General features: G+C 39.9%; 1 protein-coding gene across 1 annotated transcript; it reads right to left on the reverse strand.

The window, feature by feature from the left end:
* Positions 1-388: 388 nt before the first annotated feature.
* HECW2 (HECT, C2 and WW domain containing E3 ubiquitin protein ligase 2) lies at positions 389-113,282 on the reverse strand. Its single transcript, XM_086615518.1, has 28 exons — positions 112,991-113,282; positions 81,783-81,890; positions 70,498-70,592; positions 66,706-66,781; positions 64,648-64,817; positions 61,916-62,058; positions 57,001-57,101; positions 54,135-55,469; positions 52,649-52,744; positions 48,485-48,635; positions 48,015-48,118; positions 43,056-43,180; positions 42,268-42,453; positions 36,239-36,373; positions 33,367-33,469; positions 32,261-32,357; positions 26,597-26,680; positions 23,431-23,540; positions 19,315-19,435; positions 17,133-17,246; positions 13,298-13,450; positions 11,123-11,221; positions 9,218-9,347; positions 8,483-8,629; positions 7,713-7,827; positions 7,146-7,231; positions 5,625-5,737; positions 389-500 (listed from the first exon to the last, which is right to left on the reverse strand). Exons 1-28 carry the CDS (start codon positions 113,280-113,282, stop codon positions 389-391), a joined length of 4,701 nt encoding a protein of 1,566 aa, XP_086471644.1.
* Between the last annotated feature and the right edge of the window lie 16,105 nt (positions 113,283-129,387).

Consider the following 129,387-nt stretch of genomic DNA (forward strand, 5'->3'; position numbering starts at 1 on the left):
TTTCACATTTGACTTGAATTTTCTATTCAACGACTTTGATGAAATCCAGTTTTCGGGTCCGTGTCAGTTTTGCAGTAGCCAGGTTGGTCACAACATGGGATCACATTTCTTGTTTGCTCAGAACTTAAGAAGTTTGGCCATCCTGAAAAACCATAGATTGCAAGACTTGGTTTTCCCTGCACATTAGGCACACTCTAGTTTCACTGCAGAGAATTCTGCCACTACCGTAATGCTTTTTAATTGCTTCATAAGCTCTTTCATGGAACCTCATTATTTGAATTGCACCGTGAAACAATTTTCCTCTAGGAAATCCAATACAAACGTTCATTCATTCCTCGAGAAGACAGATCCACAAAAGTCCAACGAGCTGGGCACTGTGGTTTGTGTATCACTCAAGTCCAAAAGTACTTGTCTCTTCAACTGCTGTCAACAGTTTTTCATATAACATAGAGAATGATGGATAAGGGGGAAGGTCCAGACGATTGAAACAAGTGTGAGCCCTGAGGGGGGGAAAAAAAGAGGAGATGAAGAAACACATTATTAAAAAAGTTCAAAAGAGAACACACAGGCTGGTATGTGCTTGTGTAGAGATGGGCAGATAGTATTCTTTCAGAAGACTTTGTTCTGTCAAATGATGTTTTCCAATTGAACAGGTAGTGAGGTTTAATCTACTTTTTTCTAATTAAAATAAGCCAGTCAGAAGCATTTTTGAAGGTCTTTAGAAACAAACTGACAGCCCAAAAGGCATGGGATAAATTTTAACCATTAAATGTGCATGAGAAAAGAATGATACAACATGGAACAATTCAAATAGTCTGTTCTGAAATCTTGGCTTTAAACGTATCTTCTGAGAAGTAGTGTTTTTTTCTGTACTGATGATAACTTGAATACTATGTTTGTAATCATAAACAAGATATTTCAGCACATTGAATATGTGTAAGATATTAGGTTTGATGACATATGAAAAAAATATGCTCAAGTTATACAGGAAACAATCCCACAGTAGCAGAGGAGAGACAAATCAAATGCTCTTCCTTCTACATTTCCTTGGCATATAGATTGTGTTCTGGAGGAGTTACTGCTTGTGCTGAGGTACACTATGTACATATCTGGCCCTGCAAACCAACGACCTTTAGAATAATAGTTTTTGTAATTACAGAAAACTATGCATGTACCTCCAGCATACCGTCCTGCTGTCTCAAGAGGACAGACACATGGTAATTTCTCAGTTTCCAAAGTTCATCTACCTCAGTTTTTTGACACACTTGGAACTGACGCTTGAAATCTCTTCCAGGGAATGAAAAAGGAGATGATAAAGGTTTCTTCTTTTAATAGAATAATGGATATCATTGCCTGACCTCAGGGCAGGCTAAGGATAATACGTTCTAAAACACTATAGTGGATGAGCCTGCTCTAGTGAAATAGACAGCACAGTTATTAATGCAACGGATTCTTGAGGAAGAAATGATGTGAAGAGAAGCTGGAGGAGGCATCTCTTCCACTCTGAAGCTTTGTACCAAAGCCTCACTTTAGACTGCCTTTAGAGGATAAAAACCTTGTAGTATTTTGGCAGGTCTCTGTTTACAAATACTTTATTCTTTTGTAATAAAACACATCACAGAGTTATACAAATACAGCCCAGCTGAAAAACAAAGTTTTCCAGCAGTGACCTGCCCTTCATCAGCATGACCTGTATAAAGTGTAAATGTATAATGTCAGTGGAAGGACTGAACAAGCTCCCTCCTTGCAGCAAATGCAATTCTTCATTTAACCTAACCGCTCCCAGAAATCTGAGTGTCTGCAACAGACCTGTACTGAGCTTCCTCTGAGCCAGAAAGTGCTGCCTTCCATGGGAACAAATTTATTAATTGCCATTTTAAGTGGCTCTTGGCTCCCAACTATGGAGATGGAACATGAAGTGAAGTGGGTTAATCTCGTTTGTTCCAAACATGAGTCTATTACAAACCCTCACTGAAGGTGAAACACTCACCTCACAAAGTAATACCTGTGATATAGATTAAATTATTAAGGCATTCCATGCACTTTTGGTTTTTTTCTAAAAAAAGGAAAAAAAAAAATCCCTTTTGAAGAAAGAGATCGATTTAGACCCAGCGGCAAATGAGCAACTGGAACTCAGTGATCCCTTGAGTTCAGTGTAGAGTGTGGAAGACTCTTAGGCAATTAACAGTCTAACCACATTCTTCTGCTGCACGGGGCGGACAGCCACTCATTAGAACTATGGGTCATGCTGTGTGGGCCGTAAAACCACAAATTATAAAAGACATACTATATAATTAGCAAGGGATTCATTATGAACTGGTTTAATAGTAAGCCAGCATGTTGTTTACATTTATTAAGAGAACTGAGTTTTATCTTAATTTTGAGGGCAATTTTGAAAACACAATCACCTACTTTGGAAAACCAAGTCATTAAAAAAGACAAAAACTTAACGATCTTTGTCTTCTGAGGGAACGCATGCCCTTCTCACCCTAGCAAGCAACTCTGACAGTCTTCAAGAAGAAAGGGGGTGGGGTTTTTTTTCCTCTGGACAGTATTTTCCCATTCCAACATTTCAAACTATGTGGGCACTCACTGTTTATCTTCCTGGACTCACATTTTATGACATGAAAAAACATCTTGGTTCTTGAAGTCTAGATTCCCAATTAATGTCCCCTTCATTTTGGTTACAGTAGGAAAACAGAGTGAGTTAGGGTTACAATCCAGCAGTCAGGCACAAATGTAATTTGCAGGTGGATCATCACATGCACATATATATAATGTACAGCAATGAGCCTAGAACCAATTTCTCAGCGTGTAAGGGAATTGAAAGAGTAACAGTCCTTCCACCGATTTAGTGTAATCTACAACACTGTGAGAAAGAAGGGAGTAGAAGTGGCATCGGGGATAGCAATAGTTAAGCTAAGCCTGTAATAATGCATCTTTTCGGGGTCTTTTACATGCTACAGACTTATTGGTGTAAAAGACAGTGACAGAAGCTAAGCAACATGACACGTGCCTCACAGAAATCTCACTATTTTGATTCAGCAGAACTGATGACACAGCAGTCTGAGCAGTGGGAACTAGGTAAACATCTAGTGAATACTTTTGCATTTCACAGCTGCGTAGACCACAATCATATACCTAAGTAGCTATATTAGTTGCCTTCTGTGTCTCAAAATCAGGAAGAAGAGATGGCTATTTTTATGTGTTTTCAGCACTGCAGTAGTTTTTTTAGAAACAGAGGAAGAAACATAAAATCCACTGCCTTGTTGAGTTTTAGCTTTTGCCACCCTCACACCAAGTATTATCAAATTTCACAAGCGCTCCCACTGAAATCAAAAGGGCAATCTGCAAAGTTTAACACTGTTACGAGTGAGTGACAGTGCCTTAACAGAAACTCTTTAGTTATCTGAGAATCAGTAAGAGTCACAGAGTCCTAGGGCAGCATTCTCAGCAGGCCCAGCAATGTGTTTACACATGCAGGGCTTGGTTGGAAACTTCTTCAAAGTCTGCTACTCGGGGTCATTGTTTATGATGTCTTACCTTCAAGCCAGTACTACTTGGTGTTTGCACAGTAGGTCTTTGCAGCTGGTGAGATGCAGGCTGAAGCTACTCTGCATGCAGGAACTAGGTATGTAAAAATGCAAATAGTCCTTTCTGCTTAGGGCTTAGTCCATTTAAGCTTAAACATGGAAGATCATTCATTTTTTATGAGATCAGGGTTCCATGTATGAGTGTTAGGAATTGCCAGCTCATGACAGCTGTCAATGTTTGTCATGTGCAGTTGTTTATTTTAACAAAACAAGTGTGTTAGTTTATTCTAATTCTCACACTTGTATGTTAAATATGATCCACAGAGAAAAAGCAAACGTTTCCTGAGCAAGGGAATCAAATGAAATTTCAAGGGCACCATACATTCCCCTAAATGGGAAGAGTCAGCATTTCCCCTACAGTTCCTGAACACCTTCGGGGAGAAAAGACTCTCGACACGTTTCTCCATGTTGCTCTGCAGGAAGTTCTATTCTGCAGTTTATTACCACCAGAGCTCTATGTAACCTTTCCAGAGGAAATTCTGAGCAATCTGTTCAGGCATGTCCTGGCCTTTTCCACACTGCAAGCTGTGCTTGTTAGCACCAGGAATTCCAGTATTAGAGAATATATGGAAAATTTTCCACAATCTCTTTTTTTTTATTTTGACTCACAAACACATCTTACATTTTGAAGTCAGAAATGATTTTTTAAAAATCAAAGCTTTTTCTTTTTAAACAGAATCAAAGCTAGTCCATAGGTCAATCGTAATCAAACTATAAAGTAGACTTATCAGGCTACAAGGTATTACTAAAAGATACTGGAGTATTTGATCTGAAATAGCAATTTCCAGAATTTGCTTATCTTTAATCCTCAGTTGCCTGGCTCTCATTTGTACTGTAAACCGACAAGATGGCTTTGTTTAAAGGCCACTTGCTGTGCCTGTGGATTTCACAGTGCCACTTCTGTGTCTTTTGACTTTCTCCGTGCGGTTCAAACGGCAGCCTGCAGGCAGGAGCCAACCCAAGAGACATCTCTGCCTCTGACTTTATGCCGGAGGAAAAAGCTAAGTGTTGTTGGTCAGAGAAACCCTCCGTGTGTCTGACAACCACCTTGTGTCTAAAAAGAGACTCTGAATGCAAGTTACTCCTGAGGAATCTTGTTGAAGAGGAATGGGCTAAAATTAGGGTTAGGCTCCATGGACAAGCCCAGTCCAAAACTACTACCACAGGCTATAAGCAGCACACCAAAGGTGAGATCTGATTAAGTGGAGCTCGTTCACCCACACTCTGCACACTGATCTGTAGTGCTAACCACTGTTAATCCATTCGAGGCTGAAGAATTACAGAACTGGATGGAAGGAAATCTTCTAGAAACATATCAGCCTGATCACAATATAGAAAAGGCTAGAACCTACCTTGCACAACTCAACTCCTACTTTCATATCTTGGACTCTCATGCTCTTTCTTTACCCTTTTCCCATATTTCAATTGACTCTACTTGTGCTCTTTGAAATTTTCACCTTCTCTTGCCCCTGTGCTGCCCCTTAAGTGACATCAAAATACACCTCTTCTGCAGTTCGTGACTTGCCTCTTCCATCCTTGTTAACACTCTCCACATCAGACAAAGCATAAAAATGACACAACTACACTATACTGTAAAGACTGTGTCTAATCCAAAAAGTCCGATATTAGCTTTCATGCAGAGTCACAAGTGCTATTTAATTTTAATATTAATCTTTGCTCCTAAGCGACGAACTGCATGTTCAGGAAGTAAATACTCACATTCCATCAAAATTTAACAAAATCAGATTCACAAGTAGCTATCATTCTAATGTCATTTTCCATGAAAAAAGCATTACAATGTGGTTGTCAGCCACAGTTACACTGCCTTGTCCATCTTACGAGAAAAAAAAATTGAGTTCAAAGAAAAACGGATGTGTGAGACACTGGAACAATGAGGAAGTAAATTTTCATGTAAAGCATAGCGTATTTGCATATTCAGTTAAAACTTGTTGATGTTTCTCAAATAGCTTATCCGTTATCCTGGTAACTGGCATTAAAATACCTCTAGCATTAATACATGCACAGTTGTACCTTGGAAGAGCAGTAATCTTCCCCCACTTCTCTACACAGAATCTTCTTGGACCATTGCTCCCCCGTAGAGAGGCAAACCCTTCATAAGGTATGCTGGACGTGCCTGTAACAAACTGCCAGCACAAACAAAACATCACGGATGTTGGATACACAGATGGTGCGGGTTAGAAATTTATTTATATCAGCATACCCACTGAAGTCCAAAGGCTTATGTAAAAGCATTTGCAAAATAAGGAAATTTGTGAGGCACAAGTAATAAAGGCTACTTGAAATGGAGGATAAGGGAAAATGGACTACTTCCTGAGAGGGCTCTAGAAGAGACAACTTAGCAGATTAATTTCCTTCAAAGGTTTCTCTTTGAAAGAGTAATTATGCTACATAGATACTGTAGAATAAACCACTATTAATATCAAGTTACTTCAACTTAAGCCTAAGTGAGTTTTCCCCTACTGTTTTTATTCTGTATTGAGAGGAACTAATAGAAAAGTAATTGTGCATAATGGCTTCCTGTTAAGCCTTTTTGGCTACGTGGATAGCAGTATCTATAAACTGTTATTAAATACTGTAAGAAAAGGACTAAATTCTGAAGGTTAGGTGGAATGCCCACTGACATTTGCTGAATTGCTGTCTATTCAACAGATTTAGTTAGAACCTGTGATGAACAGATCAAACGTGGGTTTTGACAGATCAGAGGCTACTTAATTTTTAATGATCTGGATATGATAAAAACTTTTGACTAACAGATGTGAGAGGAGTATATAAGCAGACATCTCTGGCTCTCCATCAAATAAGATTTCCTGCACTGCTTTTTACAGACCTTTTTTAAGTACTTAAATAGATTAAGAAAGAAAATCCTTCATCATACTCATCTAGGTAACTCAATGATCAAATGAAATTCTGAATTGTTAAAACCAGTGGATTTCATGATTGATCAAGAACATGGTATGGTTTGGGCTGGGGGTTTGTCTGTTTCTTTATAGATATGATGGACATAACCTGAATTTTAAAAAATTTCAGTCAATAGTAAACCCATGTGTATAAATATTCCTCTGTTGAGAGGTTTTCATCCTTCGTCAGCAGGATGACTGGATTCTGCAAGCTGACTTAGTGAAATGGAATTGGGCTGATTTTCAGGTTTTCATCATTGTTTTCTAATGTGAGGCACTTTAACTTCCATTTAAGTTTTCTCCTTCCTAAGCTGTACAATTATTAAAATTTCTACTTCATGATATAACCAATTACACGGTTTTCCTTTTCTAGCTTTACTAGTCTTAATGTACTTTTAATCAAGCAATAGTACAAGATTATTAACATCAGATACTTTACCTTAAATGTATTTTTAAACTTTGAAATCTATAAAAATAGCTGTGAGCTTCAGTCACTTAAAATTATTACAGTTAGTCTCTGAGGATTGTCAGGTTATTCCCACTAGCCAGCATCACCATAAACCTGGATGGGACTAGTTCAGCATCTAATTTTAACGATGCACAGTATTTCTACACAGATCAGCCCATTTCTTACCTGTAGAAGTCTTAGTCGCTGTTCATTGTTGAATCTTTCCACAGCAGCCCAGAACCACCGAATTACAATGTGATTGTCATGATAACCTGTTAAAACAAGAAGAGCCTTTGTACCTTTAGGTGCTACAAAAGTGGTTGAGAGGATAGTTTTTCCTAGTTTGGCCCTAGTCACAATAATGCCGTATTTCTTACTCAATTGCAGCAAAAGAAGGAAGTGAGAGAAGAACACTCCCTAAATGCTTAAAAATCTTAAAAGCAGAGAATTAATTTACTATGACAAATAGGAGTGAAATCTCTTTTGCAAGCATTTCTTCCGCTAACCAATCACTAACAGGAACGCCAATTCTTGAAATATTCCATGGCTGTGCTTTTTATGTATGTAAAGCTACAAACGATGCTGCAACCATCTCTCTCGAAGTAGTTCCCAAATCTTTTTACATTGATTACCTTCTCCTAACGCAAACGTAACCACAGAAATTCAGAAGATACTGGTTCTTCAGTGTCTTAGAAACTAGGTATTTCCAGGCCCCCCCAATGCTGCCAGTGAACAAGTCCAAATTAAGGTTACCTCCTCTATACTCTGTGTTATTTCTCCAATCACTCAAGTCGATTTCTGCTGTCCCAGCTATAACCAGTTCCAGTTCTCTGGCATCAAACACAGACACGAGCCTCGCGTCAACCACCTGTGAAAGGAAATAAAATGCAGAACACAACATTTCTTCATTTTTTCATTTTTGCCTCCCCTTAAAAGGCTAGCCTGCTACTAAGACATTTATCAGGTAACATTTCTCTCACAAATTGAAAGAATTAAGTTTTTTTTTTTCTTTTTAAAGGCAAAAAAATGGACTTCTTTTTCTTACACTGCAGTTCCATTCAGTTTCATTAGAGGATCTCAGTGATTTGGAGAGAATTTTATCGGCAAATAATATTGAATAATTTCAGGACAAATTAAGTTCAATACATTCAATTTAACTGTCCATGTTAAAACAGGCAAGAGAGAAATACCCTGAAATACACGCAGTCTACACTGAGTGTGGCACGCACACAAAAAACCTTATAGGCTCAATGAAGAAACAGGTGGGTCACTTTAGCAAGCATTCCCTGCTAATCATCCAAATAGTGATCAATAGTATTTTCCAGTTTAAAGAAGATAGATAACTACAGTGTTTAAGTCAATGACTAACAATGATTTTATCCCTCTCCCCCAGATATCTGTAGGGCACTTCTGATTATATATGTATCTGCTTTTTGGGACTCTCTATTTGGGAAATGTTTATGAGGAGAAAAACATTTTGAGAGGATAAAGGAAGAAAGTAAATTTCATTTTGAGTTTCTTACCTCATAGAAACCACGAACTAGACTTTCTGTTTGTTGTACAACTCCTCTTTCAATTCTCCATTTCACCATTCTTTCTATATATTCTTTCTTGTTCTTTTCAGTGACTGGGATGTTGGCACCTCCTGGCTTTAATTCCCGTTCTGTGATCTTAGAAAAAAAATGACCAAGTGACACCACAGTATTATAAAGACAAAAGAAAGAATTACAGTAATTTAAACTTTTAAGTTGAAGTAATTCCTCAAAAGCACTGGCCAAGGCTGACTGTAGCAAACTGGAATATGTGAAATAACAAAACATACAACCAATCTTTTTTTGGATAAAATAATATTTTAAATCCCATTTAGTCTGAAGACTCTTCATATTTAGCTGAGAAGAAGAAACAATCTTTACAGCACTTGAAGTAGCGAAGTCTTCTAAATAATATCGTAACAAAGGTGTTGTTATACCTTTGAATGCTAACTCTGCTGCAACTAAATTCAAGTAAAATACCTCCAGGAGAGCAATCTAAAATTTTGATATTTCAGCTAGTCTCCAGAAAATCTCCTTAACCAGAAAGACACGTTTGACTGGTTACAAATAATAATTCTTCCTTAGATTTCACCATTGTTTTCATCAACCAGAATTTTATAAAAACAAGTTCAAATCAGCATGGAATGACAATCATTCTTCCCTCCAAATAAATGTTTATCTAGCAGTAGAATACACAAAGGAAATTAAATTAAGAATCTTGCACACCTGCCCAAAAACTTCTTCATTTACAGTAAATGTGAGATCTAGGATATCATGTATATCATTGTCTTTCATCCACTGCAAACTCTGGTGAAACTCCTCGTCGAGATATTCCAGGTCACTCAGGTCACAGAGTCTAACATAAACGAGAAGAAAACACACACACACATGTAGATGATGGCAGTAGCGTGTGCTCACTAACTAAAGTCAGATAGGACAGTCCTGAAAAACGGACTGAGAATGGGAGCCAAGAGTAAAATCAACAGAACAAAGAAGACATTACTTCAAATCTCCATTTATTGGCCTAGTAATAGCAGTTACTGTGTAACACAGAAAGGTACAAAACTCCAGAATTTATTAATTTGAAGACACATTTCTTTTTAAGCTTATGGTGAGTCTGTCCCATGTTTCTTGTGAAGAATATTTTGGAATTATGAAAATATATAGATTGGAGAGACAAAAAATTCAAATCATAAAAGAAATTGTAGGTTTTTATAACAGGCAACTACTATCCTTTTTGCTTATGTGACTACACTGCCACCTTTCTCATCTCTTCATTGTGCAAAGAAGTCTGTTCAGATACCCTGCTTATCACAGAAATAACTTTTTATTTTTTGCCATATAATCCCCTTACCTGGTCCTTCTTTTACAAATCCAACCTGTAAGCCAACTGCCCCTTGCTGTCTTTAACAGTTACTACTCTAAGCTTCGAACATGTCAGCTGTTAATAATAATATTGTGGTGGCAATTTCTGCCATTCTCAACTCCTTAAATCTTTTTTTGAGAAATAGGACACTGAGGCTATACATTAAGCAAGGTGCTTTTCAGCTGCAGGGTTCTCTGCTTTAATTCTTGGGTTCATACATAGTCCAAAGAAAGCCCTGTACTTTTAGTTGGACGCTCGAGTGTAGTTTTAGTGACATCCTGCAGTAACAGCCCGTACATCAAAGTTGATGAATTGGGCACAATGTCCCATGTACAGAGGGAGCCTCGCTGGCTCATCAGTTCTGAGGAAAGCGAAGGTCCAGGGCTTAGATAGGGAAGTTGCATGAATTAGGCTGTGTATAAAGGTGGCCGCCCCATTGTTTTTAATTTTACTGTTTAGAGAACCACCAAGTTAAACAATTAATTTAATTTGGCAGTCACACAATATTAAAGTCCATCTGGGGTAATCCTCATTCTTATTAAAATGATTCTGTTAGCATTTAGGTACTTTTAAAATATATGTGCAATAGGAATGGATGTATTACTCCATGCTACTAGAATGTATGATGTTTTATACAAAAAATATCCTTCCAGATTTCTCAAAAACAGCTTTCAAATGGAGGACAAAAAGGGAAGGACCTTAAGTTCATTAGGTCTTAAATTCCAGACATGCTGAGCAAATGCCACTCTCGTTGTTTCAGCCAGAACAGGAGGAGTAGTTCTGAAAATGGAGTCTAAAGTATATCAAAGTAAAGCTCCTCGAAATGGAGATTGCTGACAATCAGTCTACCTCTGAGCACGGGTCTTGCAGTCTTAAGTTATGAAGTGATTCATATCCTATCCTGTGAGTCATTACAAGACAAATGAGTAAGAAGTCTATTAACTTCGGGAATACAATCACAGTGTTTCATTGTACAACTTAAAATGTAAGATTTTGTAGAAGCAAGCTGATAACATGGCTAAACAAAACATGAGCTTTTCATACGGGTCAAAACCAACACTCTGAGTTATTTGATAGATAACTGGCTAATAACCATAATCAGAAACAAATAAGCTTTTAATAGAAGTCCTGGACTGAAATGAAATTATTGAATTATAAATAATGGCCTGTCTTCTTGGACGATAAAACATCATAATCTATCCATACACCCCATTGTCCATGGGGAAAGAATCAAACAAAAAAGGAGACAGAACAATTCTACTCACATTCGGAGGAGGGCTTTATAAAAGGGTCGTGTAAAAAAGGCATCTAGCAAATACTGATGTATCAAAGCAAGACCAAGAATCCGACCGCTAAACCTGAACCTGGAAGAGAAAGAGTTACAGTTGTTACACTGAAACTTTGTGGTTTGTACACTGCTCTGTCATCAAAACTTACATATATTTCCAAACAGCATTTTTAAATCAGATAGCTATGTCTAAATTATGGTATTTTTGTTTTTTTCTTGTGTTTCTTTTACATTCTCAGCAAGGCACAGAAAAAATGCAAGTCCGCAGGGTGTGGAAAATCCCTCACATACCTCAGTTGCAACTTCTCAAAAATGTCAAATCCCTGTTAACCCAGTCAACCCCTGCCAGACTAGACTCTTTATAAAAGCCTATCTTCCAAAACGATAGCCACTGTCTATTTTCTTTACACTCCTCATATAGGATTAACGTGTTTTCATGCTACTGGGAGGCCAAAGGTTTTTCTGCCCTTTCCCAGCCTGACAGTTCTTGCTGTCTTTTCTGCTTACACTGGCTCCTTGCTCTCTCTTCTGACTGGTGATTATGGAGTTCCATATATATATTTTCACAACCAGTAGCTGGAAGCTTTTTTGTGTATCACAGTGCTCTCCAGCCTGATGTCCACAGGATCTAAATTACCTCCTTCTCTTCCCTCTCTCTTTCTTTCCCTCCTATCTTCATTTTGTCAAGTGCGTAAGGAGGGTTGTGTGGGAGGGAGAGAGTCTGACAGATTTGAGATTAGACCGCAGCAACTTTGAAATTATAGAGTCTTTGCAAATATTGCCATGAGAATAATGATCCATTATGAAGAATCCTCTGTATCTCTGGAACTAGATTTAAGTCTAGTGTTCTTTTTCAAAGAAAACAATGTTTCTTAAACTTTCTGTTTATGCATCTTCAGCAATATATTTCTTGGAAAGATTAGGGCTGCTTTATACCTGCCTGTACACAGGGTTTCCAAGCTAAGGATGTGCATTCTTCCATGCCTTCTCCTTCCATGCATAACTGCTTGTCACAGCTGCATTTTCTGAATTTTTCCTGACGCTGTACAAGACTATTGCTGTCACTGGCACCAGCACTCCCAGAAAGAGAGGTGGGGGTCATGTCCCCCTTGTCCCCAGGGTCTCTGGTCCAGCACTGGCAGAAGCCAGGGATGAATACAAAATGTTGGCAGAAGCCGCATAGAACGTAAGGTTTTTTGTCCTCTTTTTGCCAGACTGTTCTGCTTTTCCAGTACAGCATATACCATTTATTGTTGCAGTATTGGAGTTCAACAGGTAGGTTGCTTCAACTAACTGAACTGGATGCAGCCAACCATTTAATTTTCTATTAATTTTTAAAACTAGTAATGAGATTCCCTTCTGATATTCATTCTTCATAACTGCCTTTCAATAAATAAGAACTCAGTACATATCTGTCCTACACAGAGGAGCAGTTGTCATTCCACTATTACTGTAATCAAACTACCTACACAACAGAATTCTCTGTTAATATTCTCAGCACAGCTTTACAGACTTATGGCGATGCCATGGCTTAAATCAACTCAGGGAGATTTAAACTGGCTTATTATTGTGAAAATGGGATTATGTAAAAATCCTGGATAACTATTTTAGAAGCGTGTGTGTATGTACAGACTTTGCTTAAGAGCTATGTAATCAGCAGCCTTTCCCCCACGCCTAATTAAGATACCTCCATAGATTTCTTTCCAATAGATATGTTGGGGTTTTTCCACTGAGGACACCTCCATACTCTTTAGGAAGACTCAAACAAATTATATACAGTAACACCTGCTTGAAATCTCCTGTAATCTCCTTAGTTGACAAAAAGCCAATGTTTCTTTCTTTTTTTCTTTTTAATGCACAAGAGGCTATTACTGCCTTCATGAAATGACTGTTAACGTACAAGAAATGCAGACTTGTGTTGTGAGACAATCCCATGGTACATGTTCCAAATCATAGTTTTGCTGACCTTGTGAGAAATAAGATCATTTAAAACCACAAGAGAAAACAAGATCAGGAAAGTCCAAAGAAATGCCATTATTTTGCTGCTGGTTGAAAAGATCAGATTCTGTGTTATATGTCTGAGCAGATATGAGCAGTTGTCTGTAAGTGGGAAAAACAGAAAACATATCTGAAAAACAAAAATAATTCTTACCACTCATGGTGATTGTCGACAAAAGCAGACATGGGACTTATTTGTACTGTATAGGTATCATTGGCTGAATATTCAAACAAACCATAATATGGATTGAAGAGCTCTCTAGACACCAGGAAAAAAAACTCTCTCGAAGGTCCACTGTAGTCCAACCTTTAAAGAGAAACTTGACATTACTATAAAGCGTTCATTGTATGCAAAGAAACACTTTTTAAATCTACATTCCTCATGCCATATTTTAATTAAAATTTCCTAAGATTTTAACCAGAACCCTTATCCTGCAGATTGCTTAATGCCAAGGTATGTGAAATCCTCACGGGGCCATTCTGAAATGGAATGGCTTGGAGGGCTGGACTGCAGTACTCTGTGCGGGCTGCTCTCATCAAAAATTTTGGCTCCAGCTGTAATGGCCTCTTTGTCACAGGAATATAATCAAATAATTGGGGGTAGTGAGGGGAGGAGGAAACATGAAAGAACCATTAGACTTATCTGCATCTGATAAATTAAGAATGAAAATGAACAATGATCATATTTTGTCTTCACAGACTTGCAACAATAGGACAATTTGACAGATAATATTTCTGTTTTCCCTAGCAATATAAGCTGAGATTACCTCAGTGATTTCTCTCTCTTGGTCTAAATTTTCTTGTCTGTCTTCCAAACTTGAGTGCACTTAAATGTCTTTTGGAGAGCGCATTTCCTTTGTATTTTTTTTTTGCTATTTCAAGATTTCAGTACTAATGAACAAGGAATCTAAATTACCCCTTCCTCCTGAATGATAAACAAACTCATTGCTGACAAAACACTGAGACTGAATTTTGACATTATGCTGCAGGTCACCAGTGAAATGAGTTAAGTATGAAGTTAACACTCTGGTAGAGTTGGAAAACAGAACACTAGAGATTTTCCTGGGGGGAACAGAGATTATAATAATCCTAGCAAATAGATATAAAGATATATCTTCTATAGATTGAAGATTTCATACTTGACTTTTAGAAGGTCTTGCTATAGTACTAAGACAATGCACTGACAGCAGTATCACAGAGAAGGTCAGCTGTCACATAGGACTTCTGCTAATAATGTTTTGGCTCATGAACTTTTACAACAGAAGGCAAACATCAATGAGAGTGTTTTTGAGGATGAAGTTGTCAGGAAAGTAAAGGCTATGTGCCATTTTCAAGTTGAGGACAAAGCCTCTTTCCCCTGTTGAAGGAAACACATTTTCCCTTCAGTCATTTGGAAGCACTTTGCTTCTGTTAAGCTTCAGAGCAAAGTACTGAAACAGATCCTTACTCTGGCAAGAAAGGTAGATTCCATCCTCAAACTGCAGAAAAAAATCCAAAATGGTTTGGTATCATGGACAGCTGTTGGATCTTAACCTTGGCACAAATACTAGGATCAAGTAAAGGGTCATCTGGAAGACCCTTGCAAACTTCTGGGATAATCGGGCTCACTATGAAATCTTAAGATAGAACAGAAACCGTGTGCCTGACTACCAGCCACTTCATACAGCTCCTTTTGTATGCAGAGTTACTGTGAGTCATGTTAAATAAATCAATCATGAGAGTCCTGCACTGCCAGTCAGATTTATCCCACAATTAAAGGCTTGGCACAAGGGTGAGAAAACTTCATACAAGAGGTATGCAACCACACAACAGCTGCAACTGTGGGGCATCTGGGTATCCATGAGTAGAGCAGTATGTTGTTGGCAACATGACTCATGTCTCCTAGGAAGCACCATTAATACTTTAGGTACACCACTCTTAAATGCAGAGCAGCTTCTGCTAATAGTCAATAGAACTTGGGGAAAATAACTTTAAGAAACCATATTCTTTGTATCAAAATTTTCTTCATTTATCACCACATCAAGTATGAACGTAAAAACATTAAACTAGCATCACAACTGCATGACTGTAGAAACTGAAGGTTTGAGTAAGATACCAAACATTTATGAGACTTTTATGAGATAAAAATCATATGAACAGCAATAACTATGTCTGACTCACCCCACTTACTAATTTATACACTAATTAATCAATAGTTAATAAAATCTTTTCATTTGTGAGGTTTTCATTACCTGTTACTTTAAGACTTAAACCTCTTTACCAAGAGGAAAAGAAATGCCGGAGCAAACTCCCACTTAAAAACTTAAAAAAGGAAAAGGAGGAGCAAATAGGAAACAATTAACTTTCAGTATTCCTCCTCCTCATCGTCCTCCTTTCCTCCACCCTGACCTGTCTTTCTCCACCTAGCCAAATGAATAGTTTGATGTGGTGCATATCCTTGCACCATCTCTGATGAAACAATACTGTTTGCACACATCCTTCCTCCATTCAAAACACAGATTTGTAAATAGAGAATTGACGTCATTTTAATTTGACTTTGCTCTTAATTAACTCATTCTTTTCCATTAAGAGAGTCTTGTGTAAAGCTGGATATAATGGGAACAGGACACGTCACTCCCATTTCCAGGTCACCCTTCATCTTGCTGTACTGAGTGATGAAATGCAAAAGCCCGACGTCTGATGAAAGGAGACAGTCTATCTGGATCAATCTCTATCTCATGTATGATTTTAAAAATCTTCCCTTTCATTTCTAAATCTGAGTCGAGGCTGTAGCTGTGAAAGTGAAGACTGGTAGGGCTGTGTAAGACGGGCCTCGTTCCTGCATCCCCACCCTGCTCTGTCAATATAATCTCATCCTGCACCAGCCTTGTCATTCCAGTTCTCAGTGTCTCCTCAGACAGCGCGGTGATATTATTTATACGAACAAGTCTGCACTTGGCTCTCAGCTGTCAACATTTTTTATTTTAAGACTTCGGTGAGTCCTTATTAACACTAAGCACTTCAGGGTGAACTTTAAACAAACAACAGGATTTAGGGGTCTTCAAAGACAGATTAATTTTATCTAATCTTGCATGAGATGTTTCTATTAGAACTTAGCTATTTTAAAGACTCATACATCACATGGCAATAACACACACTACAGCATTCCAAGAGCTGTGTGCTGCAGTTTCCTAAATATCAAGGAATAAAATTTTGAATGTATTTTACAAATACCTTCACAAAATACATCAATAAAAATATTTGTCCCTAAGGCAGCAGGCTTTAAGATCCGACAAAGGGGGCACAAATCAAGAGATGAAAGAGGCAAATAGCACATTGTTCCAGTTTCACTTGCAAAGAAAATCTAACCGCATCTTGCTTTGCAACGCACATCTCACAACCTGCAGCACGTTAGACTTTCATTAGACACAGACTGAGCATTCTCTAAAGTGACTGTGAAACAGGACATATGTGACAGGAATATTTGTGTTTATTCGACAGCGAGCAACAGCCTATTGTTTTTATTCCTGACGCGGGCCCTGGCGGGGAGAGGCAGTGAGCACCTCCCGTAGCACTGAGGGCTTTTGGCTCCCATTGCTCCAGGGAGGAGTTGAATTAAGGATTAAGCCTCTAGCCTACTCTTGAAGCACCCTCCCTCCAACAAATGGCAGCTGTCTTTTAACAAGCACTGGAGCTATAATGTCCGCACTGACAGAAGTATGAATAACACAAGAAAGTGGTTTTTTTTCTTTGCTTTCCCAGCAACATTCTGAAAGACATACCAACTGTTGTGAAAATTCACATAAACACACGCATTACTTCTGCAAAGGCAGGCTATGTTACATTTCACAATGCCTAAAAAGTCATCTTGAACAGCTGTATGTTCTAGGCCTATGTATGTGGCATTTCCTGACTGCAGTCCTTCCTCTTTTCACTCTAGAGTTTGGTGAAACAGCAGCTGCAAGACACTCTGAGTTCCGAGATCACATTTACTTCCCTGTTCTACTCACCCTTCTTCCCCAACAAACGTGACATAGAGTTTATTTCTCTGCAGGTCTTTTCTTGAGTAGCCCATGATCTGGTTAAATGCATCTTCTAGCAAGTGATCTCTCCTGATGATTAATCTGAAGAACAAAACAATTTTGAAACAGCAATTTGTGAAGATGAACCACAGCTGGAAACACTTATTTACACTGCAAGGTAACAGGGTGACTTCACAGAGATACACATTTCTGCTAGATAATTTGATCCAGATCAAGCAGCTTCTGTGTGTTAGTCTGTCTTCCTCAAGGATCCACTTTAGATTTCAATGAGATGTCTGTCATACAAAGAAGTGTAGTTTTATTTTTTTCTACCCTGGTTCCTCCTCTATTTAAAGGCTTCAATGGGAAAGGTCCTGAAAGTGGGAATTTTCATTACATTTAAAATTTTTTTGTAAGGCTAGGCCTCTAAATCAGTCTTACTGTAAGCAAGAATCTAACCTTTTCAGTAAAAATCGACCTCTTAACAAGGAAAAAGATAAAACCATGGGAAAGTCACTGAATGGTAACTCCAGAATCACACATCCCTACATTATTTTAGACAAAAAGTCTAGAAGGAATGGCAATTGTTTGTCTGAAACCAGACTGAAGCATCACCTTCTAAAAGAAAAATTGTGAAAGTGAGCAAGTGTCATAAAGATCTAAAATAAGAAGAATCCTCCTTGCTTAAACATTTTATCTTCTGCCAAAAAACTGTGTTTAATTAGTTTCCTGAAACTTAAGCTTGCTTTATATTCAAATACCGCCTTACGTGAGCATTTGATCAGTCAAGTCAGACCGAAGCTGAGAGCTGCTGCTGCCCACGGAGAGGCAGCTTCCCGCTCCACACAGCCTCCTGCAGAGCCTGTGCGGAGCTCCTTCAGCAACGGCACTGTGCTGTCCCGCAGCGGGGACCGATGTGGAGAGGCCAGGAACTGGCAAAGTACCTGGGCAAGAAGAGGACCCAGGCAGTATGCAAGGTGTGCTGGGGTCCCGGTTTGAAAAAAAGGAGCAGGTCAGTGTATGCCTGGGAAAAGAACCCAGAGGAAACTTCTGTTCAAACATTAAGCTGTTGTCCTGCTTAAAAATCCACAGCACGGAAAATAGGAAAAAAAGGTGCAAGAAATGTAATAGATCTTACAGGTAGCAAATGCCATCCTCTTCTACCACCTATTTGCCCAAGCATTCATAGCAAAACTTTCATAGATTCAGCTTTAAGTGCTTATGATTTCATTACATTATAGGCAGACAATGTCCCTGCCCCTTAAGACTGTCTACACAATACCATTTTAATCTCATTTCAGTTGTGGAAACTTTTAACAAGCTCACATAAATGAAGTCTGAGCTCTGCACAAATTCCTGCAAAATGCAAGAAGTGACTGGCTGGGGAAAATTAAAAAATCCACAAAACCACAAACAGAAAAACCCCACTCCCACTATTCTAATAGAACAAATCATTAAAAAAAGTTGTAGTACCTTGTGGCTACTATGAGAGTATCAAACTAGGAGAGTTTTGACAGCTGGCACAAGACTTGGTAATTTACATAATTATCAAAGTATCTTATGGTGATGATCCTTAACTTAACAGTACATAATCACACAATCACCAAATAAATAAAGGAGGGAAGACCTCACTCCAAGGACTCTACCATTCGGAGTGCTGAAGTAAAAGTATTAGCAGTTTTTTAAAGCAATCCTTAGAATTTAGTAACATTTAATTTTATGAGTCCTCTTTAGTAAAGAGGACTGTGATATCAATACAGGCAATGATGTACAAAGAAAAGCCTATCTAGTTTTTTCAATGGAAAAAGACATGAGAAAAATGTACTGTTTATATCATAGCAGGAAGAATTTATATCATAATGGAAGAATTCAGATGCCTCATGTTCTGCATGCCTCTTCCCAAAGCACTTTTTGGCACTGTATTGGTAATATCGTTTGTATGAAAATACAGTTGGAGGCAACATAGAAAAGAAGGGCTCAGAACTTGCTTTATCTTCTGCTATGACTCAAATACTGGCACTAAGTCTTTTATGACAGGCTTTGTATTTCCAGAAGTGCAAGGGTAACCATAACATCTGCATTCCTTCTGATGGGAAGAAGCTTGTAGATGTGCAAGGCAAGGCAAGCTGCCCAAGAAACAAAACCAGTTTCATGAGATTCTTCAACATACTTCAATTTCCCTGGGCCTTGTCCATATCCTTTAGTCTCCAGCTTCCTGTAAAAGTTTCTCAGCTTGGCTTCAAAATCTCTTTTGTAAGGAGCTGGAGCTCGGGCATTGGCACGCTGAGTACCTGCAGGAAGCAATAAGCAAAGAATGAGCTGTAGCGACATGAACTGATTAATGTCCCATCCTCTGCCGAAAAGACTCCTTAATAGCAAAAGGCATGGTATGTGGTTTTGTTTAGTCACTTTTATAAAGGGCAAAAGCTGCGTATCTTCAAATCCGCTCTGCGTCCAAGATTTTTTGGTTGCTCGTTTCCAACAGTATCATCTTTCTACAGTCAGTCTTAAAAGAGCAAATCCAGGTCAACGCAAAATTTGGATTAAATTAACCAGCACGATCAACTGGCAAGGCTTAACTTTTGTTTGTCAAGTACACTTTACATCTAACCTTTACAATAGCTCATGCAATAAATGTTCTGCTGTGCTCTGGTTTTAACATTATCAGGAAAAACAAGAACTCAGAAATGAAGGATAAACAGACTGTACTCTGCTCTGCCCCAGTTGAATAGATCAAGCTGGAGAAAGGAGACTTTTGGAAATTCCCTAGTAGAAGTTTTTCCTTGGGGAAGTACAAGGAAGAAAAACATTGGAAGAAAGGACAGACTACCAAGTTTAAGTTTGTGGAGCTTTTCACATGTGACTGCAGGAACAAACATGAAGGTCATCTAAGTGAATTTATTTTTGAAAAACTGGTTTTGAGAATAAATTTCTTAAAAGCAGGGATAGATGAGGTCTGTATGCCCCAAAAATGGCATACCCCCACATTTGCATGGACAAGTCTAGTATATACAAATTACGTGTTTAGTCTGATCTACTATGAATATTACAACCATTAGAACTTCCACTGCCTCCCTGGATGAATTACTTCTGCTGATTTGATTGCCAGACAGTGTACTGAAGAGGTAGCTAATCCTCGCCCTTTTACGTTCATCTCCTCACCCCTAGTTTTTATAACATTAAATTTCTCCCCTGCAGGGCTGTGTAGACATCCCCCACAAAAAACTCAGAGGACGTTTAAAATTTCTCATGCCCTACAGTATACATAGGTTGCCAACCACTTATCTGTAACTGGTGGTCATCTAACAGGCCCACAATGCGCTGGAAATGCAAATTCACAGTTTAGAAGCACGTGTATGTGGACTTCTGTCTTTTAAGCAACAATCAGTTCCCTATGTAAGTTTTCTTTTGGCTCCTTGTATGAAACCAAGCCAATACAGAAACATTTGTTGCTACTAGGGGTGAAGGCATGAGAATGTAAGGTTTCAGGTTGTGAAAGAGAGAGAATGTGTATCCATTCAGCCTGTGGGCAGAGACCACGGGAAAAAGAGAGCAGCTTGCTTAGCCACAGAGCACACGGGTCTGACGGCAAAGGCGAGGAGCACATCCTGCGGAAGTGGCTGCTGGAAGAAGCTGCAGACATCAAAGAGAGAACAAGGGAGATCAGTGTTAACGCTCAATGCCGTTTGCAGGTCTTTAAAAGACCTGTCTGACCAGAAAGACACTTGCCACTCGTTCTAGGCTTAGAGCTGTGTGGGAGGAATAGAAAGTGTCAGGGAATTCTCAGAGCTCCAATGGGAACATGCAGGACCCCTCTGGAAGAACAGATCATGGTCGTTGATCAATCTGTAGTAGTTATCCTCTTTTACTGAGAGCACCGAGGGCTTCTAACGGTACACTCAGCTGAATTCTCCAGAAAATTTACAGAAACTTGAAACTGTAAACAGCCTTTTAATTATTGGCCTTTTCCCCCACTTCGTTTATTTTGCTTTGGGTCCAAGTAGGCACAAAAATGTAGTCATCAAAAAAACACAACAAAAGCATACTTTAATCTTAACCCCTGAAGGAAGTTTTTGCTGAGAGATACTGCAGAACATAAATCTGGTAACACATTACTTCACGGTTCAGAAATCAGCTGCATATTATTCTGTCAGCACATGACAAGTCCTCATTGCAAATCAGATGCATATGCCAAGAAATTCCTGGGCAATTACAGTGATTACTTCCGCCTTGGGAACAAAAGATGTTAATGGAAAAGCTAAAAAATGCCAGTGATGTGATAATCATATTTGCTTTTCAAAGAGGTTATATTCTAAAGCAGATATAAAGAGCGGCTTCATGACTATTCATCTTTCCCAAAAGAGAAAGTACAACCGATTGTGACTGATCTGAACAATGGATCCTTAACACGCAACCTCGTGCAGCACAGCATAGCCTTAGCTGATGAAAAAACACAGAGCCTCCTTAGAAACGACAGGCTATTTACAACTTCTCATCAAAAAAGTCATTTGTACACCAACGCAAACATGCATGCTCGCAGACTGACGGGGAGATTCAATGGTTTCTCTATATTTTTCTATGAAATAGAACAGAGATTACAATTTGAAGGACTAAAACCATCACTGTTGACCCTTTACTGTGTGTGCCACTACTTTGAAGAATAGATGAGAATATCACATGCTAAAAGTTGAATGCATTTTGAAATTACTTTTGTTGGAGTGAAGCCCTGCCCAGCATGCTTTGGTGCATGTACTAGTAATGAAGAAATTGTAACTCTGAAAGCCAAAACTCCTTTTACTCAGGAAAGACTGCCAGGTTTGCAGTTGGAAATAAAATGCATACATGCAGATTTCATTCTTTTCTTTTCAACAAAGGGAAACAGTTATATCTAAATCGTATATGTATCAAAAACATCAATATGTATTAAAAACTCATATGCATCAAAAGTATCAATACATGTGAGTATTCTAGTTTGCTGCTTTGCAGAATACTGTAAGATCATTAAGGTGTTGGGATAGTTTCTTTGAATAGGTCCTACAGAGGTCCTTGTCCAGCAACAGAAAAAGCTACCACTCAGGACATGTTTAAGAATGGTTTTAATCTGGTTTCTTGAAAAGGCAAAGCTTTTTATGATTGTGGACCAGGAAACAGGCACAAAAATCACAGTAGTTTTTCTGATAAAATTTTCTTATTGTCTGGAACTATCTGGAGTGGCTTACATCCCAAATGGTCTCTATTTATCTGTACCTTTGTTCTCCAGTTTGTAGAAATCCCCTTAAGCTACTTCCAATTTACTGCACTGATTTGATTTTAATTACCTATTATCTTCTTGAGAAAACTAAGAATAGCAATATCTATAAACTTTAAATTGCTGTACTTAGCCCTCAGAGGTCAAATGGAACTTGTCATATTTGAAATAATTTAGTTCTGATCTGCAACTTAGTTAATACGTGACGTATCAATTTCATTCCGTTCTGACGTGTATTTCCAGACAGCTGCAGTATACTATCTTTTGAACTCACGTTAAGGGACAACAATCTGGCTTTACATAAAATTGTCACTCATTGCCCCACAGCCCCATTAACTCTGTCATTTTAATGTACAGTTATTAGACCTCATATCTTTAATTCTCTAGGCATCAGGATCTGGGCATGAGCAGTCACTTAGTTGTTTCACATCAGTGAAAAACAAGTTTGCAAGTTTTACAAGTCAAGACAAAATCACAACCTCTGAAGTTGTAATACACCAATCTTTTCCACCGGCAAAACATCTTGTGAGCACAAGGCAGAGGTTCAAGTTTAATAGTCAAATGCAATCACACTTGTTGACTTTGCTCAAAAATAGGACTAAATCTTTGTTGTTGCTGGAGCAACAGAACTTGTATCTTCAGAAAGGTGGGAAGTCATTACATGTAGCATAATGTGAACTAAACTAGCCCTACTGCAGTATCCTACAGATACTGTCATAACGAAAGTACTGCAGTGACAAGCTCACTGACCACTCAGAAGATGCCTCAGCTCATCTAACTTTACCCATCTAAAAGCTGGGAACCACAAAGAGTTATAGTTTCCAAATAGTAGGTTCTTGGCTTTAGGCTGCCGTGAATTTCAATTTCCAAAGCAAAGAAAAAATTATAGTCAAACAATTTTTCTGTTGTTTTTGTTCTCTGACTTCTGGGAAGGCAGCAGGAATGCACTACTGACTTCACTGATCTGGAACTGCTCCTTACCAAGTATGAGAAACGGTTCCATACAGCTCCTGCAAAAGCTGCGACTGAGCAACTCACCTGGAGAGTTCTGAGGCGAAGACACCGGTGAGCCTCTCGGGGACTGGCAATAACTAGGATGAAGTAAGGCATGTGGCGGCACATACGACATTATCTCCTCCTCAAACAAGCTGGTAAAAAGGAGCAAATGAGAAATAAAGTATTTATTTGAATGAATGGCATTTTTCACCTTCTAGTGAATAAACCTCTAGTTACTAGCCTGCTTTCTTTCCACTATGCACAGTTAGAGGAGAGTGCTGCAAAATATTCTATTGCCATTCCCTCAATCAGATCTTGAAAGTTATTAGATACCAGTAATTGCTACTTTCATGGAACATCACTATACGTAACGTGGTATTTGTTTTCAAGGTTAAAATATAGTTAATCAGCCTTTAAAATTTGCCTTTTTTTTTTTTTTTTTTAAATTTGTGTTCTCATTACAAACGGGTCAATAACCTTAGTCACACCTTCCTGGAAAAAGATCTGCAATACTGCACAAAGACCAGGAACAGAGACAAATATTCTAAGCCTCCAGGATTAAGAATCACATTTGAGCTTGTTGAGTATATTGAATAATAAGCTTGTTGGCATAACAAGTTATTTCCTTATTTAATGCTAACACTATTGCTGAAACGGCTATCATATCTAGACTGCTCAAGTAGAGTTATTTCATTCCTCATCTATTACTGCTACACAACTTAAGAGAAAAATAATAAAGATTTTGCAGCCTAATCACTGCATTTGTATATGTATTAAAATGTCAGTCTTTTCCCAAAATTGACACAAGCAAATGTCAAAAAAGACAGAATATCTAATAGCAGAACGGGTCTGATATCAAAGCCCACATCCGATGTTAAACAGATAAAAATAAACTGTTGAGATGATATGTAAAATTTATTTTCAAAAATGGAGCTACAGTAAGAATTGCAAGCCAATCTTTATTAATATAGAGCTCAACCAATGAAAGTAATGTTCATATAAAAGATGTTTTTACTAAGTTTTTTTCACTGAACAAACACCTAGAAAATTTTTTTGCATTAGGTGCTTTTTGGAACAAGTATTTTCTGACAGTTCTTTTTACATTCATGACCATGCGTTGTTTTCCTCCAAGTTACGTTTTGATGCTGAAAACATGATAAAATATAAACCACTACTTCAATCTTGGATTAAATTAGGAGTTACGATGACGATTTGTGTTGTATACCAAACAACATGTTTGGAAGAAGAAACTGAAAAATATTTTGTTCTTAACACCTGAACCATAATATAATGCCATTTATAAGAGTATTTTTAAAAACGTGATGCACTGTATCTCCTTCAGTCCCTAAAGACATAGGAGTTTGTTGGTCCGTTTGTTTTTAGTTAGCCGCAACTTTATATTTACTGCAGCATGTGAAAAAACGTACAGTGTTCCCAAGCCATAAAAATATCAGAATAGTGATTCCACCCAGTTATTACTAGATCTCAAGAGTGCTTTAGAGGAAAATGATATCATTCCCATGAAATGAAGAAACAGAAGCATGGAAATGGGTACAGTCTTCGCCAAGGTCATCCAACCAGCCATGTTAGATACAGAACCCGGGTGTTCTGAGCCCTGAGAAGACCGAGTCATCATAGAATCATAGAATCATAGAATCGTTAGGGCTGGAAGGGACCTTCAAAGGTCATCTAGTCCAACCCCCCTGCAAGGAACAGGTGACTCATGACTACGGTGCAGTTTTTTCAGAGTTTCATAGAGAAGGGTCATGATGACACCCTGTTAGAAGATACTGTTAAAAATAAAAACCCACCAAGACTAAATAATTGTAAGAAAAAGAAATTTCAAAATCTCAGTATACCACTATTTGAACTTAGCCCACCTTTAGTTTTATACCAGTATTTACTCACAATAACTTAGTCCAGTCTTGCGGTATAACATTCAGCATTTTAAGAAACGAATAGATGCATAGGTAACATTTTATCGATAATGTGTCCTTGGTGCAATGCTACTATTAGATTATTAAGTCAAGTGGCAAGAAAATCTTCAAGCAATGCTTTTTGGTTAGATATTTTTTGGGGAAAGAAGTAGATTAAGAGAAATAAAGTCTGAAAAAACATGATAAAGTTATTCTAGGGAGAAATTTGCTTTATTTCTACAGTAAGAATTATTTGCAGTTTTTGTTGTTAACAGAACACTAGAGGGGAAAAAAAATCCAGTCAAAGAGCCATGATAAAATCATTCATGCAATCTTTGTTTAAAAACAAATAGCTGAAGCCAGATTTTTCTGTGTAAATTGTGTGTCATCTCCATGTGTTATATATCAAAATAAAAACCTTAAAATGTTTTTTGAGAAACAATATTCTCATTTTAGTAAAGCTTCAGCATGGCTTTAAAATGGGATTTATCTTTTTTTTTTATAGCTGTAGTTAATTCAGAGATTTAGCGACCAGAAAGGATTATCGTTATTCAGCCTGACCTCAAAATACCACCACTAATGCCAATCCTATTTCACTAGATTAAATTTTAAACGAACTCGTGAATTTCTTGATGCACTTTTGCAATGGATGAGAATACAACATGAAGATACAAGGGTTTAATTCTAGGAAAAGATCTGCCTGATTTTTTGAGTTAATTGTGAAAAACATTAAAGAAGCAGCTTCCCATTTCTTGAACTCTGTAACAGTTATTTCCTTTATCCAAGGGAACAACACTTGACAGCATAGTGAAGAGGCAGCAAGACATTAAAGTAATAAAAACACATCTCAAGTACTAAAATTCACAAATACAGACTTCCCAAACCACGGAACTAAACAGTCACATTCCTGAAGCAGTAGAAGGCACATTCTTGCAAAGAGGTCTAAACTGTACCACCTATCCGAACGTCAGAGCTGGATGCAACAAGACAATAAAACATGGTCTGGGCAAACCCATATCAATGACAAGCACAGCACTCTTGCTCTCACCTTTCCTCAGATAATCACATTCCATCACTCCTATGAAAAAACGTGACCTCCAAAAACCATCTAGAAACTGGATATGATGAAAATAAAAAAATCTGACCCTTCACTTGTAGCTCTCCCAGCTACAAGTCCAAGTACTGAAGGGGAATTGATTAGGTCACTCAATCAGCACACACTACTCACTGAAAAGCTCCTCAGCAGCTGCCGCAGTATATTCCATACGTGCACGGAAAGCAGCTGTGCCTACCTGAGTAACATGACAAGGTCTGCATCACTGGATAAACGCACCAACCCAGGTGTTCCCTCTGTCCGGATGAACTGGATCTTCTCCCTGTGTAAGCAAAAAAAGGACTTGCAGAATATCTTTTCCAAATAAGGTACCAGTGTAAACCACAGCAACAAGAAAAGTACATAATATATCATAAAAACCTCTGGGTTATGCTTCTGTATTTCAGGAACTATTTTTTTCCCTGCCATACCATGCCCATGTAAGCAGCAAAATATTACAACCAAAAAGTTCATTTGTTCTGAGGAATGATTCTCCTGTTGCCCTCGTCTCTTCAATGCTCAGGCTGCTTCAGGTATACAGCCATCCAACCAGTAAAAAAAAAATAAAAAAATCAGTCCTTCAAGTTCACGCTACCTCTGTCCCTCAATCCAAAGTACGAGGCTGAGCGCTGCAGGAGGACATTACTATTCTGAAAGTGAACTGTTTACAGAGGTACTGTCTTTTTCCAACCTTTGTACAAATGCGAGACGTGCATTATGATCCACACTTGTGATTTTAAAAGCCGCGTTTTCGTAACATACTGCATTTAAGAGATCTTCCAAAAAAAACTGTGTACTGTTTCTCCCCCTCTGTCTCACCCAAGCGTGCGCCATTCCTCCCAGACCCAGTTTGCTCACTATGGAATCTATGCATCGTAAACTCTGAGCATGGTAACATACAGATTTTTAGGATCTATATCGAATATAATTCCTTGGCTGATTTCTATTCTTTTTCTCCATAGAGTTTTTTCCTGCATTCTAAAATGGAAGCACACCCCTTTTATTTTCTTTCTATCTGTATATGATGGTACAGTAGAGGTAAATTCTAATTTGACTTTAGTTTTTGGGAGGAAAACTAAAAACAAGCCTGTGTAGTAAAAACTGTCCCGATGCCAAAGGAGAGAAACCCCAAACAAACAGAAAAATAAAGAACTCCATATTAGAAGAGCAGCATTGGCTCAGCTCAGAGGTCCATCTACCCCACTGTCCCACCACCAACAGTGACAAGAAGGTCAAGAACGACGGGTGCGACTGGCGCTGTTTGAAGGTTGCTGGCAGCCACACACGGTTTAAGCTGCACAATGAATTTCTGGAACACATCATTTCATGCACAGCAGTTTCAACAAAAGGCATCAAACCAAATCTCTTGCCATCTGTCTCTAAGATCACAGTGCACAAAGACCTTCTCAAACAGTGGACCTAACGTACGCTCCCTGGTAACTTGCACCACATTTACAGCATATTCACGGGTGCAAGAGAGGCACAGGCAGGCTGTGCCCCGAGCCCCCCAGTCCCTGCTTGCCAGGGTGGCGGTTGTGGATGTGGCAGGAGTGTGCAATTCGGTGTTTCTCTGTGAAGAGAGGTACTGAAAGTCAAGCACCCGCCTTGCCAACATCGATGGCAAGATTTGAGGAAAGAAATGGCGGATTAGAAAACATATCTTAGCATTTAGTTGGCAGCAGCACCAGAAAGCAGAAGGACGTTTTCCGGGTTGACTGAAGTATGCAGCCCTCCAAACGAATGCAGTCTGTGACTTCCTGGGGTTACTAATGACGGCTGTGAATTCAATGATAGTTTTTTTAATATATGCCTTTTACATTCTGTTAAGACATACATTATGTTTAATGTATAATAGATGCCTTTGCCTGAAGCCTTTTACATTATTGTAATGTACTTTATTTCATTGTGTATTTTAACAGACCCTCAGCTTATCACATCTCTTCATTCTTTTTAGGAATGAGAAATTTAGATAGAAATTAGAGACCTTTTCAAATGATCTCTGTCCCCTTCCACTGGTTAAATACTGATTTTCCTCCTCACCTATGTAATAATTATAATAAAAAAGTAATAATAATATTATGGCTATACTAGGGGCAAATCCTGCCCGACCAATTTGGTGAGCTTCTATGATGAGGTTACAGCATTGATGGATAAGGGAAGAGCAAATGACATCATCTACCTGGACTTGTCCAAAGCATTTGATACTGACCCACACGACATCCTTGTCTCAAAACTAGAGAGTCATGGATTTGACGGATGGGCCACTCGGTGGATAAGGAATTGGCTGGATGGTGCATCCGTGGGTCCTGAGGGAGCTGATGGATGAAGTTGCTAAGCCACTATCCATCATATTTCAGAAGTCGTGGCAATCTGTTGAAGTTCCCAATGACTGGAAAAGTGGAAACATAGCCCCCATTTTTAAAAAGGGAAAAAAAGAAGACCGAAAGAACTACAGGCCAGTCAGTCTCACCTCTGCGCCCAGCAAGATCATGGAGCAGATCCTCCTGGCGACTATGCTAAGGCACATAGAAAATAAGGAGGTGATTGGTGACAGCCAACACGGCTTCACTAAGGGCAAATCCTGCCTGACTAATTTGGTGGCCTTCTATGATGAGGTTACGGCATTGATGGATAGGGGAAGAGCAACTGACATCGTCTACCTGGACTTATCCAAAGCATTTGATACTGTCCCACACGACATCCTTGTCTCTAAACTGGAAACACATGGTTTTGATGGATGGACCACTCGGTGGATAAGGAATTGGCTGGATGGTCACACTCAAAGAGTTGTGGTCAACGGTTCAATGTCCAAGTGGAGGCTGGTGACAAGTAGTGTTCCCCAGGGGTAAGTACTGGGGCCAGTGCTATTTAACATCTTTGTTGGAGACATGGACAGTGGGATTGAGTGCACCCTCAGCAAGTTTGCAGATGACACCAAGTTGTGTGGTGTTGTGGAGGGAAGGCTGGAGGGAAGGGATGCCATCCAGATGAACATTGACAGGCTGGAGAGGTGGGCCTGTGAGAACCTCATGAAGTTCAACAAGGCCAAGTGCAACGTCCTGCACGTGGGTTGGGGCAATCTCAAGTACAAGTACAGGCTGGGCAGAGAATGGATTGAGAGCAGCACGGAGAAGGACTTGGCAGTGCTGGTGGATGAGAAGCTCAACATGAGCCGGCAATGTGCGCTGGCAGCCCAGAAAGCCAACCGTATCCTGGGCTGCATCCAAAGCAGCGTGGCCAGCAGGACAAGGGAGGTGATTCTGCCCCTCTACTCTGCTCTTGTGAGACCCCACCTGGAATACTGCGTTCAGCTCTGGAGTCCCCAACATCAGAAGGACATGGAGCTACTGGAGCAAGTCCAGAGGAGGGCCACAAAGATGATCCGAGGGCTGGAGCACCTCTGCTATGAAGACACACTAAGATAGTTGGGGCTGTTCAGCCTGGAGAAGAGAAGGCTCCGGTGTGATCTTATTGCAGCCTTCCAGTACTTAAAGGGGGCCTACAGGAAAGCTGGAGAGGGACTTTTTACAGGGGCGTGTAGTGATAGGACAAGGGGCAATGGCTTTAAACTGAAAGAGGGGAGATTTAGATTAGATATAAGGAAGAAATTCTTCATTCTGAGGGTGGTGAGGCACTGGAACAGGTTGCCTAGAGACGTTGTGGATGCTCCATCCCTGGAAGTGTTCAAGGCCAGGTTGGACGAGGCTTTGAGCAACCTCGTATAGTGAAGGGTGTCCCTGCACGTTGCAGGGGGGTTGGAACTAGATGATCTTTAAGGTCCCTTCCAACCCAAACCATTCTATGATCCTATCATTCTACTTCAATTACACCGAGGTCTTGAAAGAAACAGATTACAGACAGTTGTACTAATCACTACACTTAAAAAAAGACACAAAGAATTCATAGTGTGGGATTTCACTTAGATCTTCAGTCACTGAGTGTTACAGCAAAGTTATTGGAGTTGCTTGGTCTCACAATGTGTCAAATAGACGTGGATTCCAGTAACTTGCTAAATCAGAGTCTTAAAAGACTAACTAGGAAAAACGAAACAGATCTTTATAAAAACATAATAAACATCACTGAAGCATCAGCTCTAGAAGCATACAGGAGAGGTGTAACAGAAAATACTTAACCTTAATCAAATATACTAACTTCAAAGACAAGACTAGAATGGAACAATTCTGCTTAACAGAATCCCTTCTCTGGCCAATCTTATTTAATGTAAAATAAACCTATGTTCATTAAAATCCCCAATCATTCTTCTAAAGCAGGTAAGTTAGACATATATCTTCAGTCTATTTATGAACTAAGCATACAGAAGTATATATAGTCTCAAGTAAATGCAGAGTTACAGAAACCAGTGTCTTTTTTCCTTTGATCTTCCATTTTTCATCTGAAAACCACTGTTTCTTGATAAGGGCTCAGCTTGTGGCAAATCATGATTCTGTATTCAGGAAGCAAGGTTCTACAAGCAGCAGAATCTGACAATACCAACAAGTCTTTTGAACAGTCTGAACTCTAAATCATCGAAAAAAGCACAAAACACATGAAGAAAATGACACTGATTGCTATCAGAGTAAAGAAAGCCAAGCACCCTGGGGAAAAGAAAAAAGAAAAATAAAACTACTAATAATCAGAAATTGTTTGTATACTATTTCCCAGTAGCTTAGTTTGCTGCCATTTCAAACCAAGCCTGGTGGAACAAATTTGCCTGTAGCGATACATGTGCAACACAGGAACTGTCCTGACAGCCTGAGAACCATAGATTTTTATTTTCCTCATTTTCTCTGTATTTTCTAGAGAACATGTATTCTGCTAGTACGTCATTTCAGGTTTGTCAGCCAGGATTTATTCAGAGGGCAAAACAAATGTTGTTACAACACGATGCTTTGGGAAACTGCGAAACAGGGCAGCTTGTTGAATTTTGGAAACTTGCAGGACATGGAGGAAAACAGATCAATAAGCAACACTATGAGAAGGGGAAAAAAACCTGAAAATCAGTGCTGGCTGCTATGCCAGCCAGTGTGGATAGTCATCTGGAACACAGAGCGCTGCCTTGCCAGCTCTCTGCACAGGACAGACCACAAGCATCAAACCAGTATTTTTAGCATTTAATGTCCAAGGAAGAATAGATACAGTCATTCGAATCCTAGTCACTAATATCCAAGTTGTTAGTTATTCCATGTTTTACAGTCAAGTGAATGAACTAAAGTGTCTTTGTGCAGGATACACTTTAAGAGGCATCTTGCCACTGAATTTCACTTTTTTATCATTCCTAGTCTAAGCATACAAGGGAGTTATAATAACCATATAACAATCAAAGATCAGCCTTCATCAGATCTCGTTGGACTATGCAAAAACCTGTACATGCACTTTTTATAACTTCTGGAGAAACGCGAAAAATTCTGTTTGGTATAAGATTACCTCCCAGGTCATTAGGTCAGGACAGCCTTTCTGTAAATGCGCATTGAGAAGATAAGGACAAAACTGAATGCCATTCTGCCTCATGCTCCCAGCTGTACACATACTCAAATGAACGGGCACAGGCACATTTGCTGTGCCATCCAGCTGTCTTGGCACATTTTGAAGACCTCAGCAAATCTCTTATGCCAGTTGTTCCAAGCATTTTATTGTAGGTACCTTTATTTGGTAATAACATATTACCTCTGTTCTCCTAAACCGTATTTCAGGAAGTTACATACAAATACAATAAAGAACTATTTCCCACAGTGTTATTAATATGTTTGAATAGGCCACAAATCTACAATTTGTTATGTTCCACTGTTAATTTTAACGAAAGAAATTAATTCTAATTAGCATTTCGTATTGAAATAGGAATAGCAGATTTCACTGACTTTATTACCTGAGTGAATGATTCCTGGTAAGATCTGGTTGACGCTCTTGTAGAATTTCAAAGATATTGGGCTGCCGCAAAAACGCAACAATCTTGTCATTGTAAGCTGAAAGCATCAACAAAAACATGCTGAAACAAGGACATACTAACAGACAGGACTATTCCTTCTGAGTTTTGAACAATAATGACAGCAGACTTCATCTTCACAGTTTTAAGTTTAGCAGTATTGCGTTACTACTTTTTCATGAAAAGCTACCAATTCTGCTATCATTTAGGGAACATGCTTCTTGATTATGAACCCAATCTGATTGCAACACATCCTCCTCGCTGTCAACAGCTCTAATTTTGTTAGCAATTTCTATTATATTTTATCACTCACTCTTAGCTAAGGTCAAACTATAACATTCACTGTTAGAATAAAATTGCAGAGACCTTGGTTTTCACTGCACTGAAATCCATTCTCAAATATTAAATGGTCATTGGAAACACCCATATCAAATCCTCACTAATTGCTGAGCCTGCAGTGTCCATGGCAAGGGGAAGGATTTAAATTAGCAGAGATTTTCAAGTAAACATGCCACAGTACAAAGAGCCAGTTATAGTCAATCGGATTAATTTATCTTTATTTAGCACAATGTGACAGCTGTTAGATTCAACAAGCTAAACGCTGTTCTTGGTGCCATAGAAGCCAGGAACTTTCTGTGTATGTAACTGAGAACAGAAGTTAAGCTAATGACTAGTTCCAAGCTGATTAACACTTTCTGGAATCCTGCCAAAATAGATGCCCAGAAGTTGTACAAAAATCACTGGGAATACATGGAGTCCAATTAGGTCACAACTTGCCTCACTGGCTTCGACTCTTCCTGTCACCGCTTAGAGTAAGAGAGCTAGGAAGGCAGAAGTTTTTCATGGGTTATTTGGTTCTGCACAGATACTTTTCAGTATTATTCCTGCAGGTTGCAACTGAACAATTGGGAAATGCTGATGGACAGAAGTAATCGTAACAAATGGAACTTCCACCCACCCCAACCGAATGAAAAACCCAGCAGTGCGCACTGACGTGACGCACTCAGTCACGGAGAACTTCTGTGAAAAGAGGCCGCATGCCGACTTACCCACTGGAACCACATCCTGGTACTGAGCTCTGCTGACTGTGTTAAATGTGCTAGACGGCCTTGGCAAAACCGGTGGTCCTGAATGACGGGAGTCCTCTCCGACCTGAAAACGTCCAAGGAACCACAATGAGTGTCTCTGTGCCAGCGTGTGTCCGCAGGGACATAAAAGTGAGAACTAAGCACGTACGTGAACGCTTTGCTTGATCGCTATCCCCAGGAACCACTGCTGTGCTATATGACAGTTATTAGCAAAACATTACTGAGTGTACTGTGCCTATTAATATGAAGAATCAAAACTGACTGAAAGTTTACTGATATTTTAAAATACTAGTCCCATTCTGAAACAGAACTAAAAAATTCAAACTGGTATTCCTTCAGAGGATCTTTTGTACTTCATGGACATCTTCATCCATATCAAAGGATCTGAAAAATCAAATTCTGTTCATTTCAATTCATTAGCACCTCTATTACCTCTGTGCATGAATGGAGTTTCCCTAAATTTGAAATGGAAAGAAGTTTGTGGCTGAAGCAGGAGGATAAAGAAATGAGTTCACATTCTGGCAAGGCAAACAAGTCCAAAACTGGTAAAAGTACATTTCCTACAATCATTCAGTAAAACAGTTCTGATTTTTTTAATCTGAGATTAAAAAATGTTGCATATGAACATTTTTTAGGGTAGAACTACCATGTAAAATTGTTCCTGGTAGCATTTGTCATTTCAGAGCAACTTCTGCAGTTTCGTGTGTACTGGGGCTTCAGTCATTTCCACTGAAGTGTCAGTACTTTGTATTCTATCTGTATAATACATTTTGTCCAACCTCTTTTTCATCCTGCTCGACCTTTATGTCTACTTCTCAGTTCCTCTGCCTACATGTAATGGTTAGCATTTGCACTACACATCGAAGCTTCAAAGATCTCTAAAACATCTAACTGCAAAAGATCAAATAATTATAAAGGTTGTTTTTAAACCCAGTCTCTGAAATTAAGAAGAAGCAAAAGTCCCAAGATATCTCCCAAGACCTTTGTGCTCTCTGATAACACTCTCTCAGAAAAATGAAAAATTATTTCCTGTAGGCACTGTGCTGGAAAAGGAATGCCATTATTATTAGCTCCAGCTTCACACTGCAGTTCAGCTCTAGCTAAAAAGGCATTCCTTACACTTGTTAATGTTTGCTTTAGAGCATCTCCCTGTAAAAACTGGGTCAGTGGCTTCAAAACATCAAAGTTCGTGACAAGGCAAATCCAAAGAAAGTATTTTGAGAATTTTTTTTCATTAAGTATTCATCTTTTGCAATAACATACAGTTCCTTGATGCAATGGTTTAAAAATAGGAAAACCAGCTGCGAACATGCAATACTTAAGTCATAAGCACAGAAGAAAAAATGGTGTTCAGACTCATACACATGCATACAAATGAACATCATTACATCATTAATCCCAGAGTGCGAATACTGTATTGAATTGCTATGTTTGAGACGCCTATCTGGAATTACACTTCAATTCAAGTTGCAATTGTAATAATGTCAAGGAAATACTTCTAAAATTGTATGTAGAAACACAGTTTAAAGAATTTATCTATCTAGACAGAGTGGGAAATTTTGACTGGTAATTAGCACTGTGCATATGCAAAATATATGATGACTTCCTGTAGGATAAACTACATTTATTTTGCAGTATTGACAACTTCAGCAGTGTGGCTGACATGAATCTCTCTGTTTTAAGTGCAGAGCTTCTGCATGCTGCTTAAAGAAAGATAATTTCAGTGTATATTTGGTAAAGTTAAGAAAAAAAATGATTTCTGCTCTGTTACAAATTATTTCACAACAGGAGCATTTGCTTTATCCTACTGAAGATCAAAATAACTATATGTAGACACTTCTGGCTTCCTTGCCTGCTGTAGGACATCATTGCCTACATGACATCACCAAACTGACAGAAAACGCTGTTTAAAACCATTTGTAAAATACACCTAACATTGCAAGGGGCTGGGTGGGAAGTATCGTGGGTGACTAAACCATGTTCACACAGGGTACAACAGGATATGCAGTCAGTGGTACGACACTCAGCAGCTCAGCGGAAGCCCTGCTAGAGAAGTGGTAGAGAAGATTCATGCCTGCTCTGAGACAGATCTCTGCCAGAACTTCAGCTGCTGCAAGACTGAGCTATAAAAAGGATAAATCAGAGCATTTCTCTTGCCATTCTAGCTTGTATTATCTTTAATTCCTGGCATGGAATAGCCCTCCTCTGAAAAGACAACTTACAGCCAACAGTATGGAAGTTAAATAAAGTACAACTGAAGTCTGAGTCACTGTACATACTCTTGCTTACAAGTAGAAAGAAGTTACAACAACAATATGGAGGCTGCCGGTGAAAATGATCCACAGTGACCTATCAACAAAATAGTAACTTCCACGTGTTTCTGTTTAGAAAGCAGAGAATAAATGCATAGGCATATGCATATAACAGTCTGATAAGCCTAATGTGGCAAGATCTTTTATAGTTATTTGGAAACTTGCACATCCAGATGTACATACACACGTTATTTGCAGAGTCACATCAACGTACTTGGCAGACACCGTGGTAGACAATAATACCTATTTTGACAGCGAAAGACAGGATACAGACACTGGTAATCTGTAATCAGGTGCTCTCCTGTGGTTAAATGGGGTTACTGCGGATTAAAAGTAAGAGAAACTCACGTCTGATATCTTTCCTCTGAAATCATACATTTCAAAAGCAACAATGGGCAGCAAATAAAATAATACAGAAGAATCATACTCCTCACAACATGGAATTGTGAATGGAACGATGTGAAAGAGGACGATCCTAAAAACCTGGTGGTTCCTGAGGAGAAGGGGCAGATCCAACTCACCTCCCCAGCACTGTGGCTGCGTTGTCTGGTTAAGTGCTGCCGATGGACTAACGCACTGGTGGGCCTGCTACTCTGCAAGGGAAGCCGGGGGTCAATGAACGTGGTCGTGCGGGAGTTGTGGTCAACAAAGAAAGCCTAGAGAAGGAGAGAGAAGAAAGGATTTAGAGCCAGTACTTTTTTCTTAGCATATCTGAGGTTAATGTCTATTCTGGATCTAAGTTTCATTCGCTGATGTGAGGCTTTGGAAAATCTTCCTCACATTACTGTGGCTCGTGTTTCCCTGCAGCAGTAGAGGGATAACAGTTTTCCATCTCACTGGAGGGATGAATTTTTAAATGCCTTACTTCATGTCTATAAAGTCCTTTGAAATTCTCATCTGACAAGGATCAGAAGTAGGAAGCTTTATTATGACTATCAAGAAGAGAAGACTTAAATGTTTAATAAAAGTAATCCTGGTGTAGTCTCCCTTTCATTTCCTTATAAGCATCTAAAAAGACATCATTAAGTGGCAAAACCGTTCTCTTTTGTGAACTATTTACCATATAATTATGAACACAATTGGGTCCATATCTGTCAAGTGTATGATTGCATCCTGTGATGAACTATGATTACAGGCCAACAGGCATTTTGGCCTTTTTCCTGACACAACTAGTCCAAGTTCGCTTTTTTTTTAAAAAAAAGAAAAAAAAGAAAAAAAAGAAAAGCCAGTCAGGGACACAAAGATGATGGCAACAAAAACATTTAAACCAGGCAACCAGTGAGAACTACCACATATTGGCCAGTCAGCGATTTGCTGAAAGCAAGGTCACAGGAGCATGTATCCGGGAAAACGAAAGCCTCCTACAATTCTATCCAATTTGAACCAAAAAGGTCTCTAAGCTCTGAAATTTAAACTTTTTCTAGTATTACTGTTTCACTTGGAAACCAGCACTGTTCTATTTCCACATGCTTTGTTTTTTCAGCCACATGCTGGAAACACCTGGAAGTGGCAAAAAAAAAGATCCCAGTTTTGAGCAAGAGAGTTACAGGAAAGTGACATCTGGTTTGAGGAATTGAAGAGCCTGGACCAGCAGAGAGGTGGTCGGGGACTGCAGGGGCCATTTCTGTGTTTGGATACCAGTGAGGTACTTCAACCACAGTTTCATAAACACTTCAGTCCTGCGGCATCAGCAAAAGAAACATTCTCATTTTCCCCCATCCTGACCACTCGTTTCATCCCTTGTGCACCCTTCCTGCCTTGTGCTGGCACAAATGTTTGTGTAGCCAGGCAGTGAACCCAGCCGGGGAGCTGCTCCACGCTAAAATTACTCCCTTTTTGTCCCTCTCCCTGCTGCTTCCTCTAACCTCGGTCAGACCGTCAGGGAGGAGAGGAGAGCAGAACTGGCTCTTCTGGCAGCAATGCCAGTTTATAGCATTCACGATACCATTGTTTCAGATTTGGTACAGCCAGATCAGAGAAAACGCAACTCTCCTGACTGCTATGAAGGTAGGTAGACAAACCATCATGTCATGCTATACAGCAACTAGATACCATCATGGATTGTGGTGAGAGAAAATGTTCATAACTCCCTTTCCCAAGGAAGGAGAAGCATATGGAGGGACACCGAAGTTGCAAAACCTTAGAAACACTCCAGAAGCGTGCAGCAAGCCTCCTACAGCCCTAGCAGCGATCACCTGTACCTGTAACCTGTGCCTACGAGCAAGGAATCACACTGCCTGAACAGTAAGGAAGAGCTCTGTTTCCATCACCTCACAGAGTTACAGATATGCAAGTGAAACTGACTGTTCCACAGTTCAAAACTATAAAGTATATTCCATAAATGCAATTTTAATTGCAACATTCGAGTCTGATGCGGGACTTGTTCACCTTGACAAATAATGACGTCACCTGCAGCACGAGTATACAGATTAGAGAATATGAAACCAGTGCAAAAGCAGAATGAAAGCCATTCTGATATTTCAGTTTTGGGCCTGGAAAATGGTTGGAAGAGGCTGCTGGAACATATCCAGGCTTTCTGAAAACTTTGCTCCTGTTCGATAGGTTTATTTCACTTGTTAGCAAGGGTTTGGTATAGGGTTTTTTCTAATGTCCTTGTATCTACTATGTTATCTAGTGTGGTCTATGTGTATTTATAAGATGTGAAGCACTTTCATCAAAACAAAGGTTGATTTAATTAAGTCAACATTATACTGTAAAATCAATTAGAAAAAAAAAAAGTACTGATTCAATATAGGAGAAAGTACTACCTAGAGTTGCACTATACCGTTCTTGGAGTTAATGCAGCAATCTAATAATGCATGTAGTGATCTTTAGCATTACATTTAAATAAACAACTCAGTTTAAACATAATGTTAAAGACAGTCATGTCTTATTAAATATAAATGCTTGCAGGCCAGCTAGTAGCAGCCTACTTTAAAATAAAGCGTAAATTACTACTTTGAAGCTTTGGTGAAGATCATTATTGGAGTTTCAAGGCTTTGGGCTAATCTGGACATTGGCACACAGCTCAGAATACAGTGCAGCTCACAGTCTCCTTTCAAAAAAATTCCTCTCATAACTCCTGCCTAGCTATAATCCATAAATCTATGATGCTTGAAGAGACTTACATAAGACGGGTAGTGCCAAAACTACGTTCAGCCCATTAAACACGGATAGTTGCCCAAGTTATCTTTCCAATTAAAGTCTATGAAGTTTGCTAAAATACCTTGTCTTCTTATTGAAGATGTTAGCAATTAATTACAATGGATTCTTTCATTGTAGAAAGAGAAAACAGAAATAACTTACTATGTATTTGAACATCCTGTAGAGATCTAATTAAAAAGTATGTATGTTTGCATCTGGATTTAAAACATGAACGCGTGCTCACACATCTTGCACAAATGCACTGGGGTGCTTATCTGTATATGCATGAATGTATGCACATGGATGCAGCAATGCAGAATTTCAAAGTTATCAGACCAAGTTCAGCTCAGGGACCTATCTAGACTCTACAGTGCTTCCTGTTACAACCTTTTCCAATGGTCTTCTGCCTTCCTGGCATCAGTGACTTATGAAGGTTCACCTGTAATGCCAATGAGAAACTACATCCTAGTTACACCAGACCCTTTAAGGAGATCTGCATGCCAAATGGATTTTATCTTCTGTAGGGGATACATGGAAGAGTCAAAAAGGAGTGGGCAACTGGGCTTTGCTGTGCAGCTTTGAAGGGAGTTCAGAGGTAGGCAGTCCCCACCAGACCTTGGAAGACAGCCTGCAAAGAGGACAAGCAACCAGGACTGCGCTGACACTGGGGAGTAAAAACTCTACTACTCAGCACTGTATAAGGGTCAGAACGATGACTGTGCCTTGTGAGCAAAAGCACCAAGCCCCTTACTATGATATACTTGGAAAAATAAAGGAAAACCTTATCTCAGCAGGAAACAATAGCCGGGGAAAGAAAATCTAATTACATATTGTGGCCTGGCTAATTTCTACTTGCTTCTCTTATGCCTTAATAAAGGCAGGTCCGGTTTCGGTTTGGTCTCATCAAGCACTGGTCTCACCATGTACTGGCCATCATCTCTCGCGAGTGCTGAATAGGCTTTTCTACTGGCCACAAGTGCTACTTGTGACAAAGGCAATTCAATATAATGAAAATGAACAATACTGAGCCTAATTCAAAGTGAAGGAATCCCCGTGGGGATTTATTCAGCGCTTCCTCTTGTTGATTAATGTCGTGGTAGCATCACTGTCACCAAATACCACACCAGAAATCCAAAGATCTAATTCTCTCTGTGAAGTGTCTATTAAAGTCAATTGAAAATTGCTATATTCTTCAGGAACAAACTGGCCTCTGAAGAACTGAACAGAAAAAGAATGTCTTAAAAGAGTGACAGAGGCAAAGAATAGAGTTAACACAATTGCACATTCCTAATCATCTTCCTAACGAAAAACCACAGTGCTTTCCAGAGTTAATAAATCCAAGAAGAAAACAACCCTCAAGCACTTTTTCTACCCTTCAGTTTAGAATCTGCCTGTAATCTTCTCAAGCATCAAGATCATTATCTGTATGGACACTCACAGCTAATGGTACAAGACTGATAAACGTAAGAACTGAGAAGCTTAATAAGCCTGTAGTCCTAATTAGGACCTCTCACATAAACTGATAGCCTTAGCACTTCCTCACACGCTAATCACAGTCTACTTTTAACCCTCCTATCTTCCACAAAGAAAATCATATTCTAGATAGTGAGGATACACTAGTTTAAAGTTACATAAAAATTACATCACTACTATAAAGAGGTCTGTTCTTTGATTTTAAAATATTTTGTTAGAAACTGAAAAGTGACACCTGTTTTGAAAAGCAGTAAGACTTGCAACTATTCAAGATCCCTATTAACAAAACTTAACTCCACACGATTTCTTTCCTGTTAACCAATACATAACCAACAGAGCGATCAGTCCCAGAGCTATCCCAGTCTTAAGTGCATCTATTGTATCTCAGAAACTGATGAACACTGGACTTAGCATTTGGGTAAAGAACTCACCTAGGAAAATGGTTGGCTATTAAGGAAAAAAAGTGCAAACAATGCACGCTAATGAATTCTACTCAAGACTTTGAGGTTGAAGAAGGGAGGGGAAAAAAAAACACAATCCTAAGGAAAAGCCTGACAGTTAAACAACAAAAAAGCTAACACAAATGGTTCAACAATAACTAAATAAAATTCAGTAGATAATAATAAAGTAATTTTATATCTAAATTATTTTACAAGTACACAGGCAAAACTACAAAGAACTTCACTGAACTGCCTGTACTTACACAGTAGATAATTCTTTTTGAAAGAAGTTTTAAACATCCAAGGAATCTAAGCAACTTATTTCACCACAAAAAAGGCTACAGATTTTCTAGCAATTTTCCTTGTAATGACTAACAAGCCTTTATATGACACCAAGCTGTGTGGTGCCATCGACACGCTGGAAGAGAGGGATGCCATCCAGAGGGACCTCGACAGGCTGGAGAGGTGGGCCCGTGTCAACCTCATGAAGTTTAACCAGGCCAAGTGCAAGGTCCTACATCTGGGTCGTGGCAATCCCAGGCACAAATACAGACTGGGCGGAGAATGGATCGAGAGCAGCCCTGAGGAGAAGGACTTGGGAGTACTGGTGGACGAGAAGCTCAATATGAGCCGGCAATGTGCTCTTGCGGCCCAGAAGGACAACCGCATCCTGGGCTGCATCAAGAGGAGCGTGGCCAGCAGGTCGAGGGAGGTGATTCTCCCCCTCTACTCTGCCCTCGTGAGACCTCACCTGGAGTATTGCGTCCAGTTCTGGAGTCCCCAACATAAGAAGGACATGGACCAGTTGGAGAGGGTCCAGAGGAGGGCCACAAAGATGATAAGAGGGCTGGAGCACCTTTCCTATGAGGACAGGCTGAAAGAGTTGGGGCTGTTCAGCCTGGAGAAGAGAAGGCTCTGGGGTGACCTTATAGCGGTCTTCCAGTACCTCAAGGGGGCCTACAAGAAAGATGGGGAGAGGCTGTTCAGGAGGGCCTGTTGTGATAGGACAAGGGGTAATGGTTTTAAAATAGAGGGAGGTAGATTCAGGTTGGATATTAGGAAAAAATTTTTTACCATGAGAGTTGTAGAACACTGGAACAGGTTGCCCAGAGAGGTGGTGGATGCTCCATCCCTGGAGACGTTCAAGGCCAGGTTGGACGAGGCCCTGAGCAACCTGATCTAGTTGGAGATATCCCTGTTCCTTGCAGGGGGGTTGGACTAGATGACCTTTGAAGGTCCCTTCCAGCCCTAACCATTGTAAGATTCTATGATTCTATGATTTATCAGTCTCCTCCTCCTTTCATATAATGCTTTGTCAGCACAGATGAGAAATTCCAATCTTCTTTTGGCAAAAGCAGGATAAAACAACGCGCACCTTTTACACCTAGAGAACTACGTGCACTTATGCTCTTGTTAGGAGCAACCAACCGAGTCCTGACATCGCAACATCCAAGATCAAGCATGCAACAGAGATGCATGTGCATTACAGCTACCTTGCCCTGATGGTCATGTTTCATCTCCCAGCCTCTCGGCAGCTCCAGCTGTTTGTTAGCAAACATGTTGAGGAAGCCCACCAAGTCACGATTATGCTGGTAGCGCTCAAAATGGTGGGTGTCCCGCCGGACTTTGGTGATCATGTGCTTCAAACACGTGTTATTTGTAAACATGCGGTAGGCACTCTGAAAAATAAAAAACAAAAGGAAATACTTTTAAAAGATACTTATTCATTCCATTATTTCTGTTTACACTATATATCCCATTACACAAAGGAAAAAAAACATCGGGAAAAAAAATTATGTAAGAAGCAGCACTGAAGAACAGGCAAAACAGGAAAGGAAAATACATATTTACATGTTTTTTTGTTCACTGTGACTTCTAATATATTTTGATATGAACCAGGCAATCTAGGGGAAACAAATCATTCCACAAGCAGCAAAGTGATCTTAAAAAATAAGCTTCCTTTCCATTCTCAGAATTGTCTCATCCTCTGCAAAGCACAGTAAGAAAGCTATTGCTTTGGTAAACAAATGAGTTTTGTATCATATGAAAGATGAAGAACTGAGTTAAAATATAAAACCCATAGAAGCTATAATGCCAACTAGGATGACTTTGATGGCCCATCAGTTGGAAGGAATGATGATGAGTGTTTGAATTTATCCAGTCTCCCTATGTACTACCAATATCTTAGCATCAAACACTGAGCAATATCTTTGTACACAAGACAACTATATTTATAAGCATGTATTTATGAAAGTCTCTCAGCTGTAGAAGCTATACTCACAGGGTTAGAATGCAGCACTGTAAAGAACTCTGGGCTTATAAGGAATTTCACAGGGGGAGACTGGAGCAATAAAGTAAGTCTGGATCTGGAGGTAGAGTGAGGCAGCACATTCTCTCTTCGAAAATCTAATAGCAAAGTGAATGACAAAGACTTCCAGTAAAAATCATCACCAAGACAATTCCGCCAACAACTACATCCATTTGAATCGCACAAGCAAGAAAAGCACTAGGTAGACAATTATTTCTGATTTATTAAGTATTCTTCACATAAGCATACCTGAATTTCTTCTAACATAGCACTGAAGTTCCTGAAAATACTACAATTTTAGTTTAGTAACTTCTACTTGTTGCTTTTGGTGAACAATCATTTTAAAAAAAAATCATACCCAATTACGTGGGTTACCAAGTATGCGCCTGTGTATAAGACGCAAGAAGCACCCTGTGGCACACCTACATTGCTCTACTGTAGCTGTATGTAGATAAGTTGGTTTTTTTTTAATTATAACTAATGGATGTAAAAGTTATTGTACACTTCAAAATGTTTCACTCCTCCTTTAAAAAAAAAAACAAACACAGTAAATCGCTGCCATTAACACAGCCCTGATTCTGATACAGTATTTAAGCAGCTTATGTAAGTAAGAAACAGGTTGTCAAGGAAGTACCTTTCAAGTTTCAACTTTCAGTAAACATTGAAGTCTTCTCCTAGCAACTGTAGAAGTGCACTGATTTTTCAACAGTACCAGGAACTGAAAATATATTATGAGTGGTATCTGCTATGATATTAAAACTGTTCCCCCCAATTATCTTTGAAAATCAAAAGGATGTTTGGATGCCTATTTCAATGTAAATGAAAAATTGCAAATTCAGATTGGGTCTGCAGTGTTCTCACTCTAAAATGTATGCCATCTTCTACGTTTCAGCTTCTTTCTTTTATATATTGCAGTATTTGCACAATTCCCCATCGAATTAATATTAATCATGATAGAACACAGCTATCACGGATATCCAAGAACAATAACCCATAGGCAGAAAAAGGAGAAGAGAAGCAGTGAATGAGACTCTAAACTGAGGGAAAAGTAAGAAGAAATTTTAAAAGAGTAGGAAAAGAAAAAAGACAGAGTAAAATGCTAAATATGAATGGGCAAACATTATGGAAATAACAGAATGGAGGAAATAAAGACATTCATTCTAAGCATTAGAGGAAACCAGAAAACAGGAGGGTAATATGTAAAGTAAAAGTAAATGAAAAAGAGGATTTTTAGGGACGCTGCTTAAACAATAGACCCCAAGCCCTCCCACAAGGCATGTCGATGGAGCGACAGCAGTGCAGCATAAAGACGCCCGAAGCTACGCCTGAATGCTTGGGCTGCGAGTGTCTCCCTGGCACGCACTGTGGTTGCCTGTCAGCTCTATAATGGCACAAAACTTGGGTGTACACCCATCACTTCTCACACCCTGGAAGATATTGTGGCCTGCTGCAGACAGGTCCCCTGTCATGATCTGGGTAATCTGGAAACAAGAGTGTGCCACCAGGTGGATTTTTCCTGCAGTTTGGAGGGTTATGAATTTGATTTATGAAAAGCTTATTCAGCTGAACTTGCTGATTAGCCTGAATTTAGCCTGAATTTAGCCTGAATTTGTTTTAAACTGATTTGGTTACAGCACAACAAACCATCTAGCTGCACATGCAGAAAGACAGAAAAGGAAAAGGCTAAGGCAGAAGTAAAGAAAAAAAATTATAAAGGGAGCACTTGGCTAAATCACAATCTCTACAATGACTTGAAACTCAAGAAATGCTGGCATTGCTTGGGTATCAGATTAATTTAGGAAAGAGTATTATAAGAGAATATCAAAAGCATCTAGAGACAAAGTGCGATGGCTTGATGTAAAGGGGTTCTGGTGGCAGGAGAGGGGATTTGCTCCCTGTGACTTCCCTGGTTTTGGAGCGGGGTCAGACTCGGTTCTGGCCAGCAAATCAGACTCCCATCCCCCCTGGGGCTTGAGCCAACTGGTGCCTCTGCGAATTGCCCTATTTAAGTTGGGACAAAGGAACCGGAAAAGGTGCTTTGCCTGGGGGCGAGGAGAGAAGGGAGGAGGGCACTGCCCCCGGCTCCTGGCCGGGCAGCTGCCCGTGCCGGGCCAGTGCCACCCGCTGAGGATGGCGGTGGTGGAGCTGCTTGTGGAACTCGGGGAGTGCCCCGCTCCCGGGGTGCCCGCTGGGCCGAGTTCACCCAGAGAGGACTGAGATTTGAGAGAAACGGCCACACCGACATCAGGTCAGTGAAGATGGAACGGGACAAGGTGTGCCGGAGCTGAGTTCCCCCTGCAACCGGTGGCGAGATGGCAGCGGCCCCCCCTGCAGCCAGGACAGACTCGGTGGAGCAGAGACCCACTCACAGCCCGTGGAGAAGCCCACGTCGGAGAACAGATGCCTGGGCCTGAGGATGGTTGTGGAGCATGGGACGCACAACAAGGAAGAGAGGCTTCTAGAGTCCGTGGGACGACCCACACCAGCGAGTGGCAACAACTCCCTAAGAATCCGAGACTGTGGTAAAGCCTGCACTGGAGCAATCTGATGGGTAAGGAGTGCATCCTGCGGGTAGGACTCACACTGGAGAAGTTTGTGGATTTTTCCTTGTGAGTAGGGGATCCACTGGAGCAAGGGAAAAGGGTGTAAGGACTCCTCCTCCTTTAAGAAAGGCACGGCAGTAACAACATGGGATGAACTGACCCGCACTCCTCCATCTCCCCCATTCCCTGTCCCCCTGTGCCGCTGGGGGAGGAGGTAGAGCCGGGAAGAAAAGGAAAAGGGGGACGTGTTGTTTTTAAGATCTGGCTTTGTTTCTTTTTATCCTCTCAAGTAACCGGTTTTGCTTCCCTTTGACCTTTTAAGTAACCGTCAATAAATTGCTTTGCTTTAAGAAAGTCGAGTCTGTTTTGCCTGGGACCATAGTTGGTGGGTGCTCCTTCTCTGTTCTTGTCTTGACCCTCAGTCCTTTTGTTACATTTTTCTCTCCGCTTCACTGGGGAAGGAGTGAGAGAGCAGCTGTGTGGAGTTTAGTTGCCGGATCAGCCTAAACCACGACACAAAGCCAAAGCACATAATAACACACAGCTACACAAGGGGCTGGACAGGTAACAAACCAACTTGATAAATTTATCAGTAAATTAGTACTAGGATGACCAAGGAGAGAACTGCTTAGCAAGAGGCAAAACTAGTAATGATGCTTAGAGTTCATTAAAAAAGATCTTTCCTTCTGTCTTCATTCAAAAAGTTAACACCAACCAGAAAACCAGAAGAACTAAAAAACAGGAGAAGAAAGAGAACTTCCTTCTTGGGCTAGGAAGGGTAAAGAGCAGGTTAAAGACTGTGGTGCAAATCAGAGATTTTAAAACCCTTTGGGCTTGATCAAATGTACTCTAAAACACTCAGGAAACTACGTGAAGAAATTTCTGAGACATTGATGGTTATTTTGGAGGCCTGAAGGAGTTCTCAGAAGAAAAGAAAAGGAATAAGTATTATATCCATTTTTAAGAATAGGTAAAGAAAGGATGAAGGAAACTATAGACAAGGTGACATATTTTCTGTTCTCAGACAGACACATGAAATAATTGCCAAACTACTTAAAGCAATGAGAAGACAGCAAAGTAGTGAAATGCAAAACCACAAATAACCAGGATTTCTGCAGAATGAATCATAGCAAACTAACAAAGTTCTTTTCTGATACTTGGGTGGTGTAAAGGCCACATTTTTTATGTTAATAAGGCCTTTAATACTGTTTACACAATACTCTCAGAATCAGGTTAAGGGTGAAAATTACCCAAAACAGATGAAACCACCTGGAGAAGGGTATGCAGTAGTTTGCAAAAATGTACTGAATAGTAGTTATAATTTATGTCAAACAGAAAGAGTACAGCAAGTAATGTTTCACTGAGATCTGTCTGGGTCTCAGCGAAATTTCTCATTTCTAATAATGACTGGATAGTGAGGACAGAACTTGCTCCAACTAGGAGATGCTGCAGTACTTGGACAGCAGGATGGACAAGAATCGAAACCACAGTGACACATCAGAAAAGTCCAAAGACCTCCGTGCAGGTAGGGACAATCAATTGCACAAACACCAGATGAAAAACAGACATCTGTGCCAAAGATCTACATATAAGGGTCCTGACCTGGTTTCAGCAGATCAGAGACTTGAATACTGGTGGTTAGTGTCACCCAATCAGAAAAAAAATCTAATAATTACGCAGGAATGTACAAGGAGTGTTGTACATAAGACAAGTGACATTTCCACTCTCTCTTCAGTACAGCAGAGCCACTTCTGAAATATTCCTCAGGAGCTATAGATCAACTGAAGACAATCCTGAGTAGGTCAACAAAATAACTGGAGACCCAAAAACAGAAGCCACGAGGAAAGACTAGGAAGTAATGGATTTAAGAATACATTGTAAAAGAAATTATATGAGTAAACTGTCTTAAAAAAGTTACGGAATGTCGATCAACTGGAGAACATGTTATAAGAACAAAGGAGATAGCATTTGCCAAGTATGGTTTAGGTACAGCTCTTCCTATCTATCTTCAGCACAGAGGTGAAGCCAATGACTGCTCAAAGTCCTTTCTATTCCTGTATTCTACCATTCCAAAAAGCAGCAGATTGAAAATATTTGTAACCCAGACCACCCAATTTTATACTTTTTCATCGCAGATGTCCTGCCTGTGTTTTTACCCAGTCAGATACTGACAGAAAAATGCTCTGAATCTCACATTCATCTCTTCAGCATATTGAACAGGCTGAGCCATAATCTTCAAAAACTAGACAGGAATGAAAACAAATGGTTCCATTTTCATCCAGACTTTCGGGGCAGAAGTCAGGTTCTGCCTTTTGTCACTCTTATTAAATCATGTATGAGACGAGTGGTCCCTTTAGAAAGCGGGAAAAAAAATTCTTATTTTTTTAACCTGCATTAGAATGGTGAAAGTCAGTTTCCTCTCCAGCTCCATCCACGGCATTTGTATGCTCTTCAGGCCTGTCATTAGTCATTGTTCTTCGGATGCTCTGGTACCTAGGGTTAGAAAACTGCACTTTATATATAGTATATGATAACTAGGATCCAATTCTGGCTCCGAGGGAGCTTGCCTGCCTTTTCTGCCATGTAGATTAATATACATTGACCGCTAATTTCTGCATTAATAGCCTTTTGAATTTCTGAAAACCATTACCAGATTTTTTTTTTAGCCACATAGCTTATGAACACAGGTGGAATCCAAAAGCCCTAGAAGCCCACATGCAAATTAAAAGGGACAGTCACATAAAAATAAATACATATGGTCAGCTGCAGCAGCAACTGCAACCCTGTCTTCATACTCAGTCTTACAACACTGAGTGCAGTTTTGCAAGCACACAAGTCACAAACAAGGGTAGTTCTTACCGGCGATTCAGCTGTTCCATTTGCTGTATGGAATTTGACCTCTGGAGAATCTGTGGGGCTGGGGGGGCTGTGGGTCGCTGCCATGTCGTTGTCCTGTTCACATGGTCCACATAAAAAATCCGTCCGTGGCTGTCAATTCGAGCTTCCCAGTCTAAGGAGCAATAAAATACTGTGAACTATGGAGGATCTGGGGTTTCTTTCTTTATTTTAGCTTCTATTTCTCTTTTAGAGAATGACTTCAGCACAAAACTTTCTTACTGAAGGGTTAAAAGACATGGCTTTTCTCCATTTCATCCCATAAATTGAATTCCCCACTGTAGTTCAGGTTCTGTGGAAACCATATCTAACAATTTCTCTTCCTTTATTTCTCTTTCTTTATCTATTCTATTTCCCATTAATCAGTAATTGTCTCAAAAAAAAAAAAAAAGTATCAGGATACTTAGTCTAATTGTCTTGGAATGAAGTAATTCAAGATCCAATCTCTGAGGCTTATTCCACTGCAAAACACCAATTAATAAATACCAAAAACCTTGCAAAGCTTAACACCTGACATTGTTTTTTCCCCATATAATAGCAACAGTAATAAAATAGATGCCAGTGCTCTTCCTGGGTTTACATGTACCTATGTTAAAGGTAAGCAGACCTGCCGGAAAAGATGGACAATTATAACAACAAAACTTCTTCATATACTAAACTCATGTTCCAGAACTGCCAATTCTGCAAATATCATAGCAAATTCACCTTTTTGTGCAAGTGGTAACTATAATGTTGTCCACTGGTTTTGCAACACAAGCTACAGACAATGCTGGAAGTCCAGATCGTGGATGCACACCAGCAGAGCAGAGATGAAGGCACTGGGACCTTTCCCCAGCCACATCTGGCTTCCCAGTGCTCAGCAGAAACTAGGCACATCACAACACCTAGGCCTTTGTTCAGAAGTTATTTGGGTCAGAGACACTGTCTGCCTAGCAACTGGTGATGAGCAAGATACCAAGACACTGATCATGGCTGGAGGCCGCATAATGCTAAAAAAGCATATTAAGATATTTCATATACAGAAACAGATGCGTCTGATCCTTGGGCACTAGCAACTGCAGAAAATGTGAAAACCATTTAGCACATCAGTTGAAAAACAGTCTTTGGGAGCTCAGAAGGTTTCTAGCAAAGACTTTCTATATTGCAAGTCTAGGTGGAAACATCAGTCATCTCAGTAACGTTTTAAAAACCAGTGGCAAGCAACCAATCCAAAATGACCGCTGCTCCACGAGGAAAGAGGCCACAAAAACGTCTTGACAGCAGAGAAGAACTAAACTCTACTGTAAAGTATTTAATACTGACAGTCTTAAAACCTCAGGCTTTGTTACCGCACGTGTACTCTGGCTTCCGCCCGCGCTTGGAGGCAGCCAAGTGGCTCGCTGCATTGCACGGCAGGGCCTGAGCTGACTCGTGAAGAGGGAGGAAAGGCTGGTTTGGGGATAAACTCATTGTGTCATCTCTGCAGGACAGCTGTGTGTTTGAGTTGGCCAGAATGCAAATTACTCTTCTGTCTTTACGACGCGCTGTCACAATTGTCTATCAGGGTTTAAAGCATTTCTAGTGTGAACAAGAGCTATGTAGGAAAGTAAGCTCAGAGGAAGAAAAGAAAAAGCAGCACAATAGGATAGGAACAAGGAGAACCGTTTAAGGGTCACATTTCAATTCCAGGAGGAAAAAATTCAAAATTCTGTATTATATGGAAATTTAAAATAAACAAAATTACAACCATGCAAAGCTTATGGGGTAATCACGGTATTTGCTATTCAAAATACGACACATTTGAAAGTTACAAAAAAAATGTCATTTGTATCTCAAAAAAAAAGCAAACAAACATTTCAACATCTTCTGAAAAACATTTCCATTTTTTAAAAAGAAAAAATGATTGAAACAGATGTTCCTTTGCAAAGGCCCCATTTCAAAAAAGTATTATCTTCTGATGAAATAAAATTGATCCAAATTTTTAACTAGAGTTTGTAAACAAAACAAAATATGGAAGTATTCCAGGAAGGACAGAATTGTTCACCGAGGAAAACAAATAAAATAAAAATAAAATAGTTTGTGAATTCATTATTCTGCCTAAACCACTGTAAAACAGTTGAGATTTTTCTTGTAGTGATTACGTGTCCGATTCTGACACACAGTCACCATTTCTGTAACACGGTTTTGCAGAAGAAAAGCGGTTTTGCCTACATTCAATTTTAAATACACAAGTTTAAACACTCGGGCAATGGCTTCTAAAGCACCCGCATCAGTGCTGTGATGGACAAGAACATCTTCCGTTAATCAAATCATTTTTAGTCAAATGTGTTACAAATAACTTAGCCTGATGAATTGCAAATCTGCAATCCATCAAGGTCGTGTGGGCAAGCTTATTTGTTGATTTTTCCCTAGGAATGGAGGAATTGGTGCATAATGTTGCATGTTATAGGCAGAAACACCAGATGAATATTTCCATTCATTCTCTTGTTCTTTAACTTAACTTACACAAAACTGTAAGAAATGCATGTGTTTTTCTTTCTTAGTTTCAGATTCTGGTGAAACAACAAATAGAATACAACCCAAATTATGAAGAAATTACAGTTTATAACTCAAAATTGTATTCTAAACGCTTTCTCTAATTTTTCACTACTAAAATATTAAAACTGTTACATAACCGAAAGTGAAGCTTTGGAGAGAAAAAGTGAATCTAGGCAATAATTAGTGTTTATGATTTTTTTCACATTAACAAACAAATGATCTACGTAAAGATTGTATCAGGCTTTGATTATAAAGGGGTGATGTGTATACGCATGCCTGTGCATGACCGTGTAGAATCCCAGCAAATGTCATAAATGTTAGAAGACCACACAGCCAAACCTTTTCCATTAACATTCCAATAGTTTTTCCAAGTAATTATTGTAGTGTACCATTTGCTTCTGAAACACAAAAAGCAATCTACATAAAAATCATGGTACTGTAAAAGCTATCTCTATGCATTTCTCATTACACTGATCTCTGAGTATTTTCCTGTCATGTTCTCTATCTTTTTCAGTATGAAAAGTGATAAAAATGCAATGACAATATTTGTCTCCCAGGCATAATTTTTAAAAAAATAATAGTGGTTTACTGAGGTGGCAGGTAATTACCTTTATGATGTGCACACAGGACTAATTTGTTATACGCACTGATTATAACACAAGCAGCAGGGAGCAAAATCTTCTCATCACCCTGGCTTTCTAACATAGTTCTATCCGTGTTCTGCTCTCAGGCTTCTTTTAGTTACCCTCTCCAACTACAGAGCAAACACAGACCCATTCCATACTGTGAAATGAGGATCTATTCATTTTACACTAAATATCTGAATTACTGACTCCTTTAAAGTCATAGAGCTTTGCCACATATTTCAGTGGGTCTGAAATTAACTTTCTTTTGCTTTTTTGTTTTAAAGTACTGTTTGCCTATTAGCTGTGTAGCTTTTTTTTTTTATTATTCCTTTCTCCTTTCTTTAAATATCTAATGCTGAATAGATTTTCACTGCCTCAAGTTTAAGCAAGTAAATCGGTCCAACAATTGGGAGCAATGTATTTTTCATATGCACTAGAGAAACTGCAATTTATCTGCCAATTTAGGCTCATCCAACTGTTGCTTAATGGTCAGGTTTGTTTTAATTCAAAGTCTTCACAGTGCCTCAAAAAATGCAAGGAAAACACAGATACCTTTTACATAATCTGCGGAGATTAAAGATGTTACCTATTTCTTTGTAAATCGCCACCATGCAAGAAGCATTCAGAGATTTCAGAGTGCTTGACATCTTTCCCTCCAAGTGCCTCTTACAGCGTTACCACCTCACCTCCCTCCCCATGTGCACTGCATACTGCAAAGGCACCACCGTGCCATCCTACTTCTCCGCCAATGTTGCTTGGCAAGTGTGTACACACCAGGTGTAATTATCATAACACATCCTGACAGTTTGCAGACCGAGCACAATGCCTCCCCCAAAACAGCACTAGACATCATCATCATCACTCCTCACTTCGAGCTTCTCAGCTGTTCATTCTCAGTTCTCACATTGAAAAAAAAAAATTTAATGAGATCTCAGTAACGAGATCCAGGTAGCCTATCCCCCAATTAAAGTATGAAGAACCTCACTTGGTGGTAGAGCCTCATCCACTCTCTGGTACCGGCTAACATCCTGACGTACTGAAGGCAGCGACCTCAAGGGCTGATGGCCATTGGCTTGAGAACCTGGAATCAAAATGCCCGCAAATTATTTTTTCAGTCAATGTGAGGAAGCCCTAGAGTTGCCTCTAAAGTGGATGAGACATGCTAAAGATTCTGCAGGACTACTGTATTTTAGGATATATCTAATAGTCGTCTATTTTCTGGGGCAAAACAAGTTATGCCTGCAGTTCTGGGTACGGGATTCCTCTGGGATGCGTTGCAGTCCTGGTCCTGAAAACGTCACCTCTTAGGACACGCCACATCCACCTGTGTCCAGCAGAATTCAGAGCACAGAAACAACAGCGTGTGCCAGAGCCATATCCCAGCAAGGGACAAGGACAAAGCACCTGGCCATCGCAGAAACCTGCTGTAAGAGTGGGAGGTGAAACCAGTGACCTTCCTTGCTGCAGCCACACTGATCTGAAAAACACAGTGCAACCTGACACCTAATAAAAAGAGAGTCCCAAGTGTCTAGAAAATTATGTAAAAGAACATATTGGCAGTATTTGAAATAAATGCCAAAATTATTTTTTCAAAATCAAAGAGCTGCTTATGAAGAGAAGAAATTAATAGATCCCAAAACTTTTGAAATGTCATGAAAAAGATACATTCAGAAATCCAGTTTGATTGCACCCGCTTGATTAAATCCACTTCAATCCCTGAAGAAATTGAATGGATAATCCATTGTGAAATGTGCTTGGGAACAATCAGTTAGGGACGCATTTCTGCTTTCAATGATTTTAGTGAGACAGAAAATTCTCAATTGTTAAAATAATTTTGCAACTGGTAAGAGTTTCACAGTCTTAACTTGAGTAACACATTCCTCTCGTCCCTTGGCTCCAGCTGTGCTAGGATGTGTCCACACAGATAAGGGACTGGGAAAAGGAAGATAAACAGCCTGAAGTGTGACTAAAAAATGATACTTTTTATTTTTGCTTTTCTTTTGATTACCCTTATGTTTTAATGCTAATATATGTATATATTTTCCTCCTCCTATAAACATGCCAAATAAAAGACTCAAATATAAATTCTAGTTTGCATTTCACAGTTTTGGGATTATTTCCCCTCCATTACCATTTTGATTAGCAAGTAGGGAAATACTATGGAATTCTTTCCTCCTCTTCATCCTCCTTCTCTAAGAAAATTAAATTTAATTCTTCACTCAAGAATTAAAATATATCCAGTTTCAAAATAAACACGTCTTGGCTATTTCAGTTTTGATTTTTTGTTAAATCAAAAACCCCAAGAGTCTCTTGAAGAAGGGACTAAATCTCAAAGGAACAAAAAAAAAAGTAATCTTGAAAGATAATGAAATTGAGAAATGAAGATCATTATTTTCAGATGTTAATTTCTAAAATACTTTTTTACTGGCTGCAGAAAAGTCACCTCGGAAAGTGCCTCCTGCAGTTATTACCTCCAGTAGCTCCTTCAACCTGTGCTGTGGCACCCTCACAAGCTGCTTGGGCTCCTTCAGTTTCCTCATCCTGAGACTGGCTATTGGCAGCTGCTGCCTGCAGGCTCCTTCTTCTCTGCCAGATTTCTTCTGCTTCCTCTTGGTCTTGTAATTCACCTGCCTCAGCCTCCTGTACCTCCTCCTGAGGTAACTCTACTGCAGGTAGAGAACCAGAAGTACTTGCAGAGTCCTGTGTTTCAGCACCTGGCTCTATTCTAGCCACATCGGTGGCACAAGCTCCCTCTTCCTCCTCCTGAGAGGAAAAGGCCGGAGTCTCGGAAAACCTGGCACTTTCGAAAGAAGAACACCGCATTTCAACCGAGGAACGTCGCACTGTCGCGCTTTCGTTGCAAGAGCTGTCTGCCCCTTCCACATCGCTCTCCCCTTCCGGCCGGGTACTAGCCTCACTGACGCTTTCTGTGCGAGCAGGATCACTCTGCTCGGTTTCTGATGACATCTGGGAAGGTTCAGACCCTTGGTCGATGGATTCCGTTTCACTAACGCCCCTTCTGCTCCCAGCAGCAGCATCAGCAGCTCCTGTGTCCATGCTGCCAGGAGGCTGCTCTGCCTCCTGAGCAGCACAAGACTCGCTGCCAGCCTGGTCTGCAGGTGCTTCACTTTCAGAACCTTGAAGGCTTTCACCTCCTGCTAACTGTGACAGTGGAAGCTCTGGGAGAGTCTCTTCCTGGTCATCAGTTGATGGCAAAGGAGCTTCAGAGGCTGAAATGTTTTCATTCTCTGCAGGCCCTTGCATTACCTGATCTGATGAGTAACTACTTCTTTCCACATTTCTTGTAGCACCATTAAGCATTACTAAACCACCATCGTCTTCTAAGGAAGACGGAAAACCCAGGTCCTGATGTAGCTCATGCTCCTCTTCGTCCGAGTCAATGTGAAGCATAGCATTAAGTCTTGTGTCAGTAGGGAAGCTACTCCTCAGTTTTGGGGAGGCTCCACGTGGACGCTCACCACAGGAAGACGTCCCAGGTCTGGGATGACTATTGTGTCCTATTGCATCCAGATAGTCATTTAGTGAGTCCTGGCGACCTCTGGTAGGTGATAATCTTGAAGCACTGGAGGTCAACTCGTCCTGGTCTGTTTCCAGAGTTGTACTAGTCCTTAAAGGGTGTCTCAGGATTGCTTCTCCAGAAGATTCCTCAAGGACTGGACCATTGGAACACACTGTGGATGTATCATGATGTCCTGCTGGCATGTCCTCATCATCAGAGGGGCTCCCCAAGTCTCCATTTACAGAGTTCACTCCCAGCAAAGTGCCAACTGTTTCTGGTGATGCATCTGCAGAGACACAATGACTGAATGTGAAAAACAAAGCAGCAACAGACAGTTCACTCTACTTCGTCTGCATCACAGAAGAGATATAAAAATACACATCTTTCAAGGCGTTTGCTTATTTCAATTTGACAACTAAAGGAAGAAAATACAATTAAAATAAGAGGCATCTACAGCACTATAACAGTGATTACAGAATTTTCTCTGTATAAGTCTATACTATTTTTTAGGATACAGAAAACTTAAGGGGTGTGAAGCATTACTTTAAAGGACTCCCACTGTGCTTTCAAAAGACAGAGCACTGCCAAGCATCTTGTCAAACTGTCAGCAAAACCAGCCTTACAACCAAGGAAATAGTTTTCTACAGCGCATCTCATATCCAAAAATAGGATTTACACAAAGCCAGTCACTGACACCAGTTGTCTAAATTACACCCTTAGCAGCATGCAAACCAGCAGCTGAGATCACATGAGGAATCACAAGTTGCGTACAGATATCAATTTACATATACAACATTTATATTGAGCTAATTTATAGGACTTTTCCATCGTAAAGAAGGGGAATCTACCTAAGTAAAGTGCATGAGACATTAGGTATGCTCTGGTAATACATATAAAAGGGAAATGAAAATAAGCCATCTCATTTGAGAGATAAGATGGTAACTCCTCACACAGGAATTCAACAGGCACAGAGCTGAATAATCCAGATGTAAGTGTGTGTAAATGTCTGCAAAAAACTTAACAGTAAGTCTGCGAACTAGAATGCCTCACAACAAACAGGACCTCAGACAAGCATTTTTTTTTAATGGTGACAGCAAAAATAATGATGAGATACAGGACTACACGGCTACACAAAAAGGCAAGAAGGTTGTATCAAGTTAAAAGATAGAGCAATATCTCACTACCAAAGAGATTATACCAAGTCTAATGAAGAAGAATCTAAGATCATAAACACGTAAATAGACATATTATGATGTTATAATCATGAAATTGTACCAGCCATGTTCTACTAGTTGCCTTCAGAACAGGAAAAAAGGGAAATAAAAGAATTGCCTAAGAGAAGCATGTATTCTCATAACCGTAACAGGTTCTTGGTTCCACCCAGGACAGAGTGCTGCAAAAGGGAGACAGGACAGTGATCTGCATGTACACTAGCAGGGGAGGAGAGCACAGCTGGAATCTTACTTGCAGCTGCTTATCTCAGCCAAATGTGTTACAGACTGAAGATATTACACAGTGAAGAGAAACAATGAACTTGATTACCCAACCTATCCCATAAAATGAGACTCACAAGCAGATTCATTTAAAATCTATCTAACAAAATACGAAAACAATATGGTAAGTGTCGGTGTTCTGGAATTACCATCTCCAAAGCAGTACCTGACATATCTAAACTTTGAATCCCAACAGAAAAATTTATAATAAAGGCACTGTACACAAATGAGAAAGTATATTATCACAGAAAATCTTAGAAACAGAAATACGCAGAAACTCTCCATACTACTATCTGGAGATCCAGATCATTGGCAGATTCTTACCTTCGTGAACAGAAGATGTGATTTCCACTTTGAATTGGAGATATCCACTTACATGATCAGCTGGGAGCCTTCTGCCAAGATTATAGCTGAGAACCTGGTCTCTGCAAAAACAAAGATATTGGAGGTTTTTACAATTCTAACTGGTTTTATTTTTCCAGTATTTTGTATCAGAGGCTCTTATAAGATAAGAGTCAGCGTGACAGAATGTGATTTTTAGTAGAATCTTAAAATCAGCCACATACTCTGGCTTGTATGGAAAAGCATAAACACTAACAATGGTGTAAAGTACCTTCGGTTAACAGATAAAACAGCCTAACAAACTACTTTTGATCATTTCCAAGTACAGATTGTGTCTCAGCAATTCTTATACATCCCTAAATCTCTTTTTATCTCCTAAAGAAATCAAACTGTGAACAATCCTGTTTCCCCTAACCTTCTCCTTCCCCTAACCCAAAATATGTTTTATAATTAACAAAACCTTTCACTTTTTAAAACCTTCTGCCCCCTTGTGGTTTTTATGATACACAAAATTCCCAGAGAATTTCTTCACATTTTAGTTCTCATTCAATAAAGCACTTCTGCATTCCTATTTAGAAAAACTATTAACGCTCAGATTTAACTTTAAATACATTTGTCAGGGTTATTGAATTCAGTGAGACTCAGATTTGATTAAGCACTTGTATCAGCTTGAGACTCAGGATCAGATCCTAGGCTATACAATCTTACTAGGCACAGCCAAAATTCACAGCCCCAGCCTGCCTCAGCACAGCTAGAACAGCTGAAGGGAGAGGAGAAGGCTGCTGAAGACCTCCATAGGAAATGATGGCTATTTATGCAAAGAAATTTATACTGGTATAAACACCTCTCCCTTACTCTTATTGCAACATGACAGACTAAAATGCACGCAAGGTCGTTACTGAAAATAAGCTGCAGCAGTTTGCATCCAAACATTAACTTTTAGCCAAAAAAGGCCCAAGTGGACAACGTAAGGCAAAGCAGCCTCCTCACCTTGCCCTATGGGCCCCAGTACATCAAATTCTTACAGTAGCGTCTCGAGGATCCGTCACAGATTCACCACTCTGTACTCCAATTAGAATTCTTAGGCAGATTCGAGGTGTCCTCAGAAGATTGCCATCTGAGATTCCCCGTTTGTACATAAGGTTTACATTACTCCAGGCCATTCGAGATCAGAGAAAGCCACGACATGAATAAGGTCTGCTCTGTATTCAGTTCAATCAATACTAGATGATTCTCATGCTCGTTTATCATATTTTCCATGGAATTTAAAGCCACTTGACCATTTTGTTATGCAAACCTACGAGCTATGCCGACAGCTAAAAGCTGGGCAGAATTTTAGGGCAGTCTGTCTAAAAATGTCTGGTTCTGGACTTTACCTTTTCATTCATTAATACAGATCATTAATACAGGGAAAGGCAAGTTAAGCATATGGTGTACTGTAAGTCCTTCGACTTTGTTCATGTAATTTTTCAAGTTCACATTGTCTAAACATTGTTTAGAGGATTTCAATTGTCCTTGCCATCACCAAAATGAAAAAGAAGAAAGCAAAGATGTTTTACTTGCTTGACCAAAAACAAAACAAAAGTGAATTAGCAGTTGATAGTATGTTTGGTACATTTCTACCTCACATCTATATTAACCACTCTTTTTGTTTACAAAGCTTCTGGTGAAACCTTGTCTGTCTTTACAATGTCTAGGAAAAAGTTACTCTGACAACTGATTGGCACACAAAAACTGTAAATAGATAAATTGCAGATGAAGAGGCAAAAATATCTGCAAGACGGATTTAATGTCAGTTCTAACAGCAGTATGGCAAAACCAAACTGAATGCTTCCTGCTACGTATTTATTAATACAGCACTTCCTTTCCTAAAAAGATTGGATACATCAAATATGCAGAACTGAAGTATGGAGAAGAAAACTGGATATATCTTCCAGAATATTGGTTTGAAAAAACATATACAAGAACTGATAAACACAGTAAACAGGTAATTTTCAGACTTTACCGCACTAGGGATCCCAGAGCCAAAAAACTTTGTGGGGTTTAGCATGGAAATGAACACTCTGAACTGGGTTTTGAAACCGGTCTGTATCACAGTGCTATTTTTGAGTGTTTAGCAGAGTGCAAATTTATTAGAAAAAGCTGCTTGCTCAGCTTATAACACTTTGTTGAAACTCCAAGATGAAGTATTTCTTAGAAAAGTTAGATTGTATATACACCTGAACTCCTCTTGGATATCACTACAAAACAAATGGGCAGGCTTTTTTTTAAAAAAATAAATTCTGTATCAGAAGACATCATCAAAATTTTAAGCTATTCTTGCAGTTCTATTTTTACTTTACTTACCAATGTAAGCACGACTTTGGAAACTTAAAGCTGAAAACTGTTTTCAAATTTAATTTTATTTTCTCCATTTATGCAACTTGTTACTTTGATGGGAATATCTGTGAAAAAGGAGGCCAGTCATTTAAAGCACATAGAAAATAAGGAGGTGAGTGGTGACAGCCAACATGGCTTCACTAAGGGCAAATCATGCCTGACTAATTTGGTGGCCTTCTATGATGAGGTCACAGCATTGATGGATAGGGGAAGAGCAACTGACATTGTCTACCTGGACTTATCCAAAGCATTTGATACTGTCTCACACGACATCCTTGTCTCTAAACTGGAAAGACGTGGTTTTGATGGATGGACCACTCGGTCAATAAGGAATTGGTTGGATGGTCACACTCAAAGAGTTGTGGTCAACGGTTCAATGTCCAAGTGGAGGCCGGTGACGAGTGGTGTTCCTCAGGGGTCAGTACTGGGACCAGTGCTATTTAACATCTTTGTTGGTGACTTGGACAGTGGGACCGAGTGCACCCTCAGCAAGTTTGCAGATGACACCAAGTTGTGTGGTGTGGTGGACACGCTGGAGGGAAGGGATGACATCCAGAGGGACCTCGACAGGCTGGAGAGGTGGGCCTGTGAGAACCTCATGAAGTTCAACAAGGCCAAGTGCAAGGTCCTGCACATGGGTTGGGGCAATCCCAAGCACAAATACAGGCTGGGCCGAGAATGGACTGAGAGCAGCCCTGAGGAAAAGGACTTGGGAGTGCTGGTGGATGCGAAGCTCAACATGAGCCGGTAACGTGCACTGGCAGCCCAGAAAGCAAATCGTATCCTGGGTTGCATCAGAAGCGTGGCCAGCAGGTCAAGGGAGGTGATTCTGCCCCTCTACTCTGCTTTTGTGAGACCCCACCTGGAATACTGCATTCAGCTCTGGAGTCCCCAACACAAGAAGGACATGGAGCTGCTGGAGTGAGTCCAGAGGAGGGCCACAAAGATGATCTGAGGGCTGGAACACGTCTGCTATGAAGACAGGCTGAAAGAGTTGGGGCTGTTCAGCCTGGAGAAGAGAAGGCTCCGGGGTGATCTTATAGCAGTCTTCCAGTACCTAAAGGGGGCCTACAGGAAAGCTGGAGAGGGACTTTTTACAAGGGCATGTAGTGATAGGACAAGGGGCAATGGCTTTAAACTGAAAGAGGGGAGATTTAGATTGGATATAAGGAAGAAATTTTTCACTCTGAGGGTGGTGAGGCACTGGAACAGGTTGCCCAGAGAAGTTGTAGATGCCCCATCCCTGGAAGTGTTCAAGGCCAGGTTGGACGGGGCTTTGGGCAACCTGGTGTAGTGGAGGGTTTCCCTGCCCATGGCAGGGGGGTTGGAACTAGATGATCTTTGAGGTCCCTTCCAACCCAAACCATTCTATGATTCTATGATTTATATCCTGCTTTTTATGCAAAAGTGTGACGATACTGCCATGCCCTCAAACTTTCAGGGAAGAATACATGCATTTTATTTCACCATTATTCCTCATGGGCCTCATCCAGTGGCCTTTTAAAGTTAATGGAGACACATTAACTTTAGCAGACTTTGAGTTAAGTCCTATAAAAACATACCTAAATAATTCAGTTCCTCCCATTGTCTTTAAAGGAATTATCTTCTCTAATTTGTCAGATATAGCACATACATGTAAAAAGATGTTAACAAAATAACATATCCTTCAGTTACTGCTGTCTTAATTGTAAAATTATATTTTTGCACACACTGCTGCATCTGTTGCAGACCTCCAGCCATTTGCTTCACACTTGCAATGTACCACAGTGCCTCATTACCAAGGCTCAGGCTCTTCTCAGTGCATGTGGCTGTATGAAGGTGTCCCTGGATCATCCCCTTGACTACACTATGGTCCCCCTCTGGTAACCATCATGAAGTAGAAACTTTTAAGATGTTTTATAAGTGACTTGCATTTTTATACCACAACAATTAGCTATCAAAAAATGAGCAGGTTTTTTTTTTTTTTTAAATAGCACAACAGGTGTATTTTGAGTCCCATCAGTGCACTATTCACAAATAAAGGTAATTTAATTGTGCAGTACCACCAGCACACTGAAAAATAAGGAGCCACAGCCTTGCAGTTCCAGACAATTAGCTGAACAGATATTGAATTTCTGATTATTAAACTGAAAATGAAAAATACTTGAACTCTAAAAATAAGTGAGACAATAAAATCTGCTGCTTTAAAAAAATTTGCACACAATCATGTAGTATTGTGATAATGCCTTGCTTCTTGACTAGCTAGCCAGAGGTAACATTTAGTCCAAGGGTAACATTTTTTTGTGTAAAAAAATTAAGCTGAAAACAAATTATAGACACACATATACACAAACACAGGTACATGTGTTCAGAACAGGGTTAGAAACACTGACGTCTTCCAGTCAGGCAATCAAGCTATTAAAATTCCTATTAAATTTCTTACTACAGATGCAGTAGAAACTTGCTGCTCTGTGCCAGCACCCTAGATACTGAGTCTCCCTGATGAAAGAAAGTTAGTATTAAGAATGACTTAATTTACCCAATTGCATGTCTCTCCAATAGTCTCTGAACTGGTATGGTTAACTTCCCAAGAAAGCGCTTGATGATCGGACGACTCTTGGCAAATTTGTCTTTAACCTCAATTTCCAGGACATCTGTTAGAAGTGCAACAAAAGAATATTTCTGGAAGGAAAGAACATATTTGACACCATATCAATACACTTTTATTCGGAATGTATGTACATAATTACTACTAGCATGCAGTGAACTCCGAAAGCAACGACTGATGATATTGACTGATGATGTCATATTGCAAAATGACATCAACATCGTTCATTAAGCACCATATTTTTGCACATGTAACCAGCCTCTCAGGAAACCCATACCCTTTTACTGTTCCTTGAAAATATTTGCTCAGTAAGAAACCGCACTGGACAAAAGTACTTTCATGGTCTATGTCAGAAAGGAGAAAGCAATGTATCCTAGGGTTTGCTTTAATGTGGACAGTAGAAAGCAAAAAGAGAAGGAATCCTTGCTGTACTCCATCAGGTTAATAGAAGAGTAGCCAGGTCAACACAAGTGGAAGGAGGAAAGTATCTCACTCTAGGCTGTGCTTAGTGAACTTCCCTTCCAACACGACGCTTCGCGTTAACTCCTTTGTATCCATGACAGGAAGTCAAAAGGGCAATGTGTATACAGTATTTTCAGGAGCACTGTAACTAAAGGAGGAGAATTTTCTATGCATTTTTGCCCCAAAGTTCACAAATCTTCTCAGCAATCTCCAATGGAGCCTTTTTCTCCACTTGGGGCCTTTAAACAATGTGGTGCTAATTTAGAAAAGATTTCTTGACGTCTGGTAAGATCATTCTCCCACCTTTCCCTATGAGGGAACACTATCACAGGTACGCTCTTCAGCCTAGCATCAATTTTCATGCAGTTTATGAATATTTCATCTTTGAGATGTGTGCAGCTCTGTCAAGTCTGCCTGAAAATGACCAAAAGATTCAGAAGTGGTACAGGGCAAATATATCAGCAGGCATGTTGGCAGACACACACATACACACAGTGTGGTAACAAATTCCCTTAGGAAAGCAAGCTTAGGAACCAAATATTTTAATTTTACTCTAAATTTTAAGATATTTAAAATAAACAAACAAAAAAGCGTGGTATAACCTGCTCAGACAAGCCAAGGTCATCTGGTTAGACTTTTACTATACGCCATCTTTAAGACCCCTGAGAAAATTGCAACCTGAATACAATGTCTAATATGCATCTGGCTAAATAGCTAAAGACGTATTGAGCAAGGAACAGAAGAAGGAACAACTCTTGAGTTTAGCTGTAGACACCAGATAAATATATGCAAAAACAGCAATTACATTGGGTCAGGAATAAAAACATTTTCTCATGTTGGGCAACTGTTGGAGCTGGGTTCCTGTGATAAACAGAAGTTAAATATTTGTCACTCTCAGTTTGCTATAAAATTGCAAATTATTTGCAGAAAGGAGTAGATGTAAAACAGGATTAATTCTGCACCACTGGAACAGCATATGTAATGGGATCATAAGCTGCTGTCGTCAGAGCATTGCTACAGTGAAGATACAGCATTTAAAGCAAGCTGATACAACACGTGCGCCACGGAACATTATCACTTCTCTAATAAGCTTCAAAACCAAGGAGAACTGGAGGACAAAAAAGGGGAAAAATAAGAGTACATTTTCTTTCTGTCTACTGGATAGATGAATAGACAGACAGAAAGATGAAGAATCAATTAAGAGATTAGAACTCTGAATTTTTAAAGATTTTAAGACTTCCACATATCTACAGTCTTTCCCACAACCAAGTACCCCAGAGCAGTGCTAACGCTGGCCCTGCTCTGTTCTGCTTTATTGCTTGTTTGGTTTGATTATCATTCGTGGGAACATTTTGCAAAGCCCACTGAATTTTCCCGTTTTCCTGAGGAATACATTAACATTCACCAAACACAGTACAGACATCTGCTCATTAGAAAACAGGCGCGGATGAAGAACGCTGCACGCCGGTCTTGAAAGGGTTATGGACTTGCATCAGTATTTTCACCGTGTTTCCCACAGAAACATTTCTCTTCAGAGGCACAGCCTGGCTCTTCTGTGCCCAAAGACAGTTGGGGGACTGAGCTCCTTCTCCGAGATCTGCACAGCCTAACCAATATAAATACATCTGGAAAACTGACTTCTGCCAAACTGTCTTTTTCCCCCCCCTTGCTGAGTGATGCTGCAATGCCTCCGTCGACCTTCCTTCCGACAGCAGCGCAGACAGAGTCTACAGCAAAGGGCATCCCCTTTGCCCGGCAAAACTGAAGCTTGCCACCTGCTATGCACAATGAGGATAGCACTTCCAAATGAACAGTTCTTGCAATCACTGAGCATATATGTTCCCTTATTGTACCTCCTCTTCAAGAGTCTTCTCACAACATATAATCCATTTTAATTAATTTATTTTTGCAATTTCAAGAAATCTACTGGGCTGTTAAGTGAGTTCAAGTCTTGTTAGTACAGAAGGAAATGAAAACCTCACAGCAGTGCAGCTCAAATACACAGCTTAAATATGCAGATGATAGCTGTTTCTATCCAAAAACAGCGTTCCTGAAATTACTACAATTTCTGTGTCAGTTTAAATAACTAGCTACAAAATGAACTCACAGCCTTCGGAGAGTAAAGACTAATGCACAAAGAGAAAATAACAGCCTGGTACACTGCATCAGCTGGCAGGCAGCTCTCAAAAGGGATATATTACCTCTCTGTGCCAAACAGGATTAGTTGTGTTACTGATGATAGTCGACCTCCTTTCCTGGCCATGATGAGCAAACGTAGGAAATGTACTTTTCTTGCCTGGCTGAATGGACATCTTTAGATAAGGATCAGGGTTGAAGAACATGCCTTTTTTAAGTCCAACTGCTCTAATATCTATAAAGCAAAACAAGAAGGAAGGAAATAGGAACTGAGTAAATTAAAGTTAGTTCACAAAGTAGCACATTCCTAAAATATTACCCAGGAAATCAATTCACCATAAACGACTAAATAAAGCAACTTAAAATTACTCATACATCAACTGGATCCAGTGTACAGAAGACGGTTACAGCAGGAAGTCGAGTGTTCTCCCCAGAGAATATAGGGAGGAAAGGTATCAGTATCCTCATTTACATTTCAGCCTCCAGTCATTTGTAGAACAAAAAACATGATATTGTAAGTCACCTACAAATGTTATTCTCACTACGTAAGGTATTTCCACTCTTAAAAAGAACAAAAAATGAAAAAAACCCAAACCATCACACAGTACTTACTCTGTTTCTGGGGAAGGGGCTAAGACAAAAAAAACATACGGGAGGTAATGTAATGAACTCACACTTCCCCAAAGTTGAGATTTTGATAAATATAATTTCAAATATTCATTATGAAGTTGCTCTGGATTATGATGCACACTTTCTCCCAACTTAGAAGAAGTTAATCTATCTCATATAAAAGGAGGCAAAGTTTTCTGAAAATGCTTCTTTCTTCCTAGGGAAACCTCAGTACTGCAGCCCTTGCGACTTGCAACAATAAATAGTGATTTCCTCAGGTGCGTATTCTCATGCCTAAGGATTTCAACGGTAGCGCAAGCTTCCACAAGAACAGAAGCAAGGAGGTATCTTTTTATATAATACTAGGTTTTAAACTTATCTGTAAAATAGTTCTCTGTTTAGATTTGCTGAAGCACAGGATTTTTGTTGTCTTTCTCCATTAGGTACTCCAGTATGCTGCATGCAGTCTTCATAACCCTAATGCAACTGGCACATGAATACTTAGATGAGCAGTTTATACATGCAAGCAAAATTCACTGCACTAAAATGAAATGTTACACCTGTGGATTCAGTAAAAAAAAAAATAATCCTACCCAATGTTCAAAATGAAGCCACACAGTAAAAATACCATGAAATAAAGGGTAATTGTCTTTAAAAGCAACAACTTTGCATGTGCAACGAGCAATCAAAAAATGTTACGGGAAATACGTTACAGACCTACTAGTTAATACACCTTTCAAAATTAATTTAGGAGACTCCTCAGGCTGAGTCACAACCTTCTATTAAACACAAGAGGTTTTTCAGAATTCACAAACCAATTATTTTTATAGTACTCTGTGTGAGTCTATACAACCTATCAGCTCTATCCCAGATAACTGCTGAAAGATCATTTCAAAAAGTGGTATTTTTTCCTGCTCTACCCCATAATCTCTAAATGTTTTGACTGTCAGATCTTCAAGATTCAGAAGCAAATTTTTTTTTTTAGTGTTTGCTCAAGCTGAACATGCTTTAGTCTCACACAAGAGTTCTCATGGAATAAAGTGTTAATCAAAACAAGTGAAGCTGGTAGACTGCACCCCTACAGCTATTTCGCTGTAGTGACAGCTTAAGTCACAGTGACTGTTACAAGTAAAGATTTTTTCCTTTCTAAACCAACATTTGCAGCCATTGCTTTTTCACTACTTCAAAGTGATAGAACCAGCTTGCATTTTATTTAGAGGCTACGTTTTGCACTTTTCCATCTGAGAGGAACTGCCCCTTGAGCAAACGGGAAATTTCTCCTAATTTTTCATGCTAGGATCCATCAAATCCATTTCTTTCACTCCTGGAGATCCATGACTGGCTTGTTTTCAAGAAACAGAAGTTCTAAAGAAATGACATCTTTCAAGCCACTAGAGTGTGCTCCTACAGAGGCTAATGAAGAGAAGTGTTCCATCTTTCATGCTATTTAAAACAGCAATTTATTTATTTTTTTAACAGTAATTTGTAACACACAGAGTAGTGATGTTCTTTACCTGACAGGGTAAAGCTGACTAACTTCCTAGAGTGCTGGGCTCCAGAAGCACCTCCATCCGTGCCTTCTACTCCCATCTGAAGAAGAGGAAAAAAAAAGAAATATGCTACAGAAGTCTTCATCTGCTTTGTATATGCTTGAGGATGATAATGCAATTGTAACATAGTATGCAGGGGAAGAATCTGACCAACTACTGCCTGTTTCCACAGACAGGCAAAGCTACAGCGCTTGTTTCTAGGAAAATATCTATTATTTACACCACACAGAGCTACTACACCAGTACTTGGATTGTCCAAATACAACATACATAGGCTAACGCACATGCAGATGCTATTAAATGGAGAAAAGAGATCGTACTTTCTTACAAGTTTCCCCTTTTGTAAAATAAAATCAACAGTATGGATTGGTAATACATACCAAAGCACTGAGCTGGCCAGTGACAGCATGTGTAACTTTTGTCACTTTCCACAAATAGATAATTTATTGTGCAACAAAAAAACCCCAAAGAGATCAAAGAGAAACTAACAAAAGCCTTCAGATCTATGAATAAAAGCTCCTTTTTAACAGAAAAGCATATCAGTTACCTAAATACGAATGTAGTCTAAAAGCCTATGCTTCACAGATTTCCAGGTTTGGTTTCTACTGAAATCCCTCATTAGGTAAAGCACTGCTTCAAAATAAAAAGCTTCTCATGTATCAATGTCTTATGAATGCCTAGTTCTTTCAACTAGCAGAATAATTTGTCTTTCAAGACAGAGATGTACATCCAGCTGAATAATCTGTCATGAAGACATCAATGGAGCTATCTTTAAAGTCAAACGGTTCTCCAGGTAGGCACTGCACTCGCTCCCAGGCAGAAGAGGTGACGCACCCTGATGAAAAAGCTTCAGGCAAACACGGCGCTGGGGATTAACACTAGTGATAGAACAGGAAGTCATCTGATCTATCAAATGATGAAAAAGATCATCAAAACTCTTAACACTTTGTACGTAACAAGCAAACAAAGACATGAAGAAACCGTGATGACGTCGATGCTGGACATCCTCATGGGTCCCAGCCAGCTTCTGAGGGAACACACCGTGGAGCAAGCGCGTCGCTCACTACCAGCCCATTCCCTTCCCTCACTGCTGCCTTCACAATGCAACCCCCTTCTCAGGGCTGAGATGTTTCTCAGCAGCATGATCGAAACGATCACTTTCCCACCCAGCATGACGTCATTATGCCAGTGACTTTATATGGACATGTAAGCGGTGACAGCTGGTAGTCAATGTGAGGGCATCAAAATCAATGGGTTAATTCTAACTGGATCAGCATCCTCTCACCTGCAGACAGATTCCCTGGAAGCAGCAAGGGACACATCCCCCTGGGATGGGGACACTGCCCAGGTGAGGCCGGAGGAATGCTGTGTATTTCAGTGCACTCTTTTGGGCTTACTCTAACATGCATTGTTTTCTTGTTGAAAACGTTATTCCTCAACAAAAAGGCCTTCCTCACTCTATATCTATTTCACTGCTACATCACTGACTCTGAATATTGTGGTTTACATTGCTAATCATTACTTCATTTTATAGAAAATAGGATTTGCCCACAATTCAGCTATAATAAAATGAATCAGAACGGTGTTCCCTAGTGCTACGCACCCCTTCTCTGTTCCATTATGACCTGAACAGCAACTTCAAATCTTCTGTGCCAAGTACAAAATCTCATCCCAGCATACCTGTCCAGCTTTTTGCACTACAAAGTCTATCTCATCTGGTGTAACACAGTGTTTCTCAAAGCTAGGTCAGCCCTTCCATTTCCACTGGTTCACATGAACACCACAGAATATTGGTTGCTTATCCAAAAACAGGACGGACTGAAATTCCTGGTGTGATATGTCACCAATATGAGGAAAATCAGAAACTTGTCTTCCACCAAACCCTGTAATGTGAAAACACAGAATGATCCAAGTAAGCCGGTAACTTACTGCAGCTTAAAAAAAGAAAGCCAGCATGCCGTGACTCTCTTACCACTTCCACAAACAGCATTTCTGCAGCAACAGACACGACTAGTGCCAAGAGAACAAAGGATCCTCTACTACACAGTGCTTAAGCTCAACACTGAAACCATGAAAACGGTGCGAGGTATTAACATAAAATAATGGGTATACTTATGTATAACTAACCCAATACGATGTTTTTAGGAAGCCTCATCTGAGCTGTCATACAACATTCTCATCAGGGAAACTAACAGCTTACTATTAATGGAAGTCTGTGCTGTTAGCATAAACAAAAATGTTTATATAAAATTACACCTTCTATCAGGAGTGTAAATTCTGTAGAATACCCAGGACTCTGTGCTACCTTTCACAGGAAAGAAATTAAAAACAGTGATGGCTGGTTAACTCCTCAAGATTGACCAATGAATTTGAAAGACAGGTCTTCAGGTAGGTGTCAAGTAAATAAATGCATACTCGAAGACAGAAGTTCAGATGTCCGTTCGTGCAATGATTCTCAAAAATATTGGTGGCCAGCATGACAAGATCAAGAAAACACACAAGTTCAAATGGTTTATCCGTCCAATACCATCATTCTGCTTCTCAGTAACAATATCATGCAGCACAGCCCATTTCAATGGTTTTCTTTGTTCAAAGTCAGGCTAACTTACAGTCTGTAGATTATAAATTGACATTAAAGACAGTAGCTGCCAAGCTCATTAACTGTAACACGTTTTCTTCTGTAAAATATCAAGAGTTCATATGCCTGCTGCAAACTGATATTATTCACGGTCAGATCTGACAAAGATCTGACAATTAAATGGTGCTATCATCTAGGTCTGTAATTCTAAGAAAAAGAAAAAACACTTGGTATAATGAGATATAAAGTCTAGTATAGCAGATACAATAACATATAGCCATAACACGCACTTGAACGTAACATACAATGCTGAAAAAGTGCAGGATGAGAATAAAAGCTATTCAGCCTGTATAACTTGAGCTCCACAGTACCTTCAACATGGCAGTTGTCAAGAGAACATCCTGACAGCCGTGATCTTAAATATTTGTCAGCTAATATCAATGAAACAAATGCACTGTGAAACTTCATGTCAACTGAAGAGCTAGCTTATTAGATAAATTACTTCCATCGAAAGCACCTGGATACAAGTTTGGAAGGTTCTTCTTCCAATATGTATTGAAACTACTAAAAAAACTCCTCTAAAACTTTCAGTATTTCAAAAGAACTAGTCTCATGATGAAAGCATAGTAAAGCAGCAATAACTCTCAATAGTCAGAGAATTATATAAATTTCAATGGTATATGAACACTCAAAAAAAATCAATAATTTTTGCAAGGGTTGAGTTTTGTCCAGTCCTGTTTTTATACTAATAATTGCTATCTCAGCAACAATTTCATTTTTAATATTAATAAATACAAAGAATATATCAAGACTTTAATAAGAATTCTGTTTGAGTTAGAAAAGTTTGAAATGCAAATTTTGAACAGTAGAAAATGCGAAAAATTTCTACTTTGGTGTCAAATTACAGCAAACTGCAAGCCGCAAAATTGAAAGCAAGCAAAATCAAGTTCTTAGCATAAAAGATTTTCACTCAGCTCAGTGATTTTAATGTTGTTTTATCATGAAAAATACAAAACCAAGAAAAACATTTCCCAATTTTAAGGATTTTTGTCAGGCAACATAGTTTTTTGCAAAAATTGCAGTTAACGGTAAAACTAGGGGACATACATCAATAGGTTTGTCTGACAGTTAATATTATCATCTTATCAAAATACAACAAACAAATAGGCTAAACTTACCATCACAGCAGGGTTTTTCACAGTGATACATGGAGTAGTAGCTCGGAGGGCTCCACTAACACCATGGTAGTATTTAAAGCAGATCTTTATTTCAGCTGGAAAACAAAACAAAAATCATATTAAACCCTTCACGGCTGACCTGAGGCAAAAGAGGGACAACGAAAGGAACACAGGCATACAGGGAGTCGGAGTTCACTTCTGACCATGGAGTCCACGTTCGGGCAGTCCCCCGATAACGTCTTCGCTGTAAAGCACACAATAACCGTAACTGAAATACGTTTTCTCTCAACCTGTAGAAATTAGAAACTCATCTCAAAGATTTAAGTCTGAATAGATTTTTAGGTAAAGAGCCGGTAAATGCTGCCGCCGCCCTCTTTTTTTTTTTTTAATTGTTAATTTTAACTATATTTCTACTCAGCCAGTAAAGAAAAAAACCCACTCATTTTCTCCAGCTCTTACCATGAGATGTCCGTGGTCACTATTGGGTAAGAAATGTCTTAGTATTCACAAGCCTCATTTCACATGAAGCCACTTTTCTATGTTTTGTATGGGTCCGGAGGGAAGGAGATGAGATCGGTATTGCACGCAGAAGATGAGTTCATTGCAACATAATAGGGCTAATGTAAGTTATTATTTTTCAGCAAATTTGTAAGCTGCAAATAAAAAAAATAACTACATATGTGTTTTATTCTTAAATCATTTAATCATATGAAAATGTGGCCTCTCTCTACAGCCTCACACGCAAACGTGGTATTAAAAGTATTATAACACATTAATCTACGAAATCTAGAAACACAGTAAATCTACTGCTTTTTTTGCTTCTCAAAAGGAAAGTAACATATTTTGATGAATGCATTAACATATATTATGCCAACACAATGCTTTAAAATTGTGGCATCCTTTTCAGGCAGTTTGAACGATGCAGGTTTTTTTTTTCACATGGAAGCAATAATTCTCAAACAAACTACTCACCCCTATAGTAACTGTGACTGAAGAGAGAACAGCACAGGTGAACGTGTGCTAAGAGCCCCGAGCCCTTGAGCAGCAATGGTGGAGGCAGGCTACACGCCTTCCGCTTCTGTTTCCTAACCTTAGGCAAGGGCACAGAGAACAGAAAGGCTACAAGTGTCCAGCCATTCTCTCAAAGCCAAAAACAGGATTGCAGAGAATCAGGATATATTTTCCTGGATTGTAATGCAACTTTATTTGCTCTAAGATAACTGTGCTTTTTGCTCCAAGTTGATTCTTACAAGATGGAGAAGAAAAGAAATCATTAGATCATCTGTTCTGATCATTATTGTGCGCTTTGCTGCCCCTGCACAAAATGAATGTTGACTTACGGACGCCTTTCATTCCATAGTCAACAACATCAAAATTAATTTTATTTGGCTGTGCCTAGCTTGCTAAATCATCCTGTATGGATCTTCAATTGCTTTTATCCATTCCAGCAATTCTCATATAATCCACAGATGAAAATCAGTAGGAACCCTGGACTTCAAACCACTGACAAAAATGTTTAAAAGCACTGAATCTTTCATCAACTCCTGCAGGGCCTCACTAATACGATTTTGCTTTCTGTGTAACCTGTCAAGCCTTTCACCATCGTTTAGCGTGCCAATCCAAAAATACCCTTGATCCTGGTAAAATAAGAGAATAAACAGACACAACTTGAGGATGAGACAAAATACTGTAAAACATAAGCTCTTAAAGTTTAGATTCTGCATTAGCCCTACAAGTGTCCTGCCATTCTGGCAGGAGTGGAGATGCAAGTATGGCTGACCATGGTGGAAAGCTATTAATATGCTGTTCAGCATACTCTTGAAAGCTCATTCTAGATGAGTAGGATCCATCATTCAATGACCTGTCTTCAGAAATACTTCAATAGGAAATTAAGAATACAGCATCTGGTTATCACCCCTTTGTGCGTTGGGACCTTTTGTTACTCAACAGTGGCGGTGGGGGGGGGGGAAGTAACTTCGCTAATTTTGCATCTTGTACTTCTATTTCAATATAATCAGCTACAAAAAAGGGCTACCGAAACATTTGCATGACACATACCTGAAGGAAGCTTGAAGCACTTTCTACTGGAACACAGGAAAGGTGAACATCGGACCATGTTTCTGGTCCCACTGAATAAAGTTTTGTTTGCTAAACTGCATTTACTGCAAGCAAAAGAGTATTATGTTTAACTGAAGTCTGATCTCCACTGTTGTTCCTCTGCATTCTTCCAACCCAGCAGAACAGCTATGATTATGGCTGCCCTCGATCCTGTGGGATTTTCCCTATCTGGAACAATCTCTGTTTCCCTTCTCCATTGGGATAAGTCTTCTCTGTGAGGTTGATGAGGGTTTACTTCTGGGTACAGAAGCGGCCTCAGGCAGACAGAAATTACAGCAACCAGTTCAGACAGACCAGAGGACGTGCGTGAAAGTTTTGGCAGTTCAATTCCTCTGTCTCGGTTTAACCATATGTCAGTAGTTCTAAAATACAAAACTGCAATGTTTTGTATAAGGTTTTGAGACATATAGCATGATTCCTTGAGGGCTGAGGTATTTCATCACTGTGAGATAAAATATCCACTTATCCCTACTCAGAAGGATCAGAAATCCATCCTGCAAGCCTGCTCAGCCAAAAAGGATTATTTATTTATTTTTAAATTTGCTGCAGTTACAGGTCAACGTTTATTTACTGTCTTCCTCACAGAACAAAGAGGAAGCACCTCAGAACTACTCTTCAAAGGAAAGCGTCTGGCTGACAGTGCCTCCAGGGACACAGGAGGTGGAGGAGATGATGGTCCCACTTCTCCCACTTCCTCCTCCTCACAGCTGAGTTCACACACACAGTCAAAACATGCTCTATTTCCCACAAGCTTTACAGTAAAATTCAAAATGCAAACAGGATTTTTAATCACCTGCAAAAGTTTACAAGAAGTAAAAATTATGGCTCAGTACCTGCAAGTTCTTCCTAAACTGAGCAATTTGGTTGACCTACAAACAATACTTGCACCCAAACAGACACACAAGAATTTCTAGCTCACGTAAAATTGGACTTTCAGCACTTGAAAAAGTTGGCAAGATTTATACCAAGTGCTGGACTCTCCACAATGTAAAATACATATATTAAGCAACCAGGGCTCAAGTGTTGAGCATCGCTTAATCACACTGTGAACACATTATGACTACATGAGAGCACGTTAAGACAATGATTCCATCACGACTTCTACTTTTCAGCTACATTGCTCAGCATTTTTGTGACCCAAAATTTATTTTTCAGAGAGTTTCTGGAGCTGCTGTTTATTCAGTCTGTTGTCACTGGCTTCTTTCTCTCAGTTCATCACTTCTGAAAAGAACCTAGCAAGGGAAAGGTTATCAGCTGCTGCTTCTATCCACAGTCAATAAGTTGATTGTGGACAGAAGTTTCCTATATATTCTCACTACATTGACATGTACATTCCCTGAAAGGCTAAAATTCAATGCTACAAGCTTTGGATCCTCAGATTTCTTTCTCTCAATGACTTCTATGAGCACACAGTATTTTTCAATACCTGTATGTGGCTGGTGATAGAAGAAAACAATATTTGATTCAAGAAATATATCTGACGATCCCTTTCGTATAAACCGAATTTAAAAAAAAAAAAAAAAAATCTTCAGGACTAACTGCTAGGAAGAACCAGAAAAAGCAGACCACTTAAAAACACAGCGCGGAGACTTTTTCTCTCGCTTCCCAACAGGAGCAGCACTGATTTGGTTTGGGTTTTATACAGCACTACACACGGGAACGGCACACTTGTTAGTGTTGTGTCGATGAGATTAACACAAGAGAAACTGTGCTTGATATTCAGCACAAAACTGTAAAATGGGCTACACATCACAAGCATGCAGACATTGCCAAAGTGAATACGGGTTTGCAAGACTGGATCTTGTATATAGCAAGAATACAATCCCTTCAACAGGACTAGAAACAGCTAAGTAATTTTTTTCATGGCTAATAATGCTAGAAACTGCAGTTAACACCTAACAGTAAAAGAAATCTCAGAGGAACCTTGTCAGCTCAAAACAACTGAGGATCTAGCTTTTTGACGCTTCTTGTACTGTGTTATCAGAAAAAAATGTTGATTAGAATATTTTATTCTTGATGACTGATGTATTCCTGAGCTCCAGATGTACTGAAAAGAGGCATTTGTGGCTGTTCCTGATAGAACACATGTCAGCCTACTACCTGTAAATAAGGCCCCATAAATATACAGACCTCTTCAGAAACAGTAAGTTCAATTATCTGCAACCAGGACTTTAATATTTAGAGTGGATTTCAATCTCATATTAATACACAAGCTTCGTCTGAATGGTTCCATACTACAAGCTGCACAACAGCATATGTCACCTACAGAGTTTTCCCAGTTTCTTTCATTCTTCCTGCCACTTGACTTTCATGTGTTTCCTTTAGGGGAAAACTTGCACTTCTCTCTTTTCTTTCCTACTGCTTCTTCCCTCAACAAGCTAATTAGCTTGCTTTGTATGTGATCTGTAATGAAAAAATAACAGTAAATCCAGCAAGAGAAAGACATTTGTACCTGACCACAGCACTATTTGCTGTCTCATAAAAGAAAAATATGACATTTCAGGAAAAAAAGTATTTTCATTCATAGGGAGCAAAAAAAACTACTGTACCTAGCTCTGTGTTCTTGATACCACATATGCTCTATTATCACTGACATTCCTACACACATCATACAGACATCATACAGACCACAAGAAATCCCTTCTTCATTTAAAAAGTAAGACAAAAATGGAATTGGGGTATCTATGATTCTTTGAAAGTTATCACACAGTCATATAAAAAGTGATATATATGTTATTAATCTGAATGCTCCACAAAACCATAATCTCCTTCTTTAAAAGGTCTGTTACATAAAAATGTTGGAATTAACAAAGGTTTCTGGGACTGAAACACTGACATTTGAATTTCAAAAGAATTCTTGCATGAAATTATAGTGCCTTACTTCCCTCTACGGACCATACACTCTTGCCTCTTCAATAATAAAGAGATCAGCTTACACCAAATAACATCTTGCTTTTAAAACATCACTAATTCCCTGAAGTCCCCCACTCTAGCTGCCTTTTTACTGCCTTTACTACTTTAACTTTACCCATCAAAAAAACTGCTTTAGGATAGAAAGATACTCAGAATACATAAACTTGGAATACATAAACACATGAACATAATTCTAGAAGAATGCATTCTTTCCAGGAGACTGATAATTCAGGAAAACAAAGGTGTGCACTGGAAGAACAGTTTGCTCCAGATATAGCCTAGTCAAACAAAACGCCTGTATCACAGCTGGAATCGCCCCACACTCCATTGAGAAGGGATGGGCAGAGACACCTCCAAAAGACAAATCCTAGTTGGGTTATAACAGTCTGTGGAGGTAAACAGGGCTCCCAGTCAGTTGTATGGAAACTGCACAGCGGCTAATACTACCTGGACACCGCAGCTGGATGCCAGAAGTTACTTGGGCTGCATCCATGGCTCTCTGCAGATCTAAACATAAGCCCTCCAACATTCAATGAGGAAAAAGCCAACATCACAAACTCATCTGAAAAATATGAGAGCATGTTCCACGAAACTTATTTACAAAAACTTTGTCACTAGAACAAATTAAGTCACTCATTCAGGCTTTACAAAGCTATAAAGGGAGATGCAATCCAGGGAAAAGGCACTGGGTTAAACCCTAATTTTTCCCAGCTGAACCCAAACATCTCATAGACAACTGCAGGAATTTAGAGGTGCTCTGCACGTCCTGCCAGTTAAATTTCTTTTCCTTAGCATGACAGTTCAGCAAACACAGCCTTTTTGTTTGGACATTTAGCATTCTATTCTCTGCCCACTTTAACCATGCACCTCTTCGATTAGTTCCTACTGGGAACAGCATAGAGTAGCAAACAGCAGCAGAACACAAGCGCCAAAGCGGGCTGCCTCTGGGTACTTGCCATCTCCCTCAGCATGTACCTCATGGAATTTATTCTGCAGAAGGAATGATAAAAAAAAAACCCAACAACCCAAAACAAAAAGCCTAGAAGGTGACTTAAGGAGACTTACAGAAAGCTTTTTAGACAAACTAGGATCAATAACAGAAAACGTTTATGTCCCAGTGGTCTCTCTTCATCTAACCTGTTCCAAAGGAAACTACTTGGACAAATGGTTATTCAGAGAAGGGCACCTACCTAACCCTGCCAGCTCCTCACTTTGCTGTCACTCAGACATCTACAGTCACGAGCATTGCCTATTATACTGCAGTTTGGCAAAGAGTTTAATTATAAGCTAACCTTTAAAACAAAACACTGGGGGTATTACATGCTTAAGGAAGTCAACAAGGCTGGCCACAAATATAAAAAATACAAGACGTGATCCTGTTTCAGTTTTTGTGATACTTAAAAACAGCTGTTAAGAGACAACAGGTATAAATAGCAGAAGAATAATAGAAGTATTTCTAACTCAGTGAATGTGTTTATAAATAGGGTAGGGAAAATAACCATGAGTGCCCAGACAGACCACTAAAAGGGCGCTGGTTGCAGGGCGCTACACAGACAAATGTTCCAGCCTCAGAACAATTCCATGTAAGAAAATCATGACCTTTACAGAATTTAATTTAAATGGTCAAAAAAATATAAAGACTGGACACAAGTAATGAATTATGTTGATTCATTAACATAGACCATTTTGGTCAAAACCATTAAAAATACTAAACCATGCTCATATATATAACAACAACTCTTTGCTACAGCAGCCCTTAAAAGCTAAAAGCACATCAAGTTCCATTATTAAACTGATTTTTTTTTCCTTCAATATATATCAGTAGGAAGGAAGCTGATGTTAGCTCTGTTAGCTACAAAGTAGTTGTACGGCGGGTTCAGTCTCAACACACCTATTTTTGCAAAAGTTGTAATTTCACGGAGATAGGAACTGAGTAAGTAGAACTCTACACAAAACCTCACTCGTAACACGACACCAGTGTAACACAAACACATCTATTACCACGTTTTCTGAATATATCTCATAGTCTGCTCATGCCACAAACCCGAGATTCTACATGCAAAGCAGACAGCATCTGTGCAGTCACTGCATCCGAGTATCACAGTGTGGCACCAGAAGTAACCTAACCACAAACATCTCAAGGGTGATTTGGAAACAATTGATGTGACAAGACTGGCAGTCACTGGATGAATCCCAACAGTCGCCACTATGGATTACTGTTCAAGACAAAGCCACAGCATCTGTAAAGAAAATATATGCAAATCAATATATTTCTGTTCTACTCACAGTAATGACTATGACATCGACTGTTATAAATAGCAACCAAGACATCAGACTACAGGTAAAGTAGGTGAAGGTGACTCTTGCGGATACTGTAATTAATACTCATGGGACTAAGACTGTAACTTACAAATACAAGTTTGATCCAGTCTCAAAGGATTACCTTACTAATACACCAGGCAGGACCATGGTAGAGACTCAAGTACGAGCACACGACCATCCATAGTGCTGAACGGTGACCATGCATCCCTGGCACAGGGAGAAGAGTTGTCTGCATGGGCTCAAGCCACGCTGCGTCACTTGTTCCCAGCAGCAGGAAACAGATCCTCATCTGTTTACCTACTGGAACATGTACAGCTTTTAACTTCTGGGGACTTGGCGTGTGGAAGTGCATAAGCATCAGTTATCTGCTGCGTGACCGCGACTGTGCTATACTGCATCTCCCGCCCATGGCACCTCCAACATGACCTGTCCTTCCCCATATTGCAGAAAATTGACTTAGAAGTTGCAGTTTATGAATGAGCAGCAGCTTTTATCAATTAGTCTTCATAAAACTCAAGCTTTCTTGCACATGATTTTTCTATCATCAGCCTTTCCATGGATCATTTCACTCCATCTTTCTGTGAGCTCCGCTCTCCGTAAGGAATACCATCATCTCTGTTCCACCACGATGCCCCCCAAAGGGAGTCCGTGCCATCCCAAGGCTGCTACATCCAGAGAAATAGTCTGCCGTCTAAAATCACTCCTGGGACATTTGCAGCCTCTCCTGCACCAGAGACTAAAGGTCCTGATGTACTTAATGACCTGAACAGTCTGATGTCATGATACATACCAGATGATCATACCAAACGCGAAAGCATTAAGCTGTGTTGCACCTTCACACTATTGCCACTTGTTCAGAATACTACTCCTTGAACTTGTTCTTTTCTTTTACTGGAGAAGGATGAAAACTCTTTATAGAACTGTGGCCACATTTAGCAATCCTTCAGTAGTTTACGCAGCAAAGACGAGAGGGAGGTGTCTAGTGAGTCATTGTTTTCCTTCTCCCCCATTTTAGCAAGCCTCAGAGCAGGATATTTTAAAGCCACCTCTACTACATGAGTAAGGAAACACCATCTTGGGAACATTGATGTTCAAATTCACCTTCTCAAATCTCTAAGACAACAGAGTCCCCTTTCATGCTTACGTGGCACTTTTGCTCTTTCTGCAGGGAAAAGAAAGAGGAGCACCTGCCTCCGTACTGGTTGGCTCTGCAGGTCAGGGCCACTCATTTTGTCTTGAGGTGACAGCTTAAGGACAGCAGCTGTTTGTGATGGTGAGCAGGACCTTGTACTTGGCAAGTATTTTCTTTCTTCTTTGCCTGCTCTTCCTCCTCTCCCCTCCCTTAGCCACTCCCCTCAGAGGCTGCATGTATTTCTGGAATACATCAAGTTCGTTTCTCATTATTTCACTGTTGATTCCTTTGATTCTCCCTTCTTATGGTAGAGTCCACAGAACTTTTGTGTTGATTTTTGTCTAAAGCAAGTGAGAGCTTTCTTTGATCATCCTTGTTTTGCTAATTTGGGATGCTTTGGGGGAATTAATATTTGGTTTTAGTATGAAAATGAGACTCTCCCTGCCCTTCTCTCTGCAGGTTGCTTGATCTGAATAGAGCAGATGGCAAACTATGCCTTTACATGTTACTTGCTTGGGAAACAGATGATGTTGAATCCATAGGGAGAGATTTTAAGAGGAATAAATGGAAAGACTGGAAAATTGAGTTACAAGACTGTGGATATATAGGAATGCAAAATTCAAAAAAAGGTTATCCAAGGCCTACCTTTAAAGATAAGCATAAATTCCACAGACCTCTGTGAAACTATTAATAAGTTTACAATTGTGCTCACGGAAAACCAGCTTCCCAAACTAAGGCATAAGATGCTTCTCTTACAAGATACAATCTGAGGACTGCAGAGGGAATCTAAGGCCCAATCCATCTGACTCCTGCTGATTAAAATTAATGCAATTAAAATGGAAATACTCCTTCTGCATGAGATTCGTTTGCATACAGCTTGTTAGTGATGCTATCATCCTTTGCATTTCACCCTACAGAGATGTTACATCACTGGTGAAAAGATATGTTAACGTCCCTAAGATCTGACACTGCTAGGGAAAAAACACAACCAAAATCTTTGGGATAAGTGCACGCTGACTGACCTCAAGTCATCGCTCAACATTAGTAAATTCCGATCCTCTTCTTGCCAAAAACTTCAGGCCAGTTTTGACTGCAAATCCTCAATGATTACTGTCATTATTTAGCATAACTCTGCTAACAAGCATCATCAGTCCTCATTGCCAAAGCTGGTTCAAGGCTTCTCAGGCTTGCAGCAAGCGTCCCCTTCTCTCCTTGTGTACAGGTAGAGCAGGGAGCCTGCCAATCATATAGCTACAGTAGTATATAGACAGTGGCAATTAAGCATTGTCTGTGCTCTTAACACCAAACAACTCTAAGCCAGAAAACCCCATAGTGACATAAGCCCAGCTCTAACTCAGTTATATACGTAGCTTACCATCAGCCTGCTGGAGCTTCTACACATTAGGACATGAGCAATAGCTAGAGGACTGGGCCAAAAGCAATGTTATCAAGTTTAAGAAGCAGACTTGCAAGTCTCTGCACTAGGGGTGGTACGATCTCGTGCATCACTATGGCCTCTGAACAGACTGGTAAAGCTGCAGCGCTGCTGAAAAGGAACTGGGCTAAAGATGAACACCAGATTGAATATGAACCAACACATATTCTCATCGCAAATACAACAAACCACCTTACAGGCCACATTAGAAGGTGTGTGGCCAGCAGACAGATGGAAGCTACTGTCCCACTCTACTTGGTACAGGCAGGGACACACCTGGAATACTGTGCCTAGTTTTGGGTCCTTAGGTTCAAGAGCATGGAGAAAATGGTGAGGGGACAGCAGAGGGCTACAAAGATGGTTGGGACGGAGAAAACATGACCTGTGAGAAGAGGCTGAAGGAGCTGGCCTGTTTAGTCTGGTGAACAAGTGGTTAAGGCAAGACAAATACTATAAGCTCTACTCTTTCCAGTTCTATCAGAAGATTTTAAAAGGAGCAATGGCCCCGAATTTAAGCTTTGGCCATGCAGACTGGATGCCAGAGAAGTCTTTTTAGCTGGAGCAATACTGCAGCACTGCAAAAGGTCACCTGCAGCATCTGTGAAATTTCTGTCCTTGAAGGTTTTCAAGACTGTGCTTTACAAACCACAGCTGACCAAGTCGAGTGCTGGTCCTGCTTAGAGCAGGAGGCTGGATGCAAACAGCAAACCTATGCTGTGATTGGTCTCCACCTGAGTTAGATTGATCCATTTACACATTTTGTCCACACTGAACGCCTGAAATCAAATTTAATTTTATTCTGTTAAAGCTTTTTTTTTGTTAAAGAAATATGCTGCGTAACACATAGAGTAACTTGGCACAATTCAGTGATGAGTTCTAGAAATAAGAAGTTTTAATAATTATTTATAGTACAGGATGTATGACATCTCTTGAAATACATATATTGCTGTTAAAATAGTTAATTAGAAAAAAAAATTTCTGCCAAGACCTATAGTTAGCAGCACTGCAGCATACAGTGAATTAATAGAGTGGGAGTATTTTTACTTTTTTTTTTTTTTTTAATTTATGAAGGAAGAGTCATTGCTACGAGACTAAACAGGTGATAAAGCAGCTCACAGCTCTTTTGGGATTGATTGCCACTTTGATGCTTGGCATATCGGAGTTTCCAGCAAGCTCAGAGACAACATCCTAATTTCTTTAGGGGATCATACACTTCAGATGGTGAGATAGCTCCTTTTCATCAAAAAGCAAAAGACTAATGAAATAACAATACTAATACTAATAATAAAAACCACACACTGTTGACTTGCCTTGACACAAGGGCATGCTTGCCTTTGGATATGCATTGGAAAAACAGGTACTCACATTCCATAAAATAGGGGCCAGGTTCAATTCGCCATACAATTTGTCCTTTTTGCGTGCCAGTCACTCCCCGATTCTTGGAATCCCAGAAATTGGCTGGAGAGTTCTCATCTTAAAAAAAGAAAGAAAAGACATTTGTAAAGTAGTATTTATAATAGCAGTTTTCTGGGTTTTCTGTTTCAAAAGGCTCGGGTACAAAAAAAAATCACTTGTGTAAAACAAACAAACAAACAAAACCACCCCACCAAACTAACTGGCAAAAGATAAACGGCTTCTCTTTCACAGCTGACAATTACATTAATTTATGTAGAGCGAGCAGACAGACATACAGCCAAAGTAAATATATGGTTTCCTGTAAGAAGTGACCTGCCAAGGTAAAGTATTAAATTCCGAAACTTCCCTAACTCAACAGGGAGACTATTGGGAGCGTATAGCTGATTGCAACTTCATCACGGAGTTACCACACCATGCTACACAGTGGTCCTGCTCTGCGATGTGACAATCTCGCATTCATTCCCCAGCTAGAAGTATGGAATTGCAACTAGAGGTATCGAGACTTACTTCAGTTTTTAATATATCCTATGTTTTAGAAACTAGAGCGAATATTTTTATACAAATAAAAATACAGCAAAAAAATCTGACACTTTCAATTTCCTGATGTGTACCGTATTACTTCCCAACAGCGAAGTCGAGTTAGAGGCTCAAAGCGCAGAGCTGCCACTTGGTAAGCCAGAGATTCAAATGAGAAATTCAGCAAAACACATTCAAAAGAGGAGAATCAAGAAGCAAACAGCAAGTATCTGCAGATCAGCTTAGCAATACCAGTATCTTCCCCTTCCGAACTAAGGTTTTTATCCTAACAGTAATGAACACTGCTCTTAGGGTTTGGTTTTTATTTACCAGCCTGTATTCAGGCACCTAGAACGTGGTATTGATGAGAGAAAAGCAGCGTGAGAAGCCGTTTGCAAGGGCACAAAGGTTAGTCACAATGACCCAGAGGAAGCTGACGTAAATCCAACTTAACTTCTTTGGTACAGGAAGTTCTTTGGAAGTACACATCTTAATATCTTACAAGTGCATTTAGGCAGCTGTTTCTTAATTAGGCAATTATACTTACAACCCCAAATACAACATCCTAATTCTTTCCAGTGGTACCTGATATCCCTTACTCTTATTTTTTTTCTTTTAATAATTCCTGGTTTATTACACGCATTCGAGTGCGTTCTGCAATCTTCAAAAGACTTCACTAAGAACTGAAGTCTTCTGTGGCTTTGTTCATGAAGCTCCTATCCATCCAAGCGCATTTTCTTTGTACTTTGGTAGGAATTTCTGCATAAATAAGATTACAGAATTCTCACCTACATTTTAGAAATCCATACGCTATTTATGAAAGAATAATAAACGACGCAGCTTTATTACTTTTATCTTAAAAATACAAACTTACACTAAAGCTTCTCTTTCTCCTTTCCATTCTGACTGCTTATCCCGGTGTACTCGTGATAACCCTACTGAATCACCATTAGTGCAGTCTGTACATTCACATCCCACCCCACTGACAAGCTAAGCATGACCAGACACATGCTGGACTTCTGTGATGGCTCAAGAGTAAGTTACACACCCTGTCCACAACCTGGAAGAGCTCTGGAGACTCCAGAGACGGCCAAGGCCAGCTACTGATGTTTTTACGCCTCCACACATGGGCGACTTGGAGAATTTTTAGAAAGCTGTAGCCTGAACGCCTCAACATCACGACGAGTCCAGAATAGTTTCGTAATTATCTCAATGACAACAAGAAGGGAGAGGAAGGTTTTCCTGATGCCTGCGCTCCTCGAGCACATAATACCCTCAGGCTGAACTTTTCGTGTGGAATCAATATGATAGTGTATGAACTGCATACACCATAAAGGCAGGCACGAGGCAGTAAAAATTTAAACATGCATACTTATTCTTCATTACAGTGAAAAACTTTCAAAGTAAACAAAGCTGTATCTCACCATGTACTTCTTTTTTCTCAAAGCTATATAAAGAGGAACTCTGGAAGTACAGCCTGTAAATCACCCCATTGGCCTCAGAAAAAAAAAAATCTCTGTATGTGCCTTGCAACTGCACTCGAACTGAAACAATACACTGTTGACTTCTTTTTTTTTTTTTTTAACGTGCCTTCCTAATCCAAAACCCTACTATTACCTTCCACAGACAGAACTCTAGGAAGCCATGAGATACGGCTTAACTTGCAGCAAATCTACACTAGTGCCTACTTTGGTGCACCACACAGACTTGGTTATCTTTTAAACCATTGCTACCAAAAGTGAGCAGATTCTTTAAAGATAGTTTTAAATTATTCAGTGTTCTCATTACGTCTAGGTAAATAAAGATGCATTGTATGACAAAAAAAAACACCTTCCCTAACATGCTCTAGTTCTTCTGAATCTCTAAATTTAATCAATTGGAGAAGAGTCTGTTCATAATACTAAGCAGAAGGACAGATATTTGGTATTATTATAACCATAAACATGAGATTTTTTATTCTTATGTTCAACAAATCAAGGAACTCTGAAGCAATGAAATATGCCTTTAACAGTGAGACTTCCAGCATTAAGGCACAAGCAACTGTTCTTTGTTTTTTAAATCAGTAATTAAGTCAAATCAATGGTAATTTTTAATGGGACATTAGGGAGCTTATGAAAAGGTCCTACACAAACTGAATCTCAAATTCTGAGCTGACAGTTACAAGAAAGCAGAACATTTTCTTACACGTTAATTAATAAAATGCAACATTTAAGAAAGTGCCTGGATTTTCAGCCCTTGCATGAAGGAACAGTCACTTTGCAGCAATGAAGACTAAATCATGGATACTCTGGCCACAGGCACGCTGCCATTGCAACAGAAGGTGGTGGAGACAGAGGGATGAAAAATGCTGACAGACCACTGCCTGTCAGCAATTGAGTCAAATTACAGAATTTATTTTGGACAGCTTTAATTTTCTTCTGGAACAGCTGATTGTTTTCTACTTTTACGATGTTATTCACACAGGGGGAAAAAATAACATTACTAATGCATATGGAAAAATAACTTCAAACCTCAGTTCATAGATTTAAAAAAAAAAAGAAACAGCAGGAAAAAATCAAATAGCATGAAAACATTAAAGTACACAATATTGCTGAAATTTACATTGCAATAAAAAAAAAAGTGTAATATTCAGCTGTGCAAAAGAAGTGTTTGAGTGCACAAAAAGCACTGTCAGAATTACCACTACTTTGTCTTTCTTCTTCCCCAAAATATATGTATGTACACGTGTCTATACACACACACATATACACCCACACTGCTCTAAATATATAATTTTTTTTCCATAGGGAACTTCAATTCTAAGCAGCTCTAGTCCCCTTTTAGCTGATAATTGTTGCTGTTTGTGAAACTGGCAGCTGTTCCAGAATCTGGGCCAAAGAGTAGATATAAATATCCTCTCCCAGAACATAAAATATGCAACAAAATACTGTCTTACTGCATTGGCATCTTGTCCATTGAGCCTACACTTCTGAAAGAAACAAAACAATGCAAGATGCATGGTATCTTTCTAGCTTCAATAATTCTTAGACACAAAATATTACAAAAGTAACTTATTTCTCAGAGCTGCAACCCCTGCGCAATGTGAGATATGTTCTACAACGAAATGTGGGTAGTAATAAATATATCACTGTGTGGAACTTCACACTGACCTTGAAAATCACTGCTCTTTGAAGTCACTGAAAAGCAAATGTATTCTGAGTAATAATTTTTTCGTTATTTAACTGCTAAGCAATCAGCCAAACATGGTATTAGGAACCAAACTCATTTTTTCCCCCCCACTTCCAGGCTTCGCCACCTTTACAACACCCTTTCGGGTAAGTTAGGTACCAATGACACCTGTGACCCCCACAGCTTGTGCTCTCCATGTCAGCACTGTAGTTCTTAACCTGTGTCCACAGCTCTGCCCTGATGCGACAGCGAACGGGATGATGCAGCTCCCAATGGCATGTGCCAATTCGGTATGACTATCCTTATGTGAAAAGCAATATAGAAGCACTGGATAAATGAAAGAAGGTAGCATTGTTTTTACAGAATTCGTTTTCACAATAAAGTTACATCCATAAAAGAGTAAGAGCCATAAGAAGCTTCAGGATGTTTTGGGAGATGGCGCTGAAAGCCCTGCTAAGCCAGTCTCTGACATCAGGGGTGATGTCAGGAGGCTCCTGTGGAGTTCCCGTGTTGTTCTTTGTGTCGTACCACTTTCACTGTTTCTGTCTTAGGAAAAACTACCTGAAATCCATCACCTTACAGAGCCATCTTGTGTAGCTTCAATCAATCAATTAATCAGGAAGATTATAGTCTTTTACAAGGAAGTTAAAAAACAAGAACTGCTACCAATTAACATCTGAATCAAGCCTTATAGTCCCAGTGCACAGACCAGTCATATGCAAACCAACGCTCATCTTCTGGTACCACTTTCTGAGGTCAGTAATGTTAGGTTATGTGATAAAAGGCTTGTCTCCATGAAGACAAAAGATTTTTATTCTTCAAATACAAAAACATTAGAGAAGTCACCAACTCCTGGTGTGGAAACATCACAGACTGCTTACTGCACAGGAAAAAATGTCAAAGTTCCCTATAGCCATCTCAGACCTTCAAACTTTTGCACACTGATCTCTTTTCTACAACACATTCATTAGATGATTATATGCAGAGCCCCAAGAGAAGGTGATGCTTAACAGATGCCAAATGTCACTGAATGGTTTTAATTATACACAACTCTACAATTTTTATCTTTCGGTACCATATATGGGTATTCTAATTCACCACTCTTGAAAAAGCCGTGCAGCTTAGCTCAGAAAAGATCAATCATGTTGGCAACACCATTGTATCCCTGCATAATTCTGTTATCCTCATTTAGGATTTACATCCCAATCTCCATTTTTTCATCCCTTTCTGGAAGATGTTTTATGCAAAATCTTTTTAAGTGCTTGTATTGTTTACTCTTACTTTAAAATTTTAAATTAAGGTCAGATTGTCAGAATGCTGACTTTCTTAGCATTTTAGGTTAATTTTAACGAATTCTTGGGCACTAAAGATGATGTGTGTGATGTACTCTATTAAGAGAGGCGTTTGTAGTCATTCCGGGGAAGCTTATAAAGCATCAATCTACATGTTGTGTCTCCCTTACAGCATGTATCAGAGGGGCTGGAAGGCTGGTAGATAGCAAGGCTACGGATAGTTTTGTCTCAAGCTGAGAGTCATCAATGTGCCCTTGGTTTCTCTCATAAGCATACTATTGAAGAATGACCATCCTCTATCTAATTTTACTCTGTCATTTCACTCAGTCTTTAACAGGTTTGCAGCATCGGAGGATATTTCTGAACTCAGTTTTGAGGCAACCACGAGGAGATCTCTAGGATGGCATTTCCAATATAAACCAAAAATCTGATTTACATGCATTCTACTGCACGACTTTCAAAACTTTAGTCCAGGTGCACTCTGCTTTTTGGTGTGAGCACAGACTTCCAAGCAGTAAAACAGACTGCCACCAAAACGTAAGACGAGTAAGAACATTCCAAAGAGTACTTAGCGTGGATTTTGAGCAACTGACAGGGAAAGTTTGTAACACTAAATTTTGTGCAATATTTTCACTTTGGTTACCTCCAGTAATTTTAATTCTAGAAATACTAAAAATCATTAAAGCAGAAGCACAATGTTTACCAAACTAACAAACTAAATCAATTTCTCCCATATATCCAAAATACACTTAAAAGCAACTGAAAACTGCATCAGGACACATTTAAAGGAGAAGACAAATTTTATCACCCGAGGTGCCTCACTTCTTTTCTGGAAAGCCAGTAAGTAAACTAACAATTTCAAGGCAGAGCTTCCATTGCAAGCAATTATTATAATACATCACACTATGTCAACCCATTTAAAACAGGCTACATATCAGTTACTACCATACAAGCAAATATTAACCCACTACACACAGCTTATGTTCTGTGGTTTTCAGAATTCCCCATCTCAGTCTGTGAACAGTTCACAGGCGTTCTGGTGGAGCCAAAACATTTCTCACACGCAAGGCAGCACTAGCCTATGTACTACATTGCTGAAATTCAAGATCAACAACACTTAGTTGCACCTTCTAGCCTTACCTGGCCATTGCAAAGGATGCCTGTGGATCCTAAACTGCATTCCTCCATCTGAGCCCGATTAACAAACCAAAGAATAAAAAAAATAAATAAAAAAATAACGCTTTACAGGATGGATTCTGAAAATAGCATCCCTGTTCCCAATCACAAATGGTATTTTCTACAAAAGTTGCCTTCTGGACCCAGTCTGTGCAGCTCAAGTCTGGAGTCTTTAGCTCTGTATTAGTCCTGTCGCATAATTTCAGCTCCACGAGGCGCGTCTGTCCTCTCCCTTCCTCTTGTCATTTGAAGGAAAAGGTTTTGGAAGGATGTCCTCAAACTCCCCGGCAGTTTCTAGCAGTTACAAACTGTCTGCCTCTTCTTCTTTCATCACGGGTTTATCTAGGTTCAAACAGCCCGTGTTAAAACACATGAAGTACTACGTCCTTCGGGCTCGGCTATTTGCGGCCACTCCCCTGCGAAGGGTACAGGATGCTGAAGCCCCATCCTCCCTCCACTTCCTTCCTCGCCTTGTCCATGGGAGTGTTCGGAGGCGCAGCCACGGCCCCACAGCGTGGGGCGGGCTGATGCAAACAGCAGGATCGTTAAATCCTAGAAATGACGGCAAGGCAGCCACAGCAACGAGCACAGCGGGACCTCACTGGAAGTGATGGCTTTTGTTTACTCGGTATTTCGCTCTCCCGCATGACTTCCCGCAAATCCAGTTATTTTCGAGAAGACGAGACTGCTCCGTGACATTTGGCTGGGATGAAGCTGCCTTTAACCCAGGATAACTCGAGCAGGAGGATAAGCAGGTGTCAGAGAGCTGCTATTGCCACCTCTCCTCTTTCAGGTTGGTAAATGCCACCTCAGTGCAGGGGCTCAGATGAGGCTCTGTTTTGCCAGACTTTCTACTCACAAGCTTCCTGATGGCCGCTGGCAGCTGACCTACAACTCCTTCAACCTATGGCAAGGACCTAAACCTCGCCAAAGCAGCCCCAGTACTGCAAGAACAAAAAGAAGAGTCCTTAAAGGTATCTTTGCAATCTGGTCCACAGTCCGCAGATCCAAGCCCTTCGCAGCACACATTTCATGATACCGTACACTTGCCGTGCACCAGGTTCAAGCTCTCAAAGCAAATCTTGGTTTTCCAAGCAATAATCAGATAACAAAAAACAGGGAAAAAAATAATTCTTACAGGAATATTTATTCATTCTCGGCTTGAAGACCATCCCAAAAATGGTTCCAGTCAAAGAAATTAAAATGGACTTTTTGCTAACGAAGAACTGAAAGCTACTGCATTACTTTATGTTTGCAGGAGCACCTCTAGGCATTGCATCTTCAAAAGACAGGAGGGGAATGAACACCAGAACTGGACTACTGTAAGAGAAATTTAAAGCACTGCTGTGTACTAAATGGCTGGAAATTGTTCTCCCGTGAATGCCAAGAGAGCAACCTCCCAAAAAGATGAGAAGAGCAAAATTCTTGGACAGTCTTAAAAGCTGCCTAAGCAGCTACAAGATCCTACCCCATACTATCACAGATGTCTCTACTCTTCTCAACACTTTGGAAAACTTGGACAGTAATGAAAATACAACAAATCTTCAGCTGAGAAAAGCGGGGGCAGAAAAGTCAGAGGTGGAGAAAGGTACAGCAGGTGCCCTTACAGCCTCACGCAGGAGAGAAGCGGCTGTTTGGGCTCGGCGTGAAGGTGATGCTGCCCTGTGAGAGGCTGCAGGGCAACGCTCTGAACTCCAACCTAGACACAAGTACTGGCCTCCTGGTGACACCGCTCTGCTGTATTAGCAGTGAAGGATCATCATCATCTACATTCAGATATGTAATATCACGACCCAGGGTCAAAAAAAAAAAAACGGGGAGGTGTTTGTTCCTCACTGCACAGCAGCAATTTGTTCCCATGCACAACCAAAATTAAGGTTCACATACCTCCACTTACTGCCCTGCACTGTGGGCAAGAAGAGGAAAGACTCCACTCACATGCCCTTGGGTGCCCTCTGCGACTCCCTGTATACCACATACATTATGTTGCTGACGCTTCTTGCACTCTGCTACTTTATGCAGCAAGGGCAATTATTCATTTTTCTACCTGTGACTGACAGAATGGCCAGGAATAATCTGTATTTCTCTAACACTTCACTCCTGCTTTAGCTGCAGAAGTAGAGCAAAGGTAGAAGCCATACCATACACTCCATTCAAACACTAAAAAATGAAACCTTTTTGTTATTGAAGCTTAAATTAATAGAATGGCAAGATCCTTGCTCTCATTTTCATACACAGTCTTTATTCTGACACTGGCTATAAAATGGACTATTTCCTTCTTTTTCAAGAATTATACCACCATGTTTTGTTTCCTTCTATATGTCCGCTAACATTTCAATGTGGGGACCGGAGCATCTCCATGTGTCCTCAAACGATGTGGTATTTCAGGGCACAGCAGCAGCTCAAAGGATTAGTTAACTAGAATGCAGGACAAAGATACTTAAAAAAAATAAAAAGTACTTTTTTCAGACATATGACACAGTACAATGACAGGAATAAAGTGGAATTCCACTCTTCTGTATTCGAAGTAAAGACATCATTTAAATTCAAAGCATTCAAAGACAAAAATAAATCCTTTCACCCATCTCACTGGCAAAAATTCAAAAGCGTAACAATAGGAAGGAAATGACCTCAAGCTTAACCTCTTTCCTGAAAATCTTATTAATCCTCCTCCATAAAATGATGTGCGTTTCATTCCCCTCTGCGCTTCGGGTTTCACACACGTTCCAGCCCCACGGCACAAGTGCTCCACGCAGCGTGGGTCACTGGCCAGCGGACCAGGCTCACAGGGAAGCCAGATCCTACACATCACACATACACAATACTTGGGTGTTTCTGCAACTCACCACAAAAGGCTGGACACCACAGGGAAGACATAATGCTAGACAAAAAATAGAAGTATTTTTATTTAAAAACATTAAGCTAAAGAACAGCACTGAATAAACTCTGACAGATGGTAAAGCATGCCCTTAGCCATAAAGGCCATTGAATACTTGATCGTATTGTGGAAAAGTCCCTACGTCTTTGCAAAACGCTAATAAATCACCTACCATTTAGCTCACCAAGGTCCAGCTGGCTTCACATGAGGGTAAATACAGCATGGGGGATGCTTCCACCTCCTCCTGAAGGAAGCATCACGCAGCTGAGGCAAGAGCTGCACGTCCTCTCAGGTCAACTCACAATCCTCTCAGCTGCTGGTGGTCTCGTACCTTGTTCAAATTCCGATACAAACCCATCTTCACAACCATAATTTCTTCTTAATATGCTCCTCTCTGCGATATCCAGTTCCCCACCATATCCCTAAACACATCCCAACACTCCCACAACCTTGGAGCCTAAAGGAGATTATCTCCTGCTTTTAATGGCAGCAAGTCCAAGAAAAACAAACCACCTCTGTGTCTATAAGTATTCTAAAGGCCTGCTATGGTGGGGCATGACTGGCTAGCAAATCTAGAAAACACAAGCCACTTCTCCTAATTAACTGTAAAAGCTAATTTTGGGGGTAAATACTGTTGGAGCTAAATTTAAAAAAAAAAAAAAAAAGCTGTATCTAAGGTTTTCTGTGTCATATTTAATCTGCCAGTCTGAGTTTATCGTGGAATGTTTTTCCTCATTTTCCTTCTCAACCGTGACCTTATATGGTGTCAGATAAGCACTTGTTTGCTGGCAGCGCAGGAGCAGCTGAGCTCGCTTGAGCCGCGTGCAGAAGAGGATTGCAGCTTCCCAAGAATAAAGGGCACGCGCTTTTATCCGCCACCATGTTCCCACCGCAAGCCTTTGCCAGAAAAACTAGAAAATATAACAAAGTATTCCTGCTGCGGAAGACATGATACCAGCAAAGCTGCGCTTTTGTCACCGTAGCCTATCCTGCCCCCGGATAAATTCTGTTGGTAAATAAACATCACCAACAAAAGCAGGATTTTGCTAGCACAGCTGTGCTTGCAGAGAGGGCTTTCTCTGGTGTGGCTGTCTTGATACAGACCATATGGAATCTTGCAGCCAGCAAAAAAAGTGAGCGGTCATTTATTCCATGGCCTTCACGCTGTTTTTTTTATGGACCAACAGTATCTGGTCATGTATGCAGATACTCGAGGCAGACCAGAGAAACTGTGGATTTTGCTCAAACACTCCTGAAGTGAAAACAGTGGAAATCACTTCAGGAAGGGCTAGATGGTTATGGCAGCCCTGTTGAGTGTACCATCGGGGTCAGCAACTCCATCCCTCTCCATCCTTCATAGCCCGGAAATGCACTTGGAACAACTCCTCCTCTGCAGTAAGGTCACGTTTTCAATGCGGTCTGCTGCTGCTCTCTGACAATGGTACATACTTCAGTTTTCTGAGAGCTGGAATATTCAGGCCAGTTAAAGTTCGGACAGCACTGAGTGGCCCGTAATACGCAGAAAATCGGACTCAATGATCTCTTCTGGGTTTAATTTCGGTAAAATTTATGCTAATTTGAGAACCATTACTACCTCATAAAAGAACCTTAAGTATGCTTTATTGCACGTGTAATTCTCCTGTAATGACTTGTGCTTCAAAAAGGTTTTCTTGTGGAACGGTCGGCAAACACAATTGCCATAACCGAGAGGCCTTAAAATAGAGTCAAGATGACTGTGTGCTATTTTTACTTTTTTGTTGTTGTTTGCAAACCTAAAAATAAAACACCATTTTGAATCACTATGAAATATACATCTGCCCTTTAGACATCATACGCACCACTGAAACGCACACACGTAAAAAGCACAACAGGCTGGAAGAGATCCTTAAAACACACGCGTCCTATTTGAGATCTGTATTTTGAAACAAGCTGCAACTATCTTCTGTTCTATTTATATTTACGAAATTTTAAAATCAGATACCAGCGAAGAAGTACCTGGCAATTATCCCCCAAAATTTACTGAAACATTAGGCTTGAGTACTCATCGTTTTCCCAGATTACATTTTGCAACATGCCTCATGTTGGCTGCCCGTGAGGCAGAATAAATTTATTACCAGCCTATTCGCTATTACTGATCTGTAATCAGTAAAACTTTCTCCAGTTTCCTTCTCTCCTTTTTTCTCCTTTTTGTCCATTCTTCTGCTCTCTTTTCCTTTTTACTCCAGCCACTCATACAGTAGGAGAAACTAACCTACTTCATAAGGGATTTACAGTAGTACTACTACATTATTATCAGTAACCCTGCCAGTGGTAAGACGGGTACCCTAAGAGATATCTAAGGCAACTATCAAGCCTGTTACTACCTGTATAATAAACTACAAAGCTTCCTGCCCTAATTAACGGGAGGCATCCCAGCCCTAATTATCATCAACTATTTTAACAAACATGCTCTACAACTTGATAATGGTATGCAGGCATTTTAAATAAATTCACATAAATTTTGCAAGCACTCTTTGGGAGTATTGTGCTCATTTCCTGTTTTCATCCTCTGGTCCTAAAACTAAGATTATGATACATTGTAAGAAACTACAATTTATTAACAAAGTTTCAAGTTAATAATCTTATCAAGTAAAAACCTCACCTGGCAGACAATCCTCAAAACTGCTAAAAAGTAAGAACTAGTTACTGATCAGAGTAATCAGCAATAATTTTAAAAGCCCTATTCTAACTTACTGAAGTGTTATAAACTCCTCAATTTCTGCAATGATCTTCTACAAAACCTGACCTGAATTCACTGGTGCACTATGCAATGGTGCATTTTTCTATTCACGTTCTAACAGACATATTACTGGCAGAAATATTTACATTTCAGCAAGCATTAGGGAATACTAATACAGCGCAAAGGATGAGCTCAGTCATGTCAGATCAGGAACTGTCACCTACAGTAACAAGTCACACTTGTCACGAGTAACTTCACGGTCTTCACTCATCAAAATAAAGGAACCCATCAGCACAAGAGCGTGTCATTCAGCAAGAGCTTGCACTTCTAATCCTCAATTCATGTCACAACTTTCAGTGAAAGAGCTGCAGGCCCAAAGAGATTCATTAGGTATATCTAATAACTGAATAAATTCTAGAAAAAATCTTTAATTGTGTATATGCAAATTGTGAGCAAACAAAAAGGCTAAGTTCAGTAAATAGATTTATTTTCTAGAACTGAACTAATAGTATGCAACTCAGAAGAAAGTACAAGAGATAAAAGGTATATACTTCTTCTTAAATCCCTGTAAGGGCATAAAGTATCCTAATGAGCTGAAATCTCATTTGCAGGGAGCTCTCAGGCATGTAATGGGAAGGAGGCACTCCATCGCCAGCTGGCACCTTCTGCTGATGGCCACGGAAGAGAATGAGCGCATCCACAAAAACGAGTTAAGTGTGTTAACTGCCCACATATGCATACCCTTCACCAGTTACAACAGGTAGCTTTTTGTGCAGGTGAAAGTTTCAGCCAGAATCACTGAAGGTTTTCCATTAAGATTTTTATTTTAAAATTCATCATAAGCAAGAGTGTAAAACCTCAGAGCACAAAACATTCTGAGCCACAGAGCCAGCATCACCCAAAGAGTTGGCTCAGCCTTTGCACACAATGATCCATCAGCCACTTCTACGGCCAACTAGTTGGGTGGTACTTACTTTGGTTTTGACAGTAAGTACCACCTTCAGGTTTCCCAAAGCTCTATTTTCTTTTCTGGAATGAAGAAGCAAGGAGCAAGGTCAGTGCCAGACACACTCCCCGAGGGTCCTGTGGAGGCTCATTTAACCACTTGATCACTCCTGCTTTTTCAGCCTTTGTTTAACTTGGTGTTTATTTAGCCTTTTCTGTGGGTGTGTGAAAGTTTTATTTATTGCTTAGGGACAAAGGGCTAAACCAAGAAGCCCTAGATGCAGTATACCCACAGAACAGATAAAATGCCCAGAAAAAGGACTTTTCCTACATATGGCAGCTGACATTTAGGGATCCAGGAGGTTAGTTTGTCTTTTGCCTTCTCAAATGGTTGATGGTTTGAACCCTGAACTATTGCAACGGCACAAATACCTCTGGATTTCCAGCAACGTGGCATCCTTCACCATTGGGTGGAGACAACTGATTCATCACTGAAACGAGAGGCAAGATTGCCTCTGGATTCCTCAGCTTTGCTGTTATTGCATTTGATTATTGCTTGCAGTTTCTGACTTTGTCTGATCAATATTCTTCTTAATCTGTTCCAGCCTTTTGACAGCCGCAATATCAGCTGATGTTTCATTCTCATTGTTCAAGTCCATTCTCATATCTAATACAAAAATGTTCTTTTTCTTGTCAGTTCCAAATGATTTCTCACAGCCTTTTAGAAATCCTTCTAGTTTCTAAAAGTTGTCAATAAAACATGTCTCTGCAACACACATCTCTTAGGGATCTTGTGGGATTTAATATTCCCTTAGCAGCTGTTATTTTTTGAAGTTTATCTTCAATATTATGAGCTGTTTAAGGAGAATGCGAACTAGTCTATTGTTGTCATCTGACAATAATAGGTTTCTTAGGGAATTTATTAGAAAGTCAGAGAGCTTGCTGGTTTGGAATACAGAAAAATATTTAACAATACCCTTTTGTCATACTTCAACATTTCAGTAATCTAAACCAAACGTAAAACCCATTAACAAAAAGAGAAAATAGCCTAAGAATACCGGTTCTAACCCAAGGCAGAAATAGGCATCAAGTGTTTCCCTCTCATGCCTCTACTAAAGAGCGAGCCCATTAACTATGATATTGTAGATACCTCTGCATAAGCAATTTCTCCTTTCCTTTCTACAAACCACATAACGTCTAGCTTAAACAAACAGTAACATCCTCCTATTTCATTTACATATGTGTACGTTTGCTAAGGCATCCAAATGGCTGGTAAGTAATGCTGTGGAAAACCCACAGATAGAGAAGAACAATAGGTCAGCATAAAGAGAGCACATCCTCGCAAGCAGTGCACTAAGGCAGGCTATTAAGGGAGTATGCTGAATCACTCTATCCTTCACTACCTTTGTCACCATTACTGCTTATTTTCCTGGCCAACTACACTTTCCACTTCCCCCTCAGTGCCTCATGATGGCAGCTCTAACGGCAGATTCCTCATCTTGCAGATTTCCATTGCTGAAAAGCTCTTCCAGGCTCTTTACAGTTTCTTCACCTGAAATGAGTTTATTCCAAAAACTTGGTTCTGAACTGGCATAAACGTAAACCTAAATATTGGAATGTTCTAAAAATTCTTAATGAGGCCATTGCTATTATTCGACTTCCAATGTGCTTTACCACTGCAAGAAGTATTTCCTACTTTTAGCTCTGACCAGATTCCTCCTTTTACCTACCTCCTTCCTTTGATGTAAGGAGTCAGGATTCACTTTAGATTTGACATGGCTATTAACAATTAGCAGAATGAATACATTATATAGGATAATCTGAGTTCATTATGAAGCCCAGAAAAGCTGTAAGTTGAAACATCTTCTCTAATCGTTTACTACTAACGTTGCACATGAAATAAAACATTGTAAATGTTCCCAAAGACATGCATTACTAACTTATTAGTAAACGACAACAGCCAGCACTACTCAATACATTAGTGTATATCCAAGAAGCAGGCAAGCAATATGCAAAAACAACAAAAAAGAAACCTATAACTTCAAAAGTATATAAAAATGCTCTCTTAAACAACAACAACAAAAAACCCTGTTCGAGTATTGGATATATTACATCTAACTGTGCACAATTTCATACAGTGAGCTCTGATCCTGATAACTTTGTTAATGTGATTTGTAAACTGAGTCCCTGGCACTAATTTTCAGTCTAGCTGTGGTTTCTGCATTTTTGTATAATTTTATATGGTGTGTCATTGATTACTTGCAAACACAGACTATCCCATTTGGGAATCTGGCACGAGCACGCTGACATTGCAGAATTTAACAGCACAATTAAGGAAACACTGTAGACACCAAGAGAAGGGTTTTCTGGATTAACCTATGACTGAAATCTGACCCAGTTCACTTTTCAGAAGCACATCATGGTTTTTTTCAGTCATTTCCACCAAACAATATAGTGTGGTTATACGTTGTATTAATATTCAAGCAGACACAGGATAACCCAGAAATAGTTCAGGCGCGCAGCACATTCCAAATTTGCGCATACACTTTCAAAGATGCTATTTTTGCAAGGTATACAGGCACAGGAAATCTCATTTGTTCACTTCTGTCTCGCTGCCCGCATTCCTCTGCTGTCCCTGACCTGATTCAGGTTCCCTTGGACCGCAGCCTGGCGCTTGTTTACTTGACAGAAATTCACAAGTTTTCGTCAGTCCTTTGCTGAGGAGACCAAATCCGTTTTGTCACAACATGCCAAAAGTTTGTCAAGGTGGCTCTAGCCACCGACTGTTGCTGATTTTCTCCTCAACACTCTGTCTACCATCCCCCTGTGCATCAACCTGAAGCTATAAGCAGGCTTGTATGCTGACTGGCAACTCAATCTTGCGTTAAGCGAGATCGTTTTTCTTTCCCATGTTCCTGCCAATCAATGATTTCTTCGGACTCTTCAAGAGGGACACTGCTACTAATCCTTTTTTTAACAACCCTTGACTATTCTGCCCTCTTGCTGGCCCTTGCTAAGAGGAATGCAGCAACTGTTCCCTCACCAGGCGGTCGCAGAGCCCCAACCTTGCCACCTCCACAAGAACTGGGAATGATTACATTAAAAATTAACAACAAAATGAAGCAGTTGGATTTTATATCAGGAAAGCATAGAGGGTTGGAAATATAAGGACTTCGAGAGAAACTGTAACAGAAATACCACATGATACTCTTCTGTAAATATCCCAAAAATGGTGGGGAAAAAGCCATCGCTATCCGAAATCTTCAACACACTGAGCTGGGACTGTTTTACAACCGCTGATGATCATGGTTGTTTTTTGGGTTTGTTGGTTGGTTCCACTGCTCCCTTCCCAGTTCACCCTCTCCAGAATAAAATACCTGTGCTCCTCCTTCAGAAAAGATTTCAGCTGCATTGAACGCCAGGACAGAACCTCTGTGGAACTTGCAGCTGCAACTCCTAATACATCCCACTACTTCACTCCTAAAGGTCCTATTAAAAAGCTTATAAATCAAAGTATCAAACTACTGCAGCCAACGGTTGTGCTCCAATGAGAGAAACGCAGCGAGTCAATTGTTCATGACTGCAAGTCACGGATAAACACTGACGAGAAGTGGGAAACCAGAGAACCTGAGGCAGAGACCTGCACCATCTTCAGACTCTCTCCCTTTGCAGGGTGGGTGCAGAGGAGGAAATGTCTGGATTGAGCATCGCAGTTGGATTTTTATTTCGTACCTGCATTTATCCAGCTCTCATTGTTTTGAGACACTTTACATACCAACGGGATCAACTCCTGTGCAGTTACTCTGTGCTTTCTTTTCTCCATTGTGATCTGCATGTATTCAGATTTTTCCGGAGTGCCCAAAAAGCCAACAGCATATGTCATCTGTTTGGAGATGTGGTATTTATAGCTTGCATCAGGGACTTTCTGTGTAATACACTGAAGCAGGGCAAACTGGCTAATTACTGCTGCATCTCAGTTCAAAGTTCAGATCCAGATCCAGATGTCAAACTCCTTAAAAATTCAGGATCACCTGATTTTGCTTTTAGTTTGGCTCATCAGAGAGGAAATCCCAAATAATGCTGTTTGATGCTGGCTTCCTCACTTCTGTCCCTGAGCTGCTGCGTAATTCTTGGGAAGCAAAGAAAATCCCAAAGCCTCGCCTACCTGCTGCATACGACGTATATGTTACTAAAACGGTGTCCTTTTACTTATTTTTAAACTTTCTATGTAGAATTCCAGCCAGTTGCCAGCGCCATGACTCAGCAAAGTCCCGTGCAGAGACGCTCCCGGCTGGGACCGTGGCAGCTCCAAAGGCGGCAGGGCAGCTCCCGGGCCTTCCCACGCGGAATGCACACCTGCTGCAGGCGACAGCAGGACACGTGGGGCAGCATCAGAAAGGGCCCCTGAAAGCCAGAACGCAAATTGTTTGCGAGCAATGAAATCAGGAGAGAAGTGCATCGCCTGCGCAGCTTTCAGATTTCAGGATGCTATTTTTGGAAAGCTTGGTAGTCCGCAGCTCAGCATCTTTACGTTACTTCTCTTAATTTACATTCAAGTTCGGTAACATCTTTAATTTTGCATTATAGAGATTCTGCTGGTCACTTCCCAACTGCACCTCTTTCATGCTGATACGTGGGAGTCTGAAAACATGCCCTACATTTCTAACAGCAAAGCTCAGGTGCTCTTTTGGGATCTTTTCTCCCAAATCCTTTTGGAACATGGAGTACATGTAATAGATTTCCAGAGAACATCTGTAAATTGGTATCCTCAGAACTATCAAGGGCATCTGTGATTTCAAACACAGTGTCCTCTACTCAGCAAGCAATTTATTTCAGGAGGTTGACTCATTTCCTTAAAGCTTTTTGAGCTATCTGTTGTGACTGAAAAAAATTCAGAAAATTTAGAAGTACTCAAGGAAATGAGCCAACACATCCTGGAAGAAATTCATCCAATACACACACAATAAGTCAGTCTTAGATTTCTAAAGAAACAAACAGGAGGAAGTTCTAAAAGAACCTGAAATATTTTCTGTGAAACACATTGTTTGTTTCCTATCATCATAACTCTCCTTATGCCTGCTTTAAAAGCAACATACTATGGCTAGCCAGAAAGGTGATGTGGTTTTTGTTGGTTTATTTTTCCCTGCAGAGACAAAAAACCTTCCCTGAAATAGTTCAGTGAATCTCCTCAATCTTTAATTTAAAAATATTGCTGCCGTTATGCCTCACGAAAACTTTATTTCAGATCCCTGGTGCTCACTCCCAGGGGCACAGGGTCCATAGTCTAACTGTACTTCCCAAGATGAAGCCTTTTCAGTGAGATGCATAATGCACCACTGAACCACCTCATCACAGAGCTCTGGGGACACTGGCTACCCAGAGGTGGTCACCCTGGCAAGGCAACAAGAAGTCCCTACCTTCAAGGATCTCCAGCAATATAATCGAGCACACTGTCTCGGAGAAGTTCAACTCTTTGAAAGCAAAAGCAGAGAACCAGAAACCTTTTTACAGCCTTTCCAAGAATCACTCATCCCCACAGTTTCATGTTTCTGAATATCTGAAATCATGATAGGAAAAAAAGTAAAATCCATTTGCCAAACAATAAAGACTTTCTGAAATAGTAGTTATTACAAACTACTTTTGGCCTTCTCTAGATTCTCACGTACTTGTGAAGCACAAAGAATGCAATTCAAGTATTCTGAGTATTTTCAGTTATTAAGTGAAAAAAGGCAATTTTTCATTAAAACTTTTCTATGCCATTGTCTATTAGACATTAATTTAGCAGCATGACAATGCTGAACAGATGCCTTCAGCTAGATGTCTACCAAGTGACGACGTACGTCCACGTGCTGGGCTGGCAAAGGTGCTAAGCCTCTTCTTTGACTTGGGAGGCTCACTCCATATGCACATATGGCTTTTGGAAACACAGCACGGTCCAGACGTGATACTGAATCTCCCAGAACATGTTAGCATCACCAGCCAGTTCTGAGAGGCAATCTCATCAATGCCAGCCCACTCTTTGAGAAACGATCAACTGAGGCACTCACAATGCAGGGAAAATTGCAATCCAAGTTTGAATCTGTCTGAAGATTGACTTTACGCTGCAATGAAGACAATAAAACCTCTGTGCCTCCTTCTCATTTTCTCCATTACTCTTGACAGTCTTTACAGTTCGTATTGGTGTCTGTTCAGTCTTTCCAGTTGATTGCCTTGGACTTCATTTTTCTATTTGATGACTTCTCTGTATCAGAATATCCCTGGATCCCTATATGTCATTTGGCATCTTTAGCTGCCCTGGCAAACAAAGAGGTTTCCAAACCTTAGCTTGACCCTTTGCAATCTACTAACTCCCTCATGATACACAAGGTATCAACATGCCAGTCCCAACATCCAGAAATATTTTGTTGTTTTAAAGCTCTTCTCTCATAGGGGATGAGATGCATCTCCAAGATGCACCTGCTCTTCGTAGCTTCACGTTGCAGCTGATAGTTAAAACCACCGGATCAGCAGATGGCCCATGGAGGAGCTGCCTGACGCTGCCTCCTGCCATGCTCCTCTAGACAAAGCAGTCAGTCAGCTGCACAATAAGTGGGATCAGTGAGCATCCAAAGGAAAACTATCACCAAATTAGATGCAACCCAAAACTACACTGAAAGTCGTTGTTTTCCATTAGAAATTAAAATGGTATTTTATGACAAAGTCTTGATTAACTAAGACTAACTGCACAGCCGTCCTAAGTAAACAGACATTATCCGAGCGATAGCATCTTACTAATCTCTTCTTCATTATCTCTCATGCAGTAGACACAGAAGAGTGAAGAAGGAGGTTGGAAGATTGCCCAGGATCTTTGCAATCTACTTCAGCAGAAGAGAATTCAGAATTCCCAGGATGTTAACTCCAGAGTAATGCAGAGACAGTATAAACAGAGTTTTCCCCTAATAACCAGAAAAACTGCTAACCTGTCTTCAGCACCATAGTATCATGTTCAGGGTATAGGAATGAATTTTTTTCCGATCTTTTTCCTCATGCATATGCTTTATTAGTTTTGTAATGAGGTGGATTATCTCTTCAGGGTTAAGATTTACCTCTTAAACAAAAAGAATGCCAACATAGTAACTTCTAGTCTCAAATCAAAGATGAGGATAGACGAAGCCAAACACGGCTTATAACAAGTATTAAATGGCTCTGTAGATTAAAAGGGATGACACCAAAGCTAAAAGAGACACAAAGGTCATGCTTCAATTCTTTAGAAGCAGTATTGTTTTACCAGTGCCAAAAACCAAAGCAAATTACATTGAAATCATCACTAGAAGTCAAAAAAGGAGATAAAAAACTTGCTTATTCAACTTTTTAGCACAAAATCTCAGAAGCAAAAAGCTTTCTCTCTCGCAGTGTTAACATGCAACAGCAAAAAAAGGACCAAAAATTGTGTAGACTAATGAAGGGAAAGAAGCTTTATTGATTTGTGTAAATATCTTGAAAGCACGTACAGATAACATTTCCATCATTTCTACTACATTCCTAGCAGAATATTTTTAAAGAGCAGTAATTCCCTGGGACTCAGCAGGCAAAGAACAGAACCTAGAATTAAATGCAACTAGAAAGAAAGGTTTGCCAACTCCGCTACTCCCAGCAACACAAGCAGACCCAGCGCATAAATAAGTAATTACAAAAAGTGCAATCAGACTTGCAACCCTCTTACAGCAGCTACAAAGCATGTCCCATCACCCCCTCTCTGGTGGGGTCAATGCCGCGCATGGCAACTGCACGGGTCCAGTGGTGGATTACTGCCAAAGAGACAGTCCCTCTCACTCTCCTGCTACCCCGGCTGCTCTCCCTCATCCCACTCCAGATGCTAAATCGGCAGAGAGCTGTTTGTGCTCCTGGGAGAGTAGATGCTCTGTCATTTTGGCCCTGCTCAGCCAACGGGCAGCAAATAGCAGCACCGAAGAAGGTGATCTACACTAATCTGAAAGGCAGCAATTATTATTTAACTGCTTGAGCAGAAGAGGAGTGTACTCATTAAGTGTGCTGTAATTAGGACTGTTTTCAAAATCGAAATCTTACGTGCTAATGACTCAGAACATCTAGCCAAAGGGACAACAAAAATCGTAAAGCTATTCGCGTCATTTGGTGAAACACCACTGATGCCAGGTGGGTTGTCTTTGATTTTACCTGCCGAAAATATATCACAGGCGTGGGTTTTTTTTTAAATAGAAACTGGACAACACACTTTTCATCCTTTTGCTCAAATCATTTACAAGTTAAAGAATATACCAAAGAAAGCATTGTTGCCTGTACATTAAGTACTACTCATCAACAATTCCTAAAGATCTTATTCATTGTTGACTTTGGTAGGTTGTTGCATCCTTACTCAGTATCTTAAAAGCAACTGCCTGTCCGCAAGTCTACTAAAATTCCAAGATGCATCTATGTTGCAAAATTTCTTGAACTGAATTTTCCCTCTCCCTGGAGGCTACCATCTGCTAACTATGTCATGCATGAAACTCTATATACAAATTAAACTACAGTGAAGATAGAAAGATGTTATATTTTTCTTTTTTATTAGGTCATTACCGGATATTTCTCTCAGTGACAACGGTACGTGCCTGCTTCTGTGCTATGTTTTTCTATGCATAGTTCATCTTAGAAAGCCAAATCCATTTAGGCTTAACTGGCTTCATACGCAACAAAGCACTTCCATACTTGACAGCAGAGATACAGTATCGATTAAGGTCCTGATCTTGCAAGGCACCGAACGCCTTCCATTCTTAGTCCTCTTCACAGATGACACGTAGTAGGTCCAAGTTTTCAGTTTTAATCTGTCAAAGATTATCCTCAAGTGTGACTCCACTCATGGGAACCACATTTATGACCATCAGATAAAGCTTAAATTCCCAAGGAAGGAAGCTGTGTTGAGTTTCTGTGGTGGGGTTTTGGTAGCAGGGGAGGGGCCACAGGGATTGCTCCTGTGAGAAGCTGCTGGAAGCTTCCCCGGCTCCAAGTCAGACCCGTCTCTGGCCAGGACGAAGCCCATTCATGCCTCTGTGAATGACATATTTAAGAAAGAATAAAGAAACCTGTGCCATGTGGGACCTGCAGCGAGGAGAGGGGGAATGCACGGGCAGCTGTCTGCACTGCCCACCCTCCTACTCACCTGGCACGGGTAGGGGGGTGGCATGGTTTGCAGTGCTCCGAAGCTCCCTACTCCCAGGGTGCCTGCTGGGCAGAGCTCGTCCCACCAGGACCACCAAGGTTTATCAGGCTGGTCAGGCCGAGCACAGCTGCAGCAGATAGAGGAGTGAGATGTGAGAGAAACACTCCGCAGACACCCAGGTCAGTGAAGAAGGAGGAGGAGGAGGTGTGCCAGAGCTGAGATTCCCCTGCAGCCCATGGTGAGACAGCAGGATGTCCCCCTGCAGCCCAAAAGAAAAATGATGGAGTGGACCATGACGACCTGCAACCCATGGAGGACCCCACACCGGAGAGGGTGGCTGTGCCCAAAGAAGGCCATGACTCCATGGGAAAGCCCACGCAGGAGCAGTCTGTTACTGAAGGACTGCACCTCACAGGACAGGCCCACGCTGGAGTAGTTCGTGAAGAACTACAGCCCATGAGAAGGACTGACATTGAAGAAGTTCATGGAGAACTGTCTCCTGTGAGAGAGACTCCATGCTGGAGCAGGGGAAGAGTGTGAGGAGTCCTCCCCCTGAGGAGGAAGGAGCAGCAGAAACAACATGTGACAAACTGACCACAACCTCCATTCCTTGTCCCCCTGTGCTGCCGGGGGGGGTGGAGAGATAGAGGACTGGGAGCAAAGCTGAGCCCGGGAAGAAGGGAGGGGTGTGAAGTGTTTTTTAAGATCATAGAATCATAGAACGGTTTGGGCTGGAAGGGACCGCAAAGATCATCTAGTTCCAATCCCTCTGCCATGGGCAGAGACACCTTCCACTACACCAGGTTGCTCAAAGCCTCATCCAACCTGGCCTTGAACACTTCCAGGGATGGGACAGCCACAGCTTCTCTGGGCAACCTGTTCCAGTGCCTCACCACCCTCACAGTGAAGGATCTGGCTTTGTTTCTCATTATTCTCTCTGACGTCATCAGCAACGAATTAAACTGGTCTATTCCCTAAGTCGAGTCTGTTTTGGCTGTGACAATAACTGGTGAGTGATCCCTCCCTGTCCCTGTCTCGACCCTCAAGACGGGGGGTGGGGGGGCGGGGGAAGGAGTGAGCGAGTGGCTGCATGGTGCTTAGTTGCTGGCTGGAGCTAAACCACGACAGAAGCATTTAATGGAGCATACGAGTTCACACCATATCCGATAATGAAAACTTCTAATGGCAACTGAATAGCAACAATCAGAGAATTATTCTCAGCGAAAAACAGACACTGAATTTCTAATCACATTTTTGTCAGAAAACTAGAAACCGGTGACCTGTATCCATCAAACCTTCTTCTGTGTACAGTTAAACAGGGCTTGATGCTAACCGTGACATGCAAGAAGAGATCAAGCTGAAATCAAATTCTTAAATATGCCCTTTATGAATAAATATCCTTTGTCCATTTCCCTTTCAATCTCATTACATATCTGCATAACTATGCAAGTTATTTTTAATATATTCTATAAATTTTCAAAGTCAGCTCCTCTACATTCACATAATACTTTACAGTACTCATCTTGCTTCTTCCAAGCAAAGTAATGCATCTTTGTTGTATCTTTTCCTCTTCTCCTTACTACAATACATGGGAAACGACTATGTTGTTTTTATGGAAATAGTAGGTTCATTTTTTGCATTACCACATACTTAGATATAAAGGATTAATTTATTCCCAAGGTCAGGGTGGGAATGACAAGGGCAACGAATCTACTAATTTTTATAAACTTTCAAGGACTACTGACACATTAGTGACACAATGAGTGATCAGTGACTTGAAATACAACCGAAGACTAAACAGCTTGACATTAACTTGGAATGACTGCTAGACAAAAAAGGCAGATCTCATGAAGACAGTTTGACCAGACCTTGAAACAAAGAATGGGATTTGCTTGCCTGGGAACTGGCTGCCCAGCAGAGTGAAAGCGATGGAGTCCTGGGTGCTGCTGGGAAAAGAGACATGAAACGCTGCCAATACAGATGTTTGTAAGCTTTGTTTTTCCCAGTGAGTAAACACCAGCTAAGCATAGCCAGTTTAGTGGCACTCTTGTAGCATCTTCACCCCACATCGGTACCTCGCTTACGCCAAACTGTCAAATTCTACAAGGGCTGGGTACAGCTCAGTTCAGCTGAAAATTTTTCCTTACCAGAGAAGCTATAAGATGGTTAGGTCCAGCCATTCTCTGGATCTTTTTTGTTCCTCAAATAGCGTAAGTTGCAAGACACATCTTGATGAGCTTTGCTAGGATAGGAAGCCTATCAAGATCAGTATTGGCACCTTCAGTAACCTCCTTCGGTTACAATTAAAGAACCTGGGTATCCAACATGAGGAATATTAAAAGGTTGTATTAAACATATCCATCAGTAGTGTTAGTTCCAGAGTCCTAGTATACATGTTTCTCACCTTTTTAAGTGTCACTGGTTTTAACTACGCTGGTCACGTCCTTAACATAACATATTTAACACTCAGCTTATCACACTTCTCCATTAATTCAAATTGTTATAGTCATTGATAAATCTGTGCAGATGAAAGAGCCAAGAACTTAATAAAAAATTCACAGGAGGAATTCTAAAGCTGTGCATAATGCAAAACTAATCCATAATCTATTACTTACATGAAACAAATCAATAGGTGAATTGATGCAACTACCTTTTCAATCCAGTTGTCAGTGATTTGGAATAACTTTTTCCCAAATTATTCTGAAAAAAGTGTATGGTATGTTGGTTTCATGATAGAAAACAGCTCGGCAAACATCTTCAGGGGGGAAAAAAAAAATCAAAATGAAAGCCAACCTCCTTCAAACAACCTTAAAAAATATATCAGCCTAACACAAGGCAGTTTTATGGTAAAAGGGAATATTACAAATCCAGAAGTGTATCCAGAAGTGAAGTGTGAATCCAGAAGTTTTCCACTATCCACTGTTTTTATTTGCCATCTTCCCATCTGCTGGAACAGCCATTTACATCAAAAAGGCAAGGTGGGGAGACCACTGCTTTCTATCCAAAGGATTACACATGTTGTCATGCCAAAACCTCTTGCAGTGGAAAGATACTGACAACACGGCTGAAAGTGTCCTCCTCCCTGCAGCTACGTTTGTCTAGTTTTCAGGTCAGGGGTATCTCAAAAACTTAAAAAACACAATTAACTGAAAAGTTTGGATGTTCTAGCAACACCTTCTCTGTCACAGCTTGAACTTCTTCCAGGCATAAATATCATCCTACAGGATTCTAGGTTCTGTTTTTATTTTTTAGCAGGGAAGTAATTCTTTTCTTCTTAAAACAAATATAATGAGTGTATTTTAATGTAGTGAGTGCATCTTTTAAGGTAACTGCTGCAAGTGATGAATATACATAGAGAAAGCACCTTCTATCCAGGTCTTCTAACTTTTGCAGTAAAGAGGAGGTATTATGCTGTCCATATACTGATTTTTGAGCAAAATTTACTAGCTTACAACTGAGGAGGAGAAAGTACCAAATTCTGTGTTGGGGAAAAAGTACTTTTGCATGTAGGTCTAGAAAGGCAGGAAAGAATAAGATTGAAATGAAGTACCTGGAGGGAAAGCTTCTAAAGACCCTTGGTTTGTTACAGATTTTTTTTTTAAAACCGTTGTAAGCCTCATCACATATGATGTTAGGATACAATTCCTGTATTAGACTGCCTTTGCTTTTCATTAGTCCATTCCAGAGGGGGCCTTCCCTAATACTACTAAGTCACCAGCAAATGAAGTATTTCAAGGCAGCTTTTACCACTGACTTTTGCTTATCACAAACACCAACATCAGATAGAGACCAGTGCCAGCAGGCTGAGATAAACACAAGTTCTCTCCTGTAATCCTACTTATCGGCAACTATGAGTTTTGCTTTGTTATAAGTATTATTTAAGCATACATCTCCAGTGGGAGTTTCACCAACATCTTAACATGCACAGGTATGGCTCTTCAAGAGATTTGGAGCCATAGCTGGTCCTTTTGCTTATTTTTTGAAGAGGACAAAACCACCACAGTGCTTAGATATTCAGATGATATCATAAAAAAATCCCCAAAATCCCCAATGGTTGATGGCATTCAGTGCAACACCAGCCTCCCAGAAGCCTAAGCCAAAGACTCTACCAGGGAGCCGACTGGCTAAACACCCGCTCTTCCCCACGGAAAGTCAAGCTCATCCATGGTTTGCAGACTTGAGCAGCAGCCAAAATGAGGAGTAACCACAAATAAATACTGCTATGCCTAGTAACTAGTCAATAGACAGTACTGCTCAGATTTTAAAGCACAGAAAAGTACTCCTATTGCTAAAACAGGAAGGAAAAAAAAATAAATCAAGTGAATAATCAGGCTTTTCAATAAAGTTATTACTTTGTATGCTTTCTATAATGGAAACCAGAGAAATCTTCTGGGAATAAAGTGTCTTAACATTTTATAATCTCTGTCTAATGTAAGCCACTATTTTAAGTGTATTAAAGGCGGTTTATGTGAAAGCTTTTTTCTTTTTAATCTCGTCTGACCTGAAACAGAAAGGCTCCAAACTTCATTACGCTAGGAGGCTTAGTATAAACCTAGATCCTATCTAAATTGCCCTATATAACTTCGCAACAGTTTTTTTTCATTTGTTTCAATTTTTGATCTGCTTTTATAATGCTGTTATGGATCCACACATAACAAAAAGCCAGGCAGCCTGTGAAAAGCAGCTGATGGAAATAAATATCATAACCTTTGATAGCCAGCATTATAAATATGCCAAGGATCTCCAGAATAAAGGCATGCATCTCATAAATAGAACTCCATAAATTAGGACAAAAATATGCCAATCTGAGCAATTTGGCCATGGGAGTTAATCTATTTAAACCAAAAGTAGGGTTTACTTCTCTCTCCTGACTTCTTATTCTTCATTTTGTACTTTCTGATTTCTTTAAATATGAGATTTCACGGCAACCCATAAAACTCATCAAGATTCAACTACCCTCAGTGGAGAGCAGTGGAGAGCCCACCTGGTGATCTTCTTGAACAGTTCTCACCTCCCTGGAGGTGAGTACCAAGGAAGTCTTGGTACTCTGTTGCCACAATAACACAGTGGCAAGAAAACTGGGATGTCTCACAGTCACTTTTGTGTGACAATCCTCATAACCCATCCTGAAGAAGAAATGAGAAGCCCATTCTAGGCAAAGCTTAAAGCTGAATTAAAAACGATAAACATGTATTTCAGATTTGACAGTTTCAAGTTTCATGCAACACTGCCTGATTCACCTGAAGAACAGCTAAGACCCAGAAATAACACCTCTCCCTCGCGTGTAGTCTCCCCGGGACACCTTTCTGTGCTTTTATAGATGTGTTATCTACATTCTCCATGCATCTCACCTCTAGAGATAGAAAGCTGCTTCAACAAAAGTTGATGGGCAAGACTGTTCAAGAAGTGCTACTGACACTTCAAAGAGTTCAGACAGTACAAAAGCAGAAATAGTCAGGAAAAAGGATGTTTGCGTTCACAGAACACACTGTGTCCCTCACATACACTTTTCTTCTCGTAATCCTTACGAACACACGGGAAAAGAAAAACACCCTCTGTACCAAGCAGTCCCTCAACAAGAAAACAGATCACATTTTAGGTGTACACAGTGATGAAACAGAGAAAGATACAAGTATGGTACAAAAACCAGCAAACTTGCACATGTATCTAGAAACATTCCTTTAAATACAACATTCTAGAAAAACTGAGCATGAATTTAGCAATGTAGAATTTTTCAGGTAGGTTCAGCTTCTTGCATTTGAAAATGGAAGACCAGAAGTAATTTCAGAGGAGTATCCTGAGGACATTATAGTGAATTAATCTCTAATAAAATATGCAGTCTTTTCTACAAAGTATTTGTTCATTTATGACTTCCTATTTTTAAAAAGGAAAAACCAAACAGAAGTCTGGAAAAAAATTCACATGCACTGGAAAAAAAAAAAAAAAAAAGTCAGTCCTTCAGAATAAGATGAATCTGTGTCTCTCCCCAGAGGCTTTTCTCTTTTTAAAAAGTTAACATCTATTTTCATAACCATTTAGAAGGCCAAACATTTCACTGAAGTTGTACTGCACTAGAAACAGCTCCATCTACTATTCCCTAATGTAAGTCAACCATCTGCAAGCCACCTAGTAGTAAAGGCAGTGACTCCAATTGCTGACACTCTTGTGACCAACTTCCCCAACCAATGTCTGGGTGAACACGTACACTGGTTTGCAGTCAGTCGCTTAAAAAGAAAGGGATCTAATAAGTTTGGTGGGATTCCTAGTGAGCCACTGCAGTCCAAACCATGCAGTAAAACCACACTCAGAAGCACAGAACTAACTGCTTCCTGAGGACAGAAAACTAATGAGAGCGTGCTAACTGAATAAATTAACGAACGAAGAGGCAAGACAGTTTCCCAGTATGTCGTTTTCAACTCCTTTTATAATGGATGTATTCTACAAAACTAATTTGAGGTGAAAACGTACCTGGATTGCTTCAGACCTTTGCCAGATCTCTCTGTACTAATGCCTGAGCTCAGAACGATGCTCATTTTTAGAATTTCACCTTCTCTCCATTTAGAGAATTAACAACTACTGTTTTCCCCCCATCAAAACATTGATCCGCCTTTCACAACAGTTAATTGTACAACCGACATAAAGCGCAGCAGGAACGCGCTTTTGGTTACGCAACGTGGTTTTTGAAATAAGGGCAAAATATTTGATTTTTTCTGTTCCTAGCTCCTTGAAAAATGGTGCTTTACTAGACGATGTGGGGGAACACTGGGGGTACAGCAGTGGGCTGGCACAGCCCCAGCGCTGTCTTGTGTTAGTGACCACACACGATTCCTGCTGCCTTCAGGAAGCAGCGTGAGAGGAGAGTGACTTTGTAAGCGAAACGTTTTTCAGTATAAAGAAAAAACCTCCAGCAACTGTGCTGGATATTAATAACATGTTTGAGAATGCTGCTTTTAAATATATTCACCCACAAACATCCCTCTCCTGATAAAATAAGAAGTGAGTGTCCTTAGCTTCCAAAGGAGTAAGTGGTAACTGGGAGTACTTCACGGCAATTATTACAAAGGATTGAAAATCCTGGATTATACCCCGTGGGATTTAATTTACCTTAGCTACGTCTATAAAAGTTATGCAAATGAAAGCGTTTTAGATCATACCGTTACAATTTTTTTAATTATCTCTTATTTTTAAGAGATGCCAGATACTTGAAAGAGTTTATCAAAAAACCTAAAACAAAGACAGACAGGCACATCTATCAGGCTGAATCTATCCTTACCTCTCTGTTGCAAAAAATGTGCAATTCTATCATTCAGAATTATGAAACCACAAGTCTTACAGGAAAGACTCTGCTCAGATCTATTTTAAATCAGTAACAAAACTCCAGAGCTCATGGATTTCTAGTGGCAGTAGAGACAAAAGCTCAATGCAAACAAGTTTCTAGATCTTTCATCACTTAAGAAGAAAATAGGAAACCCAACACACTCTGGTATTACACAGTAGCATGATGGGGGTTTTAGGCCCAAGAAGGCATAAATTCGGCTGTTCCTTAGAGGCTTCTTATCCTGTGGTAACTTAACGTTGTTTTGTACTTTAGAGGCTCAACAGACAGAAGGCAGAAATATTTTTAACTGTGAAAGTAAGATAAAAATCTCTTATAGCCCACAATAAGAACCAATGAGAATTTTGCAGAAAGATGTTGTACTTTAGCATCTTGAGTACCAATCCCAAAGTGCTGTGAACCACAAAACAAACAACGGGAAGGGGCATCAAACCTTTATTCAGATGACGCTCTCGATGTATTTAAATTAGAATGTTTAAGCTCCATTTAGCAGTCTGAGCATTTTACAGCACAGATCACACTTCAGTTGCTAATGCTGTTGGGAAGGTTCATTTCGGTTTATTACGGAGACACTTCATTTAGGTGGCTTAAACTTTAGCACATATTCACAGTTAATTCCCAGAGAGACTGCAGTTCATGCAGCAACTCCAATACAGCTTTTGTAACAGGTAAGCACTGGAACAGCACAAGTCAATACTGTCTAGTTTATGGAGCTGCAGTAATGTTAGAAAAAAAATATCAGACAAAAAAAGAATGAGAACTGGAAACAGCATCTACACAGTATGTAACATTAAGTAATGCAGAGATGGAACATCTTGGAAAAACCTGGCACAGCAAATATCTCTCTGAAATCCTACTGAGACTGGTTTCTTTGCACTAAGCTTAGGCCCAGCACGGGCAAAATGCCAGCGGTCATACCTGTTTCCACCAGTTTCTGCTATACCTGCTTGTGGCAGGTTGAATTGACGGTTCCTTTCTACACTAGTAATTACATTCAGAGTAGCAGTGCAATTTTGAAACAGATCAACCGACCAGTCCCACTCACCAAGCACTGGTTAAATTCAGAAAGTAATTTTAGTACGTGTGAACTGGATTCCTTGAGGGAGTGACTAAACCCCATGTGCCACTACAGGTACCTGCTAGCCGCGCTCCAGTTCCTAGCGGGGACATAAAGATTGTCCTTTGGACAGCTCCAAACCACACACGCAGCAGGGATGTTTGGATCTAGGGACCAGATTAAACATAATACAATGGAAAATCCCAGTCCAAATACGCTGCTGATGCTACGGTCTCAGCATTAACTGCTTTGACCAACTGATCCACTCTTTTTGGTAGGTCATTTGTTAACGTACACACTGCCCACAGGCCCTTGTATGCCAGCCTAGAGCTCTTTCCAGCTCCCTCCTATGAAATATCATGAAAAGCACAAAAAAAAAGCACATAAAAGAATCTCTTCACATGATTTCCATCTACCAGAATTATTCATAAACAGAAATTCTCACTCCTTCCAAATTGATACAATTTCAGTTCTACAAAACCAAAGACTTGTACGAAATACCTTTTCATAAATGTTAAGAATTTACTTGTCCAAAAAACTGCATAAACATTGGACAGTAAGCATGTCAAGTTACATGATGAATACAGTACTCCAAATATTCCAGTCTGGAAGCCAGCCACCAGCAAAGGCGAAAACAGAAAACTGTATACACATTTGTTGTTTAAGAAGAATGCATTTCATCTTCTAGTAGGTCATTGTGGAATCAGAGCTACGTTAATTGGAATCATGTTTTTACATAGTTCACTGCACTAAGAAAAACAAAGAGAAATCCAAGGTAATTCTCTGCAGTCTTATCTCAACTTTATCTTTAGATTAATTATGTAGTGTGCCAGAACATATATCAGGAAAGGAAATGTGAAGTGGCAAAAGAGCAAGAAACACACAGAAATACTACAACATAGTTCTGACTTACCTATGTGGTAAAGTCCTATCCAGTCAGTCGGGTCTACTTCTTCCTTAATATCCCAGAAAATGATGAGGTTCTGAGATTGCCCCAAGGTGTACTCGTACATACTGGCTGTCAAACTAGACCTGCTATCTGAGGTCACTAAATCAGTGTCGCTGTTGGCACGCTGTAAGTTCATGTTCTCAGCCATGGTGCCCTGAGATGTCAAACTCTGCAGATTCTCTGGGCTCAAAGTATACCGTAGCTGTGGGTTGCGACGTCGCACAAAAAGCAGATGTTCTCGGGCTGAACTGGCCATCTCTTCTCCGCTTCTGTCAATTTATGTGAAAAAGTTGTTGTTCAGAGATCTATCATGAAGAGGAAAAGAAAAGAAAATGTTAAAGTGAGACAGCAGCTTCCTCACTCAAATATTAAACGTAGAGGTATTAGCGCAAAAATGTTCCTACAGAAGCCGAAAACGGACTGAGTAAAATCTTTTACTTCATTACTCTACCACTGCAGCCACCTTAGTGACTGCACATTAAAAAAACCCCAACATGAATCACTTGCAACAAAATTCAGAGTTAACTACATACAATGAAACAACATTTACAAGCCAAAAAGCAACAGAAAGCAACACATCCAAGATCATTTATGGAGCAAGGACAGTCACAGTAACAAAGCTAATTTAAGTCTGGCAGTAGCCTAAGGAGCAAAGAGAAAACCAACTTGTCTTCCACCAAAGAAATCACAGCAGTATATGATGTACTTTCACTCAGATATGTTCGGTTCCAACAATACCCTCTATGTACTGTATGTTCAGAATCACTAAAGTGTTGAAGATATTAATAAGGTTGGGTATATTTCAGTAGAAATATGGTATAACAGATTTATGCTACTATAAAATAATTTTGTAAGGATTTTACTTTTTAAGATATAAAGCATGGCTTCTGAGATCCTCTATACCATAAAAAGACACGTCAGACCATTGACTGGGGTACTTTAGACTATCGATATATATTCAATTAGCCTATGTCAGTCTACCTGTGCAATCAGATTTTGTTGTCCTTTTCCATACATCAGAAAACAGAGGCCTTATCAATTCAACAGCTTTCCTTTCCTCTAGCCCTGAGGAGACGCTAGAAGGTATTCACTGAAATGGTCATGCCAATATCACACTGTGCCTTCAGAGGCAGAACTTGTATCTCATCATCCATAGCTACTAAAAGTACTGCTGTTTGATAATACACTTCCTCACATTACTCACAACTTGAAATCCATCCTCAGAAAGGAAAAGCAAAAATAGCAAAATATTAGAGACCCCACCTGGAATATTAGAGACCCCACTTGGAATACTGCGTTCAGCTCTGGAGTCCCCAGCACAAGAAGGACATGGAGCTGCTAGAGCGAGTCCAGAGGAGGGCCACAAAGATGATCCGAGGGCTGGAGCACCTCTGCTATGAAGACAGGCTGAGAGAGTTGAGGCTGTTCAGCCTGGAGAAGAGAAGGCTCTGGGGAGATCTTAGAGCAGCCTTCCAGTACCTAAAGGGGGCCTACAGGAAAGCTGGGGAGGGACTTTTTACAAGGGCGTGTAGTGATAAGACAAGAGGCAATGGCTTTAAACTGAAAGAGGGGAGATTTAGATTAGATATAAGGAAGAAAGTCTTCACTCTGAGGGTGGTGAGGCACTGGAACAGGTTGCCCAGAGAAGTTATAGATGCCCCATCCCGGAAGTGTTCAAGGCCAGGTTGGATGAGGCTTTGAGCAACCTGGTGTAGTGGAGGGTTTCCCTGCCCATGGCAGGGGGGTTGGAACTAGATGATCTTTGAGGTCCCTTCCAACTCCAACCATTCTAGGATTCTATGATTTAATATCATCATCATTCTACTTCAATTACACTGAAGTTTTGAAAGAAATAGATTACAGACAGTTGTACTAATCACTACACTTAAAAAAGACACAAAGAATTCATAGTGTGGGATTTCACTTAGATCTTCAGTCACTGAGTGTTACAGCAAAGTCATTGGAGTTGCTTGGTCTCACAATGTGTCAAATAGACATGGATTCCAGTAACTTGCTAAATCAGAGTCTTAAAAGACTAACTAGGAAAAATGAAACTGAGATCTTTATAAAAACATAATAAATGTCACTGAAGCATCAGCTCTAGAAGCATACAGGAGAGGTGTAACAGAAAATACTTAACCTTAATCAAATATACTAACTTCAAAGACAAGACGAGAATGGAACAATTCAGCTTAACAGAATCCCTTCTCTGGCCAATCTTATTTAATGTAAAATAAACCTATGTTCATTAAAATCCCCATCCCTGGAGGTGTTCAAGGCCAGGTTGGATGAGGTGTTAAGCAACCTGGTGTAGTGGAGGGTGTCCCTGTCCATGGCAGGGGGGTTGGAACTAGATGATCATTGAGGTCCCTTCCAACCCAAACCATTCTATGACTAAAACAGAGGGAACAGATTATAGGAGGATAGAATCGATGACGGGGAACCTCCTGCCATAGAAGGAATATGAAAATTTCTTTATCTAAGCTACATGACTTCAACCAAAGCTATTTGCCTTTTTCAAAAAGCTATAGTTTATATCAATTCATTGTTTCTTTATTTTACAGAGGAAATAAAATGGTCCTCATTTGGGACAACCATCTGCTTTCAGAAGAAACTGAATTTTCTGGTAAGATGTTTTTCAGTCAAAAGTGTGAAAATGATGTCCCATACTGTATTCACCTGGAATAGGAACCATCTATTTCCTCCAAAGCCAAACCAAGCCAAAGCAGTCCTCCTGTCCAGTAGTAACTCCAGAGTGCACCAAGAAGAAATTGTATCCTGCGCTCCTTACATTCTTCATACAATTTGAAAGTAGTATTTCAACACTTCTGACCAGATTGCAACTTAACCAGTGACAACATCCATTATTCCACTATAGTATCTTCTGTGAGGGTAGTATATTACAGGAAAGATTTCATTTTCTTATGTACAAACAACCACATCTAAGAAAAATGTGTGCATGTACCAGTAATAAAAGGAAAGGAAGTAAGAGGTACCTGTGTTTTATTCTTAGGCTTTCTTCTTGATGTCACAGTCTTCAGTTATCATACGCAGATAGATTTGTTCTCTTAAAATAACCCAAGCATTGTCAGGCTGTGCTGAGTGTCACCTGCTATAATGTTCCCTGTTTCAAGCAATGAAGCCTGTAATGCAGAATTAGGTAGAGTCCACGAGAAGTGAAGGGATTGGTTGGCCACCTCCATTGTAATTAGACCTACAGTACACCACCACTATCAATCAAATGTCTGACAACTGGTTTATAAACAGAAACCTCTGCCTCTAGAGGTTAAAAGACCTTCAATTAGTAAAAAGGGAAAAAAAAAACCAAGTAGAGCACTTGGAGATCCCAAGATTGTGACTATGAAAAATCTGAGTTGGTTTTGTTTTGTTTAAAAACAGACATGTTTTTGAGGGTTTTCTTTTCCTATTCATTCCTTTTTCCCCACATGGTGAATCTTCAAAACCTGCCTCTTCACTGTTATTTCCTTTCACTCATCTTTGATTTTCTTTTTAATAACATCTCCATGTATACACTCTTCCAGCATAACACAAATTCTGCTATTTTTCAGCTTTTCATAAATTGGACATGTTTTGAAATATTAAGAACTAACAAAGGGGAATAGTAGAGTTCAACTCATCCAGCTGTACACAATTAATCACACACTGTACATGGTTCAGCATCAAATATTGCAGAAAAGGAAAGAAACAAAACTTCAGTTCAATAATTCTACATACACAGAAGCAAGGCAGAGATTACCATGCTTACTTCACAAAGTACGCAACACAGTCTTTCCTGACATGAGCAATGTTTTGGCTGCACACACAAAACATTTTATTTTTGGTGCCAGACGTCAGCGGGGTTCACTAACTCCTCTGTCATGTTCCTGCGCACTCTGACACCAGCGTCAGTGGCAAAAAGGAAGCTTTGGTACAAAGGGCCTTCTTAAATGAGAGTCAGGAATGTTAGGATCTTGTTTTTCTGTGCCGAATATTATTTGCTAGATCTCAAAATTCTGGGTGACTTTGAGACCAGGAGAGTATGTAAGAAACAGTCACCAACAAGCCAGTGAAAACACCTAGAAATACTATTTTCAAATTGTACGAAGAGCGTAAGGAACCCAGGATACAATTTCTTCCTGGTGCACTCCGGAGTTACTACTGGGCAGGAGGACTGCTGTGGCTTGGTTTGGCTTTGGAGGAAATAGATGGTTCCTATTCCAGGTGAATACAGTACGGGACATCATTTTCACACATTGTATGAATTACAACAATTACACCCAGGGATCAGCCAGTCGCTGTGATCCTCCATTTTTCTTGCCTCCCTTCTTTTTCACTTTGTGATCTGGACAACAGCACACACTAAGAGTTGAGTTTTAAATGTCCCAGTGGCAGAGCTGTACCCCCAGACAGGAAGAGCCCCCATTTGCACCCCAGCCTGCCCACCCCACCAAGCATGCACATACTCCTGCCTGGGCACCACCGCCTCCCGCGCGAGGGGATCAGGCGAGGCTAATTAGGTCTGACAGCGCAACATCGAGTTAATTTTCTTCTGCCCCACAACTAGAGATTTATGTAATTTTGAACTACTGTGTACAGTGGGTTTCCAGCAGTAAAATGATGGCAAAATAGGTGTCATGCAGGAGGACTGCAAGTTAAAGACAAAGTTTTAATAGGAGGGATGAAAAATTTCCCTCAGCCACAGAGCAGTATCAGGGGCAGCACTGGCATTTGTTGGAACATATTGAAAATTTACATGTGGCAGATGGACAAACTCATCCGTGTTTAAGGACACATGAGAAGTAACTTGTACTAGCTAGGAGTATTCCACAGTTTGAGAGATGAGAACAGCCTGAGAGAAACGTTAACTCCTTTGCAACACACCGTTTTCTGAAGTCCTAATTGTTATCACTCTGGTGAATCACGGGCATCAGTACAGTTTCTGAAAATGAAGTGAACCACAAATTTAACTGATCCTACTCCGAAATCCAAATGTCTTAAAGTCATGATTTAAACAACAATCCTTACAAATGACATAGCACAGAGCAATTGAAATCAATTTGCGACAAATATGTTAAACTCACATGTCAATGAGCTCCTACCACTGAAAATATACCTCAAAAAATTCAGGACACATAAGCTTTCAGAATATTTTCTAAATGCACTGAAACAGGTTGTGAAGGGGCCCTAGTGTCAGCACTCTGCTACGCAGCATCTCACAGTTAAGCTGGGAGTTAATTAAGGAGACCCATAAAGAGAGAAATATGACACTCACATTGTAAACGGGGAAAAGGTGACTGCCATAAAACCCGGACTATGAGGAGCGACGGAAGGGAAAAAAAGAGCCATTACTTTAATTATTTGCAGTCTGAAAATTCAGTCTGAAGACGAGATGAAAACCTAGTGCCTTCCTGCCTAGAAAAAGGAATTGCTTATCTGACATTTGATTAACCATTTTCAGTGTCTGTCACTAAAAACTAACAGTACACTAACACGTACATCCTACCACAGGCTGAAAATAAGAATTATCCTCCCACTTTCAATTCCTGCTAAGCCTCACTGAAACAGCATTTGCATCCAGACTACACTGTAAGGACCATACCCACGATTAGCTGTGCGCACCTTCCCTGCCATGACGGTTTGGCTAATCAGGCTGAACGTGATCAGAGCAGTGATTTCACTAAGTATCAGACCGAGCTGGCAAGAAATACCATCTCATGAAGGCAAGCTGAAATGTGGAAACTGAATCAAAAGCATAGGGAAAATACAGGCAAAAATCAGAGAGAAATCAGCAGATGCTAACTTTAGCAAAGTATTTTAGTTGAAAAGTGAAACCTGTACCAAAGCTGCTTATCTGTATCACAGTGTTTTCTTTAACACTTGATAAGAAGCTTAGAGAGAAATAGGACTGATTTCTTCTTAATCTCTAAGGGGCACAAGTTCAGGACGATTTCTATCTAAATACACTCCTCAGTTACTAACCATAGAGAGACCAGAATTTGGATAAAGGTCCACTTGATATAAAAACACAAATAGGAAAAATCCCCTTGCCTAACCTTCTTTACTAAAGGAGACTGAAAAGCAACATCAAAGCATTTCTGACATGTAGTCAATCATTCAACAGTTTTAAAAAAAAACCTACATGAATTCAACTCTGGGAGTTCCAGCACAGGAATAACCCAAAAAATCCCACCCCACCATGCAAAACAAACAAGAGTTCACATGCTGCCCTGTTTATCTTACTCATAACAGTGACTCATTTCTTGTTTACACAGTGATCTTTTATGTGGCTTATGGGTCTCGCGAGCAGCCTCCTCCCACAGCGTTTACTGTAAAGAGACTGTATAGGGCTGGCCCCGAGAGCACGACCGGTCACCGGCTGGACAGGATCCACGCTCTGAGCAGGTGGCTGAGGGCGCTGCCGGGGAAGCGACGATTAACACATTTCACTGGGGTATTGGCTTCGCCCTAGGCAGGAAGAACCGGCCAGCCCAACTGACCCCAAATGTTTCCCCCATTCATAGAATCGTTTAGGTTGGAAAAGACCTTAAAGATCATCGAGTCCAAATGTTACACGAGCACCAGTAAACCATGTCGCTGAGGGTCACATCTACACATCTTTGAAATACCTCCAGGGACAATGACTCAACCACTTCCCCAGGCAGCCTGTTCCAACTGTCAACCTTTTTGGTGAAGAAATTTGTCCTAATATCCCATCTAAACCTCCCCTGGTGGAACTTGAGGCTGATTCCTCTCATCCTATTGCTTCTTACTTAGGAGAAGAGACTGACACCCACCTCACTGCAACCTCCTTTCAGGTAGTTGTAGAGAGCTATAAGGTCTCCCCTCAGCCTCCTTTTCTCCAGGCTAAACAACTCCAGTTCTCTCAGCCACTCCTCATAAGACTTGTGCTCCAGACCCTTCATCAGCTTCATTGCTCTTCTTTGGACACATTTAGATGATGCCTGGTATCTCTCTCAAGATACCCACGTATCCATGTTGAGATAAGCAATCCACATAATTGTACAGACGAGCATCACATTAAGAATACAAAGAACAGAAAACATGTTGGTTTCCCTGTTATACACTGTGTGACGTTGCTTTGTTCAGTGCAAAGATCTACAAACACTACCATAAAGGGCTCAAATGGACCAGCTCTAAGTGACTTAGAATAGAAAATGCTTCTTGAATAAATTCAGAATTTGGGGATTTTTCTCCCCACAGAACTCAAAACTACCCTATTTTCTGGGACACGGTATGACCACAGTCCATTTGCAGCTGTCCATACGCTGGCTTCAAACCGGCTAGAAACTGGCAAAAGCAGAATAGCCAGAACTCACTGTCAGCTGCAAAACCTGCCTAAGCGGCTGGGCGACGGTTAACCGTATGGGTAGCTCCTATGCTTAACCAGTCTGCACTTAGCCTGCCCTCAGTACTAAAGAGCTTTCAAGCTCCTTTCAAGCTGCTGTGTACCTCTGCCAGCAGGACAGAGGGACCCCTCCCAGTAAAATTCACCAGCTACTTACTCAGCAAGATCACCAGTAACTGATTTTGCCCGAGACAAAGAGATGAATCCAACAGCTCTTCAAATTTCCTTCCAGGCCTATATTCTATTATTTCTATGACTATTAGGAGACAGATTTGGTCTAGAAAAGAAAAAAAAAATCAAAATAATAAAATCAGATAAAGTTGACGTGAAGCATCCTTTTCTATACAGAAAGGAATAAGAAAAAAGCTTCATCTTGCTGCCCAGACACACTTTTCTTGTCATTCCTCCTGGAATATTTCCAAGAATTTCTACTCATTAAGTTTTCTGCGATCCACATAATGAAATTTCTCTCAGAAGGTATCTCGCTGACTGATTACTAGGATTTTTCTCTGTTAGCTAACGTTTTATCAGACTCCAGTTAGGCTTACACGCTTGGATGCTTCCTATTCAGCCACCCAGATAAAGATGAATGGAAAAGCTGTCACAGTATTCAAGAGCCAAGAAAAATCAGCTATTTGGGATCTCTGTTCTTCTCCACTGTTTACCAAGTAGAGGGTAATATAGCCTTTTTACCTACATGACCATGGCTATATCATAAGTCTTTAGGATGATTTAGAACATGAATTAATCAATTTGTATCATGTAGTGGATATTTAGTATTTTCCCAGTAGATCATGAAGTTCAGTATTACAAAAATGTAATAACCATTATACTGCATAACTGCACAGTTCTTAGCATCACGCAGAAAACTGATGAGATCCTTCAGCTAAAATATAATTGTAACTGCTCAATATTGCTGCCTAGAATTTCTGAGTGCTCATTATGTCCGCATATTTTAAATAATAAATTGTGCAGGTAAATGATATGAACAAGTCCAGTGATCAATACCTTGGAGGAAAAAAGCCATCGTTCTAAACCTAGAGAATTTGTGATTGAATTAAAAGCAAAAGAGAGATGTCGTAAACTTGAAAAATCACATCATTATATCTCTGACACCAGTTTCCTTTTTAATTACAAGGACATTGAGAATATCTCAGAGAGATTAAAGGGGAAAGATGTCTCTCTTTTCCCCAGTTCTTCTGATCTGCACATTTGACAGTAAATTTGCATTCACTGCTTTTCCTTGAACAGCCAATTCTGGATATTTCTTTCATTTGAGGTACTCTTGAGAAGCTAGTAAAAATGATAGGAAACTACCATCATAACTGACAAAGGACTTACGGTTTAAGTACTTAAATGTTCTTTAATTTCTTACTTTCTTTTTAAATGGAGTAAAATTCAAATTTACTTTAATTCGACTTTAAGTTAATTGGATAGTAAGTGTATCAAAATATAAATTGTTCTATCCAGAAGTGCAAGGAGACAAGTTAAATTCAGAAACACTTTATTTTTCTGCTGATCTGCTTACTTTCTCCTCTAACAAAGCCCCCTAGACTTTCACAATAGGACAATTATTGGATACTCCTAAAAGAAGCTTAGCCCGAAGCAATGGTGATGAAAGAACTGAATAAACTCGCTAATTTCCAGAAATTAACCTATACAAGGGGATCGTTTAACCAGATTTCCTTTTTAATCAAGAAAATTGCCAAGAAAGTCAACTGAAGCATCTTGAAAGACATAGTATTTTGTAAATCTCCTAAGATAAATGTTTTGACTTCTCCATCCAAATCATCTCCATGGGAGTGCCAGATTAAATTACATGCTCTACAACGGGCAGGCAGCTGTGCTAGGTAGCTGGCCTTCTCAGTAAAGAGTCAGAGGCTCCTCTAAAAAGCAATTCAGAGTACCAAAGTCACTCCCTCTCCTGATCTGTAGAGGAAGCTGGAGTAACCCAAGATGGAGCAACAGAGGATACAATTCTGTCTAGGTGCTCTTTTCCTTTGTTGCCCTGCTCTGAGCCGTGCCCAAATCACTGGTAATAAAACAAAATAAAGTAAACCATGCTGAGAATATCCTGCCTTCAGTCTACTAACTCATCCTCTGAACTCACTGCTGGGAAATCACAATTAGCACCAGAATTTACTGCTGGAAACTGTATTAAGATGTTTTAAGGCAAAGCTAAAAATTACCATCCTGAAATTTCAGAGAGATATCACCATACACAATGGGGGGGGAAAGCAAAGAGGGAGAAAGTGTGCATGTACACTCTAGTCTCCTTTGGACTCAAATCTGGTGACTCAGCTCAGATGTTAAACATCAGATCAGATTACAAAACCACTATATAATTTAGACTGGCTGAAAATCTTCCCTAAGGGAAAAAGCATATAGTTCAATATATTTTTTTAAAAAGTCTCTGCAGAACATTACTTGGCCAGAGAATAGTTCAGTTAATTCAGAGTGTAACAGAATACTATTTTAGACCTTTTCACTGCATTTTCATACAGTTAATTTGTACAGTCAGTCCCACACACTTTTGTATCTAGCTGGAAACAAATGTCACTCTCACACTACCTTAGCTGCTTGAGTAAGGTTTACATCTTCCATCCCACCAACCGCAACTCCCTGACATCAGGCAGAAGCTACTGCTCAAGCCTACCATGAAGACCAGCAGTCTGAAGGGTCCTGCGTATTTTTGACAGGTCCTCACTCCCTGCCCAGTAGCCATCAGGCACTGCTGTCCTTTCAGTACAACTTACCGTATTAATTCCCACACAAAAGCTTCAGCGTGGAGCTAGCCGGTACACAGAAGATCTGACCACTGGTCAAAAGAGTACTGGTCATAAGTACCAGCCAAATACGACCACTGGTCATAAATATTAGCCAAAGACTAGTGTCCACATACACACATATACGTATAGCCTGGTATACCCACACTTACACAGGTTTTAGAGCGTACTTACTGACATACTGTGGTGTTAGAGCAGACAAACATCCCACGTCCCTGCTCTGCTATCCCCACAGCTAACGTGGAGGAGGCGAGTCCTAAAAGATTGGAAGCTAACTCAGCCAGGTGAACGACAGCGTTCCACACTGAGATCTTGGATAACCTGTTGAATTTGCACTGAAGAGATTATGGAGAGTTCATACAACCCCTTCTGCTGTGCTGCCAGGCTGAGACATCTGGCTGGCCTGTAGATGTACCTTAGTTTTACTCTGCGGATTACAAGAGGATGTCCATGGCCTAAAACTCATTCCTGTCTTTCACCAGAAGCAGTAATATAAGAACGGCACATAAATTTAAGTTAAACATAGCAGATACGCTCTTATTCTCTAGACTATCCACATGAAGAAACAAAACTTGACTGGAAATTTTAGCACAATTTTATAGCCAAGAAGCTATGCTCTGCACGTATTGCACTGGCCCTCAGCCTCCTCCTGAAGTGGCAACTACTTTAAACAAGTCCATTTATTTCAGCCATTTTACCTGTAGAACCATCCCTCAAAGAGTTGTAGTCCACAAATGAGGCAGAGACTGAAGGTACAGACACGCAGCCATCAAACCCAGCATACCACGAAACTACAGCCTTGGATAATTCACACTACAATATTACTCTATATAAAATTTAAAATGAGAATTCCCACTGCCAGAGGTTTGATCTTCAGTGTTCATGACACTGATATATCTGCTGCTAGTTGCTGTCGATTGGCCGTCCTGAAGAATTTCTCTTGAAGTACTGATGCAGTTGCTCTCAGTTTAGCCTTTTGATGTCAGGTCACACAATCCCTCTAAAACATAGCTCCCTTCAAATGTCCGTACCCAAAAGACAGAATATCATTCTCTGTGAGAAGCTACTCTGCCACAGGATAGGAAAATGTGAATGTAATTATTCTTTGAATAAACTGTAATATATGCTCATACTTACATACGTGAAAGCTTGCAAGAACATATTAATGAGAGGAAAAATGGGCAGCCCGTTTTAACTCTATTGAAACTCCCTTCTGCCTTTAGGACTTCCAGAGCATCAGCAGCACCAGCCCAGAGCTCCCCAATTACATGTCTTCTCCCAAGGCTTTTTCACCACAAGGGATGGTAAAGCCCAAAACACAGAACTTTTACAGAAAAGAACAATTTAGCATTTGTCTGTCCAGGAAAGTAAATAAACGCATAACCAGAAGAAAGAGTACCATGCCAAAAAGCCTGACAAAGAGCAAAGAAAAGCTGTGTTCCCTTGAAAAAAAGAAAGGAAAAGTGCCAGGCCAAAAAAGCCACAATTCAAAAAGCCATTTGTAAAATAATGCTCTCGACAGAAGCAGCAGCACAATTATTTACTACTTACTACCAGAGTAGCTCTGCAGTTTCACTCCAAGTCTCCGCAATCTGTACCAATGCAGCTACTATTCAATGAGTGTCACATCCATAAATGACAGCTGTATTTTAGCGATACTCAAGAGAGCCCAATTTAAGTATTTATTTGGCAGTTATTAAAAGCTAGTATATATACTATGCAATAAGCGATTATACAAAATTTATATTCAATTTTAAACTGCAAATACGTTCTATACTGATGGAAATCCCTGGATTATACAATGAATATGAATGAATATTCATTGTTCCACCCGTCCAAGTCCAAATCCAATACAATCATTCCCATTATCAAGCCTGTACAAGCTCAGTTTTCTGTCACATAACATCGATTTCACTCACTGAAATGGTATCAAACCACCACAGAACAGGTACATCTCTCATGCTGAGAGATCCTCGCATTATCAGGAAACACAGGAATGCTCTGTTCCTCTCAAAGCAGCACACTTCTTCAATTCATCATGTTATTTATTCATTTTTCTCACAAAGGGGATCTTATCAACTTGAAAAATGTCATTTCTTTGTGTAAAACACATATTCGCTGATTTCAAATTCAAGAATTCCATAACTGAAACACGCTAGCAAACTAAAAGCAGAATAAAAAAGAGTGCACACCAGTCGGTAGGTAAGTAATTTCCCTGATTCCCATTTTTTTAGAGCTCCAGCCTGGTAAAATCGACAAATGGGGTGGAAGATGTCTAAAAAAGATTTGGTTGGTCTCCTTAAACAACAAAGTAAAATTAAAACCAAAACAAAACCAAAGCTTTGTGTACCTAAGTCTTACAAATAAACTATAGATACAATCAGTAGGTCAGGAAAACAGGAAACAATTATTTTTAAAAACTGGCAAGTTTTGCTAGAGTGAATTTAACTGTCCATCAGCATACATTCAAATTTCCATCCTCCTGCCCCTTTTAGCCTTCTGGTGTTTCAATTAGGAACATCTTACCAGTTATAATCTCCCCCAAAAGAAGACTCCATTTCCATAAAGACTTGAAGAGAGTCTGGCTGAAACAAAACATGACAACATTTCTGCTTGCCTACAGTTTAACAGCTACCAAAGACATCCATGAAACTAGCAGGAGTCGTAGTAGAACTGTTAGTTAGGCCAGCTCAAAGGCAATACCTTCTGCTTGCTGACTGTGCAAGGTATGTCCTTATGGAGGAGGTGCCATTAGCAAAAACATTTCAATACTATCATATTTTGCATAACAGTATTCCTAGATCCACTAGGAGTTTCTTTTAATCAACTTTTCTTAATTCCGTGCCTTCATAACACTTCTAAACACGTAAGAACTTGTAGCTAGTAAAAGGTAAAAATTAAGCCCCATATTCATATATACTTTTTTGAGCAGAACTTAGAGCATTACCACAGTAACCACCACATCGCTAAAACGCAGTGCTGACTATGTTCAGTATATTAAGTTACAAATATGGCAGAGAACCAAACAGCTATGAATGTAATCTTTGCAGAAACTACAGAGATGGGAAGCCCTAAAGATTTTCCCCTCCAGAAAACCTGCTTGCTCTACGCTCTTTTAAACTGCTTCCCTATAACCTGCAAAAAAGAGCCCAGAATAAGAAAAAACAGCTATTTGTCTGCATTCTGTTTGTACTGTTTGTCTGTATTATACACGGATGCTGACCTTCAGCTTCAAGAAATCCTAGTAAAAAGTCAGTAGGGCTGTATACCAAGGTGTTGATGACCCTGCCCTCTGTACTTACAGGATACATCACTTTCAGTACTCCACACACTTTGGCTCTAAAACAAACCAGATCTGTTGATTGTCTCTTACAAACCAGAAAATAACAACAAACAAACATTTCCAAGTCTAACAATCTGTTTTAAGGAAATGCAAATTGCAGTGTTATATCCTGCTTCAGGTTTTCCCCAGAAATGTATTTTAGCTCAGAATTTCACGCTTGAACACTACAATAGGATTCTTATGCACCAACTGCTTTACGATTTTTTTGAAAACACTACTTAAATAATTTTAAGCAAATGTTTTAGCTGGATAATTCAAGAAACAGAGTACTTCATCATTTTTAGTAAAAAGAAGTCAGATTTGTATCTGGTTGGTCTCTTCTGGACAAATGCTCTTCCACAACTGTATGAGTCAGATGAATTAATTTATATCAAAAGTTTTTTAACTTCTTACAGTGCAGCAAGAACATCAGTAGGACACTTAGTCACACTCTACGCCACACAAAGCCTCTGTCTGCTTAGTGCTAAACAGCTGCAGTGCAGCCGCTGAAGCTGTCAGAGGTGAGGACCACAGCTCGATGGAGACACAGCCCGCTCCAGGGAACAGGCTCAAAGCACAGAGATGCACACTAAATTTCAAAGAGAGAAGGGAAAAGGGAAACAGACAGAAAAGGTTTTTCCTGTTTAACAGTTTACAATCCATAATCACACTCAAGAGAAGAGAGAAATAGTTAAGAGCCCTAAGGAGCTCCACCACGACAAAAACGATACTCCTGCAGTAACTCGCATACACCACCACCACCTGCAAGCGAAGTCCAAAACGCATTTGTCTGTCTGGTCTATGTTCTCTCCATAAGAAAATTGTTTGAGCTGGAACACAGACTCAGGAGTTAGAGATATTGAAGCCATCGCCGCCCACGCTGCCTTGCCTTGTGAGTACACATTACAATTCGTTATTTAGTTCAGTGAGCACATGCTGTAATTTTTTTTTCTTGCAGGATTATTGCTGCATTTGCTGCTTTCCTCAGCTTCTGCAGTAAATGAAGCAGAAATCCTTCAGAACCTAAATGAACAATTAATGAAAAGACAACAATACAAAGTGGGCTATATAAAGATGAGGCCTATTATGAATTAATTCATTTACTATTAAATATGCATGAGTTTTTAATAAGTAGAGCTAAAAATAGAGACATGTATCACAGAATTTCTCCAGGCTGTATAATTTTCATTCATCTTCATCCTGCGAAGAAATAGGTCATTGCTAAAAGGGCTCTCATTGCACATTTTTACATTGTTGTCATTTACATGTTGTCAACATCCATCGTTGCACAAAAAAACCCCAAAACTCTGTGATCCAGGCATAAAGGATTCTGAAGACCTCTATCCTCTGCCATAAGGTGTGAAGTCATCTGCAGCAAACTGTGTGGGGTTTCACGGTTCGCTCTATGTCCATCTACCCAGATATCTAATCCATCTACCAACAGGCAGACATCTCTCCGCAGTCTGGTTCTCATCCCCAATTTGTGCGTTTAGAAAGAATCCGTTTGAAAGAAGACTCCTGCATCAGGTAACAAACAGCAGCAGATGTAACCACGAGACTTAAATAAACCTGAAATAACTATTTAAATCTTTCCTTTTTAATTTTAATATTTCATTTTTAAAATACACATATTCTCCTCATTCCTTTGTCATCCCACCAAGGAAGAAGTCTAAAATTAAGCCAAATACAACAAATCCACATATTCTGTTTGGATTTTAACATTCATTTCTAACATCATGTCATGTTACAGATACAAATGAACAGAAGATTTTAGTAAAGACTGCACTAATTCTGGCCGAGGGTGAGCGCACTCAGGAACGCAGCACAATTCTATATAAATCCACCCCAGGGCGTAGGTGCTACAGCACAGGAAACGGAAGAAGATTGAAATCAGTGTTTATAAATACAGCCAAGAAATCCTAGCGCGCATACCACCAAAAATATATAAACAGAAGTTAAGACAATCTCATCTGGAGGCCTAAATTTCCTACACTTATTTATGTTGAGGTGGTTTTTTATTATTTTTTTAAGGCATTTTGTTCTGCATACTCATGATTTCAACATGACCTTGGTGTATTTAAATTGAAGCACGCATATTGAGTTAGCACTTGCTAATGCTGTCTGGCAAAAGGAAACAAAACCAAAGAAATCATAGCACACTGCATTCTAGTATCATCTTAAATGACTCTGAAATTTGTATTATAGAAATAATTCTGGTGTGATTTTGAAATTTCTCTATTTCTCCACGTATAACAAAAAAAAGTAATTTATTCCACATCAGATATATTCCTAACTAAAAAAAAAAAAAACAAAACCCACAAACCAACAAATAAACACCACCTTACAGCAGAGCTAACATTCAGCTTTTTATGGAAAGAATTCCTCCCATCCCTACTCTCTGGGCACTAGCTTGCAGGCACAGCCACGACAGCAGGAAAGGCAACCAATCTTATGTTCAAAGTAAAGTTTGTAGTCTGGCATCCATTTCCAAAAGGTGAAAGATATCAAAAGCTCTACCTAGACATATATTTTAAGAGAAGAATTCAACACTTTGGTATATATGAAGAAAGCTTTCTTAATGCTCAGTGTGGCACTTCACTTCTCTCCTCGTTTCCCTGTCTGTCTCCCACCAGTAACTGAGAACAGAGTAACAAAATATCAGTTATATTGCTCTACTCCTCCAAAAAGTATTCCAGTATTTTATATCTTCTCATATCATAAAAATGAACAGGAAAAGATACAACTGGTTATACTTGTGAAAATCAGGGACTAACAAGGACATCGACGTTGACTTTAGTTGATCATTTGGGTAGTGACAATGACAGCTACAGCACAGTGACAACAGAGGAAGAAGGTACTCCCTTTCTGGGTACCGTTTTATAGAATC

Source organism: Tauraco erythrolophus, chromosome 8 (genome assembly GCF_009769465.1).
Source record: "Tauraco erythrolophus isolate bTauEry1 chromosome 8, bTauEry1.pri, whole genome shotgun sequence".
NCBI classification, from domain to species: domain Eukaryota; kingdom Metazoa; phylum Chordata; class Aves; order Musophagiformes; family Musophagidae; genus Tauraco; species Tauraco erythrolophus.

Bases quoted from the DNA above. Each gene is read 5' to 3' on its own strand.
- HECW2 (XM_086615518.1), bottom strand. From the start codon at position 113,282: ATGGCCAGTTCAGCCCGAGAACATCTGCTTTTTGTGCGACGTCGCAAC. The intron at 36,374-42,267 runs GTAGCTGTAATG...CTCCTTCTCTAG, and splicing joins AACATGACCATCAGGGCAAG to GCTTTCTTTGTTGACCACAA. The intron at 17,247-19,314 runs GTATGTTGAAGA...TTTGTTCTTCAG, and splicing joins CAAGGCCCAGGGAAATTGAA to ATTAATCATCAGGAGAGATC.